The sequence below is a fragment of the Rousettus aegyptiacus genome, unplaced genomic scaffold (assembly GCF_014176215.1).
Source record: "Rousettus aegyptiacus isolate mRouAeg1 unplaced genomic scaffold, mRouAeg1.p scaffold_m13_p_5, whole genome shotgun sequence".
NCBI lineage: Eukaryota > Metazoa > Chordata > Mammalia > Chiroptera > Pteropodidae > Rousettus > Rousettus aegyptiacus.
The window spans coordinates 62,553-166,407 of record NW_023416308.1 but is presented as its reverse complement, the minus strand read 5'-3'; the positions used below and the strand labels follow the sequence as shown (position 1 = coordinate 166,407).

General features: G+C 44.3%; 6 protein-coding genes and 1 pseudogene across 37 annotated transcripts; 4 read left to right on the top strand and 3 right to left on the bottom strand.

Annotated features, from left to right (window-relative positions):
- Positions 1–349: 349 nt before the first annotated feature.
- Positions 350–18,405, bottom strand: ZNF605 (zinc finger protein 605). Its single transcript, XM_016146023.2, has 8 exons — positions 18,161–18,405; positions 16,821–16,942; positions 16,432–16,550; positions 15,507–15,705; positions 10,726–14,384; positions 10,438–10,558; positions 10,115–10,204; positions 350–6,625 (listed from the first exon to the last, which is right to left on the bottom strand). The coding sequence occupies exons 5-8, from the start codon at positions 10,921–10,923 to the stop codon at positions 4,836–4,838; spliced, it is 2,199 nt and encodes a 732-aa protein (XP_016001509.2). The 5' UTR covers positions 10,924–14,384; positions 15,507–15,705; positions 16,432–16,550; positions 16,821–16,942; positions 18,161–18,405; the 3' UTR covers positions 350–4,835.
- Positions 18,406–20,134: 1,729 nt separating this feature from the next.
- On the top strand, positions 20,135–30,527 carry LOC118600294 (zinc finger protein 26). 6 transcript variants are annotated; one of them, XM_036221238.1, is made up of 5 exons: positions 20,135–20,297; positions 20,507–20,559; positions 24,536–24,644; positions 24,891–24,986; positions 28,543–30,527. In XM_036221238.1, the coding sequence occupies exons 2-5, from the start codon at positions 20,527–20,529 to the stop codon at positions 29,892–29,894; spliced, it is 1,590 nt and encodes a 529-aa protein (XP_036077131.1). In that variant the 5' UTR covers positions 20,135–20,297; positions 20,507–20,526; the 3' UTR covers positions 29,895–30,527. The 6 variants fall into 6 exon arrangements, with proteins under 6 accessions (XP_036077131.1, XP_016001504.1, XP_016001503.1 ...); XM_016146018.2 differs by having other exon boundaries at positions 24,518–24,644; positions 28,546–30,527; XM_016146017.2 differs by having other exon boundaries at positions 24,518–24,644.
- A 6,025-nt stretch (positions 30,528–36,552) lies between these two features.
- On the top strand, positions 36,553–58,281 carry ZNF84 (zinc finger protein 84). 20 transcript variants are annotated; one of them, XM_036221705.1, is made up of 10 exons: positions 36,554–36,766; positions 37,134–37,254; positions 38,055–38,230; positions 38,356–38,467; positions 38,687–39,041; positions 39,806–39,868; positions 41,625–41,789; positions 47,232–47,358; positions 47,996–48,091; positions 52,514–58,281. In XM_036221705.1, exons 7-10 carry the CDS (start codon positions 41,775–41,777, stop codon positions 54,496–54,498), a joined length of 2,223 nt encoding a protein of 740 aa, XP_036077598.1. In that variant the 5' UTR covers positions 36,554–36,766; positions 37,134–37,254; positions 38,055–38,230; positions 38,356–38,467; positions 38,687–39,041; positions 39,806–39,868; positions 41,625–41,774; the 3' UTR covers positions 54,499–58,281. The 20 variants fall into 20 exon arrangements, with proteins under 20 accessions (XP_036077612.1, XP_036077598.1, XP_036077609.1 ...); XM_036221716.1 differs by having other exon boundaries at positions 38,656–39,041; positions 41,632–41,789; XM_016146014.2 differs by having other exon boundaries at positions 38,656–39,041.
- LOC118603022 lies at positions 44,625–45,372 on the bottom strand (annotated as a pseudogene).
- Positions 47,996–76,663, top strand: ZNF140 (zinc finger protein 140). Of its 4 annotated transcripts, none has more exons than XM_016146033.2 (4): positions 47,996–48,091; positions 61,755–61,881; positions 62,140–62,238; positions 71,456–76,663. In XM_016146033.2, the coding sequence occupies exons 2-4, from the start codon at positions 61,848–61,850 to the stop codon at positions 72,619–72,621; spliced, it is 1,299 nt and encodes a 432-aa protein (XP_016001519.1). In that variant the 5' UTR covers positions 47,996–48,091; positions 61,755–61,847; the 3' UTR covers positions 72,622–76,663. The 4 variants fall into 4 exon arrangements, with proteins under 4 accessions (XP_016001519.1, XP_016001516.2, XP_016001517.2 ...); XM_016146030.2 differs by lacking the exon at positions 47,996–48,091 and adding an exon at positions 59,682–60,342; XM_016146031.2 differs by lacking the exon at positions 47,996–48,091 and adding an exon at positions 59,686–60,342 and having other exon boundaries at positions 62,143–62,238.
- Positions 76,664–77,044: 381 nt separating this feature from the next.
- On the bottom strand, positions 77,045–84,784 carry ZNF891 (zinc finger protein 891). Its single transcript, XM_016146029.2, has 2 exons — positions 84,622–84,784; positions 77,045–81,516 (listed from the first exon to the last, which is right to left on the bottom strand). The coding sequence occupies exon 2, from the start codon at positions 81,399–81,401 to the stop codon at positions 79,773–79,775; it is 1,629 nt and encodes a 542-aa protein (XP_016001515.2). The 5' UTR covers positions 81,402–81,516; positions 84,622–84,784; the 3' UTR covers positions 77,045–79,772.
- ZNF10 (zinc finger protein 10) lies at positions 84,769–99,638 on the top strand. Of its 5 annotated transcripts, none has more exons than XM_016146026.2 (6): positions 84,769–84,937; positions 85,220–85,354; positions 89,887–89,977; positions 91,171–91,297; positions 91,613–91,708; positions 95,700–99,638. In XM_016146026.2, exons 2-6 carry the CDS (start codon positions 85,263–85,265, stop codon positions 97,163–97,165), a joined length of 1,872 nt encoding a protein of 623 aa, XP_016001512.2. In that variant the 5' UTR covers positions 84,769–84,937; positions 85,220–85,262; the 3' UTR covers positions 97,166–99,638. The 5 variants fall into 5 exon arrangements, with proteins under 5 accessions (XP_016001512.2, XP_016001513.2, XP_016001514.2 ...); XM_016146028.2 differs by lacking the exon at positions 84,769–84,937 and adding an exon at positions 86,102–86,206 and having other exon boundaries at positions 85,072–85,354; XM_016146027.2 differs by lacking the exon at positions 85,220–85,354.
- Positions 99,639–103,855: the final 4,217 nt, after the last annotated feature.

Genomic DNA, 103,855 nt, shown 5'->3' with positions numbered 1-103,855 from the left:
GCTGCCGCCGTGCGGTCTGCGGGGGGCGGGGACCCCGCGGGGACGCGGACGGGGCGGCGGCGAAGGGCCCCGCGGCCCCTGGGGGGAGCGCACTCGGCCCCTGGCTCTGCCCCCGGACTGAGCTCGGGGTCCGGCTGGGCTCCGAGCCTCGGGGGTCGGGCGTCCCCACGCTGAGCCCGTCCTCCCTCGCAGAGACCCAGGCCCGGCAGCAGAGCCCCCCCCCCGCCCCCCCCCCGCCAGCGGCGGCGCCCAGGGCTGCCCCGTGGCCCGCTTCATGTTTGGGTGCGTGTGGGAAGCCGGGCTGGGAGAAGCTGGGGTCCCCTGTTCCCAATGACCACGCGCACACGCGTCACTCGTCAGGCAGTTTACTCGGCAAACGTGGGTCCAGAGCTGCTTCCAAACGCAGCGCAGAGGCGAGCGTCCCCCAGGCACCCTCCTCACAGACGGGACAGCCGGACAGCCGGACAGCCGACAGCCGGCTGCCCTTCGTCACCAGCTATGCAGCCCATCCTCGCGCGGGGGGCGCGGCTGCTCTCAGATCTCAGGCACCATCACTCCACACGTTCTGCCTCGTACAAATGTGGCACACACAGGAGGACAGCGGTACGAGACGTGCGTGTGCCCTCAGAGCTGCCCTGAGACCACGCTCGGGATGAACCCACGCTGCCAGGCAGCAGTCCATGGTTTAAATGTCACCTTCTCATGATCAGCAAACACCAGGAAGTTGACCTGCTTCCCTCTTCTTTTTCTAAGTCTGAGCTCGATGGTTTTTAAAAATAAATTTAATGATAGGGATGCTTCACGTGAGAACCTCAAATTACAAATGTCACTTCTTCTCCCTTCCTTCCATCTCGGCAGTGACTGCTTCTAGAGCTCCAGCGTCTTTGTGGGGCACCTTTAGTGGTTCACATATTGATAAATACCTAAGAATGATTTAGGTACTTAGGCACTAAGTAAATTTGGTATTTCCTGATTTATTTAACCTTAACATTTTGAAAGTAACGGTCTCAATGACAAGATGTCAAGACTATCTAGATACAATGAAAAATAACTGTGATCCAAGCTGCAAAGAACCCACAAAGAAAAGAATGGTTAGAAGCACCCCCAAATCCACAGATTTGGCCTCAGAACAAACCGACTTCCTGAGGCGTGTGGGCTGGTGTGGCGATGGGGTGTGGGTGTTGGGAGGCGACTATGCCACATAGGGGAAGCATACTTTAGATGTAACTCACTTAAATGTCATTCTTTGGAGCGGACCGTGAGATGTCACACCACCTGCTTCTAAGTTGCAGACACATGTCGTGAGATAACTAAAAATTTCTAAAATGAAGACAGTGAGAATGGCCTTGCCCGTCACTACGTGGCAGACAAAAGGGGTGGGGTGAATCCGATGGTGGAAACTATTCTACCACCACGGACAGGTCACACAGTGTCACTGCAGAGAAGTGACACAGGCAACTGTCACTATGCTGCATTCCAGTTGTGCACGAGTCTCAAACTATTTCATTTGCTAGCTAATTCCTTAAAAACAGGACCTGTGTGAGACAGAGACAGGAGTTCATTAACACACACTACATTGTGAATGGTGCCTCCTGGAGTTACACAAAATGGAAAACCTGCATGAACGAGTCCTTCCTTCGAAATGCAGACGGAAATGCAAGTCCAACTGGAAGGGGAGCTCCTCCCTCCGGGTGAGGCGCACCTGCCCAATGGAGAGCCCTGCTGGGGGGCGAGGCGAAGGAGCTGAACCTGCTGGGAGAGGTGCCCGACGAATGGCGGGACGGTGCCGTCCGCGCCGGCCTTCTCTGGGAGTGTGTCGACCTCACTGTGCTTTGTGAGCTTACAGGTGAAGCAACTCTGGTTTGATCTTTAAAGAGCTGATGTTCTTTCTGGCGCAGTCTGTGATGGGAACGGCTGTCCCCTCTGAAGGGGCCTCTCTGCAGTAAGGCTGACTACTGAAATGAAAGGCGTTGTCCAGGGTTACAGATGGCATGAATCACACGAAAAAACAGCTGAATACAGAACAAGGATAATTTTCAATGAGCGTGCTGGGAAGTGCGGTCCATCCCTCCTGTATCCACTCGGGGATGGGTCACCTTTTTTTCTTTTCCGCGTGTATGTAACGTGAACGACAAGGCTTCCTTGTGAGTTGTGAGGCTAACCCAGAGGCAGCGTAAGGCTCCGTGAAGGATCTGGTTTTCTCACGGAAGGAGGGTTAGTAATAAAACCGCAGCACCACCGCGCAGGTCGCAGACAGCGGCGACCGCCTGAGCCTCGACGTTGGCAGCAAAACAGAATGAAAAACACAACTTCCGTATTGGTGGTAATTTCTACTGAGCAGTAAAAACGCAAAGAGCAAAGCCTGATGTTTGACGTGGGGGGATCCCGAGAGATGCCTGTCTGTGCCCTATCACACACAGCTGACGCTCAAATGTGAGTGCTCGTCCCTCAGTATGTGGCACAGAAAAGAAATGGTTCGCTCCAAACATGAACGCGGGACGTGGAACAAAGGGACGTACCCACGGGAGTTCGGGGTCGAGGAAACCAGCCGGGGATGGCAGCGCGGCCGGAGGCATCACTCACGCTCGAGTCGGAGGGGCGCGGGGCGGGCTCCCCGGCGTGGGTGCCCAGCTCGTCCCCGCCAGGCCCACACCGGCCGGAACCGCCGCGGGGCCGGGCCCAGACCGGCAGCACCTGCTCTGCAGCTGCGCGACGCAGGTCGCCCGGCCGAGGGGACACGTGCTGGGCGCGCGGTCTGTGCAACTGTTTTCCAAGTTCCATGCTTACGGGCTCCGCTTCACCTCCAGACACGTCACAACCCAAACACGTCATTTCTTCGGCTTTAACTAGTCGGTCACCTTTGTTAAAGGCTTTAACAGGAGAAAAGCGTCTTCCCCACTCACCCACGGATCCGCCGTTGCCAGCGCTCTTCCTCCCTCCTGCGCGTCTCAATCTCCACCAGGTGTTATTTTCCTGCTGCCCCCAAAATTCCCCAGTGTTTCCTGCAGGCGGGTCTGCGGGGGATAAGTTATCTGGGATTTTGTTTTCCCGAAGTCTTCGGGCTTCGTTTTGAAAGATGCTTCTGACGGGTAAGAGCGCTCCAGGTCGCGGGGTTTTTCCCTGCCGGCAGTGTAACGACGTCGCCCCGCTGAAGTGTGCGGTCGTCCTTCGCTCGGTCTTGTGTCTTTCTCTCCAGGTGCTTTTATAATTGTTCTCACTGGTTTTCATCAATTTGACATCCACCGGCATAGTTTTCTTTATTTGGTGTTCTTCGAGCTTCTTGAATATGTGGAGTCATACTTTTTGCCATATGTGGAAAATTTTCAGCCAGTAATTATTCAAATACTTTTTTTTTTCTTGCCTGCTCTCTCTTTCTCTGAGACTCCAATTACACATACTAAATCACTGTAATAGATTTCCTATTCTCTTCTCCCATCTTTTTCCAATGAGTAATCATTTGGATATTTTTTATTCTTATTCTTCAAGTTCATTAGTTTTTTTCTATGTCTAATCTGTTCTTAATTCCACCCACATTTTTTTTTTTTTTTAAGATATTGTTGTTCTCATCCTGAGAAGTTACATTTGGGCTTTTAAAAGTATACCTTCCACTTCAAGTCTCACCAAATTCACATTTTCCTCTACATTATCTTCATAATAATTAGACACCCTTGTCTACTAGTTGCAAACACTTCAGTCTCTTTTTGCTGACTGACTTCTGGTTGCAAATTACACTTTCCTGTTTTTTTGCATGCCAGACAAGTTTCTGGATGCCAGACATTGTGAGTCCCAGGCAGCTTTTAATCTGGGGCGAATTACCCTCACTACTAAGGTGACAAGTCTGCTGGGAATTCTACCTGATGCCCATGTGTTAAAAGTGATTTCCACTCCAGCTGGTGGAGATGTGAACTATCCTCAGCCCTGTGCTGAGTTCCAGCCTCCTCTTCCCAGTCTCAGGAAGATTCCTTTCACATATACGCAAATCTATACTGAGCCAAAGAACCGGGTGGGGGGGGGCACTCCTCGATGATTCCTGCAGCTCTCTCCCTAGGGAGCTCCTACTCCCAGTACTTTTCTCTGCAAATTCTAGCTACCATGGCCTCTCCAAATGCCAATTCAGGAAGACCACGTTTGTTCCCTTCCCTGAACTGCAGACTGGAAAACTGCCGCCACTTAGTCCACCTTCCTCCAAGAAACGCAAACCTGTGCTTGTCACATGTCTAAAAATCATTTCATATACATTGTGCAGCTTTTAGCTGCTTAAGGCAGGAGGGTTAACATGGTCCTGGTTACACTACCATGGCAGAAAACAGAAGTCTTCACACTTAAAACACACCCGCCATTTTAAAATGACTATCTCATAATAATTTATATACAACGAATACAACTTCCTTATACAATTACTTCAACAAAATCATGCTTATATAATTCTTCGAATGGTTATTTTGCAATCTGTAACACTTAGCATTCCGTCTATGTACGTATTCTCTAGCATACTGAGTTACCCTTTCTTAAATCTTTCACTGGTCATGACAATAGTTTTTCCTGTGTTTAGGTCATCTAAATATTTAATGAGCTTTCGCTTTTGACCAAAAGGTTCTCTACTATCACAATATGATTCATCAATGTTGTAATAAGTTTGTCTTCTGGGAGAAGGCTTTCTTAATTGTCCACCTAAAAATTCTCCCTTTCTGAATTCCGTTCAGTGAGCCTTGCCAATAAAATTTTTCAACAGTCACTGCATTGCTGGACTTTCTCTCCTTCGTGTGTCCTCAGAAGTGTTAGGAAGCATGCCATCTGCTGGCGGGCTTTCCACACGCACTGCTCTCATGTGGTTTCTAAGTTACATGATTTCTCTGGTGGATCACGAGCTGCGACTTCTTGTGGAAGGTAGTCCCGCATTCGCTGCATCCATAGTACTGATCTCCTGTATGAATTCTCTGATGCCTCATGAGGTGGGACTTTCTAGTGAAAGACTTTCCACACTCGCCACATTTATAGGGTCTCTCTCCTGTGTGAATTCTCTGATGTATAATCAGCTGCGCCTTCTCAAAGAAAGCTTTCGCACAATCGCTGCACCCGTAGGCTTTCTCTCCCGTGTGATTCCTCTGATGCTTGATGAGCTGCACTTTCTGAACGAACGCCTTCCCACAGTCGCTGCACGCATAGGGTTTCTCCCCTGTGTGAATCCTCTGATGCCTGAGCAGCTGTGGCTTCCAGGCAAAAGCTTTCCTGCACTCTCCGCACTCAAAGGGCTTTTCTCCAGTATGGGTTCTCTGATGATGAATGAGACTTGACTTCTCGCTGAAGGTTTTCCCACATTCGCTGCATTCATAGGGCTTCTCACCTGTATGAGTTCTCTGATGTGATATCAGGCTCGATTTCTGGGTAAAGGCTTTCCCACACTCACTGCACTCGTAAGGTTTCTCTCCAGTGTGAGTTCTCTGATGTGTCAGGAGCTGTGACTTCCCGAAGAAGGTTTTCCCGCATTCCGCACACCCATAGGGTTTCTCTCCTAAATGAAGTCTTTGATGTCTCATCAGCTCTGATTTCTTGAAGAAGGCTTCCTCACAACCCGTGCACTGGTAGTTCTTCTCTCCTGTGTGAGTCATCTGATGTCTAATGAGCTGCGGTTTTCGAATGAAGGCCTCACCACACTCACCACATTCATAGGGCTTCTCTCCTGTGTGGATCCTCTGGTGCCTAATGAGAAGCGAGTTCCTGCTGAAGGCTTTTTTACACTCACTGCACGCATAAGGTTTCTTCCCCGTATGAGTCCTCTGATGAGTAACGAGCTGTGACTTCCAAAAGAAGGCCTTTCCACAGTCACTACAGTTGTAGGGTTTCTCTCCCGTATGCGTCCTCTGATGTGTGACCAGCTTTAATTTCTGGGAGAAAGCTTTCCCGCAGTCGCTGCAGCTGTAGGGTTTCTCCATTGTATGGGTCAGCTGGTGTCTTTTAAGCTGTGACTTCCTGCCGAAGGCTTTTCCACACTCGCTGCATACATAGGGCTTCTCTCCCGTATGAGTTCTCTGATGCAGAATGAGCAGCGACTTCCTACTGAAAGCCTTGGGACAGTCGCCACACCCATATGGTTTTTCTCCTGAATGAGTCCTTTGATGAATAGTGAGCAGTGACTTCTGCGAGAAGGCTTTTCCACACTCGCCGCATCCATAGGGTTTCTCTCCTGTGTGAGTTCTCTGATGTATAATGAGCTGTGACTTCTTGTTAAAAACTTTTCCACATTCCAGGCATAAACAGACTCCTGTATGCGTCACATGGTTTGGAACGAGCCATGGCTGTTTACTGCCGGCTTTTCTACATTTATTGCAATCACAGCATTTTATTCCATCATGGGTTCTGTCGGGTTTCACATAGAATAACAACTTCTTATTGAGCTCGAGTTTCTTTCTTCCACAGTTCGTTTTTGGAATAAGAAAATCAAAAGAGTGTTTCCAAGTTTTTTCATCAGTGCCACATTTATAGGGTCTCATTCCTAAACGAACGTTAATGTTCGAATGAAATATTTTCCGAAAAACATCATATTCATGGACTCGCTCCATACTTTTAAGCTTGTCTTGATGGTCCTGGTGCCGCATTGTGAGATTATTATCTAGCCAGAGTTCTTCTAAAAAGGAAAAAATGAACCACACTGTGTCAATCTCCCAATGATTATGCTTATTAAATAACACTTCTGAAATGGAGCCTCTGATCTCAGTCCCCCCCCCAAAAAAATCTTCTAAATACACTGCCTACTCATTGCGCACTAACATCTTTAACAGAAATGAAAACAAATTCTAAATTTACAAATGTTTATAAACATGAATTTTTAAATAAGGAAAGATGAATGCTCAAGGAACAGTGACCACGAGATAACAAAGACTGGAGCAATTTCTAAGCAAAGACTGAGGTGGTTAACTTACTTATTCAGCCTTAATCTACTGATTATCTACCGTGTATCCAGAACTTGTTAGTAGCAGAAGCTCAAGGAAGAAGACAGGTAAGCAACGCGCCATCAGAGGGCTTGCAATACAGAGAAGACTGAGAATAACAAGTCCACGAAAGAGCAGGATTACACGCATTGTTGAATGCTGTGAAGGATCAGTGAACACAGTGCACAGTAAACGCAGGATGTCAACTTTACACATGAAAGGTGAGAAACCGTAGTTTTCTGTACGATTGTTACACTGAACAAAAATTCTCATTCAGATCATCACCTGAATCAACTGGTATCGGTAACTGCGCCATCATTGAAGCTAATTCTTGGAACTATCCAAGAGCTCTCCAGAGTGCAGTATTTATGTTTATGTGTTTTGTTTTTGTTTTCTTTCATTTTTTTTATTTTAACTGAATCTATAATTTACATATTGAATTATATGACACTATTAATGCAAGTTATTCCAAACCACAAGAATTCTTTGCATAAGATTAAGACAGAATAAGTACAATCGTCTCTGATTTCCACAATGTTACCATGTAGCGAATATTTTAAGATGATTTTTAAAGGTGTGTTTACTAGCAATTGTGAGGTGATACCCTCAGGAAGTACTCTGCAAGATGAAAGATTTGGCAAGATCTCACATGTAAGGCAACTACTCCTCTCCTGTGGGATAATTTTTTTTCGGGGAGAGGGGACAAAAAAACCTCTTCTAATTCTCAGGCATATCAGAATTTCAGAGACCCAACTAGATCTGCTGATATGGGGGAGAATAAAATATCAACGTTTTGAGCCTGAGCAGAGATGATAAGACTATTTATTGAGATGGAATAGAGTGTGGAAACAAGTCTGGCAATTAGAAGCAAGAGTCACATGTAGACATGAGATCCACTTGAAGAGTTTATAAAAAGTTGCTTCATGAAGTTCGAGAGTAAAGAAAAATAAAATTTTAAATTAAAACCAAACTGAGAAATAAAATGTATATCTAAATTGATAAAGTAAACAATATAAAAAAATATTGAAGTAGTTCACCTGTATCAAAATATCTTCAAGAAATAAAAAAGAAAAGTATTGTTAGTTTGGAAAACAAACGGACCATCTTTTATCGGTGTTCTCTTCGGTACGGGTACAGGTGTACATTCCCGGCTCTGTTTTCTTACACTCTGGTAAATACTGCCTTCATTTGTCCTATTTTCAAACAGATATTCCTGCTTCCAGTCTTGCTCCCTCCCTATCCTGATCTCCATGCAGCAGCCAGTAATCTTTAGAAAATGCAATCAGACCTTTGTAGTCCGTGGCTTAAAAAGAAAACCAAAACCTTTGAGAAACGCAAACTTCGACCGTGGCTTCCGTGCCCTGGCATGACCTGCTTTCTCCCCACCTCCCTGACTTCGCCCACAAGCTCCCACTCACCCCTCCGCGGCCACACGGACCCCCTTCCCATTCCGCTGATCCCTTTCCGGCCTTACGACCTTTGCATTTGCTCTTGCTCCTGCCTGACGTGCTTCCCAGCTTTCGGCCTGCGTGGCTCACTCAAGACCCAACATCGTTTTTAAGGCACACTGCCGAATATCCTATTTTCTTCATCGTGCTTATCGATAGGTAACCATCTCACTTCTGTACCCATTAGAATGTAAAGCCCCGGGGCAGGGGTCAGGTTTGTATTTTTTACTCATGTAACAAGCCCTCGGTATGTGTGGGATAGATAAGATTCACTTGTCTCTAAACTTCTAAAGCAGTTCCTTTCTCTAGCATCAATCCTGATAATTAGCTTTGCATTTTTAACCTGAATGCTGTCAGTTCAAATGTGGAATTATTGAATGAATATTTTATAGTTTTGAATTTTCTTTTAAATTAAAATTCTCTGGTTCCTCAAGGTTATTTCATGACTCTTATTTTCTCTTGATTTCTTTCATTCCACATGACAGCAGTGGTTCTAAATGGGAGAACAAAGAATTATATTCACCGCTTTCCCAAACTACACATACGTAGCCCTAATAACCCATGTGAATGCTGCCTAGACATCAGTAATTTATATACTTCCCAAGGTTAGATGAAAACCATTCTACTAAAGAAATATTTGATGAATAAGAAAGTTCCTGCCTTATCTGGCCCTACAATAAGTAATTAATGAAATACTTAATAACTATACAACACAAAAACCAGAGAGAACAGAGAAGAAGGCGTTACTGGCCATCTTTCAGTGTGGGAAAAACTGTAAGGCCCAATTAGGAATAATTAGGTACGGAATTCCACATAAAGTCTGGGCCAGTCTGGGTTCCTGTAACACAGTGCTACATGGGCAGGGGCTCCGGAAAAGGCTGGGAGACAAGGTCCCTTCACTAGCGGTGAAAGGAGAGCCAAAGCTGAAGGCAGGCACAGTCCTAAGTGGGGACAGCATGCTGCAATCAAAGGCCATCTGCAGAGGAAACATGTATGACAAATTCTGAGGAAAAAACTAGAGGAAATGGAGCTAAAAACTGAAGAGGTAAGATGTTGTCATACCATAAAGTTCTTCAGTGTAAAGTGGAAATGTCACGCAGCAGGTAACAAGAGTCTAAACCCCAGAAGACTACCTGACGGATGCCGAGACCGCCACCTGCATCAGAAAGCTGCCCGGGAGGCTGGCGGCCATGTTCCAGGCCTGCAGGGGCCGCGAAGGGGCACGACCCCTCGCTGAGTTAGGGGTCAGCTGTCGCCAGGGATTCACCTTCTACTCTCTGTGGGTTTACAAAAGAAATCTAACTCGAGAGAGGAAAGAAAAATAATAAAGGAAACACAAAGGTAATCCATGTTGCATGAAATAAGAAAAATTTGTGATTTCTTGAGAGAAGAAGCCTGGCTCTGCAGGCTAGAATGGGCGGGAGAGAAAAAAAGGACAAAGGAAGCTAGGAAGAGCCTGACCCGCGAAGGCAAAGGCCTAAATCGCCAGCCGCCAGCTTGCGCCGCTACACAGCGGAGCAGGGGCACGTTCCAGCATCGACTCGGCGCGGAGAGGACGCACCCTGACCAGGACACAGAGCGCTTTGAAAATCATGAAGAACTATGTTACCAGTCCTGAGTCTGCTCTAAAGATTAAGGAACTTTAAATATAGTTTTACATATAACATTTCAAAAGTGCTAACCTATCATCGAACCTGCGATTTGACGTTCACTGCAGGCCACACGCCTGATTCTCACCTGCGGAGTTCGGGCTCAGGACCTCCGCGCCGATCACCCAGGGCTCTCGCTCCAGCTTGAGCACTGCGCCGGGTCTGAGAATCTGGCAGCCTGTCGATTGGAAACACAGGGCCTGGACACCACTGCCGGGGGGCCGGGGGCCTCTGACTGCAGGGAGCGTGCTACTACGCAGGCTATGAAATGAAGCACGCGAGGAAAAATCCTTCAGCAGGGGTCTAAGTCAAAGGATCTGCGACATCTGACACTGAAATCCGCCATCAGTGCGGACGGCAGAGGCCCCCCGGTTCTGGGGCACTCACCGCACCACACGAGAACGTTCTTACCCAGGAACACGAGGTTGCTGTAGTTCTCCAGCATCACATCTTGGTACAGGTTCTTCTGCGCAGGGTCGAGCAGCTGCCACTCCTCCAGTGAGAACTCCACGGCCACGTCCTCAAACGATATCTAGGGAAGCGCGATCCCGTCAGACCTGCGGTGACTCCGTGTGGAATGCAGCCTTCCCTCTCTGCGGTGGCAGGTGGCCTCGACGTTGGTCCCACTGGCCTCTGACTCCTAGTCAAGCATCTGGGTGACCCTCCCTTCCTGAAGAGGGGCTGGGCTTACCGACTCACCTCCGCTGGACGGAATGGAGCAGAAGCGATAACTGTCACTTCCGAAATTGGTTCCAGAAGGATATACTTCCATTTTGGGAACCTGTCTTGCTCTACCTGCTGCGAGGCAGCCCTGTGGAGAGGCCCAGGAGGCAGGGGGCCGGGCCCGCCCACGCCCACGCCCCAGCGAGTGACCTTGGCTGGAGCCGCCCTCGCCATGGCGAGATGAGCACGGCCCTTCTCAACACTGTGATCACAGGGGCACAATGGAACTTGAGCCAGAACCCGACGGGTAAGCGGCCAGCGGATTCCTAACCCGCGGACACTGAGATGGACGTCTGTGTTTTCAGCCACTAAGGTTTGGGGTAATCCGTTACAAAGCAGTGGTTAACTGATATGATATCCTAATCCTGCGTTGCACCCTTAGAAACAAAAATGTTATTAAAACATTCATCGCTGTGAAATCATCCATCTCTCCACCTATCCATCCCCTGAATGAGACACTGGCATCGGCTCTCGTTAAATAAGCACAGTGTTTGCGCAGGAGGTGCCCGTGGGATTCGGCAGCAGCGCTTTGCTGAGCACTGCTGCCCCAGGCCTGGCCTCCACCTGCGACATGACAGACTGCTCCTCAGTCCCTATGGAAACCAGAACCACACCTACATCCCCAAAGCGCTCTGCCCCGCCCCCCGCCGGTGTCATCTGCTCCCGAGCAGGACCACCCAGCTAGCTCCTTCAGGTATCTTCTAGAACACAGACAGTGAGCAACTGAGGCACCCAGAACCATAACAGATGCTAGAAATATGAAGATGGGGAGAAAGAAATCATGTTCTTAGCCACTCTGTCTTTTCGGGCCGGAGGCAGTAAGCTGTGGGACGAAAGGCAGAGGAACCACAGCAGCGAACACAATTTGGAAAAAGAACAATGTTGCAGGATTCACAGGATCTGATTCTGTGACCTCCCATGAAACCACAGCACTAAACACAAGCTGATATTAGTGAACAGGCAGGCATGTAGATGAATGGAACAGAACAGACCGCCCAGAAATAGACACCCACAAATACACTCAGTTGATTTTTGACAAAGGTAAAAGCAATTCTAGGGAGAAAGAAGTCTTTTCAACAAATGGCACTAGGACCACCGTATACCCATAAGCAACAGAATAAACCTCAACACGTACCCGAAGCCTTACATAAAAGTTAACTCGACACAGATTGCAGACCTGAATGTGAAACATAAAACTATAAAGCTTCCAGGAGAAAACCTGTGTGACCTTGGGTTCAGCAACAAATTTTTAAAAACGACACCCAACACATGGTCAATCTAAGAAATTAGTATGTTAGACTTTTTTCAAAATTCAATTTTTTTTCCTCTGTGAAAGACACGGTTAAGAAAAAAAAAACATGAGGCACAGACTAGGAAAAATTATTTGCAAGTCACTGATCTGAGAAAGCATCTCTATCCGGAATATATAAAGAGCTCTTAAAACTCAACCATAAGGAAACAAACACCATTAGAATTGAGAAAAAGAGCATAAAACACACTTCGCCTAAGAAAATATATACACGGAAAATAAACATATGAAAAGACATTCAACATCATTTGTCAGTAGAGAAATAGAAATTAAAAGCATAAAGAGATACTATTACGTACCTAATAGAATGACCGACATTTAAAAAAACCCAAACTGACAAAGGCCAGGAAGGGCGCACGGCAAGAGCAGCGCTCACGCCCCGACGGCCGGGCTCCCAGACGGTCCAGGGGCTCCGGGAGGCGACGTCCAACGAAGACTTGCCACACGCCCCACCGATCCCCAAGTAAACTGAAAACTGGGTGCTGCGAACACAGCTGCTGAAAACTGGGAGCACCCGAGATGCCTTTCAGAGGCGAGCGGAGAAGCGGACAGGCGCATCCCGCAGCGGGATGCTGCTCAGTTACGGCGCGCGGCCACGGGGAGGAACGAACACGGGCGGATCTCGAAGACGCGAATGAAAAACGTCAGGATCCGAGGTTACACACTTATCATCTCACTACATGACGTTCTGGACAACGCGAAACTGCAGAGGCAGAGATCAGCCGCTGCCAGGGGCTGGGGGCGCAGGAAGGCGAGACTCCGGGGGTTCCCTGGAGAGAGGCACCACTCCGAGCTGTGACCACGATGCTGATTCTGTGATTCACACACAGTTTCAAGCTCAGACGAGGCTCCACCTGGCAGGCGTCGAGGGAGAAGCCACCGTCCACACATCGGAGCTGGGGTGCAGCCAGGGCCCTCACTGCAGGCTCGGAAGGAGCTGCAGTCCAGGCCGCAGGCCCCGGCTGCCAAGAACTTGTGTGCCCTACGTCTCCTCATCTGAGCCTTTCTCAGTGCCTCTGCTAGGACCTCCCAGTGGGGTGGGGGAGGGGAAGCTGGCGACCTCTGCTGTGGCCCGGCCCTTCCGCCTCACCCTCCTCCTAACCAGAGTCACCAAACTGCAGGAGCCTTTGTTCGGGGAAGAGCGCCGACCCCACGACCCCAGGTCTGCGCTGCCCCGCCTCGCCCTGACCAGGAGCCGTCCTGGAAACAGAACGCGGTGGCCGTCGGCGCGCTCTCGTGTCGGGCTCCTGCTCGCACCACCGCAGCGTGCGAGGACAGGCTCAGCGACCTCCGTCTCGGCTGCCGCTCTCACTGGCCACTCTGACACCTCGCAGCAGCTCAGCTGAGCTCCTGACAAGGAACTGTGCGTCGAGAAAGGGGTTAGAGGCAGGATGAACAACAGAATTTTCCAAAGAAATAAACAAACAAAGGGAGGGGAAGGAGGGAAGTCAGGTGAGTGGACAGGAACGCCTTGGGCAGGCGGAGGGAAGCTGCAGCCTGCTTCCCGGGGCAGGAAGGACGGAGACGGGCTGAAGGCAGGTGCCCTGCTTCTGCCAACGGAAGCAAAAGCGTCTCCGCTGGCGACCGGAACTGCAAACGGGAGGATATCACGGGGCCGCCCGAAGGTCCTGCTACGGCCAGTTCTGCCAAGTGGTTTGAGTTTCTTCCCGAAAACCAGAACTTGGGGGCACGTGTCCCCCAGGCCCCGTTGCTGTCCTGACCAGCGTGTTCTCAGCTGTCCTTCAGGTTCCCAGCCCCGGCTTACGCTGAGGAACTCGAGACAGCTGCAGGGTAACGTCTATCACAGGGCTGCCGCGCACCGCGACACCGGCTGCGCAAACGGCTATCGACGTGTCCCGTACGGAACCGTCAGGAAAGCTCTGCCTCTGCCGAGGAACCGCTCTGCCTTCCCAACGGCTCCTGTCCCCTCTCCGTCACGCCTCTGGGAACAGCTGAGCAAAGCTTGCAGCTCAACCCTAACGGTGAAGGGCCCCGAGCCAGCATTAAGACTCGGACGATTCTGCAACCCACTCACGCTTCTTTCGACATCTTCTTTCCCAAGTTTATTTTCTCTGGTTATGATTTAAATGTATTTAGGCTTTGCCTTTGGTTTAGAGGTCTCCACACGCCTCGTCAAATCCCCACAAACTACTGACCTGTGACGCGATCATTTTCTGCTGCTTCTGGGCCTTCCCTCCGCCCGGACGCTCGGGGACGGGCGTCGGCCACGGCGTCGGCCACGGCGCGCACACGGGGAATGTGCCTCCGGCCCTGGTGCTTCTCCTTCCTTATTTCGCATGAGTCATCTCGTCCCGACAGCCAGGTCCTGGACATGCAGGAGGAATTTTGTTTGGGACAGGGGAATTCATTTGGGGACCGAAATCTTGGTTCTAAGTGGGAACTCAGACGAGTCGCCTGCTGGACTCCAGCCCCAAGCAGGACGGAGCGGGAGCCGCTGGGCCTGACGCTGCACCTGCTGCCCTGGCGCCCGCGGGGACACGCCATAGTGAAGCGCTCGCCTCGCTCGTCCCAGTGAACACAGCGGAGGGACCAGCACACGACGGCTCCGCAGAGGCACCGACCAAGTCCGAAAAAACAGTCTCGGCTCATCTGCGGCCACATTTTCTGGGGGCACCTGAGTGAAACCGCCTTTATCGGCGCCATCGTGTAAAATGCACTTTGTTTCCAGGCAGGACGATAAACAAAAAGGGGCTTTTAGCTCAAGACAGTGACGCAGCCTGAGGTGCCGGCTCTCACTCCAAATCAGCCCTGGGCCCAAGGGAAGCGTGGCTCGGAGGAGCTAACAGAAAAAGGAGACAGGCAGACAGGCTGTGATGAAGCTGACTGCCCTGGTGTGACAGACGGCAGCAAAAAGAGACCTAAAGAAACCTTTAATGTCGCTTCTTTCTCAGCTCACACCATGACCAACAGTCCTCGCCCTTGCCCTCAGAAGTTGGCAGGAACAGCCCAGGCCATGGATTTCCAGGGGTCATTGAGGAAGGTCAAAATCCTACTGTGTGACAGACCATGGCAGTAGCCAGGGCTGCCCGCTGCTCTGAGCATCAACTCACCTCCTCTCTGTACCCAGGGACCGCTCCACAATCAGCCTCTTTCTAAGGGTCTCTGATCCCCGACCTGAGGACCTGCTTGGAGGGGTGGTGGGGTGCGGGGCTGTCCAGTGGTTCTGTAGGGTCCACGCTGTCGGCTCTAGGGCCCCTTCCCCACTCTCTGCTTCAAAGTCCCAGCCTCAGCCCTTCCCAATGTCAGTTACCAGAGTTTGTAGGAGACTAGCTAACACCTCTAGGGGCCTATGAGCTCAGAGGCCTCGAAGGGCAAATATAAATTAACAATAAGAAAAAAAAGCCTGATTTTTCCTCATGTAAAAAAGGGAAAGAGGTTCCCACACTACTATTTAAAGAGCATTTACTTTAGACCCGCGGTCCCCAACCTTTTCGGCACCAGGGACTGGTGCTCCTATGAGCATCTAAGGCCTGGTGGCCTGAGGCAGCGCTGAGGCGGGGATGCCGGTGCTGGAGGGCGGCTGCAGGTACAGACGGAGCTTCGCTCGCTTGCCCGCTGCTCACCTCCTGCTGTGTAGCCTGGTTCCTACCAGGCCACTGACAGGTACCAGTCCAGGTTGGGGACCCCTGCTTTAGAAAACATGGAATTGTAAATTCTTTCTCTGCCCTTTTGAGATGCTCCTGACGCTTCTCTAAAGCTAAGTAAGCCTCATCTAGTTTAACCCAAAAATGGCATTCTTTCGGAGCCAGGTCCTTGATCATCCAGGAAGACCGGCCCTATCTCCCAGTCTCTGTGAAGGCGGGAGCCCAACCACCCTGACTGGCACCTAGCTCCAGGTTGTCAAACTACCTCCTGTCATAAAGAGATGAAAGGCTGATTTTTCCTTTGGATAAAAGCAATCAACTAATACAGATGGTCACCCCACTTATTAGGTAAATTTAGTATAAACTATGTATGACAAACAACCGTTTATCTTGAGAAAATGTGTCTGTGATGAGTTGTTTCTACCTGAGTATAGAAAAGAGTGAGCTTTCTCCTTTTTCTTGCCATCTCCAGCAGATTGCCTGTGACACTCATCACATTCTGGTTTAATCTTTGTTCATTAACAAAACTGTTTTTCTTTCTCTTCTACTTTTGTGAAGCAGTTTTCTGAGTTTGCAGATTACAGTTTTAATTATTTCCCTAACAGGCCAAATAACCAGATAACTGAGCACAACCACTATTTCTAAAACTTTTTAAAAGGTCACAAATTGCATAACAGATATCATCTTTGGCAGAATTGCTGAGACAGACAAAGTGAGATTTAAGAAAATTATAATAAATAAAACATCTTGATGCATATAAACACTCACACTTTAAATGTTTTCACTGTTCGTGGTCCCGGTAACTTACACTCAGCCACATGTGGGATCAGAGCCAAAATCTTCACGGGCACAGGGCCCATGGGGCTGTTTTCTTCACAAGAATAAACCTGAAAGGAAATGTCCAAAAAACTCAGTACCTAGTGAACTTGGGAACAAGAGGGACAATTCCACATTTCCTAGCAATCCTGCCAGCCAAGGCTTGTCCAGCACGTGTGGTTTCCGCCTGTGGTCTGGGAACCATGGCCAGGCACCTCCTAAGTTTCCAGTGCCCTGGCTCAGGCTCCACAGGCTGACAGGTTGGCTAGGAAGACTGAACATGGTGGACAGGTCAGTGGCACCTTTCCAGAAACCAAGTGAGCAAAGAGACACTGTGGTACCTGCAGAAGATCCAGGGCAAGACGAGCTGGTTTGGAGGTGCTCTTGCACTGAAGGATGGGGAAGATGTCTTCAGTGTTCCAGTGTATGTAGAGAGGTGGGTGGCAATGTCCATTCATCTGCCCTGAATGAGGGGAAAAGGTCACACCTGTTTTTTGCCCCAGGCAGTTAACAAGAGTGGAGACAGAACATGGCTCCTTTGAGGCACTAACTGCCCAGCCCTAGTGTTGGGTCGAGGACTGGACAGAGCTGCCTTTGTCACCACAGGCTCAGGACCCTCCACTGCTGTCAGCAGAGTGGAAACCAAACACCTGAACACTGCTTAGCACTGACCGGACCATGTGCAGCTGCTTCTGACCTCATCTCTGAGAGCTTTAAATGTCTCCTTCTTTATCAGTAAGAGAATTGAGGGAGGACTCAGGCCAGGGTGGGGAGACAGGTCCCGGTGTCCACAAAGTAACCAGGACCTTGTGAGACAATCAAGAATCACACTCAGTCTGGAAAGGCAGGCTGGATTTTGAAAGTTGACCCGAAATAGTAGCAAAAGACACAGCAAGGACATCCAGGGCAGAAAGAGGTCCTAGATCTTAGAGGGCAGGTGTCTGGCCTAGTCACAAGTCAATGGGGGCGTGTGTCAGTCTCATCCAGTCAGAGGAGGACCGGGATCTTTGCACTAGGAGGGAGATTCCTTAACCCTTTTGCAGGAGCACAGGGCTCGGGTCAAACGCGACACCGCCACAACCAGGACGCCGTCCAGTCAATGAAAATTCCAGAGTCCGACGACTCTGAGCCCTCCCTGTGCCCATTCATCCCCATCGGCCCCAATCGCCAACCCAATGGCATCCAAAACACTGACCTTCGGTTCTTGGCTATTCCTACTAGAAGCCGGGTGGCCAGTATCCCCAACCGCTCACACTCACCTCACTCACTCCAGAGGGCAGCCTCCAGGGCTCCCTCACTCCCAATTCCCTCCGCCTCTCCCCCACAACGGCCAACCCCACGAGTCTATGGACTGACCCCCAAAACCCCCCACAGGCCCACTACCCGAATAATCCCCTCCACTGGCTTAAAAACTGCTCCTCCCCTCCCAAGCGCCCAGTTATTGATTTTTACAGACACTCCAATACCTTAATCCTCAGGTGTCCCAAAATGAATCAACTCCACGGTCTCCCTCACGGTCCCCTCATCACCCATCACCAGGGACGGGCCCGCCATCGACCCCCAAGTCTCTCTCTTGACGCACACACTCACCGCCCCCCATCCCTACAGAACCCCAGTTCCCTAACGCTGCCCCCCATCCTGCTCCCTCCCTCCCGCCGCCGCCCCACAGCCCCCACCCCACCTCGACCCGACTGGGCGCTGCGCGGCCGTCCTCGCCGGCCTTCCTTGCGCCAGCTCCGGGGCCAGTTCCTGCGCGCGTCGCGGTCGCCGCGAGCCGGTCCGCGCTGGGATCACCGCGTGACGGCGGCGGCAGCAGAGGGCGCCCCCAGGGCCGCAGCCTCACCGTCAGCCCCCCGCACCCCACACTTTTACTCCTTGGGGCTGGAGCACCTAAACTAACACAACCCGACGGCGGAAATGACCGCGCGGAACTACATTTCCCAGAGTCCCGCGCGCCCCATAACCACACTTCCCAGAGGGCTCTGCGGCGCGCCTAACGGGATTAACAGGTTGGCGGTTTGAAGCCCCTCTGCTGCCACCTGGGGGTGCGAGAACCCACGGACGCGGGTTATCGTCTGTGTGCCGCTCAAAATGTGTCTGTGAGCCAACAGTAAATGTGTCACCAGAGGGAACTTGCGTATCATTTCCATTTTCGAATATAAATCAAGATAATTTATAAAATGAAAGTATTATAGGTATATTTTAGTACATGCAATCCAATAGTGCTAACAAAAGGAATAAAAGTAAAATGAGGTATTTAGGAAGAAATTATATCTAATTATGGAAAGAGAAGGAAATTAATATGATAGCAGAACTTGAGAAATTAAAATAGAAAAAATTGATAAATCGTTTAAAAATAAATATATAAAATACTATAAATATAAAATACTATAATTTTTAAATCAGAAAATGGGAGAATGTGACATGGATGGACCTTGAAGACATTATGCTAAGTGAAATAAAATAGACAAATAGTATATGATCTCAAATGCAGTTTAATTTTAATGCAATTCACATTATTTTCTAATTTTCTAATTTTCCTTTTGATTTCGAGTAGGGGTTACTTAAAAGTGTTTTTTTAAAATTTCCAACTATACGGAGAATTACTGCATTTTTTCTGGGATTGATTTCTAATTTAATTCCACCATTGTTGAAAACTGTATGATTTCAACCCTTTTAAATACATTAAGAATTATTTTGTGGCTAATTCTGGATAATGTTCCACGTGCAGATAAAATTTATGCATATGTAACATACTTTAGATAGTGTTCTATGTCAATAACTTTGAATTGATTCGTAGTATCATTTGAGTTCTTTCTGCTCTTGCTAACAGTTATTTGCTTTTATCTTTAAATTTCCTTTGTTTTCTTTTGGCTTACTTTGGTATTAATGGCTTTATAAGAATTAAATTTACTTATTTTATTTTTACTGTTATAACTACTCGAGTTTAAAATTTCCTGTCATCACTGCGTTAAGGTTTTCCCATGAATTCTTAGTGTTATCTACAATTTTATCTGTAGTTCCATATTTCCTTCAATCTTTGAATAGAAAATTTTTTTTAAAAGATTTTCAGACAGAAAGTCCTTTTGAAATTATGCTATAGTTTTGTTGCATATGAGTGAAGATTGTTTGAGCTGTCTTGGATAGAGAGAACTATGCTAATATCTCCTATTATTGGTGTGCTTCTATTTACTTCTCCTTTTATCTACTGTAGTTTCTCCTTTATTAAGTTGCTAACTGTATTCTTTGGTGCACTGATAATCAAAACTGTTTTACAACCTTGGGAACTGCAGCTTGTAGCCTCACGGTGTCTCTCTCTGCTGTGCGTTGTGGTCTGCAACCTATCTTGTTTGACATCAAAACCTGAGCAAGCCTACTCCTTCTGCCTAGACCAAACTCTTCCCGGGACTGAGTGCGCTGTGCAGGAGTTGGGGTGTTGCGGGGCCGTGGGCGTACGTACCCGAGGCCACTCGTGGAGCCCCACCCTCCCGCCTGCCTTTCACGTTAGGCTCCGCCCCTCTATGCAAACTCGCCTTCAGTTGGAAGCTGGGCCAGTCAGTAGCGTACTTCGCAGAGAATTCTGGGAGGTGTAGTTTTCTTCTAGAGTCATCCCTTCCGGCGCATCGACGCATGACGTACTTCCGGGTGCGCCGCACCGCGGCCGAGGTTGGTACGCGCCTGCGGGGCTCTCACAGGCTCGTCGTCAGTGGACGTGAGCTAGCCGGGGACGTTGAGTTTCTGTGGCCGCGGAGGCACGGAGTTAACCCGGACCGGAGCGTCCGCTGCAGACCAGCATCTTGGCCAGCGAACCCTCCACGGTTAGTCCGGGGCGTGGACGGAGTCAGCCCGACCTCAGTCCCTCCCGCGTCTGGGCCGTGGAGCGGTACAGACATCGCTCCGATCCCCTCTGTCCAGGCTCGGAGGCTGCGTCCCTGCGAAGGACTCGGCGGCCCCGGGCCCTCCCTCTGTGGGGCGTGGGGGAGGAAGCAGCAGGGGGACCCTCACGGTTCGGTTCTCTCCTCCGCAGCCCGCACGAAACAGCGCGGGATGGCCGCCAGGTTCCGGACAGCGTCGTGTTGGGTAAGTGGTGACTTTCTTACTTTTCAGGGCTTACTCGGCGCCTAGTGTGGACGCTGTCATCCCTTTACGGTCACATCCAGGGCCTGGACTCACGGCCTGTCCTTCCATCCCCACCTCTCCCCACCCCCGTTCCTGGATCTCACAGAACGTTCCTCGTCTTCTAACATTCTGTGTCTGGTGCCCTCTGCTTCGGCAGTTACACTTCACTGCCAGCAGCGGACCCTGAGCTGAAGGGAATGAGAGCCCCTCCGGAAATGATCCGGTATCATTTGCGGTTTTTCACGGACAAGTTCTGAGTTGTCTTCACAGCCAGATGTTTAGGGACTCATTAGGGAAATCACCCTCTCTTTTTCATGTTTGTCCAAATGCTTATTTACTGAGGATCTTTTTGTTTGCTGGACCCTGGGGCTGGTGCCTTCGGTGCAGTGATAAGTTATGTACCAGTTCTTGTTGTAGAGGCGCCGTGGTCTGGCAGGGAGGGTAATCGAGTGAACACTGAGCGCGATGGCAGGCGAATGGGTAAAGAGAGGAGGCTGGGAGGAGTCGGGTGCGAAGCAGGAAGGAGCAGTTTTGGAGGAGGGACGGGTCAGCGGACCATCTGGGCTGTGCAAGTGGGTGATGGAGCGAGCCAGAGGGAGACTTGGCAGTGCTTGCTGACCTTCTTACCTGTTGTACACGGCGGTGGTTTCCAGCCTTGGGAACACCGTTAGGAGGGACCTCTGGGGCAAGAGTACAGCCGCGTAGGTGTTGAATATGCACTGCGTATAGTCAAGTCTGTAGCTCAGTGGAAATTCTTAAGTGGAAATACACAGATTGAGGGCTCCTGTGATAGTATTAGCTCAGGGCATGACCAAGTAGAGCCATGAAAAGGACCAAGGAGGGGGCTCAGGGGTGGTGACAAGGAAGAGACCACAGTGCAACAGGATGTTTTCTTCCTGCAAACTCGAGAAAAGAGAACTTAATACAATGGAGTGCCCTTTAATTTCTTGGATGAACTTTCTTGTCATAGTTTGCTATTTGCGTGTGTACAGTATTCATTTTACTTTACTATGATTTTTCTCTAGGTGTTTTGATTAGAGTTAATAAATGAAATTAGTCTACAGTTTGTGCTGTCCTTGCTTGGTTTTGTCTGTGTGGTCACGCAAGTTTATCTGATCCACTGTCCGGCTGTCCCATCGTTTCCCCTCTGCATAGATTAAATACGGAAATTTTCTGTTCCTTGGATGCTGATAGAACTTCTTTTAAGTACAGTGCGGGGTCATACCTTTTCTGCAGAGAGTATACCTTTGATTGCTACTTTGGTTTATTTTATGACTGTTGACTACTCAGCCTGGCTTTCCTAATTTTTTCTGGGCTAATTTTGGTTACTTTTATTTTCCAGAAGATTTTTCCATTTCTTCTAAGTTTTCAAATTCATTAGAACAAATTTGTAAATACAGTCAATTTTGACTCTCGTTTGCTTTAACAATGTGAATTTGGTTCAGTGTGGTTAATACCTTAAGGCAGTGGTCCTCAACCTTTTTGGCACCAGGGACTGGTACTCCCATGAGAATAATGCCTGATGGTCTGGGGTGGTGATGCTAGTGCTGGGGAGCGGCTGCAGATGTAGATGAAGCTTCTTGCTGTCCCGCAACTCATCTCCTGCTGTGCAGCCTGGTTCCTAACAGGCCGGGGGTTGGGGACCCTTGTCTTATGGAACAAAGTGACTTGTCCGATTTCAGATAAACCTCTTTCTACCGCTTTATAATAAACTGTAGCCCCTCTGACAGCCAAACATCAGGTCTTTTTCAAGGTAAAGTGACGTATTTATTGTAGCATTTATATATTTCTTAACCATTAAATGTGTAAAACTGCTACTGTTTTTATTAGGTTCCTGATTTTCTTTTATGCTCATTCTTTCCATGAGCCCTGTGGTTTCACTGTGCAACTTCGCATGGTAGTAAGTTTTTTTTTGGTAACATACATGTAACATATATTACAGTAGAACTGCCTGTGTATAAAAATCTCTTAAAAATTTTAATACGGACCCTGGCTTGGTTATAATAGTTATAGCAACTGAAATAATTTTTGGCCAATGAAAAAATTTTAATAGTTTCTTTGTGTTTTATTTTTATTCTTATCAAGCTTAAAAAATAATAAATATCTTGAAATAAAATAAGCCTCCTAGCTTACCCCTACTCTCTGCTCTGCGCCCTTTCCATCTCGTCCCCCGCTTTGGTCTGCGTTCACTCTTGCAGCACCTGCCTCGAGCTTTTCTCCGGTCGCATTGGGGTGCCTTGCTTCATGTTCGTTCTCCCTCCATTGTGAAGAAACTGGCTTGATGGATGGCCTGGAGGGACTTCATTAGGACACGATGAGTCGCAGCTTTATTTTCTCATCACAACTTCAACGCCTGCCCACTCCCCCTCCCGCGGCCCTGGCGGCTCCCGGCAGTGAGAGCCCCTCATGTTCCGGCACCATCTCACCTGGTTGTCGTTACTTTCGGACACAGTCCACACTCAGGTTCCAGCCCCAGCACCTCCCCAACTTGGGCAGAGGGGAGATCGTTATTCCCCTTCATCTTCTTGCTGCCCCCCCCGGGGGATCCCCGAGGTAGGGAAGGGAAGGTCAGTGGTTAGAGGATAGGCGCTTCTGTCTGGCAGCCAGTGCCCAGCCCCACGCGGGTTGCTTGGAGCCTGTGCCAGGGCCGCACCTCGTGTGCCCCTGCTGTGAGGCGTCCTCTCTCTCCCACGTCCCAGGCTCCCCCAGAATCGCACTTGCTGTCTCTCCTCTCCAGGCCCTTCTCCCTGCAGGCAGTGCTGTTGAGGAGTGTGTCCCGGTCTCGAGGGTCTCGAGTCCGGGAACCTTCTGGGCGTCACCTCCCACCTGCCTGCCTTTGTGGGGTGGTCTAGTGGGCTCGTCTTCAGAGTTTCCCCCAGGGAACACACAGCAGATTGGATTCCTCGTTTACTGAAATCCTAACACAGCTCTGTCCCTCCTGACGGTGGGCTTAGTGGACATCTGGGCTGCGTGTGTGACACTGTCCCCTCCCCACACCCCACAGGCACTCGCCTTCACGGGGCCCTTCTCCCTCAGTGACCCACTTCGGCGACTCACTCCTCTCCAGCAGCTGCTTCACTGTCATCCTCCCATCGCCCCTCAGGCTCCCGGGTTCCTCGAAGGGCAGCGTCTTGGGTTTGCTTGGCCAGGACCCTCCTGTGTCAGCACTCCGCATGCCGTGTCACCTCCATCAGGACGACCTCTGTCTGCAGGTCATGCCCAGGATCCCGCCCCTGCTCTTTGCCCCGCTGCGCTCACTTCAGCCCCAGCTACCTTCCCCTCCCCCCGGGACCGGACGCTCCCTTCCCGGCAGTCCGGGCGGCCTTGGATGGGAGGCAGAGCACGCCGCTCCTGTTCAAGGCTGCCGGTGCTTTCTCCTCCCTTGGAATAAAATCCCAAGTCCTTACCATGTCCCATGAGCCCTGGTGGGCCTCAGGCACGGCCACTTATTTTCTTGAAAGAAGGCTTGGAATTCACCTGTTTGGCATGGTTTCTATAGCGCCAGGCTCTCACTCCCACTGAGACCCGGGCTGGGCTGAGCAGCTGGCAAGGTGCCAGACGCTTCTGGAGCGGCAAGACCTGCCCACGTGTCTGGCACCCTTGTTTAGAATTGTTCTCTTCATCTCTGCACGAAACGTGCCCTAGGTGTGCTTTTACAAAGACTCAAACACTTTCTTTCATTTGCACTTATAGATTTTGTTTCCCTGTACAGGACCAAAAGCTTTTTGAGGGCAGGACACGACAGAGAATCTGGCACGTAGCAGCTCAGTGGCTTTTTCTTAAACAGTCCTCTCTCGAAATAAGCGCCAGCCTGGAGGAGGCCGTCTGAAGGGACGGTCCTCCTGCCCCGCCTCCTCGCCGTCCTTTCGGGTCACCTGCTGTAATTGCATCCAAGTGAATGGGGTGTGTGTTATTACAGGGGTTATTGTCATTCAAGGATGTGTCCATGGAGTTCACCTGGGAAGAATGGCAGCTGCTGGATTCCACGCAGAGGCACCTGTACAGAGACGTGACTCTGGAAAACTACAGCAACCTGGTGTCCGTGGGTACGTGCAGCTTCTGCTTAGTCACTGTGAGTCATCAGTTGCCACACCTCTTCTTCTGTTGATCTACCCTGGGGCCTCTGAAGCACTTGGGGATTATGGACTTAAACTTTAGAGGTCAAGTGTGGGCTGTCACCTCCTAATTTGTAATCTTTCCCCAAGTGCAAGTGAGCAGTTTTATTTCCCAGCTCCCCCTCCCCGAGTCCCTTGGCAGTTCGGCACACATCCTTTGTGATTTTCCATTAACAGGGTATCATGGCACCAAACCCGATTTAGTCTTCAAGTTGGAGCAAGGAGAAGAGCCCTGGATCCTGAGTGCCAGAATTTCTCATGAGAGCTGTGCAGGTGGGTGAGCAGCAGCGGGAAGGCGGGAGCCGGGGGTGCACACCGTGCTGGACGCGGAGACCCCCATTTGAAGTCCTCGAACCACCGGGGTGACTTGGTGTGCGCCTCCGGGCTCCTCGGATGAGGACGTGGCGGGTGGTCTGCACGTTCGGGCTTTCTTTTCCTCCCCTGGCTCTGAGAGGCAGGCCTGCTTGCCCTCTGTGCACTCCGCTCAGTGCTGTGTTGGGGTGAACTTCCTGCCTTCCTTCCATGGTCACGGACGCATCAGGCACCCGGCCCTCAGGGAGTCCCTGCCTCACGTGGCGTGACTCGTGCTGCGGCTTCCCTTCCATCTGCTTCCTCCGTGGCCCCCCACAGTTACGTCCCCCAGACGACGCACAGCCCTCCTCCCTCGCTGGCCTGCACTGTCCTAGGAGATCTCATTGCTTCCTTCTCTCTCCTCACACTGGTCACTTTGAAATTATAACTGTTACTTTCTTGGGCACTTTTCTTAAAAGAATTTCAAAAGCTAGCCTCGTCTCCCCGGTATTGTTAAGTGATTTTACGTTTCCCTGGCTCCTTGTCCCTTTTGAGTTGTCCGAAGGGGTCTGTTTCTCAAGTTTGGCTATTTGCGCCTGTGTTGTAACTATTCAAAGACACTTCCGTTCTGAAAATTTGAGGTTTTTTTTCTCCCAGTGTTGTAACAGCAAAACTGACTTTCTCGTCCTCTGTTTCTAATCCACTCTAGTCCTGGGTTTTATGCGCTCGCCGGAGCCGTTTCCCACTCTGTATTCTCGTCAGCATCAGCAGTGGGAAGGAACTTCTTCCGAAATCACACTTCCTCCGCAGTTGTCCCGTTTTTATTGCTGCTGCCGGACTTCTGGTCCTGAGTCCTGACCTCTGGGGGCTCGAATTGTTAGCCACATTTGAGAACTCGAATCTTCTCCTCAGCTGTTGCCGCTGGATTTATTTTTGTGAGCATCCTATCAGCAGTCCGAGAAAATAAACAAGTATCTTAGACCTTTGACTCAACCAGAGTAAACCATAAGAACCTGTAGTCTCAAATGACAGTGTGTCTGCCGTAGGACAGCAGCTCCCCAGTGCCTTAAGTCAGAAGCTTGGTGCCGGCAGGGATCGGGGTTTCATCCGTCTCCCCTCGGTCATCTGCGGATGTTCGCTTTTCCCTTCAGCGTGGGTGGGTAGGTGTCTCAGTGACAGGCATCCCATGTAGACACAGCAGGAACCACTGGGTAAGTCCTGTTTCCTTCCACAATATCTCTTTTGTCGGGACCCAAAACCCTTCCCAGAGGCCTCCCACATTTTCTTAACAACTGCTGCTAGTGCCTAGAGCAGTCACGGCGTGGGGGACGGGCTCTGCCTCTGCTGTCCAGACCCCGTGGGCTACACCCTCCAAGGCTGCTGCACAGAAGGAGGGGAGATGCCTCCGGGTCTGCAGTGAACAGTGTGTGTCAGGCCCACCTCTGGGACTCAGCCCGCCCTCCTGTCCAGCCCTCCGTCTCCAGAAACGCCGACGTTAACACGCACGGCCGTCCCCTTCCCAGAGGGGGGCAGTGCCTGTTCTCGTCCTACACCTGAGCCAGTTGCAATCTAAGACCTTTGAGATGTGCGCAGTACCATTGCCATGGGACAGGTAAGACTGTGGCCTCACGATCTGACTTGACATGCAGTGAGGCAGGTTGTCTATTGCAGACCTACACAGTGGTGAGGAAGGAACAGAACATTCTAGTAGAAGCCCCTCCTTCCAGAAAGGGAGGAAGGGAGACAGCAGCCATCGCTCATCCCGTGCTTGCCTCATCTCTCTGAGGAAGTGGCTAGGGAAGACTCGTTTCCCTACGTGGGTGTAGTTTCCTCAGCCAGTTCACAGCTCCCGGCACTTCACTCCGAGAGGGTCTCCCTTCCTGGAGTCCCCCTTGGCCACAGATGAGGTGAGGGCTGGGGAGGGTGCCCTGTCTATGGGCTGTGTATAATTTCATTAGCCCACTTCTGTTGGTGCCACTTTGGGGCATTTAGGGTTGAGGAACCATAGGCTTAGGGTCCCCTTCAAAACATAAGAGGCTTCCAGTTTTCTTTTTTTTTTTTCCACTAGTTTCTGGTAAGCCAGGAACAACCATCAAAAATTGTCTGGTGTAGTCTGTCGCCTGAGAATTCCTCTCTCCTGGCCGCTGGTCTTAGTGGCCTGAGTTCAGCGAGCCTTTTTCAGGCACACACCATGCCCCGAACCGTCTCACCGCTGGTGGGAAAGAAGTGTTTAGCCCGAAGTCCCGAGGAAGTGGGAGGTTAGTGCCGAGCCTCCGCAGCCGTCTCCCGACGACACGAGGTGTGCCATCCAGGCCGGGACCTGCCGCCGCGTCCCTCTAACCCCGTAGTGCGTCACGCTCGCGGTCATGTTGCTGCTTGGGCCCCGCTGGACCTTCCCGTTCTCCCCGCATCTCCTGTCCCCTCAAATGTCGTCTGCTCTGGGGCCATCTAGGCATCTCTTCTCATTGGCACATGTTCCCTAGACGATGGCATCTAGCATGCCACCCGACACCCTTTCCGTGCATTGACTCCTCTGCTTTTCGCACTGAACGTCAGTCCAGCAGCCTGCGTGCTCTCCGTTTTGGTATTTAGCTGAGATCTCAGCCACCGTAAGATCCAAAAGTCCTTCGCTTTTTCTCCAAACATGTTTCTCCGCCAGTGTTTTCCCTCCACAGAGGCGCACCGCCTGTTTCTCACGTCCGAGATGCAGCACTCACTCCGTCCTCCCTTCTCTCAGCTCCCACGTCCGTCTCTGAGAACGTTTTCTGGGTTCTCTCTCCAGGCGCGTTGCCATGTGCTCGGCTCCGGAAGTCCAGGCCGCTGTCGCCCCCCCGCGTCACCACAGCGGCTTGCTAATTCACGTCTCTGCCCTTTTCGTGCTCATTTTTTACTTAACAGCTAATGTGAACTTTTGAAAGCGCAGACAAACAGACCTCCTCTAATTAAAATCCTTTGGGTAAGATAAAAACCCTTTTGCCACGGCCTCGCCTTGCCCTTACTTTTCTGACTCAGTGGGTTTCAGCTCTCCTGGCCTTTTTTCTATCTCTTAGCCAGGACAAGTCAGGCTCTCTCCTCAGGAACTTTGTGCTTTCACTTTCTCCTGTTTGGAATGCTCAGTCCCTTAATTTTCTTATGGCTCACTTGTTCTCATTTTTAATGTCTTATTGTACCTGTCATATGCTGGTTATTCTGTACCTTGCACTTATTGAGAAAACTACAGTGATAACATTCAGATATCAAAAATTTGGCATTGGCTTCTAAGTGTGGGCTAAATTTTTTAAACTTCTATTTTAAAAGCCATTTCTGATCTCTGCTAATTTGCTACCCACTTCCACAATGGAGCTGGGTTTGGTTTCAGTTCCTCACTCCCATGCTTTGCTCTCTGGCACGTGTGCACTTGGCCAGCATTCCTTGGAACCAGTGTCCAAGACCTGTTACTAAGAGGAAAAGACTCATTACATGGCAGTTCTAAAGCTCTTTACTTCCATAGCAGGTTAATGTTATTTTTTTAAATCATGTTTTGTTTTTTTTTCCCTAGAAGATTGGAAAGAATGGTACCAGAAAAACCAAGATGAGTTTCAAAGTGTTGAGAGAAACTATGCTTGCAATGCATTTGGAAAACTTCATCTGAGCAAAACTCATGTTTCTTCAAGACAAAGACTCCCTAAGTATAACACTCATGGAAAAAATCTGACACAAAACTCAGGTTTAGCCAGAAGCTATCTAAGAAAGAATCCTGATAAGTTTCACAGATATGAACAATCGTATTTTCTTAAGCATCAAAGTGCTCATAGTATAGAAAAAAACTGTGTATGTAGTGAATGTGGGAAAGCTTTTCGTTGCAAATCACAACTCATTGTACATCTCAGAATCCACACAGGAGAGAGACCTTACGAATGCACTAAGTGCGAAAGAGCCTTCAGTGCCAAGTCAAACCTTAATGCTCACCAGAGAGTTCACACAGGAGAAAAACCCTACTCATGTAGTGAATGTGGGAAAGTCTTCTCTTTCAGGTCACAGCTCATCGTCCATCAGGAAATCCACACAGGAGGGAAACCTTACGGTTGCGGTGAATGTGGGAAAGCCTACAGCTGGAAATCTCAGCTCATTCTACACCAGAGAAGCCACACAGGAGTGAAACCCTACGAATGCAGAGAATGTGGGAAAGCCTTTAGTTTGAAGTCACCATTTGTTGTGCACCAAAGAACTCATACAGGAGTGAAACCCCATAAGTGCAACGAATGTGGGAAAGCCTTTCGGAGTAAGTCATACCTCCTCGTTCACGTCAGAATGCACACCGGAGAGAAACCCTATCAGTGCAGTGACTGTGGGAAAGCTTTCAATATGAAGACACAGCTTGTTGTACATCAAGGAATTCACACGGGAAACAACCCCTATCAGTGCAGTGAATGTGGGAAGGCCTTTGGTAGGAAGGAGCAGCTCACTGCACATCTGAGAGCTCACGCGGGAGAGAAGCCCTATGGGTGCAGCGAATGTGGGAAGGCTTTCAGCAGCAAGTCGTACCTCGTTATTCACAGGAGAACACACACAGGAGAGAGACCTTATGAATGTAGTTTCTGTGAGAGAGCCTTTTGTGGGAAGTCACAGCTAATCATACATCAGAGAACTCACTCAACAGAGAAGCCCTATGAATGCACTGAGTGTGAGAAAGCTTATCCCAGAAAGGCATCACTTCAGATACACCAGAAAACTCATTCAGGAGAGAAACCTTTTAAATGCAGTGAATGTGGGAAAGCCTTCACTCAGAAGTCATCTCTCAGTGAACATCAAAGGGTTCATACAGGAGAGAAGCCATGGAAATGTTCTGAATGTGGGAAGTCCTTCTGTTGGAATTCAGGGCTCCGTATACATCGAAAAACTCACAAGTGAGAAATTAGAATGAAGTAGATGGTGTAAGCATTCTAACAGGTCTTGATTCTCAGGAGATTTCAGATGACAATTTACACAGGATATATAAGCAAGAAGTCTTAAGACCACTCATTTCGAGGCATATAGGATAGGAACCAATCATGTTCATAATGAATGTGCAAAGTGCACAAAAAATGTCACAGATCTTTATAGGTGAGAATAATTGAAAGAATTGAGCAGTAACTGTCAAATGTAGTGACATCATTATGAAGATTTAATTTGAAGAATTCTTATTGAGACCCCTTTATAAATTTAGTAAATTGGGACAGCATTTTCCTATAGGAAATGTGTTATGTGGAGAGTCACACTCCAGATATGAAGCTTGGTTTTAGAGGGAAGAAAATCTCTAAATGGTAGTTTTTTTCCATGGTGGAGTATAAAGTTTTTTTACTTTAATATGTAAATAAAATAATGGTCAGGAAAACAGCCAGGAACATATTCTGAAGGTTAAGGGGTATTTAGTGTGACTTCCTTGAGCAACACTGAATGGCATTTTTTAAATTTTTGGTATTTTTTTAAATGTTACTTATTATATTTTGATAGTTTGTGGACCAACATCCTCCAGATATTCTCCATATTAAATGCTAAATATCAGTATTGTCTCTTTATTTTGTAGCAATATAAAATGTTGCTTTTCATACATGAAAAGATAGGTTCTCACTCCCAAGGAGTCTGTGTAAGTGCGTCTGGCAGGTGTTACAGGGCCATTTTAGCAGTTCAGTGTCTGTTCCTATTGACTGAAGAACACCCAGCGTTTCTCTGGAGAAACACCTCTCCTCTGTTGTGTGCCCTCGTGGTTGTGTCTTGTAGGGTGTCCTTTCCGCTGGCCACAGGTGAGCACTGTGTCCATTGCTGGGCAACGGTAGCTTCTTTTCCAGGATTGTGAGTCTCTAATTCAATCCACCCGAATGAAAAGGGAAATGCGGGAACTCGTAGATTTTTTGTCCCAGAATTCTAACGAGACCATCAATTACTTCCTCTTGTATTTTTTTTTCTCCATAATAACTGGATACTGTCCCTTTCTGGGCTTATGTGTGTTTCCTCATACCTTTTTCTGCTAAAGCTCAGGAGAATGTGGTTTTCTTTCTTGTAATTGCAGAGCGTTAGTCGATAAATTGTTGCCCTGGAGAACTGTGGGTAACAAAGAGAAAAGTGGGGTATGTGGTCTAGGTTTTTTTTCTGAAACAAAATCAGGTCCTTGGCCGAGTTAAGGAATTGCGGCAGACACACCATTGCCCACAAAACCTGCTAATTCCTGATCGTAGAGTCCCCTGCGAAAGTGGACCGTGCCTTGCAGGAGGAAACTTATTCTGTGAATGCCCCATGCCTTGTCGTCACTAGCTCTGTGTCCTCATGGCCTCCGTTTATGAAGACACCGGTCACATTGGGTCAGGTCTCATCCTAATGTTCTAATTTTTCAACTTGGTTATCTTTGTAAAGGCCCTAGCTCTAACTTCATATTCGGAGGTCCTGGGGGTTAGGAATCCAGCACGTCTTTTTTGGAAGGACACGATTCACTCCATAACAGTCTGTCTTCTTGTCCCACCCTACTAAACACGTGTTTTTTTCACGTGCAAAATATATTCACCCCAGTCCAATATCCCCAAAAGGCTTAATCCATTCTGGCATTAACTCTTAAGTCCAAAATCTCATCTAAATCAGGTATGGGTGAGACTTGCGGTACGATTCATCCTGGAGCAAATTTCCTCTCCATTTGGGAGCCTGTGAAGCCAGACAAATTGCCTCCACAATACCATGATCAGACAGGCACGGGGTAGACATTCCTATTCCAAAAGGAAGAAATGTGGGAAGAGGATGTGAGTCCCAAGTAAGACGAAAACTTGGCTGGGCAAATTCCATTCGATCTTAAGATGAGGATAATCCTCTGTGGCCAAATGCTCTGTCCACCGAGCCCACTGGGATGATGGCCCTGTCCGTTCACCCGTGCATGGTAGACCAGCTCTCTGGAATTAAAATGGTAGCTTCACCTTCTGGCACCAAGGTGGTGGTGCCATCCTCAGAGTCACTTTTCCCTCTTTCTGTTCTTTTAAAGGATGACCCATGTTTACAGCTAGATAGCTCTACAAGCCTGTTTCCTGCCTAGAGAATCCCAGAGGCCTATAAACATTCCTTCATTTCAGCCCTTCTCTGTCCCCTCTAGTCCTAGTTGGTAGCATTTCTGCTGAGATGGCTAACTACTCACAAGCCACACACGTAATCTAACAAACAACTGTCCAGTCACACCCTCTGTTCTCTCCAGGGTATGTTTTCCTGTTGTTAGCAATATGGATGAGCTGAGAGTCTCCCAAGTCTTTAGGGTCCAGTTCCTCCATGCTTAACAATTCGTTCTTCAATTTATTTCTGTCCTGTCACATTTTATTATGAGCGGCAAGAAGTCAGGCCATGCCTAAAATCTTAGCTTAGAAATCTCTTCAGCTAAACATCCCAATTCATTTTAAGTTTTACTTTTTGCCAAACAAAACACAATTTAGCCAAGTTCTCTGCTACTTCATTACAAAGATCCCCCTTTGCTCCAGTCTCCAATAACATGTTACTCGTTTTTAGACACCTTCCCAGAGTACCTTTAACACTCGTATTTCTACCCAGTCTCCTCAAGGCAAGGTGGGCTTTTTCCATCAAACGCAGAACTCTCCCATCCTCCGCCAGTTCCAAAGCCACTTCCACATTTTTCAGCATTTGCTAATTGCAGCACCCTATTTTCCAGTACCAGAAATTTTATTCTCTGTAGCAAAGTACCATGAAATGAGTGGTTTAAACCAGGGGACCCCGCCCTCTGATCCACAGACTGGTTCCAGTCTGTGGCCTGTTAGGAACCGGGCGGCACAGCAGGTAGTAAGCGGTGTGGGGGAGTGGCTACGTGTAGGGTTCACAACAACAAGTAGAAAAAACAAAAGCTCACTGTAAACTGAAAGATAGTATAAAATGCACATACATGCCACAAAGTTTTAAAAACTATATTAACATGGACTGAAAAGGACAAAACTTGTACATAATAAAGACTTGGACTCCTATTGTTTGGGGGCAGGAAGGAGGTGAGGAAGATACTCAGTTGCCAACATGGGTCACTTCTTAGGACTAAGGAAGGATGACCCAGATGGAGGAACCGAGATCCACCGGGTACAACCCAGAGCTATGGCCAAGACTCCCAGAGAGCAGGCCAGATCCAGTTAACGAGCTGGTAACGTACCCAGCGGGCTTTGGGAATCCCTGCTGTGTGGGGACTCCTGTTGTCCCTGTTTTGGTAAGGACTATCCACAGCGTTTCCCGACACCTGCCCCCTACCATAGTTTGATGGCAAGGCATCAGGTTGAGAGGAGCAGCCCCCACGGGAGCTTTACCCACAGGAGCAGGCCCCAGAGCCCCGTCTGCGCAGCGCCGGGCTGGATGGGATTTTGGACTCCAAGCTGACGCCATGATGGGAGGAGGCATTGGGGATCTCGGGGAGAATGAGTCCAGTTTGCGGATGTGAATTGTTAAAGACAGGGTGAACTGCAGTAAGCTGTGTTTTCAAAGATGGCTGCGATATCCACCATCCGGCACCCTTCTCAACAGTGTGGCCATGTGACTTTGCCATCCCTCCCATTCAAGGGGGAGGTAGGTTTGTGATCCCTGCTGCCTGAATCTAGATAGGCTGCTGTGCTCGTAGCCAAGAGAATGCAGCACAAACGAAGCCGTGTGGCTTCTAAGGCAAGGCCGCAAAAGGAGACGCGGCTTTTACCTCATTCACAGGAACACTCACTGACGAGGACTGCTGCCGCCGGAAGTCCTCACGTGGCCTGCCTTTGGGGTGTGTACCTGGAAAGTCTTAAGGACACTAATCCTATGGGATCAGGTTCCCAACCTTATGACCTCATTTAACCTTAATTTCCTTAGATGCCTCATCTCCAAATAGAGTCACACTGGGGAGTAAGGATTTTAATATATGAATTTTGGAGGTACCCAAACATTCAGTCCATAGCACAATAGCCAATAAGAAAATATACTAGGTGAAAAAACTTGCCTTCATAATATCAATAGGAGTGGTAAAGTACTTAGGAATATATCTTATACAACGTTGAACTTAAAATGACATCTAGAAAAAAATCTTTTAAAAACTTATATAAACTGAGAATTTATAAATAAAATGATAAAATACTATTAAAGTTCACAAAAGAACTGAAAAGAAAATTGAGATATATTGATGTAGTCAATATAATAAAAATATTAATTCTTACAAAATATAAACTTAATACAACTATCAGAAAAATAAAATATTATTTTCTGAAAATATGACAGATTCTAACATTTACATGGGAGTTCACAGGTCTCAAAGTATCCAACACAATAATGCACAAGATGACAATTACAGGAATTTTCCCTTTTAGATACAAGAAGTTTTATTATGCTAGAATAATAAAACAATATGGTATCCATACAGTGATAGATTAATAGATCAATAATCAGAAAAGATATTCCGTAAAGGGACCTATGAACATATAGGAACTTCGAATATAAAACAAGTTAATTTAAAATACCGAAGGAAGAATAGGCTATTTGCTACCTGGTGTTATGGACTGAATTGTGTTTCCCTTTCAAATTCACATGTTGAAGTCCTAACCCCCAGCACCTCAGGATGTGATTTGGAGTCAGGGACTTTAAAGAAATAATTAAGGCAAAGTAAGGTCATATTGGATGGCCCAATCTAAAATGATTGGTGTCTTTATAAGAGGAGATTAAAACACAGACACAGAGAGACAACTGTGTGACGACACGGCACAGACGGCCACCTGCGAGCCAGAGAGTCCGCAGAGGAAACCAAACCTGGTGCTTCCTGGACCTCACACTTTCAGTCTCCAGAATTATGACAACAATTTCTGTTGTTTACCCTACCCAGTCTGTAGAATTTTGTCATGGCAGCCTTAGCAAAGTAATAATACACTTGGGGTTAGGAAATCAGCTTCCCATACAGAAACAAATTAGATCAGTATTTCACACTACTTGAATACACACAACTTCAGGTAGATTAAAACGTAAATGTCAAAGCCGAATGCCAAAACTATTAGAAGATAGTACAAGGAAATATTTTATGATATCAGGAAGGAGAAAGATTTCTTAAGACACTTAATGGAAACCATAAAGGAAACTATAAAGAAAAAGTTAGATACATTTTATAATGTCAAAACTAAAATCTAAGAGACAAAGAATTTTATAACCAAAATTTCAAGACAACGAATAGACAGGAAAAAATTAAAACATATATTGCATATTGAGGATTAGATAAACAATATACATGCAAATCCATGAATCTAGGAGAAAAAGATAACCCAAAAGAAAATAGGCAAAGGAGAATAGACAATTTGTGGAATAAACTCCTAATGGTGTAGAAAAGTGTAAACTTCAATAGTGATGACTGAAACACATAATCTACATTTCTGCATTTCAAATATTTGTCCAATTTTAAAAATCTTGATCTTGGTCTTGATCTTTAAAATCCATATCTTGTTCCTATCTCCTCGTGTTACATAATGGAGCAGTATACTGGCTTTATGGTTAAGTCTATACTTTTATGTTAAAGTAGCAAACATTTTCAAATTTATTTTTTTTAAATCTAGAATATACTTTTAAATTTCACTTTTCCTGTTATTGAGGTGATTATATCTTTCCCATTGACATATCAATATGGTAATATTAATGGATATCCTGACATCCTTGTATTTCTAGAATAGACTCCACGTGGTTATATTTCTGTAAGGTATGCCAGCTTTTTCTGTTAGTAATTTCATAGTATTCTTGCATGGATAGTCACAATCAGGTTTTTTCTAAGCTTTCTTTTCAAATTATACATTTGTCGATTTGGGTGTCCTATGCTATTTAATAAAGTTCCTTCTCCCAATTCCTCTAGAATTATTTAAATGTAAGAATTCTCTGATGACTGAATGAAAGAAGTCACCAGAAACTCAATGATTGATGCTTTTCAGCAGAGAATGTCTTGTCTTCATTTTTATCCATAATTAGGTTTTCTCCTGGGGCAAATTTGATTCATCTGTTTGTGTTCCAAAGAATTTCAAAGTTATTACCACAGAGAGGATTCTAGTTCAGTTTCCTGTTTTCTGTGGTTAGCTTCTTTTTTCATCCTACCCTCTCTCTCCTTTCTATAAGGATACTTACTTATTGATAATTTGCCCTCACAGCACTTGAATTATGGATCAGCTTTACTTTTTTTCGTTAATTTCTGTTTTTCCTCAAAACATTCCATGAATGTATTCCATTTCTCTGTATTTCTCAATTGAATTATTACGCCAATTGTCTTTTTTTTTTTTAGCCTATTTTTTGAGTTTGAGTCGTAGTCTTTTAAAATTCTAATTCACCACGTTTCTCCCACAAGTGTGCTCACGAAACTCGTTGCAGGGCCGGCGGCAGTCTCCGCGTCTCTAGGCGACCAATGTTCCTGGGACGCCGGGGCGTCGACGAGCCGCGGAGCCTTCTGGGGAATGTAGTTCGAGGGCGCCTTCCTCTCGCGCACGCGCACTCGTAGGGCCACGACGCTTTCGGGTTGCGCCTTTTGTCTTTGTTCCAGGCTGTCACGCGCGAGGCGAGTGTGCGCGTGTCCGCCGACGCGCACCCCACCCGTGTCCAGATCCCGCGGGCTTGCCGGGATCGCACCGAGGCCAGCGGGCCGCGGCGCTGTGCTGGCGGGGGGCGGGGCGGCGGCGGGTCACGTGGTTCCGGGTCCCGCGCCTCGGAGGGCCGCGGCCTGGCGGTCCGTGTAGGTTTTCGCGGGTTCGGTGACTGGGGCGGATATCGGGCCGGCGGCTGGGGCGTGTGGGCAGCCGGTAGGCGAAGACACTGCGGTTGGTGTTGGGCTGCAGGGCGAGGCCTGGAGGCCTCAGCGCCTGGGCGGACGGAGACGTCCGGGGCTTCCCGTGCTGGGGGTGCGGCGGGCACCGATGGAGCCGTGGTCGGAGCGCGGGGCGACGTGGGAACCTGGGGCCGCACGGCGCGGAGCTGGGGTCGGCCCAGGAGCCGGGGCGCCCAGGTCCCGTGTTCTGCGGGGGCGTGTGGGCGTTGCTGGGACCCACGGGGCCCCGAGTGTCGGGACGGAGCGACGGCGGGGTGGGGGCGTCTGCGCGCCGGCCCTTTCACCGGCGGCTGCTTCCTTGCGCCCCCGGGTCTTTACCTCTCTGGGACGTTTCCTTTTAGATCGATTTTTAAAAGACGGTGTCTCCCGCAAGCGGCCTCTCTGGATGTCTTCGGTTGCGAGCCCAGGTCAGGTCCAGTTGAAGGGCTGGGACCCTATGGCTGAACACAAAGGGTTTGTTGTGTGAGTGTCTGCGGAGTCCCGGCGGAGGCCGGTGGTGAGGGCGACGGGATTGCTGGGCCTGTTGTCCCCCTCCAACCTGACCTCACCCAGCTCAGGTCTCCTTTTAGCGATAGTTTTTTTGAACTGCTTCCCCCCTAAAAAACAAAAAAAAACAAGCACACGAACTCCATCCATCCCCCAAACCAGAACAACTTTTGACAACAGTTGGTGTGGCAGGGATGACATTGGTCATTTTGAGCCACCTCTGCCACTATAGACAGAGCACACACAATTCACAGGCCTCGCGTTTTTCATCTGAAAATGAGGGAGTGGAAAGAAACGATTTTTCCCGCCATAGTTTTGATGCTTTTTGCTCTCAATAAAACATACTTCATTTTAGTTAATATTCGTTGTTTACTTTGTTTCAGCCATGTAGTGCGAGACAAACTGCTGTGCTTGCCTGTTCTCTTGGTTTTAAGACTAATATTAAAAAATATGTACTTTTTTATGTTATAAACTTAAAATATGTTCAGTGTAGTTAATTCGGAGCATCTTGATAAACAGATTCAAATACAAATAATGCAGTATCCTGTAACAGGAGGTAGTCACAGCTAACATTTTGGCACATTAGTTTTAGCCAATGTGTATATGTCTTAATACATCTTATTTCTATTTCTTTTAAAAAAATAATTAGGAATGTGCTGCATTTGCTTCTGAAAACCATTACCGTATACCACGAATGTCCCAAGTGGGGAGTTTAAACTTACCTGGGGAGATTTCCAGCTGGCCTGTGAGAATTTCTCTTTCTCTTTTTATCTTAGTCTGCCCTGGTGCCACCTTTTCTGGACAGGGGACTGTATCTTGCCTGTCCTGGGCGTGTAAACAGGGACTCTGGAGGCCTTTGCCCAGCCCTCCATCTGCTGTTGCTGAGGAGCTGTAGTCACAGCCTTTGGGGTGGACTGCATGGGACCAGCGGCCCAGATCCGCCACTTCCTAGGTGTGCCATCGATGTGGGGAAGTAGCTGACCCTGCGTGCTGAATGCCGTAGACAGTGTGGCGTATGAACCATGACTCACAGTAAGCATAATTTTTTTTTTTATTATTCCTCCGAAATTCCTTCAGAACTTGATGCTGAGTGGAACTGTGGGACGATGATGAAGGCTGCACCTTCCTTCTGAAGACAAATGTGAAGGCCGTCACAGGAGAGGTGCAGCGGGATGCAGGAGCCTGCAAGGTAATAAAATACCAATGAAAGAAACATGGGCGAGATCATACAGCGAAGGGCTTGGGCTTCCATTTGATGAGGGGACGTGTGAGAGCCAAAGATAAGAGAGTTCAGTGGGTAATTTCTCCCTCAAGGGCAACTTTCAAACACATTTATTATTTTCTTTTTTTTACATTTATGCACCTTTCGTTGAGTAGCATACGAAGGGCCTTCTTTCGTTGTGACCAGGACACGCTTTGGTGGCCGACGTTCCTGAAGTCAGACCCAGGCAGGGCTGTGACTGCAGTGCCACCTGGCCACTGACAGTTATTTGGCAGCACGAATGGGCTTCTGCAGCCTGACGGACCAGTCATGACCATGACACCAGAAGCGCCTCTCCAGGCTTTCAGAAACCGTTTTTAAATTAAAGCAGAATGGGGTTGAGTCTGCAGTGTTCTCAGTAACAAACTTAAATGTCATCAGAAATGTGTTCACTGCCATCCTGATGGCTCATCGCACCATTTTCCCGAAAGTGCACACGTAGTCAGTGCCGCGTGTTCTCTGCGATAAGTCGGCCTAATCCTGACAGAAGTCGTCACTCTTTGTAAGTTTTCCCTGAAACGCAACTGAACTTCACCAAGTCGTCTATGACAAAATTACAAAGAAAATTTAAAAATCACATTGTGAATTAGGCTGTGTGTTTAAGGAAATGATTGCTATGATAAGCGTAGTTTTATTCATCACAATGCCAGACTAATACACGAAGTGAAGGCATAATGCAGAGGAAATAACATTTGGGTGTATTTTATGCATTGGGGGGGAGTGTGTGTGTGTGTGTGGGTGTGGGTATGTGTGGGCGCGCGCGCGCAATTTTTGATGGATTTTTTCAATAATACAGATTTAACATTTTTTAATTGTTAAACTTTACTGACCTAAAAAATTTTTTTATGGCGTTGACCTTTGTATCATGTGTAGGGAAAATTTCCCCCAAATTGCCCAAACATTTACCCACGTTTTCTTCAGGCATTGTCGTGGTTTCCATTATTTTATATTCTAATTCATCCGGAAGTAGTTTGTTGTAAGAGATAAGTTAGCTTGTTTTTTTTCATATGTTACCTCTTTTATTCATTAAGTAATCCAGTTTTACTCATGGCTTTGAAATGCCACATTTTATTGTGTGATAAACTCTTACATCTTTGGACTGTAATACTTTATTCACCTGTATTGTTTATTTTCTGGAGCCAGTGTCAAATGCTTTTCTGATTATTAGAATTTTATAAGATATGTTACTATTAAATGGACTTGTTAACAGTCATTATTTTGTATTCCCAAAAGAGTCCAAGCTGTTCTGCACCTTTTTTCTTCCAGATAAACTTTATAACTGCTTGTTGAAGGAAAACTTTCTGAGATTATGATTGGAGTTGACCAAAGGTATGAATCATTTTGGGGTAAATTCTATTTACTGCATGGAGTTTTTCTGTCCTAGAACAAGACTAAATTGTACATGTGTAAGTCTGTAGTCCCCATTAGTGTTTTAGTTGGTTTTTGTATGGATACGTATTTTCTGTCAAGTGTATTCCTATATGTTTTATGTTTCTTTTATGACTAGATTTTATTTTTTACCTTTTTGTTTCATATAAGAAAGCTGTTGATATTATAGAACTATATTTGTTAACCTGGAAAAGATGTCTTTCCATACTGTGAAAAAACCAGTTTTTAAATGTGCCATATACTTAATTTTTTGTTAACACTATTCAAGTAATTTGTTTATCTGTGGTGCAGTGATGTCAGAGGTAATAGTTGCTTCTTATTTAGTTGTATACTTTCCTGAGTTTCCCTATCATATTTTACTTTTGTGGTAATAATTATGGTTGATAATTGCTGACATGTGCCACATCCTGTTCTAAGATGCGTATATTTTCACAATTTATGATATAAAGGAATAACTTAAAACTATGAGAAACCTCAATTTATGTTTCAGAGTTGACACTGAAATTTGTATCACAAAAAGGCAGGAAAGGGAAGAACTTGTTTTTTTAAGTGCTGCTTTTTAGTATGATATGGGGTGAGCAGGCCATTCTTCATTCGTGTTTTTACAGAAGAGAAATAAGCTAATTTCAGTAAACGTTGTACGTGTATAGATAAACACACACAAACAACACTATGATTTTGATAGTAAAAGCTTTGAAAATAGCAAGAAAGAGAAATGACATTCCAGTACTGCTGCTTAATAACTGTCAATCACGGACATACTCTAAGTCACTAAGACTCAGTTTTCTTTCTATAAAATGGAGGTTATGTTAAATGTCTTTTTGGGTCGTCCATAAGGGGGTTAAATTGTAAAGCGCTTAGTATTGTCTCTTACGTATATAAAAAACTCGAGTAAGCAAAACAACAATTTTAAAAAGCACTCATGTTTGCTATTGTTATTTTAAGGAACTTTTAATATCATTTATTTCTTATCCCACTGTTAAGTGAACAGGAGGTCTACTTTATCCTCACCATCTTAGCAAGTAAAGAAATGGAGGCTTAGAAGGCAAGAAAGGAGCATTATTTGAGATATGGAGTGTCTTTACATAAGGATTAAAGAGTCATTCTCCAGAAATATATAACCTCTATGCAGCAAACAACATAGCCTTGAACACATAATCCAGATATCAGCATATTTGCAAGGAAAAGCTGACCAATCTATTACAAGGATTTTAACACACTTCCTTCAGAAATTGGCAGAATTGACATTAATTAGGAAGGCTATAGATTGTAATAGGAAACTAAGGCTCAGAAGAACAAAGTTTGTTTTTGCCCAAAGTCACATAGCTAGTAAAGAAGAAAGGTTGAGTGAAACTCAAATGTTTTATTAGAAATCACATAAGCTTTCCAAAATTCCATCTGCTTAGAATAGAGTTCTCTTGTACTTCTCAGCACCTGTTTAAGTGACTCATACTTCACTGTCTGCAGTGAACATTGACTGGATCTCAGAATTACTTTATGTGATATTTTATGTTTGCAGAGACGTAGACCTCTGCTCTTCTTTTACACTATGTCCTGGTTCTGTCCTGATAGTCCCATTTCAGTTGTATACATAACACAGTCTGGCTTTAGATGGTCATGAATTCCTGGTTTCTAGCAGGAGAAAAGATTTTAGGTGCATTGTGACTATACCAGTTGAAGAGCATTTGTCGCTAAGTCCACAGATCCCGTGTGAGATAAGAGAGTCGGGAACTCATTCTCCGTGTAAAAGATCCAGCCACGAGTTCACACCAGCGCCCTGGGCAGAAGCAGAAGAGACAGGATAGGAAGATCACACTTGCTAATCATCTCACACACACAACAGGAAATGACCATGTTACAGGTGAGTCAATTGTTCCTCTTTTTTTCCAGGAGATGAGAGGAGTGTGCAAGTCTTCAGTGAAACAGAAATATATAGTCGAGAAGTCAGGGAAAAATAGTTCCAGAAGAGAAGATCCACATTGGGACAGAATTGGAACAGTGATATATTAACTGTAGAGCCTTGAGATATTCTAAGGTTTGAATTTTTATAAGCCACAGTGTCCTGTGTAGTCATTGAATATGAGCTACAAACTTGGTTCTCCAATTTTTGGCAGTTTGTAATAAATAGGGACATTTATATGAGTTGCATTATCCAAAAAGAAGGAAAAGCTAATTTTTGTATTAAAAGCAAATGTTTCTTGGTCATTCCTTGCTGAAGTCTTTGAATAAATGACATACTGGATGCTGTCCTCAAGAGAAACATTATAATAAATGCATAGATCTTATGGCTGTTTTTCATCGTTTTCTACAGAGTGTGACCCAAGGGGAAAATGCCAGAGCAGAACTTAACAGCCATAATTACTTATTTTATTTACCTTTCTAATTGCGAAGCAGAATCATGTGCAAAGTACATAAAAGGTAGAAGTGCAGCTTAATGAATTACCAGTTGAATACCCATGAACCTGCCATTCAGGTCAAGAAATAGAGTGTTTCCCGCCCCGTGAAAGCCCTCACTTGCCCTCTCCTCTCACAACTTCCTCCTGACGAGGGGCCCCTCGTGTGCCCTCTCTGGTCACAGCTTTTTTTCTCCTGACAGAGAACCAGGACCCTGACTTTTGTAAGCATTTTCTTGCTTTATAGCTTTACTACTAAATACTCATCCTAAAATGGTGCTGTTGGGTTTTGTGTTTGGTCGGATACACTCATTTGTGTTTTTTCACTTTGGGTTTGCCACTCTCACGTAACATCTTGTTTGTGAGATCATTGCAATTATAGACACCTCTTCTAAGGGAGCCTCTTAAAATCACCAAATCTCGTCAGTGTTTAAATTTCAAGTTGTCTCAGAATTCATAAACTGCAGTTTGTTTGAATCAGAGTCTAAATAATATTCATACAGTACTATAGGTTGATCTGTCTGTTAAGTCTCTTAATCTTTGAGCTCGTCTTGTATTTTTAGCCATATTATTTGTTGAAGAAGCCAGGTCATTTATTCTGTAGTTTCCCATGGTCTAGATTTTGCTAATTGCATCCCAGAATGTGTTAATATGTTCTGTCACCTGTGTATATTGATAGATTTCTGGCTACATATAGAATGCTTAAATGTAAACTAATCAAATCCTTCCATCACAGCAGCCTCAGTTCAAGTGCTCAGTAGCCATTGGACAGCCACGAATTAGTACAGATAAAGAGTATTTGTATCACCACAGAAAGTCCATTGGACAGATGTGATCTAGAGACGGTCAGATTCAAGTTTGAGTTTGGGCACGAAAGCTTCGAAGGCTGTGGCTCGCTCTTCTGTCAGGAGGCGCTGCTGGCTGCTTGTCTCGCTGTGTGCTAGCCGCGGGAGTTGATACTGCTTAAATGGATCACTTCATTAGGGAATGCAAAGTGATAATATCTTTTTCTGTCATTTTTTCTTTAGTTATTAACTGGAAAACTTCCTTTATAGATTATAGTTTGGCAAGGTATATCAAGGATCAGTTTGTAATGTTCTGCCCCAGGCCTGCAGTTATCCATTTCTACAGATAGTATCTTGAAATTTATTTAGTAAATTTTTTTGTGCAAAAACATGGGATATAGTAGATTTTTGCATATTGACTTTGTATCCAGGAACTTCTTAAGCCCACTTTTTAATTCTAATAATTTTTCTTTAGATTTGATTAATACTCCGTATTCACAAAAATATCAGTAGTACCATTTTTTAGTAAAATGAAATTTTACTACATTTCTTTTTTTGTCAAGGCTTTTTATAATTAAAAAATGTTAAAAATTTTTTGGTATATTCTTTTTTTATGTGCTCATTCTTTTTCACATTTTTATGTTCTTTATAAAATCTCACCCTAATTTTTAAAAAATGTTAATGTGCTTTCTAAAACTGTTAGATGTTTCTGTTATTTGTAGTTCCTTTGATGTACATTCTTCCATTTGCAGACATGCTTTCTCTGCATCTTTCGAGGGGATTATATATATATATCTTTTGAGTTTTAAAAAAATGGTAAGCCAACCCTGAATTTCCAGGGTAAACCCCCCCTTAGTCTCACGATACTGTCTTCGTTATGTCTTGCTCAGTACAGTTTGGTAACATCGTTCAGGAATTTCACATCGATGTTCACGTGGCCTTTGCTTTCTCCTTCTTGCGATATCCTTATTGAGTCTTGTTCCTAAGGTTATGCTGTTAGCAGAAAGCTGATTCCAATTAGCGTAGCTTCGCGGCCCAGCCGCGTTTCCGCGTTGTCAGCAGTTCAGTCTTTTGATCGTCGAGCAGTACCCCGTCGTATGGATAGACCACGCTACCCATTCGTCACCTGATGGACATTTGGGCTATTTACACTTTTTGGTTGTTATAAGTTATTGTGATATGAACAGTCAGGTACAAGTTTTTGCATAATGTATATTTTCACTTCTCTTGGGTACGTACTTAGAGTGTCATTGCCGGATTGTATGGTAAAATTATATTTAACTTTTTAATAAACTACCACAGTTCCATAACAGCATCTCGACTGGTTTATATTCCTACCAGTATGAAGTTCCAGTTTCTTCACATCCTTTCCAACACTTGTTATTCTCTCTCTCTCTTTTTTTTTTTTAATTTGGGTGATCCCTTTTATTTAGAAATTCTGTGCCTCTGCTTTGATCGAAAGGCACATAGCCCTTCGGCTTATTTTTAAAAATGCTACCTAAAATATAATCGTATTTTTTAAATAACAGATATATTTGCCAGCAAGTAGAAACCAGGGCCCTGGGTGCCGTGCGCCAGCCGTGTCATTGTCCCTCTGCAGGTGCGCCCGCGTCCGCGTCCTTGGGCGCCCTCTGCCACAGCTGTCAGTTCCTCAGTCTCAGCGTTCGATTTGTGTAGTACTCATTCCATTGCTTCTCAGCCTTTATTAGTATTCGACCATGTCATACTTGCCCTCAGTCCTTCCAAGTAACTGCTGAGACAGTTTCTTGGGTCAAAAGCAGTTGTTCCGGGTCCCGAGGATGTAGTTGGTATGTACGTCTCATCTGCTGACACCATCTTTGTAAATGACACGTCAGTGGATTTGAGCTCCATTGCTTTCTCTGCAGGGCCAGCTGCAGAGTGTTCTTGCGCATGCGTTACGGTTCTTGCTGCACCGATAAGGTATTTCACAGTGGAAGGCAGTGCCCAGTCTGCGGAAAGGTCTGGCTGGACAGCTTTCCAGCAGGATCTGTATGTGCAGTACATCAGCTCCAGTCACTCTTGGACTCCTGGGGCCTGGGTATTTCTGCCTTGTGGCAGCGGTACAGTTTCCCACGGGTGGCAAGGATGTGTTCTGATGCCTGAGCCTTTGGGGCACCAGTGGCCTGCACGACGTGTGGGCGACGCCTGTCGTTGGATTCTAGTCATCCGAGCGAGTCAGGTGGTAGCTTGATCATTGTGGTTTTAATTTGCATTTCCTTAATAGCTAATTAATTACGTTGGTCATCGGTTCGTGTGCTTGGTAGCTATCCTCATATCTTCTTTGATAAAATGTAGAATTCTGCCTGTTTTTTAATTGGGTTTGTATTATTGAGTTCAAAGAGGTTTTTTTGTAAGTTCTGGGTCACATTCTTTATCACAAATATGATTTCCAAATAATTTTCTCTAGTTTGTGGCTTGTCATTTCATTTTTTAATCATGTTGTTTGAAGTGCAAAAATTTTAAATTTAATTTTGCCCCTAAGGAATGTAGAACCCTTACCTATTTAGGTCCCTTTGCCATCTTTGTATTTTAGTTGCCTTATATGTTTCACCTACATACATTGACAACCCCATTACAAAAGGTTGTGATTGTTTGCTTTTAACCATCAATCATACTTTAAAGAACTTAGAAGAAGAATAGTGTATACATTTGCCCCGACATTTGCCATTTCTGTTCTTTCTCATTCTCGGTTTTCTAAGTTGCCTTCTGGTGCCGTTTCTGTCTGGAGAGCTCCCTCTAGTAATTCCTTTAGAGCAGGTCTGCTGCCCTTGAACTTTCTCAGTTTTCCTCATTAGAAAGTGTCTACGTCGCGATTGCTCCTGATGAGTATTTGAGCTGGCTACAGAATGCCGGGTTAGCAGGTCTTTCCTTTCAGCACTTTTACAATGTTCTTCCTTCTGGCCTCTATGCTTTTTAATAGGAAATTCACAGTCATTTGTGTCACTTGGTTCCCTATAAGTGGTATGACTTTTTTGTCTTTATTTTGTAATAGTTTTATTTTGATGGATTCGATCATGGATTTCTTTATGTTTATTCAATTAGGGGCTTACTGAGCTTCTCGAAGCTATAGGCTTATACTTTGGCCATAATTGGGGTGCATTCAGCCAAAAGTTTCTTGAGACTTTTTCCCGCCATGCTCTTTGTGACACGCACTTGGTATTGTTCACAGCATCCTAGGCTCTGTCTGTTTCTAAGTCTTTTTCTCTCAATTGCTGAATATGGATACTTTGTCGACTGTTCATGGTCTCCTCTCAGAGTGTGGAGTGCTGTTTAGGGTAAGGTTTTTATCTTCTGCTATTACTCTGGATTTTTAAAAGAGTGTTTGTGTGTTTTTTTGTCATTTCAGGAGACTTGGGGACAGTAGTCCATATTGATATAAAATCCAGAAACCTTTTAAAATCTGAATTTGGCTACATTTCTCCCATCTTGTGAATCTTTCATGCCTAACTCCCAGTGCGGCCTTTAGCCCGATCACCACGCACACAGTGTGGCCTTTAGCCCGATCACCACGCACACAGTGTGGCCTTTAGCCCGATCACCACGCTTACAGTGATCTCGTCTCACTGAACTGTTTGTATTTCCTCAGCCTCAGTGGTTTTGGGTCCCGTGTCAGCGCTGCTGTCCCCTAGCATGTCGTCGCACCCCCGTTTTAGTGGAAAACGCCGGTTTCCTGAGACTCCTCTCGAGCTCTCGCTCCTCCACAGAGGCTGACGGAGCGGGCGGCGCGAGGCCCTGCCGCGCCGCACGCCGCGCCCTCCCCGCTCCGCCGCCCTTGCCGGCGTGCGGCGAGCCTCGCTTACAGGTGCACGTGTTTGCAGCCGTCCACAGCACTCAGGATTCTTTCACGACGTTGTTTTATTCTAATTTTGCTACCACTTCTGATGCCGGATTTGAGGCTTAGTAATTATTTTGTTGGCGCTTCAGAGGATTTAGAGGCACGCGGTCCAGTTGGGTGTGTGGTATAGACGGAGGGGCTCGTCTTCCGAAGGCGGGGCACAGTGGCGGTCACTGTCACTCGCGGTGATGAGAATCAGGTGCTCCGGCCTCTTTTCTGTGTCACGTAGTGATAACTGCTTCAGATTCACGAGGGTCGTGCTTTTACAGGGGTCAATCTCATTTGACGATTTATCTGTGGACTTCACTCAGAAGGAATGGCAGCTCCTGGACCCCTATCAGAAGAGCTTATACAAGGATGTCATGCTGGAGAACTACGGCAGCCTAGTGTCGCTGGGTAAGAAAAGCTTCCCGGAGGACCACCTGTTGCGTCTGATACCTTTTTCTTTCTGAGTTGCTAAGAACTCTTGGGGCTTCTGAAACTGTTAATGATTTTGGACCTAAATTTAGGAGATCGGTTTCTGGGGACTGCGTGACACCAGGGAAAGTGCTTGGATCTCGCCTTCCAGTAACGCGCGGCCTCCGAAACTCATAGCGGTGGCCAGTGGGAGCACCTGGTGCACGCCGCCTACCGTTCGGTGCCGTTTGTGTGTTGATTCCTTTAGCCGTCAGGGCCATCCTGTGGGACAGGCACGATCACTCCCCTTCGCTTTCTAACGAGGGCATCGAAGCAAAGAGAGGTCGAGTGCCTTCCCAAGGGCTGGCAGCTGGTAAACGAAAGAGCCTGGACTGGAACCCAGGCAGCCCGACTCCAGAGCCTCTGAAGCGTTTATGGTCTGGGACTTGAATTGCAGAAGTCCAAGATTTTCAGACCCTCCTAGCCACTGAGGGGATGATTGCCATTTCTTTGAGAATTATTTATTTACTCTGCTGATACACAGGTAGATAGTTTAACCGGGTCAGCTCGGATGCCAAACCGTGGCCACCCTTCAGAGGTCCTGAAGCCCAAGGCCTTTGTGACTTCCCTTGAACAGGGTACGAAGTTGTGAAACCTGATATCATCTTCAAGTTGGAACAAGGAGAAGAGCCCTGGGTAGGAGACGGAGCCGTTCCGAGGTCAGCCTCTCTCGGTGAGTGCGTGAGGACCAGGCGTGCCGGAGAAGGTGGGGTGTGCTCAGCCAGGCCGTGCATGGGTGGACGTCGTCGGAGTAACGCTCCGGAGTGCTCCTTCGACGTGAGCTGCTCAAGCGAGTCGCCTTCGCGTGTTGCTTCTTCGCTTGTAGCTTCGGGTGAGGTATTTGCAGCTCGTGCGAGCCGCGACATTCTTTGTGTGTCACGTCTGGGGCTTTGACTTCTTCAGTGTTCTGCCCGACATGTTTAATCCCCTCCTCTCCTCCCTTCCCTGGTGGTCAGAGACGCCTCTGCTTATACAATCAAGAATTCTTTCCCCCTCCTTTTGGGTGTGTCTGGTGCGCAGAGAGGCGACCCGCGGAAGCCCCGTCTCACCGTATCAGAAAGCGGAGTTGCCATTGCTCCCCATCTGTCCTTTTCCTCCCTTTTAAAATTAGGCTGTGCTGCACTTTCTCTGAAGGCCGACGGCACGGAGTATCTTGAGTGACCTCTTTCTGCTGTCCTTTCATATGATTTAAGTTTTTGCCCTTTGGGAAATGCCTTTTTAGAGCTTTTCCTTTTCAACTCCTGCTTAAAACGTATCTATCTCATGATGCCTCAGTCTTGAATGTCCCAAATTGCTAGATAGACCCAGATTCTAACCTTTCATAAGTAACCTAAGTGACGCCCCACCACATCTCAGTTCCTAAAGTGTCCAGCGCTCCCGCGATTGGTTAAATATTCTGCTCATTATCTCCTGAGTGACATGACCTCCAGGTTTCCTCTGAAGCAGTCCCTGAGACGCTTGTCTGAGTGCTAGAGTTCCCTGGGGATGTGGGGTGGGGGGAGGGGGGCAGTAATGCCAGCGAGGGGCGTGCTGACGCGTGCCGGCTGCTGGGAGCCCGCCGAGGACCTGGGCAGCCGGCTCCCCGGGATCACTGCCTCCACAATGCCCAGCACCCCTGCCCGCAGGCCCAGCATGTGCCCGCAGCCCAAGGCCGTTCTCGGGTCAAGAGATGAGGCGCCTGGGGTCGGCCCGCCCTCTACCCAAGCCGCAGGCATCCTCTGGATAGAGCCGAGGCGACGGGCGTCGGGTGCAGGACGTAATCTCTTCATCAGGGGCCTCCACGGGGTGAGCCCGTGTAGCCTGTCCAGCTGTTTGCCCTGAAATTCGGGGTCAGCTCTGTTTAAACATTTCTGAGTGTTTCGAGACACGTAATGCTCATTCTCTGCGTCTGAACTTCGATTGTGCTGTGCTCTGTGTAGAAGCTCATACCCCTTCCCGCATGAACCCCGCTTCCAGCGCGCTTGCGTCCCGGGGCGCTCGCTCCGCTCCAGCCCGCGTTCTTCTCACTGCCTGCTGAACTCCCACCCAGACCCGACCACAGTGCATCATCGTTTTTCAGTTCGGTCCCTGACCCCTGCTTGCACACACCGACACAAGGGCTTACAATTCAATGTCCTTAGTTATAGGCCACGTAATAGTCATTCAGTAAATAATCTCTCCACAAGCCCATCGTTTTAACCAGGTGTGCACGATTACCTGGGGATTTCTTTCCCCAGCAATGAGCGTGACGGCTCCATGGCCAGAGGCTGATTCAGTGCAGTGGTGCCCGTGTGGCTTTTCAATTCACTTTTCCGGGCCTGAAGTTTGTAATTTGAGACACCTCTAACAACTTTTATGCCCCTCATTACTTGAGACCCACCACTATAACAATTACTAAAAATGTTTAAGAAGTAGGAGGCCTAGAAAATACCTTCCAGAAGCATAGAAGTTACTTAAAAAGTGAACCTTCTGCATCTCGTTTTTTTTGTTCTGTGTTTACATGCATTGAGCCTTTGTTTCATTGCAGTGAAGGTCAGTGTTAGTTGTCAAAATTAGTCACAGAAACAAGGACTGTGGTGAGGTCCTCGAGACCACCAGCACGTTCAGAGAGTCACTAGAGTATGGTCGTGCTTAGGACCCGGCTTTGCAGTGACACACAGGACACAGCTGCATCACGGGGCGAGGCTCAGAGTCTGGGGGAATCCGCAGGCCGCCTGTGCTCTCTCCATGACAGTCACACAGCTCTGTCTCCCCAGTGACAGAAACACAGTGCAGCGTGTGACATCTCTGCCCAGGCCCCTAGGAGACTCGGCACCCAGGGTTTCACTGGGGACGGGTCACATGGCGCCTCTGCCTGGCGCGCCTCAGCGTCTCAGTCTCCCAGCAGGAAAGCTGGCGCTCAGGGTCATCCGAGCTGCACGCACAGCCATGGTGCAGGGAGCTGCTTTTTCAGTTATTAGGGAATGGTTGGGACACGCCTGTCCCCAAATGCCAGCCAAGGGCCAGCCTTGCAAGCAGGCCTGTGTGTATGGCGGTCTCTCTTTTCTTCACAGACTGCTTTAGCATCTCCTAGAAAATTGAACATATATCGATTTCTCCTCTTTTCAGGCATCGTGCTGGGTGCTGTGGGTACAGCACTGAGCAGATACGTCCCCTGCCTGTGCGGCGCTTGCTCTCTAGCGGGAGGGTACAGATGAACCAGATGGTAAATGACGGAGACAGAGTCCAGGCCCCGAAAATTCTATTCTTGACACCAATCAAGTGATGCTATGGTAGAGAACGTTCTGGTCTGCTCAGGCTGCCATAACAAAATGCCTTAGACTGAGTGGTTTCAGCAACAACGATATTCTGTTTTCTGGAGACCGGAAATTCAAAATCAAGGTGCCAGCATGACTGGGTTCTCATGAGGGCCGTCTTTCTGGCTTGTATACAGCTGCTTCGTGGCATTGTGGCTTTGTCCTCACATGGCCTTTCCTCATTCAGGCACGTAGACAGAGAACCTACAGCAGAGAAAAGTGCCAGAGAGATTCGGGGTAAGAGATTTGAGGTTGGGATAGACCACAGATCACCAAATACCAAGCAGTCCCTTTTTTCTAATGGGAAAAAAATTAAGCAAAAACTTGGGGGAAGGTAGATAAAATTTTCAAAGATGTTCTTAGTTTATAACATAACAACTAAAGTAATATAAAATTGTAAGGTAATTGACACATACTCCATTTTATACTCACGTTTCCTGTTGCCACTTTATGCAAACCTGTAACGTACATCTCAAAATTAATATAACTGTAATATAGTCTCGATTTTAATCTCGAGACCGCTTTTCACCCAATCTCCACAGCTCAGTAATTAGCACCATAATCCACTGAATTACTCAAACCCCAAACCTAAGGATCATTCTTCATTCTTTGCTTTCCTTTATCCCCTCCATATCAAATTCGTCAGCAAGTCTCATTCATTCTCCCTCCAAAATATTTATGGCCAACAGTTGGTTGTGGGGTGTTCATGAATGCGTTGCCCTTGATTGACACTTAAGTCTTACAAAGTTGTTCACATTACTTCTTGTCTTTCATACCTTTTGGTATGAACTGAGAGAAAACTTCAAGTCTGGAATGTTAGCGAAAAGTAAGCCCTTTGACGAACGTTTATAACACCATAATATATGGTTATGTTTTGAGGATGAGGGAAGGAGAAAGATGTAATAAATGACACGAGAACTGTCAGAGTGTTTTAAGGATGGGAACTTGTGTTTGGGGATAATTTCAGTGAAAGAACACAGGGATTTTAAACTTCTGTATCTGAATAGTTTAGATGAAAAGTGATGTGCTTTGTGTTATGTGAAGTGGCTTTCTTGGTAATAATGTTGGAAATTACAGTCATCCATCAGTGTCCCTGGGGGATTGGTTTCAGAACCCCTCAGGTAACAAAATGTAAAGATGCTCAAGTCCCTTGTATAAAACACCATAGTATTTGCATATAACCTGTGCATATCCTTCTGTATACTTTAAAGGATCTCAGATTACTTAAAATACCTAACGTGATATAAATGCTATGTAGATAGTCGTTATACTGTACTCTTTAGAGAATGATAACAAAAAAAGTCTGTACATGTTCAGTGTAGATGCCCATTGCAGGCCTGATTCTGTAGTACACCTCAGCAATAACGTAACATTTTTTTCTGAATACTTTTGACTTGCAGTTCATTGACAAAGTACAGTTGTGTTTTTAAAAATATTTATTATCTTTTCCATTAGAACATAAGTTTCATAATAGTAGGGGCTTCTTGTACCTCACATACCACCTGAAATATAGTATGTACGTGGCAGGTATTGAGTAAATTAATTCCTCAGAACATTGAATCAATGCTTCTTTCCCATCCTTTCTTTATTCTTCATTGCTTTTCATGAAATTTTCACATTCTCTCTCCAAAGTAATTTAATCTACTGTGTCTCCTGTATACAGCACTTTATTTTAATGCCTAGAGTATAGACATTATACTAGGGACTTATCTCAGACTAGGAAACTAAGCCTTAAAAAGCATTCATTCCCTCAGATATTCTAGTTTTTTATTCAGTGATCACAACCATAGAAGGATTCACAGGGTTTTTTTTCTTTATAGAACAAGTCTTGCAAGTGAATGGTCACATGACATGGCACCACGATAACCAAGAGAAGCTTAAAAATGTGAAACAAGATCATGAATGTGATATGTTTGGAAAAAATTTCAATCTGAGCATAAACTTTGTCCCTTTCAGGAAATCAAACAATGAAGGTGATGTAGATGGATTAATTTTAAGACATCATTTAGATTTACTTATTCCAAAAGCAGATTATGGAAAAACGGAACCAGACGACTTAAATGTATTTGATAAATTGTTTCTCCATCCCAAGCCCGAGGAAACTGATGCTTGGTTAAAATACTATGAATGTGATAAATATGATAAAGTTAGCTATAAGAAGTCACAGATTATCATATATCACAGAACTCGTTTAGGGGAGAAACTTTATGAGTGCAGTGAATGTAGGAAACGCTTTAGTAAGAAATCGAGTCTCATGAAACATCAGAGCAGACACATGAGAGAGATAGCCTATGGCTGTGGTAAATGTGGCAAAACTTTTCCCCAGAAGTCACAGTTTATCACACATCACAGAACTCACACAGGAGAGAAACCTTACGATTGTAGCCACTGTGGAAAAGCCTTTTCCCAGAAATCACAGCTCACATCCCATCAGAGGACACATACAGGAGAGAAACCGTATGAATGTGGTGAGTGCGGGAAAGCCTTCTCCAGGAAGTCACATCTTATATCACATTGGAGGACACACACAGGAGAGAAACCCTATGGATGCAAGGAATGTGGGAGGGCCTTTAGCGAAAAGTCCAATCTCATTAATCATCAGAGAATTCACACGGGAGAGAAGCCTTTCGAATGCAGAGAATGTGGGAAAGCTTTTAGCAGGAAGTCACAACTCGTTACACATCACAGGACTCACACAGGAACAAAACCCTATGGCTGCAGTGACTGTAGAAAGGCCTTCTTTGAGAAATCGGAGCTCATTAGGCATCAGACAATTCATACCGGAGAGAAGCCCTATGAATGCAGCGAATGTCGGAAAGCGTTCAGAGAGAGGTCGAGTCTCATTAACCATCAGAGAACCCACACAGGAGAGAAGCCTCATGGCTGTGTTCAGTGTGGGAAAGCCTTCTCCCAGAAGTCACATCTCATATCACACCAGATGACGCACACAGGGGAAAAACCCTTCGTATGCAGCAAGTGTGGGAAGGCCTTCAGCAGGAAGTCTCAGCTCGTCAGACATCAGCGAACTCATACGGGAGAAAAGCCCTATGAATGCAGCGCATGCGGGAAGGCTTTCAGCGAGAAACTAAGCCTCACTAATCATCAGAGGATTCACACGGGAGAAAAGCCCTATGTGTGCGTCGAATGTGGGAAAGCCTTCTGTCAGAAGTCACACCTCATATCACACCAGAGGACACACACGGGAGAGAAACCTTATGAATGCACTGAGTGCGGGAAAGCCTTTGGAGAGAAGTCAAGCCTTGCAACTCATCAGAGGACTCACACAGGAGAAAAACCCTATGAATGCAGGGATTGCGAAAAAGCCTTCTCCCAGAAATCACAGCTCAATACCCACCAGAGAATTCACACAGGAGAGAAACCCTTCGAGTGCAGTCTTTGTAGGAAAGCTTTCTTTGAGAAGTCAGAGCTAATTAGACATCAGAGAACTCATACAGGAGAAAAGCCTTATGAATGCAGTGAGTGTAGAAAAGCTTTTAGGGAGAAGTCAAGTCTCATCAATCATCAGAGAATACATACAGGAGAGAAACCCTTTGAATGTGGTGAGTGTGGCAAAGCCTTCTCTCGGAAATCACACCTCATACCACATCAGAGGACACATACAGGAGAGAAGCCCTATGGATGCAGCGAATGTAGGAAGGCCTTCTCTCAGAAGTCACAGCTTGTTAATCATCAGAGAATCCATACAGGAGAGAAACCTTATCAATGTCATGAATGTGAGAAAGCCTTCTCCCAAAAGTCACAGCTCATTAATCATCAGAGAACTCATGCAGCAAAGAAATCCTAGAAATGAGGTTAATATTAGTCTTTGACAAGAGATCTTACCTCATCGTACTCCAGAAAATGCAGGTAAGTCTTTCAGATGATAGTCACACCGCGTTCTCTGAGACTCCTGGGCAGGAACTCCACATGGGATCTTGTAGGGAAAGCTTTCAACAGATTAACACATCGATACATCAGAATTTAGGGAGTAGAATGAGCCTATGGAATGCGGATTTTGAAAACATTTCAAACCATAGTCAAACCTTATAAAACATTAGGAGCAAAGAGGAATACTGTGAATATCAGCCTTCTGTAGGTCAAACCTCATCAGCTGTTGGAAAATTCCTACTGGGGAAAAACCTTAGTCCGATATATCAAGGCAAGCCCAGGAATGTGGCAGTTGAGGCGATATTTTCATTAAGAAATGACAGCTTATCGTACATAAAAAAATGCCGTCAGGAAGGAAATTCTATGATACTACTAAGTAAGGGACTATCTTCACTAATAATACAACCGTACGGTGTTTTGGAGAATTCATACTGTGGATAGACCTAATGATTTAATGACATTGGAAATCTGTGCCCCTAGAAATAATGCTATAAAGGGAAACTGTACACTTTTCTAAAAAATGGGTACCAAAAATATCCAATTTTGAATGGTTCACAGATGTTCACTTGAAAGAATGAAGTTTTAAATATATGTGAATAAATTGAGTTGCTGACACATCTAAATAAGAATTTTCTTAGTAGTATTTATGGCTTGCTTTCCTTTGTCACAATGTGTTTTGTATTTTGGAATTCCTTATGACAAAGAATGAGATGTACACACCTTGTAGTGCCTCTGATGTCTGTCAAGACACACCACGTGCCACTGGGTTTTCTCTTATTGACACTGCACAAGCATTAACTAATATTACATCTTGCTAAATAAGTAACAAGTAGTAATACGGTTCTTTTTTCCTTATTAATAGTTTGTTGACATATAAAAGGAGTCTAGTGCTATTGACCTTTCTCTTTAGTAAACAAAAGTCAACATTGTATAAAGTCTTCTGCATTCTCAGAGTCTGAGAGACAGTTGATGTAAAACTCTGTTAAGAAGTATTTAAAGGCAGGCACCACCGAATGGCAGTAGTGATTCATGGCATACTGAGTGAGCAGAAGGAGGGTTTGTGAACTATATTACTCAGCATTCAAACTAAATGGCAGTAGTGCTGTGCAAAATCTTTCTCATTTATTAAGATGCTTCCATTCATCAAGTATATCAAGTGCTGTGTAACTTCAAGTACAACTTATATTCTAATTTACTGTGGTGAACTATGGATTCTGTGCTAGTAAGTTTTTGGTGTTTCATAAACTATCTTGTAAAAACTAGAGGAAGCAATTAAGAGTTACTGTTCAGAAAATGTAAAATATAGAAAATTTTGTGGTGAGAAATATATTTTTGATGTATTCAAGGAAGCCTATTTTGCCTTGCTGCAAATTTCTGTAATAACTAGACAAGTATTAGAAAATGTGGTTTTCATTGTTTTATCATTTGAAATATTTGGGTTCCACCTTTCTTTACCAATTGCATCTTTCACATTTAGAATTTACCGTTGTATAAGTATGGCACCCTTTGAAGATGCATGGACCATTCCTTAGCTTAGTTAGAATTCTGTAGTGACTTCTATAGTGTCACTTGACAAATCAGCAGTATTTTTTGTATGGGGGTAAAATTCAGCAAAGCCCAACATTGACCTTGTTTTCAAACATGGAAAAATCAAGACTTCTCTCATACACAAGTTGTTTTTATCAGTGTGGTGCATTCCATCTTTAATTCTAGAAGTATTTTTTCCTTTAATTTCCATCATTGTTGAAAACTTCTTTCAATCGAGAGTAATTTTCTAAACCATTGTACCAGAATTTCAACAGCCAGATAATTGTCTTTCCATGTGGCAATTTTAAAAGCATCCAATTACCCAAAACTTATTCACACTCAAATTTATGGACATCCTACTTTTCTCCATTATACCTGAAGGTCATTTTACCAGATGGGGAAAGTAGACATTTGTAAATGAACAGATAGTTATTGGGTGATGTTTTACTTTGTGATTTTTCTCCTTTTTTTTTTTTTCTTTCCATCTATCATGAGTCTCTCCCCTAGTCCTAGAGATTTATTAGGTCTTGAAGGAGTCTGTTGTCTGAAATTTTCCAAATTTTGCTTACTCCAGTTCTAGATTATTTTATTAAATATTAAGCGGTTAAACCTAGTACTTCCTTCACTAGATAATGGAATTTTTGCACTGGCCTATTGGTTGAATACCCAAGAGCACTTTTCCTTTTTGGTAAGGGTCAGCAGGTAGTCATAGCGAGGGCCGACAACAGAGGTCTAGTTTATCGAAATATCTGATGCAGAGACACATATGTTGTGTAGAACTCACTGAGAGGTCTCCCAAAGTTTCCACAAGGGGGCTATGATTCTGAAATTATATTTTCAGTTTCAGTTTTTCATTTTGTGGTTGAAATCAACGAGGTTTCCCCTCCTGGATTTCAACCACAAAATCCACCTCGAGAAGAAAGGCAGTGTTCGAGTGGATTTACTTACAGGCTCGTGGCGTGCAGTGAGTTACACCGAAGTGGAATGCTTAAGCAGACCCAGTTTAGGAAGCATCACCTTTCCTTTCCTCTTTCACCACCCAGGTTTTTCCACTGTCCTGGAGAAAATTCTACAGAGGACAATTTCTTTTGTATTCCTTTTGGTAAATAATGGGTCTTTTGGATGTCCAGTCTGTGAATTTTGAGGCCGGTCCCAAGAATGCCTTCTCTTCAGCTTTTGTGGGCCTCGATATCCTCTGGCAGTTATCTCTGTATGGATCCATATAGTCCTGATATTTCGGTTTCAGAAACATCACTGTGGAACCTTAAGATAAAATGAACCGAAAGAATACCAGATTGATATGATAATGTTTGTTTTAAATAGCAGAATAGAGTAATAGTATCTACACTTGAGACTTCAGTCAATTTCCTAATTTATTCTGGCAATATATGCCCAGGTTGTCAATTTCAGTGGGCTTGTTAGTCTACAAATATGGTACCAATCTCTCATGTTCAGTATCTAGTCCGGGCTTAGGTGCTGGCTAACTCAACCATGACCCTTGCAGCTGTATGCATATTTTTTTCACCTTCATTTACATCTGTTTCACACTTAGACATAGTAGTGATTTTAAGACACAATTTTGTAATATCATGTGGCTAATTGCGGACTTCGAGTGTAATATACTGATAGTATCAGAGGAGTTTTATACAAAATATGTCTATTCATCACTTCTGAATACATCTTTCCTCCTACATACTTTTTTTCTTTTTTTTGGCCTCCTTCAAACTACTTGCAGTACCATCTCTCATGCTTTTTGCAAATACACAGCTGCTAAAATGCCCTTTTTTCTTGTCAGTGCCTATCCAACTTCTATGAGCCGGTACATGTATTTGTCACACAATAATGTCCTCAGTGCAGGTTTTATTTTTTCATTAGAAAGATTCTGGAAAGCTGGGACTGTCTGTTTTATCTATATAATTTTAGTAACTGAAGTTTTAATACATAAACGTGGGTGCCATTAGTGGCCGTGTGCCCTTTCACATGAAGCATAGTCTGCAGAGAAAAGAATAAAGCCACTATGGAAGGAAAGTCAAGAGCAATCCTGACTTAGTCTCAGCTCTGGTTCCTGTTTAGTGGTGCATGTTCACCTCTGCCTTGTTCACGCCTTGATCACTGGATTCTGTGAGATATCACAAATATCCTTCCAATAAATCTCTATGTTTGCTTCAGCTGATTCAAGTTGTTTTTGTTACTTAGTACTCAATATTCCTAACAGAGTAAGTCAGGCTGTGTCACATTTGGGTTCTCTTGAAGCAAATACTGAAATGAAGTTTGGAGTGCAAAATGTTTGTTGCGGATCAATGGCTATGAAGTGATGGGAGAGTAAATAGGAAAGGACTGATCGGAGAAAGGAGTCAAAATCATTATATGTTGTTGAAATCTTGTCCAAGCCAGTCAGGAACTCAAATAAGTATTGCTCTTAAAAGTGTCTCATATCGAGCCAAGGTGGTCAGGCTGTTAGAACCTTTAGTTGCTGAGTTACCTGAGGCTGGCTGCCTTGGGAAGGGAACCGTCTCAGGTGAAGCAGCTCTTCAGCAGAGGTCAGGTCTGATGACGCTGGCAACTGGAGGCAGGCGGCTGATCACTCTTACTGCCGCTGGGCAGCCCAGCCCTTCCTTGAGGTATCTGGGCGCTGTATTCCTCCCACTGTTGTAATTTTCTCATCTAGTACCCAACCCAGATTCTCCTCACACAGTTAGCACTTCTGCTGGCTTTGGTGGGATGACCAGGACCCTCAGTCCTGAGCCCAGGTCACTATGCCCTTTGCTGTTATCTGTCCATTTATCGTCACACTCGGGCAAAGGAAGTCCCAAGAAGGACCCAGGTCGGTCACCTGAATCCACTCATATTTCTCACTGCCCTGTTGCGTAACAGCAGCCCTTTCTGTTCCTCATGTGTCAAATACGCCGTCAAAGACCGGCTACTCATTGACCCGCTGGTCTCTACACAAAGAGCACAGTTCCCACGTCGTATCTGTAGCTTATAATTAGGAAACTTGCTCTGTCCCGTCTGAAAAATGTTACATTTGGGGATCAAGAGCATAAAGTCGATGGAGGGTCATTGTTAATGGTGCTAGGCCATTCCTGCTTTCACGGGGTGGCACTCAGAACCATGCATTTTAACGTAGCTCGAACATAGCCCATTTCCATGGGCTGCCCGGGCCGCCTGTAGCCTGGGATGCTCCACAGGCCGCGAAGGTTTCTGGGAATCGCAGTCCTCCGCCGGGAATCTTGGTCATTACAATCATAGGAAGTTGGAGGTCTTTTACGGACGTGCTGGGGCCGCAGTCGGTTCTGGGGATTGTAGTCCGAGGGTGGAGCGTTAGGCCCAGGCTGAGGTCGCGAAGCGTTCTGAGGAGTCGTGGTAGCCTGAGAAGTGGCCTTTGTCTTTACGCGCCATAAGTGCCTCCGCGGGTCATTCTGGGATTTGTAGTTTTTGAGGAGAACGCTTCGCACCACGCGCGCCGACGCCGCGGTGGTTCCTGTGAAGTGTAGTCGTCTGAACAACGCCCCGCCCCCCACCTTGGGCGCCGTAGGCGCAGTGCTCTCCGGGAGTTGTAGTGCGTGAGCCCGAGCCTTCCTCCCTCGCGGGCTGAGGCCCCGGTGGGTCGTGGGAGGTGTAGTCTGAGGTCTGGCCTCTCTGTCTCCGGCACCGTGAGCGTGGGGCGTTCTGGGATTTGTAGTGCGTGAGCGGGAGCCTTCTTCCCACGCACGGTGAGGCCGCGGCGGATCCTGGGAAGTGCAGTTGTCGCGGCCTCACGGCCTGGTCCAGCGTTCCCGTCCCTGAGTCGCCGAAAGGCGCGGTTTGCGGGTCGCTGGCTGCGGGGACCCTGGACGCGGAGCCGAGGGTGGCCTTCTTGTGCGGGATGTAGGTACAGGGGCCCACCACGCCCGCACCGGGATCCCCGTCAGGTGGCCGGGGGCGGCAGCGCGGTCCGGAGCTCCGAGCACTTCGCGCACCTTGCCAGGATCGCAGAGGAGGCGCCTTCCCGTGACTCCGTTAGAGCAGGCGGGGCCGGGGCTGCAGGGCAGGCTCGGCTTCCCGGAGCCCCCGCCGCGGCAGGAAGGTGCCCCGCGCCCGCGTGACGAGGGCAACGGGCAGGCGGTCGCGGCGCGGGGAACCCGGCCCCTCGGCACTGCGCAGGCGGCCCGCGCCTCAGGACCGCGTCCTCTCCGGCCGGCCGTGCCGTGCCGCGCTTTCCTGTGCTCGGCCCCTCCCGTGAGCCATGTCTCAGGTAAGCTGGCGCTTCCTTTCTTCTTCCTAAAAGAAGCTGCGATCTTCGGCACTCGGGGACGGAGGCTTGCCCCGCAGAGCCGCCGGCCCCCGCCCGTCCCTCTGCTCCGGACACTTGTGCTTGGGGGACTGGGAGGGGTGACCCGAAGCCTTCCGACGCGGGCGGGCATTCCGACGGGCTGGGCTGCCTCGGGTTTGAAGGGCCGGCGCGGCCCGCCGCCACGGTGCCTCCCCTCTCTCCCGACGTTACAGAGAGAAGTGTATTACCGTATGTGTCCGGCTCCAGCTGCCCTTCATTCGTTCACTCATTCACTCATTCGTTCACTCATGTTCTTGTTGAGCATCTGCTGTCAGCACCTGAATCAGCGGTCACCTCAGATCGTGATCCCCCACCCGCAGTGTCAGCATCCGCTGAGACCCGGTTACGTTCACGAGCCCCACCCCGGACCTTCTGAACCAAACACTTGGTGTGGGGCTGAGCAGTCGGCGTTTTTAACCGTCCCTCCAAGTGATTCTAATGCACAGCCCATCCTGGCTCTTGGGAATGCAGCAGGGAGCAAAACAAAATCTCTGAATTCAGAGTTCATTTTTCAGACACGACATTAACTTTATTTAGCAAGGAACACTGATTATTAACTGTGAAACATAACTCTGCCATGTATTTGGGGCTCTTACTAGTGTGGGATCTTTTAAAATTCCTTTTCAGGCCTGACAGTTATGAGGGCCACTCAAACAATGCAAAACCAGGCTGTGAAGCGAGGGCTTATGATTCCCCCACCCTGAGGGGAAAGGCTTTAGGTCCCATCGTGAGAGGTCTTAACATTCCCTATTTGAGAGGTCCCTGTACTTTACTGTTTATTCTCCTTGTTCTGTGACATTTCCAGAATCGCCTCTAAGTTCCACAGCTGTTTCTTCAGGAATGGGGGTGAGTGTGATAAACTTGAGAGTGCCTGGCTCATTTCAAGGTGCTGCCGCTGTGCGCTATAGCTCGTTGTTCCCATGAAGACAGTCTTGCTAAATCACATTAAAATAGTCTAGTGTTTAGGAAACTATTCATTGCCCCTTAAACACAAAGGAATCATCTTCACTATTTATAAAGTGCTGTAAGACCTTAAGAATTTTCACCATCAAAGCCAGAAATCCGTGCTGTTCTCATGTACACTCTTTTACCTTTCACAAAATTGTAAATTACCTCAGGACAAGTCACATTTTTTCCCTCCTTTTCTGTTATACAGCAAAATAAAACAGCTGCGCTCTTAGTTATGCTCTTAATAATTACTCAGAATTCTGAAGATTCCCACTGCCACCGCTTTTACTCACTGTCCGCCCTCCACAGTGGGACTCGTTTCATTCCTTGCTCATGGCCTTTGAAGCATTGGTGCTGGTCGTGCAGATATCTGTGTGTTATTTTAGGACTCAGTGACATTCGGAGATGTGGCCATAGACTTTTCCCGGGAGGAATGGGAATGGCTCCAGCCTGCTCAGAGAGATTTGTACAAACAAGTAATGTTGGAGAACTATGGGCACCTGGTCTCACTGGGTAAGTGTTCCCCCCGCCCCCACAATCTCCCCTCAGCCGGAATCTGACCTTTAGTGTGGTGGTTATGAATCTTGATTACCTGGCTGAATATTTCAAGGGCGCTATGTTATTTATTTTTTTATTAGTTTTTAAGATGGGGATTATAACCCCACCCAGTCTTTAGATGTTTATCATACTTAACATCTGGCGTTTCTTTTAATGGTCTCTCTTTTCTGAGGATTCAAGGACTGATTTTGCATTTATTTCATTTTCTGCAAGCAGGTCTTAACTTCTCTAAGCCAGATTTGGTTTCCTTTTTGGAGCAAGGAGAAGAGCCCTGGCTGGGGAGAGGAAGTGTGAAAAGAGATCTGTGTTCAGGTGAGTCAGTTAGAAGCCGGTAGAGAAATTTTTTAAGTAACAACCCACCCAGTCAATGAGAAGGCAGCACGTTTTTTATATGTCGTTTGGAAAGTTTTACCTTACAGATACCAGAGATACAGAGACTGATGTCTTGCCCATAACTGCATGAATCACCACTTCACACCCTCTTACCCGACTACCTTCTGCGTTCGTCTTATCCTGTCCCCCACTGTCCCACAGGTATATGCGTCCTTCCTTATCAGGGCCCAGATAAATATGGCCATGCCATGTTTGAAGACTCCGATGTGGAAGATCTACTTATATGTGTCCATAAGTTCTAGGATTGTTTCTGAAGCCAGCTTTCGATGGCAGTTTACTGACCTCCAGAGAGCGGTCCCGTGGAGATAACAGGAGGACCGCTTACATTTACGGAGAGGCGGCAGCTTGGGAGGACTGATGAAGGGACAGGAGACGGTGCTGTGAAAACTCAGGCCTGGCTTTGAGGAGAGTGGTGGTGGTCGATGTCACACACCGGAGGCCTTCAGGAGGACATGGAGGAGAACGTGGAAAGAAAGTACTGACGTGCGCTGGTCACGAGGTGAAACAAGTGTAGGAGGCTTCATTTAAGTACGAAGGGCTAAAGAAAATTGTCCTTTTCTAGATGTTTGAAAAATAATAAAACCCACAGAACTGTGTCCAAGGAAGCGAGATAAACGGCAACCATGGAAAAATTGCCTCTGCACTAGTAGCACAGCTCTTGCAGTTTTTGTGTGTTCTCTCCCCTCCCTTTTCTGGAAGGTGAAGTGTCACACAGAAGTCATGCATAAAACATGAATGTGCAGCTTAACAAGTTGTTATAAGACACTCGCGTCACCACCACCAAAGTTGGTGAGCAGACACTGTCAGGTCCCCACGAGCTGTCTGCGTACTCAGCCCAGGCACCTGCGCCCCTGGGAAGCGCTGTGCTCCCTGCGTTAGTGACAGTGACTTCCTTGGTTTTCTTACCGCTTTAGCAACTGTTTGTGTCTTTAATCACTGTAGTTTAGGTTAGCTGGTTTGTGAACTCTGCGTGGAGGGGCTCGTAACGTTTACGTGTCCATCTAAACATTGCGGTTTACTTCTCAAAATTACTTGAAGATTTACGCACTTTGCATATTGTTCCAGTGGTTCGTTCCATCGTGTGGGTGCGTGCACCCTACTCTGTCCATTCCGTTATCAAGGGCTTCCTGGGTTGTTTGCCATTTAGGGCTGCTGCCCGTGTCCCCTGGCACCTGCGGTATGTATCTCGGAGTAGACTTGCCAGGGCAGAGGCCAGGACACCTCCTCCACATCATTGGGTAATGCCAGAACGTCCCCGCGCGCTTTTACTGACATGCGTGGTAAGTGGCTTCCCCTCGCACCGGCACCTGGCAGCACCTGGTGCTGCGCGCCAGCGTGCTGTTCGCGGGTCAGAGGGTGCAGCGTCGGCTTCCTGTGCTGTAACCTGCCCGTCTGATGGCTGGCGAGGTCGCGCACCCACTCCCACAGCTGCCAGCCGTCCGGACACCCCTGTCTGAGAAGAGCCTCTCGAAGGCTTTTGCTGTTTATCTGTTGGATTCCCTTCTTATTCGTTTGTAGGAGTTACATATTTTGGATACAAATCCTTTATTTGTATTCGCTACAAATATCTTCTCACACGTGGCTTATTTTCCACTCAGTAACCTCTTTTGATGAACAGAAATCCTTAACTGTAGTGTAGTCCAATTTATTAATCTTTCCCTTTACGGTTAGCATTTTCTTGACCTGTTGAAGTCTTTTCCTACCATGAGTCATGATAAGGACATTTTCCTAGATTTTTTTTTAAAAACCCTAGTCTCTTTGCCATTCACATTTATATCCATGGTCCACTTTTATTTTGTGTGCGCGTGTGCGTGTGCATGTCTTGTGATTTAGTGGTCAATTTTGATGTCTTCTGTATGGATATCCAGTTATTTCTGGTACCATTTATTGACATGTCTGTCCTTTCCCTCGTTTTTGTCATAAATTAAATGTCGATTTTTGTGTATGTTCCTGGGTTCACTATTCCTTTTTGTTTATATTTTCTATTTTTGCATACATGTGGATAGCCATAGTTATGAATTTTATAATGGATAACATATTACTGTATTTGCCTCACCCACCCCCTTTTTGCTGAATAATGTAAATTACAGATATCTTGACTTCGCACAGTACTTTCGTTGCACGGTACTTCACTATTGTGTATAAAGTATAGGGACATTTTCTATATAATTGAAATATTGTTTCACATTGAAATAACAGTTTTGCTTAATATCCTTTTAATGGACCGTCCATATATAAATGGTCCATGAATGTGTCTTATAGCTGGATTGTTTTTTCTCTGCAGGATGATGAAATTTTCTTTTTCTGCATGTCATATAACTTTGGGGTTTGACTTACTCATTTTGATATTTTAAGACCTTGGGTCTTATTTAAATTCCGTCGAGATGTTCATTTAAGCCGGCTGTCAGTGTGGACACACCGGGGCCACGTGGTCTTCCCTGTCTTCTGTGTTCGTGGTTCCAGTGACACTGGCTTCACAGCCCCTCTGTGGGCTGTTGTATTTGTCCCGCATAAGCACCTCCTAGTGGCCTTTCTGGAACTTGGGCAGTGGTTCCCTTTTTTTAGTTCTCACAGCCTTTGCTATGCTGTTTAGGGTCAGACCCATCATGCACAGCTCAGGGGTAGACCCATGGTTTCCTTCACAGCTTATGGGGTCACCTCCTTGAGCTCCATTCTTCACAGTCTCCCCCACCCTCCCTGTGTCAGTTCTTCTGGATAGAAAGCCGGCCTTCAGTCCTCCCTCCGTTATGCACTTCCTGTGACTGCGTCTGCCTGTCCAGGCAAGCAACAGCGGGAGAGAGAAAAAAAATGGGTATTAACTTCTGTGCTCTTAAAACTGCAGACTTTTCTGCTGAGAGAAAGGTCACCCTGCCTTGGAGTTTGACTTGCCCGTGTGGCCACTGCTACTGCAGGGTGCCCTGTTGATGGGCAGGGCGAACGAGGCTGACAGTCAAAAACAGGACGTCCCCTGCCAGAGCCGGCTCCCTCTCCCATCCTCGGGGCAGAAACACAAGCGCCTTCTCCTCACGCCTGCGCGGTTCTGTGTCGGCTGCTTTCGAGTTTAGGTCTCTGTGGTCTGCCTCGGTATCTAAAGTCATCAGGCAACTGATTGATTATTATATTCTGGAACTTAGAGAGAGCACAGTGCTTCTCAAACTTTAGTTATTTGGAGAGGTTTTTCCTTACTGTTGAGTTTTAAGAGAGATTTGTTTTGGTATATTTTGGATTATAAGTCTTATCAGATGTGTCTTTTGCAAATACTTTCTCCTAGTCTATTACCTGTCTTCTCGTTCTCTTGACATTGGCTTTTGCAGAGCAGAAATTTTGAATTTTCGTGAAATTCAGCTTACCAGTTCTTTTATGGATTTACCTTTGGTGTTGTATCTAAAAAGCCTTTGCTGTATTTGTGGTCACCTAGGTTTTCTCCTTTGTTATCTTCGAGGAGTTTTATAGCTTTGTCTTTTACATTTAAACCTGTGATCCATTTAGAGTTAAATTTTATGAAGAGTGTAGAGTTCGTATCTAGATTTATTTTTATGTAAGTGAATGTGCAGTTCTTTAAAACATTATTTGTTGAAAAGATTATCTTTGCTCTTTTGTGCCGTCTTTACTCCTTTGTCAGAGGTCAGTTGACTGTGATCATGCAGGCCTGTTTCTGAGCTCTCGGCTCTGTTCCACAGATGTGTTTGTCTATTCTTTAACCAGTACCCACTGTCCTGTTTTACCGTAGTTTTGGAGTCTGTCGAAGTCAGGATGTGTCATTCCCCCATCCTTGTTCTTTGTCTTCAATACTGTGTTAAGGTACTGTAGTCATTTGCTTCTCCCTGTTAACTTGAGAATCAGCTCATCAACGTCCACAAAATAACTTGCTGGGATTTTGATTGGGGTTGTGTTGAAGCTGTAGATCAAGTTGGGGAGAGCCAACCCCTTGACAAGAGTCTTCCTATCTATGAACATGGAATGTCTTAATTTAGTTCTTACTTGATATCTCTCATTAGCGCATTGAAGATTTTATCATATAAATCTTGTACATATGCTGATTATAAATGGTAATGTGTTTAATTTCAACTTCCAGTTGTTTATTGCTTGTATGTAGGAAAGTTTTTGACTTTCGAACGTTAACTTTGTATCATGCAATCTTGCTATAATCACTTATTAGTTCCAAGAGTTTTTAGTAAATTTTTTCTAATTCTTTGCATAGGCAGTAGTGTCATCTGCAAACAAAAAGTTTTATTTCTTCTTTGCCAATCTATACCTTTTATTTCATTTCCTTTCTTATTGCGTTAGCCGAGAATTCCAGTATGACGTCAAAAAAGCATCAGTGAGAAGTAAAATCCTTACCTTGTTCCCAAACTTATTGGGAAAGCTTCAGCTCTCTCATTCATTACGTGTGACATTAACTGTAGGTTTTTTATGGATGTTCTTTGTAAGTTGAGTAAGTTCCACTCTAAGTTTGTTGAAAGTTTTTCTTTTTTTTTAATTTTTTCACTAATAGGTGTTTGATCTTGCAAGGCAGGTCTACTGGTAACAAGTTTCCTTAATTTTTGTCTGAGAAAATATTTTTCTTTCACTTTTAAAGGATTTTCACAGGGTACAGAATTATAAATTATTTTTTTCTATCAATACTATAAAATTTTTACTTTACTCTCTTCTTGTTTGTGTGGTTTCAAAGAAGTCATATGTAATTATTATCTTTGCTCCTATATAGGTAAATTGTTTTTCTTCCTCTGGTTTCTTTCAAAATTTTTTCTTTATGTTTGGTTTTCTGAAGTTAGAATATATGTCTTGAGTATAGTTTCATTTTTTGTTTTTGTTTTTTGATATTTGCCCTGCTGGGTGTTCTCTGAGCTTCCTGGATCTGTGGTTTGGTGTCTGACACTAATTTGGGGAAATTTTTGGTCATTATTTTTTCGAATACTGCTTTCTTTATTTTTTTCTTCTCCTGGTATTCCCATTACATGCCTATTATACGTTTTGTGGTTATCCCACAGTTCTTGGTTTTCTGGCTTTTTCAGTCTTTTTTCTTTGCAGTTTTGTAAGTTTCCATTGAGTTAGTATCCTCTGGCACAGAGATTTTTTCCTCAGGCAAGTCCAAGCTATTAATGAACCTATCAAAGGCATTCATTTCTGTTGCAGAGTTTGTGATCGCTAGCTTTTTTAAAATTTTTATTTTATTAGCTTCAAGTATACAGTGTATTAGACATTTATATAGTTTATAAAATGATCCCCCTAATCTCTCCTTCTCTCCTCTGGCTCTCTACCTAGCCAGTACATTAATGCCAACTGCATTCCCTATTCCGTGCTCCCCATCCCCGTGACCATCTATCAAGTACTAATTTGTACTTCTTTAACCCTTCACCCCATTCGTCCAGCCCCCAATCCCCCTCCCCTCTGGTCATCACCAGATTATCCTCTATATTTGTGAGTCTATTTTTGATTAGTTTGTTGTTTTGTTCCTTAGATTTGGATATAAGTGAAACCATGTGATACTTATCTTTCTCTGACTTATTTCACTCAGCATAATAACCTCTAGGTCCATCCATGTCATTGCATATGGTAGGATTTCATTTTTTTTTTAATGGCTGAGTAATATTCCATTGTATATATGAACCGTAACTTCTTTATCTAATCGTCTGTTGATGAGCATTTAGGTTGTACCCATATCTTGGCTATTGTAAATTGTGCTGCCGTGAACATAGGGGTTTACGAATTATTGTTTGGGTTTTCTTTGGATAAATACCCAGAAGTGCAATTGCTGGGTCAAAAGGTATATCTATTTTTAATTTTTTGAGAAACCTTCAGACCGTTCTCCACGTTGACTGTACCAGTTTGCAATCCCACCAACAGTGTGTGAGAGTTCCCTTTTCTCCACGTCCTCGCCAGCACTTGTTCTTTGATTTACTGCGATAGCCATTCTGACAGGTGCGAGGTGATATTTCATTGCAGTTTTAATTTGCATTTCTCTGATGATCAGTGACCTTGAGCATCTTTTCATATGTCTGTTGGCCATCTGTATTCCCTCTTTGGAGAAATATCTGTTCAGGTCTTCTGCCCATTTCTTAATTGTATTGTTTGTTTTTTTTGTTGTCGTTGAGCTGTGTGAGTGTTATATATTTTGGATATTAACTTCTTATCAGATATATCATAAGCAAATATCTTCTCCCAGTCAAGTTGTCTTTTAGCTTTTTTTTTTTTTTAAATTGAGACATTTCCAGAACAATTTCAGGGTCACAACAAAGTTGAAATGTGCAGGCATATCCCACACACCCCGGCCCCACACACGCACAGTCTCCTCCGTGGTCAACGTCCCCCCCAGAGTGGTACATGTGACAACTGATGAATCTACGTCGAGGTGATCAGCCCAAGTCCATAGTTTATGTTGGTGTTTCTTTCTGACTCTTAGAATTTTTATCTCTGCTTGCGTGAGTCATCTGTTCTCATGTGTTGTCCACTTTTCCCATTAAAGCCCTTAGCATATTAATAATAGCTTTTTTTTAATTCCTGATAATTCCAGCATTCCTGCCATATATAACTTGAGTTCTGATGCTTGTTCAATCTCCTTAAACTTTTTTTCTTTTGGTATGCCTTGTAATTTTTTTGAAAGTAAAATATGATTTACTGGATAAAAGGAACTATGGAAATAGTAGGCCTTGGTGATGTAGTGGTAAGCTGTGGGGTGAGAGGAAGGAAGATTTCTGTGGCTCTGTGATTTGGTCTCAGTCTTTTAAGTGAGCCTGTGCCCCTGAACTGTGACCTTTACCCGCGCGTCTAGTTTCTTTCCTCACTTAGGTCGGGCAAGATGACTAGAAGGGTCGGAGTTGAGTACACCTCTTCTCCCAGGTACTTCAGGCTCCGGTAGAATAGTGCCTCCTGAGAGCAGGCCCCGTTAATGAGAAAGAATGCTCTATGTGTTTCAGAACGGTTCTTTTCCCCCTCCCTCTTCCAGAAGCCTGAGATGACTTTTCTTGAGTGCTCACTGCAAAGTCCTGGTAGAACTACTAGAGGTAAAACTCAGAAAAATTGCAGGAGGAGTGCCACTCTGACTGGGTGACCCTGGAGTTCTTAACTCGTGGGCTTGCCGATGTGGAGCTTCCAGCTGTCTGTCAGTATAGTTTCAGTTTTCCTAACCCAGCCCTTATTCCCATTCTGCTCATGGTTTCTGCTCCAGCAAGCTGTGATTCCCTATACCCTCCTGTTTTTCCAGGTAGGGGGGACATCCGTTTGCCCTCTGACCTCACTTCTCTGATGGATCTAAGAAGAGTTGTTGATACTTCAGTTCAGCTTTTTAACTTGTTGTTAGGGCACAGCAGCAGCTTCTAAGCTTCTTACACACAGGACCAGAAACCAGAAGCGTCTCGTAATCATTGTTAAAATCTTGTTTTCAAAAATTTTTCTTCCTGAATACTCTAATATGTGCTGATGATAGAGGATATCTCTGCTTTTTTTTTTTTTCTAATGTGAATACATCTAAAATTTTGCTTGAAGTACATTAGTTGCTGATTTATCACAGGAATCCTTTGTTACGTTAAGAATGAACCATTGTATTCCCCCTTGGCTTTTAATAAGTGTAAGTGATAAGTTTTGTCAGATCCATTTGGCATCCTCAAAAAAGAGTGTGGCTGTAGGAGGTGACGGGAGGATGTGGGGCGACTTTGAGGGAGGGAAGGGGAATAAGGGATATATAATGAGCATTGTTCTCACATCCTGAATCTAGTTTTCTTGGTCGTGCTTTTTACTCTCATTGGTCTGGTAAATCATAAGGCAAATAGTATACTAAATCTACACAGTTAACCCCAACAGCTTTTAAAAATATCATTAAATGTCCAGGTCACCTTGTGTATGTCATACTGTCATTCAGTTTTTGACTAGTATCCTCCAATGAAGCCTTTCTTTATCTGTTGTAGTGGATTTTTATATCTTGTCTCTGATCTTTTATACACTTTTTACTGTAAATATAATGGACTTACTCTTGTTTCTTCTATCATTAGTTGTTTTCTTCTGTGTCCTCTTAATCCCACTATTTATTTTCTAAGCTCCTGAAGAGAATTATTCGGTTTCTATCCCCAGGGCTCATACTGAGGTACTCAGTAGAAATGGAATTGGTTTATAGAAGAGTTAGGAAAGTAATTTAAGATTTTCTCTTTATTGAGATGATCATTTTCTTAACAGCTATTCACTGTTTGCCAATCCTAATCTTTTATAGTGTGTGCCTACCATATAGGTATAGATCTCGGTTTATTGCTTAGATACATATTAAAGAAATATGTATTCTTTTTCTAGAAGCTTACAAATGTCAATGTGTGTTTTAGAGAAAAATGAAAATTTTAATGTAATTTGGAAATAATTTTGAAGTTGCAAGCATAGTATAGAGAATACTAATATGTCCTTACATTCACCTATTGTCAGCATTTTGCCCCATTTGTTTTGTTATTTGGTACATGATTTTTGTTTTCAGAAACATTCGAAAATAAGTTGTATATATCATGGCCATTTACCCCTATGTATTTTCTAATAATAAGGATATGAGAGACTATATTTTTCAAAAGCTTTCATATAAATGTCTGGAGAAAATCAGGGCCTATGTTTGTGTATCTAAAGCATCTGATAGAAGGACCATTATAACAAAATTGAGCTTCAGATATAAGTTTGCAGAGCAGAGTTAGAGTGAGGATCATAGGAAATCGTTTTCAGAGAAACCTTTGTTTATCTGGATTAGGCCACTGAGATGTTCCAACAGCGCCAGGTGGACAGGCTGATGCCGTTGTGGGCACGTGTAGTTTGCGAGCAGCATTAACGAAATGTTCACTTCCAGTTCGTTCTGGCAGCAAATGAAGTTTAAATGGAGGTGGGGACAACTAACAACCTCCCCTTCCCAGTTACCTAACTTCTTCCTAGTTCTATTTTTCTCTCATCTTCAAATGCTTATATTTAATCTTTCTTCCTATTCACCTAAATCGCTCCTCTGTTTGACGTCTTGTGAATTTCTGGGTAGAATGCTCGGATTTCAAAGTCATATGTGACAACTAGAAAAGCTGTGAAATGCCAAGAATGTTTTCAATTTAATTCTCTCGTTGAAAAGGGAACAATGGCTTTATTTTATTCAATACAGAAAAAAAAAATAGCTTTGTTTTTTCAGTTTCAGAGTCAAATGATGAGATCAGAGAGTTTTCTCCAAAAAATGTCATATATGAAGATGACTCATCCCAGTATCTGATAAAGGAAAGAATTCTGAGCCAAGGCCCTGAACATTCCAGTTTGAAAGGAGGCTGGACGTGCGAGGACGTTACTGCGATGCTACAAAGAAATCAGGGGTGCGTCAGGCAAGTGACAGTCTCTCATCCAGCAGCCCTGTCTCAGCATAGTCTCAGCACCGCGGAGAGGCCCTATGGATGCCGTGAATGTGGAAAAACGTTCAATCGGCGCTTTTCCCTTGTGTTACATCAGAGAACTCATACTGGAGAAAAACCGTATGTGTGTAAGGAATGCGGTAAGACCTTCAGCCAGATCTCAAACCTTGTGAAGCATCAGATGATACACACTGGAAAGAAACCCCATGAGTGTAAGGACTGCAGTAAAACATTCAGTTACCTTTCCTTCCTCATTGAACACCAGAGAACACATACTGGGGAGAAACCCTATGAGTGTCTGGAATGCGGAAAGGCCTTTAGCCGTGCCTCCAACCTCACTCGACATCAGAGGATTCACATCGGGAAAAAACAGTACGTGTGTAGAAAATGTGCAAAAGCCTTTAGCAGTGGCTCAGAACTCATCCGGCATCAGATCACACATACCGGAGAGAAGCCGTACGAATGCGTCGAGTGTGGGAAGGCGTTTCGGCGTTCTTCACACCTTACTCGACATCAGAGCATCCATACTACCAAAACCCCCTATGAATGTAACGAGTGTAGGAAAGCCTTCCGTTGCCACTCCTTCCTTATTAAACATCAGAGGATTCATGCTGGAGAAAAGCTCTACGAATGTGACGAATGTGGTAAAGTTTTCACGTGGCATGCATCCCTTATACAACACATGAAAATTCATACTGGGGAAAAACCCTATGCATGCGCCGAATGTGACAAAACCTTTAGTCGGAGCTTTTCCCTCATTTTACATCAGATAACTCATACTGGAGAGAAGCCCTATGTGTGCAAGGTGTGCAATAAATCCTTCAGCTGGAGCTCAAACCTTTCTAAACATCAGAGAACACACACTCTCGAGAACCCCTATGAGTATGAAAATTCATTTAATTACCATCCGTTTATCACTGCACACCGGGGAATTCACACTGGAGAGAAAACCTAAGACTATGGATAAAGAAAACAGCAGCTAATGCCTTACTTTGACTTCAGAGCCTCATTGTGAATGTATTGAAATGTGGGAAAATGTGGTCCCTACTGCATTCAACATCCTGGAGAAAAACCCCAGGAGTATGTGGGGAAGCCATTAAAGCTGCTCTTTCTTTTTGTAATACCGGAAAGTGAAGTCGGTCAGCACCGAGAAGACCTTCATCGGGTAGGGTTCCCTTACTGTACGTTAACAAACTCCTCCCAGGGAAGAGGTGCATGTTCAGTCCAAGCAAGAAAGCTTTGAATTAGTGGTCAGCTCCCATTCGGCATCTGTCCTCCCAAGTAGGATAGAAGGCATGGGGAAGGGCCCTTTTTCCTGGACATCAGAAACTTCGTGGTGAAGCAAAGTTACACAAACAGTGATTTGGGAATGCCTTCATGTACCATGCAGTTTTTATTAAATTTTAAATACTTCTTCTAAGAAGAAAAGGCAACCCTATAAATGAACCGAATATACGTTGACCTGCAATATTTTAAACCTAGGAAATCATACAGGGGGAAAAGTACCGTTGTAAGAGGTGCAGGAAAATCTCAGAGTTCTGAGAAGTCATACTGGAGGGAATCAGTGCGGGAATGTTTTTTTTTCAGGGGGAGATGTCTGAGACAAGAAAGCTATTAATAAATTTTTTGACTTATAATAGATTAGTACTTGCTGAGTTTTTCCCACAGCCTGCATGAGTCTGAAAATGCAGTTACCACAATATTGGCACTGACAGTGAAGAGCAGTGTGCTTTTGTGGAAACACAAGCATAATCATAGGAACGTTTTTAGGTATCCTTTTAACTTCGAGACAGTGTTTGGATTTGAGGTTATGCTAACTCATGTATCCTCGAATCTGACTAGATGTGTCTTACTCAGTCGGAAATGTAAATAAGGTACACCACAGGAAAATGCCGCGGTAGTTTTCCTCTTTTGCTGCATTTACAGTGAGAATATTATTTTGTAAGCACTTTTTTTTGTGTCAAATCAGATTTTTTCACTTCGTGTGGACACCTTGCCCATTTTTAATGTTCCAGTTAAAGGTTTATATTTTCTCTGAAGCATCTGCCTGCCTCTTGGAAGAACCTCCCTCGCATCTAGTATATGTAACATGCAATTTAGTGCTTGAATACGTGCTTCATTTTTTTCATGTTTGTAAATATTTCACAAAATAAGAGGTTAGCATTTTTTTCTTTCCCACTCAGTATAACAGAACACACAGCTGTCACCTACCAATTGCTGTTCTAGAATTACCCAAAGCCTCTAACTCTACCAGAAAAACTCTGTCGTACAACCCCTCCCTTTCCCATAGTGTGGCCAGCATTATCACTCTCCCTGACACCATGCAGAGCAGGTCTTTGGTGAACAAGATGCACTCATCTCCTCAGAAGTTTGTAACTTTCAGGGATGTGGCCATCAACTTCTCTCAGGAGGAATGAGGCCAACTGAACCCTGCCCAAAAGAACTTATTTGGGAATGTAATGATGGAGAGCTACAGGAACCTTGTCTGAAGAGACTGCCCTTCCTCTAAATGCAGAATTTGAATCCAGTGTCTGCCGTCTCCATGGGAATGTCAGGGTGCGCTCTAAATCGCCTGGCCGAATCCCTCATCGGTGTCCTTGAGATGATTTTAAATTGGTAGAAGTGGGAAGTGGCATGCATTTTCCTCCTGTTCTTGTAACAGTTTCTCTTTACTAAGGTTGATTCTAAAAATGAGAAAAACTATGTTTTGAAATGTCTATTTTCTCCCTCTTATAAGCAGAACTTTCTATTTCTAAACCAAGTGTGAGCTCCTTTTTGGAGCAAGGGAAAGAGACATGGAGAAAAAGGTGATTAGGTAAGTGAGAGGTAATCAGGCAGGAAGTGTCTTTACAGATAGACCAGCTCACAGATACAATACCGGAACCATTTTATCAAAAATAAGAATTTTCCCCTAAAATTCCCTTTATACAACTCCGTTCTGAACTACATAACATCCAAAAGGTCCTTTTATTTGCAGTAAAGTATTTCAGAAAATAACTTATTTTTAATTCAATTGACATACAATAAAGATGTCAAAATACATGCCACTGAAAAAAGAAAGTGAACAGTTTGTTTTTGTTCATATAGTATGTTTTATCATTGCAAGGTGATGGCATGGTCCATAGTTGCTTTCTTTCACTTAATTTTAGCTCATACACCTGTTATGTCTTTGCATATTTAAGACATCATTTGTTAGAAGCTACAGTATTTTCCAGCGGTAGATGACAATATTGCCTGTTTTTTCAAGATGAAATTCAGTTAACAATAGCTAGACACATTAAGCTGCAGAGAAAGGTTGATGTTGTACTTTAAATTACTTAAATTTTAGTTCCAATTTATATTGCACTGTTGAGACAGAAAAATAGTGGTGATATGCAGTGACCGTCTTAGTATGTGTGAAGGGGTAGACATCCATTTTGAACATTTTGATCTATGCAATGACATTTGTATTTCAGACACAATTTTCTTAGGTTTGCATACTCAAGTTGTGTAAAACTTATGTGAAACATATTAGGAATGTAACTATTACACCTCTGAGACCACTCCAGCATTTAATTTATCGGCATGGTTATTCAGTTATCCATGTATTATAAAAGTGTCATACTCCCAATGAACACGTCTGTCCTGTACAGAAGAGCACATTAGGTGACCTTTCACACAGCTCGTGGCATCTTTCCTGGAACAGGACTCCTATGACGATTTCTGTGTGAAACCTCCTCTGAATTAATTTGTGTTCGCCTCGACTAGCTTGCGCGTAGAGTGTACAGCAGAATGACGTTCAACACTGACGCCCGGGTGCGGCTGTCATGCAGTTGTGTCCAATACGGCTACATCTGTATTCCTTGTTATCCCTTCAACCGAATGCAGTGTTGTTACTATGGGGTTGAGTTTAACTGCTATTCCTAATGTCTTCAAGAAGTCTGTGCCTAGATAGGCTGCAGTGTTGTGGCAGCAACCAGATAATGCAGGTAAACTCTAAAATATGTTTCTAAAGGCACCATAGAGTGGTGGAAGCAATGAGGGGGAGATAAGCCAAAATTCCAGAGACGGGACAGTCCCTCTGAGGTAACCTAATAATCATGAGCTATTTCTTTTCCTCTTGTAAGCATTTCCTGATTTGGGATGTGGGCTGAAGATTCGGCTTGGCCCAGGAAAGAGCCTTTGCTGGGGGAAAGAAATTAAAAGTTATTAAGGGTTGTTTGCAATTGAAGTGGCAGACGAGACATATGAGAAGCCTCAAATGCACAGCTGGTCCTCTCCCATGGGACTTCTGCTGAGGTTTCGGGCTGTGCTGGAGGCTGGGGAGCGAGACGAAAAGCATCTACAAGGAAGAGTGAAATTCCTGCAGTGCCTGGGGTACTTAGGAAAGAACCACCCACGAGATAGAGGAGTAACTGCCTGGAATACAGTCGGCTTTGTCCTCAAGCCACTGTCAAGATTTGACGATGTAAGGGACAGAAGGTTAAGAAGATTAGCCCTACCAAGTCCTCAGATTTAAAAGCTTAGGAGAGTCACATCCAGAATATAAAGGCTGAGTAGAGGTAAACTAAGTCATTAAAAATTCATTCGGGCTCTGGCCCAGCTCCATCTGTGCCTGGACTGAGGCGATTAGCCCCTCAAACTATCAGAGGAAAGGAGAAACTGCTAGAAGGTAACGTAACCTGGAGGCCCTGTGGTTCTTCTAAACTTCATGTCTGGCATACAAAGTGCACTTCTTAAATTACAGGTGAATGTAAATCATGATATATGTTAGTCTGAACTTCCTATTTGTTAAAAATTGTTATCAACTTGTCTTAAAAGAACTCCGGGAAGGAAATGAGCCTGTTTTCTGTCAAATTTCATACATAAGTTACTACAATAGACTCCTAAACTATGATTTTTTTTTTCCACAGCCAGTGTGGTCTTTTTAAAACAAGCAATTTCAACCTCTTATGAAAGGTTTGTAAGGAGCTTCTCATAGCTCTTCAACTAAAAAATAAACTTGTGTCACCACTGGAGAGGTTTTTATGGTCCGGCCTACTTCCAACCTTGTTTCATATACTCTTCTACCCCGCTCGCTGCCTAACAATGTTCCAGTTACTACCCCCCCACCCCCAAATATGCCAAGGTCTGAACGAGGGCCTTTGCCTTTGCTGTTCTATGTAGCTCTTTTTGTCTCCCCCTCCAGGTCCCCCAGTGAGGTCTAAAAGGAGCCCATGCCCTTCAGCAGCGTTTTCAAAAAGTTTTCCTATAAAAAGCTGGAGATAGAAAAGGTGGTTGAAAAGGTGGTTTAGAAATGCAAAAAAAAAAAAAAAAATCTTATTTACAAAAGGGATAGACTATATATCCAATAACCTAAAAAATCAATTTACAACTTCGAAGACATTAAAAGCCATACTTTTGATATTTATTAAGAAATTCATGATAGAATTGTTTAATAAAAAAAAAAAAAACCACTGAGCTCTGTTTACCATTTAAACTAGAAAACTTAACACATAGGTAAGACAAAAATTATGAGTCAGAAATAACCATGTATCATTTTTATATATGTTTTTCCAGGATATTTTCAATGTACACATATTTATAATTTACATTTTAATAAAAACATGATCATACTTTGATTTTATAATTGTACTTTAAAAATCACAATGTAGTAAATGCATCCCCAGATATCAAAAAATATATAATTACATTTTAGTGACTGCGTCATATTCCACTTTATAGATGCAATTTTAAAAAACCAAAGCTGTCACTGGTAATTTAGGAATTTTCCAGTTTTTCACTAGAGCATAAAACAGATGACCATTGTTACTTATACATGCTTGAAGGAAGAGTTCTTTTCTAAAAGCTCAGAAATAAATTGCTAGGTTAAAGGTTATACTATTCTCACTTTGGACACATATTTCTTACCTATCACGAGAATCTGTATTAATTTACGCTCCCAACACTAGCCTAAAGGGGGACATTGCACCCTCACCAATGCTGGGTCACTTCCCTCCTTTTGGCATACAACGTAGCGGCATGTGAACCCTGACCATGCCAAAGAAACTAGATGAGCTTGTGACGGGGCAGAGGAAAGGCAATGGGAGAGGGAGAATGTCAACAGTAAACTGTGGTTCTCGTCACGGTTTCCTTCTGCGTGCCTGTCATGATGGAGTATGTTGCGATGCTGGGTGAGATTCCATCTAATTTTTGCCTTATACAGTCACTTAAATCCCATCCCTTATTTTAAGTTAAGCTTCCACTGAAACACTAAGTAAAAAAATTAACTGAAAAACCTTAAATGTTTAAATGGATAGCTACTATGGGCTAAGTACTCAGAGTAAAATAGTGAACAATTTAGACAAAGTTCCCACCCACCAAAGCTCCAGGCAATACTGTGACAGTGTTAAAGTGTGGTAAAGCAATTACGGGGTAATTCACCCTAAAGGGCGACTAGGCCGGGCTGAGATCCAGAGAGCGATGAGACGCAGGAGCAAGGAAGGTGGCCTGAGAAGGCAGGTCAGAGTCCAAGGGTGAGAAGTCTTGTAAGAAGGCTTTATCTTAAAGGAGGAAAAAACAAGGGGAGGACTTAAAAGTGAAATGTAATATAATCACATTAGTACTTTGGATGGATCACCCTGAGAGCAGTGTGATGAACAGAGGAACGGGAACCAAGACACAGCACAGAATGTTGTTCACGGCAGTATTGTTAAAAGACATCTGGAGGGGAAATAGATTGAAAACATGTTATGTCCACATAATCAAATTCTAAGCAGCTATTAAGAATGAAATAGAATACATACAACATATACTACATGTACTGACATATGTTTAAAAAGATATGAATGAAAGGTATGACAATTTTCGTAAAACGATATATTCGTATGTACGTAGAATCAAGTCTGGCTGAATGCACACTCATCTACATTGCTAAGTTTCCAAGGCAGTAGAATCTGGGGCAAGGCTTTCCCTTCTCTTGTGTAGAGCAGAGGCTGTTTACACTTTTCTCATATGCATGTATTAGTTTCATAATTAAAAACAGCAACATGAATAATAATATTTAAAAAAATAATAGAAGGATGCTGTGGCAGCTGCAATAAAAACCAGTGGAATGAAGTAAGATCTGAGGCAGGGAAACCAGTCACGAGGCTGCTGCAAAGAAATCAGGGGAGATGTGCTGGGTGAGACAGCCCGAGGCCAGTGGCTGGCATGTCAGGACTCCGGTGGGCCAGGACGGGTAGAGAAGTCCAACCCCAAGCATGCGCAGCACAACTGCCCTTTCTGAATGCTACTTAAGATGATCTCACACAAGGACAAAGTCTACATCCAATGCAAAACAGTTAACTCTACATGCGTTTTTTTTTCTTTTAACATGATTATTGTATTGACTACATTCGTATACTGCTTTTAAGAAAAGCAATAAGCTTATCTTTCCCATGTAAAAAGATGTCCAGGCATAAGCAGTGTGTGCTGGTCCAGCTACTTAAAGATGTCTTTGAGGAACCAGGATTTCTTTCTCCTACACCATCCTTAGGCCACAGTTGTCATTCTCACGGTCGCAAGATGGCTCCTTCAGCTCTAGGAATGAAAGATTCAAAGAGAAAAGAAAGGGGAATGCAGAAAGGTAAAGTGCAAAAACAGGTCTGTCCCTAGGGATACTATTTTTGATTAATCAGGAATGAGAGATATGGCTACACTTGGCTGCAAGAAGACTGAGAAGACTTTTGTAAACAGACATTGGTACTGGGAACTAAAATCGGGTCATCAGTAGGGAAGGATGAGCTTGTCTAATTGGCTACTAGCAATATATGCCACATGGCCAGAAATCAACTCAAGAAAATATCAATAAAGTACTATACAGTCCAGATATTTTGAACATAATGAAGTTAACTTAAAAATCAAAAAGAAACTGAAAACCTTACCTCACATATTGCAAATACATAATTCTAAATAGGTATGGATCAAAAAGCCATATTAGACACTTAGAATCAAAACCAAATAAGGTGACAAACCAATGTTTTATATAACCAAAGGCATGTTTAAAGGACTAATTTTTAGCCATAAATGCATATCTTAGAGGACAGAAATAATGAGCTTGGGGTCCACCCTGAGACAATGAAAATGGGAATTGCATATTGCCAACGATTACGGGGATTCTCTCCCAGTATGAATTCTATTGTGTATCATAAGTGAAGAACTCTGACTGAAGGCTTTTCCACAGTGTGTACATACATAGGGTTTCTCTCCAGTGTGAGTTCTCACATGTCTCTTAAGGGAAGAGGAAACACTGAAGGTTTTCCTACACTCCTTACATTCATAAGGTTTCTCTCCAGTGTGAGTTCTCACATGCATTCGAAGGGATGAGAGACCACTAAAAACTTTCCCACAGTCGTTGCATTCATAGAGATTTTCTCCAGTGTGTATTTTCTTGTGAACTTTAAGGTGAGAGCTTGTGTTGAAGGCTTTTCCACAGTCGCTACATTCATAGAGTTTCTCCCCAGTGTGAGTTCTCTTGTGCACTATAAGGTAAGAACTTGTTCCAAAAGACTTTCCACAATGATGACATTCATAAGGTTTCTCTCCAGTGTGAGTTCTCACATGAGCCTTAAGAGACGTTTTTTGACTGAAAGCTTTTCTGCATTGATGACATTCATAGGGTTTCTCACCAGTGTGAGTTCTTACATGTCTCCTCAGGGTTGAGGAATCACTGAAGACTTTCCCACATTCTTTACATTCATATTGTTTCTCACCCATGTGACTTCTCTTGTGCAAAATAAGATTAGAAATCCTTTTGAAGGCTTTTCTGCACTGATTACATTCATAATGTTTCTCTCCAGTAGGAGATTGCTCCTGTTGCTTCAGGGAGGAATGACAGAAGATTCTATTTTTATTACATTCACAGGAATTTCTTACCATATGAAAGTTGCTACGTATAGGAAGCATATTCTTTTTGAAGTATATACCATGTTTGGAGCACATGTACACTTTTTGTGCTGTTTGAATACCTTCAAGATGCCACAGCGCTCTATCATATTCATGATTTTCACAGAGCTTCTCACTTACTGAGTTTTTCTCATAATTGTTTAAGATTGAATCGTGCTTCAAACACTCAATATCTAAGTAACATTTGTAACAATGTTTGCTGGTATAAACTCTCTTCGAAAAAACAAGTTTTGATCTAAGTTTGGAGGTTTCCTCTAATTCATGATAGTCACAGACTCTGTCCTGATGTGCTGTTTGCTTTTGGGTAAATGTAACTTGCCTCAAATTACCCTCTGGGATCTCGTGTTGTCTTCTGATCTTATGGCAGTCCCAGTCTTCTCTTAATGTAGAAGACCAATCATCCATTGTGAATCTTACCATTTGCACTCCATTGGATGTTTTTTCCTGAAAAATATTCTGCTTAGTCGATTCTTTGGTTTTAATTTGAATCTCCCAGTCTGGAGAGGTGCCTTGAGGAATTCTTTTCATAGTTCTTGTCTCTTGACCCAACAGGGAGATCACAGTAGGCTTGCATAACTGATATTCCACCGAGATGAGATTTATATAGTTTTCCAACATCACATCTTTGTACATACTTCTCTGAGCAGAGCCCAGCATCATCCACTCTTCCTGAGTGAACTCCACGGCCACATCTTTAAAGGTTACCGGTCCCTGTAACCAGGTTACTGGAAATCCAGCCACCCTCATTCCTTCCCCAGTATTTCTCACACAGAAACAGGTAGAGTCGTGTGCAGTCAGAGGCCATACAGAAGATAGGTCAGTATCTGCCATCGTGAGAGTCTGAGAGTGGCATCTGCCTGTACAACAGGGTAGGGAGATCAGGATCTTTCCTTTCTTGTTTCTCTGATCCAATCATGGTAGGGGTGCATTTCACTGGGCATCATCACTGCAGATAAAGAGGCAGGTTCAGATAAAAGAAGACAGGTGGAAATGACCCCAACGGAGTCAAGGTAAAAAATAAAAATAAATGTGTATACTTTCCCCACTCTTGCTAAGCAAGATCTGACCAGCTTGAAATCTTTACTGGGATTTGTAATGACATGCAATATAGTCAGTTATTCTTGGCTACCATCTAGAAATGTTACCTTAGTTACTTATACAGGCTTCACCTGCAGATTATTTCTCAGCCCTGGGTGGAAGAGGCATGCATTATTAAAAAGAAATTACAGCTAAAGAGAACCAGTCTAAAAAGGTATAATTATTTAAATTTCGGGCATACTTTGATATTTTTTTAAGTTATATTTTTGGAATGACTAAATCTTCCTGCTAAGCACAACTGTTTTAGGTAAACTTGTTTTATATGTACCTTGGTATTTACCTGAGTGACTTCACATATGGTGAATAGGACTGATGATTTGGCTGCTACTTTGCTTAGGAATTTTAATGGAGTTGTTAAAGGTAGATCTGTGACTCTCAAACAAAAGTTCATTTAATTACTTCCAATTTAATCTCTCCCCAAAGTCCATATTCCTTTTGATAAATTAGTCTACATAAAACTGGAGTGGGATCAACAGAGAAAGATGAACTATGCTCCAGGCTTTGGGAGTGAAGCCTTAACAATGTTAGATGGCATAGTTCTTTCCTGAATAATTTTTATAACAGTGTAATATAAAAAAAACCCACATAACACATAGTGTGACTATAAAAGATGAATCCTTGAAAACTTTAAGGATCACAGTAAATCATGCAATATTCTATTATGCTAATATTTTTACCGGTCTCTTTTCGAAGATTAGCCTTCAAATGCAAGCCTCCCATCTCAGTATTATACTTTAAAAGAGTTCAGTTTTAATGGACAAAGTTATAGAATTCATATCTTAATTTAGACAAGTAGATCTTTGACAGGTAGGATTTATGTCCCTAAACCAGAAATGTATATAACTGTTGCTTTAGTGGAAATTACACAGAAATAGACTTGTCTGAAAGTATTATAATATACTAAAAAGGGAAAAGGAAGTTTCCAGGAAACAGAAGATCCAACAGGGAGATGAGATGAGGGTGTGGATGAGGGCGAAGGGAAGGGCCAGGATGCCGGTGTGCTGCACGCCTAATGCATAATGATCAGTCTAGATTGTAGGAGGATGGAAGGCTCCTTGGGATATGTGTTTGGTAAAAGAGAAAAATTATAAGATTGTACGACAGGTTTTTACCTTGAGGCAAAGGAATCAAGAGGCATTTTACACAGGTTTAAGAAAACCAAAGCAAATGAATAAGAAAAATGCAATGTTAAAAAAAAAAAGTTAAATATGTACAAGAAAGAAACTTATTACAGTTCAGTAATATAGACTATTTTACATAGTTATCACGATAAAAAGACACAGAGCACGGATTTAGCTAAAATTTGCAAAAGAACTACAGTGCGATACTTATAATATAATTACATTGTGATTTAAGGATGTAGGAAAGGAAGGCAGGATGTGAAAGTAAAAATTCTCATTTAACACAATAAGAAGTTGAAAAATGTCTCATTGGTGAATAAAAAAATACTGAAGACAGCTGAAAGCTAGAGCTGCTTAAAAATTTGAAAGTGGCTGCCACTGAGAATAAACAGGAGCCTCCTGTTTTATGAGCCTTTTAGACTTTAAAAAATTTATGTCTCCATTTCTTGGAAAATAAAAAAATTACAGAGAAAATAATTAAGCAATCAAATCAAGAAGTAGAAAAATAGCAACAAAGTAAAAAAAATGTAAAAACTGACAGCAAAAGTTACTCTAACAGAAAACCAAAACAGAAAAACATTAAGACAAAGCTAAAATATTACAAAAACAGCTTAAATCTTTTTCTCTGAAAAGATTAAAGTAGATATATATCCTGCAGGACAAATCAAGAAAATAAAGATGGCCCAGATAAATATTGGGTGCAAAAAATAGCTATAGTTACAGCAGTGATTTTAAAAATCACTATGAATGAATAGCATGAAGAACTTTATGTAAACAAACTTAAAGATTTGGATCAATTTTCTAGAAAAACCTAAGTGTCCAAAATTGACTGTAAGAACTACAAAACCTAAATCAACAATTACCCTTTAAAAAAATATTTAATCAGAAGTAAAATATCTACCCCTAAACATTTTGAGGCCGAAACTTTCAAAGGAAAAACTATTTTTCAGAATAGAAAAAAAAAAAAGCTTCTCAAATTACTGACACTTGGAAAATCTTTTTGGAATATTACAAAGAAAGAAGATTGAAGTACAGTCATAATTCGGAACAATGAAAAAGTTCTAAGTTAAATATTAAATTGAATATGGCAGTGTATCAAAGCAATATTATCATATCACATTCAAGCACGGTTTAATGAGGAATGCAAGAATGGTAGAAAAACGGAAAAACTGTTACCATTACTATAATGTGATAGTATAATGAACACTCTTGCACCCATCACTCTATTTTGAAATGATCTGGAAGTGACATCATTTGTAAATATTTCAGAATTTACCTCTGAATAAGAACCCTTCAGAAATCATAACCAGGATTTTATCACAGTACTGAATCAGCAATAATTCCTTAATATCAAATATATAGGCGGTATTCAAATTTTTATCTCATAAACGCTTTTTAAAAACATGTTTTCCTTTGGACTTATAGTCCAAATAAGGTTCATACAATTTTAAGTCTCTTTTAATCTAAAATTTGCCTTAGCGAAATTTTATTACTGTGATGCAATCCATTACTAGATTTAGCCTTACACCTTCTGGAAAAGCCGTCAGATAAAGTAAGACGTGGACCCAGGAGACCCCTGCTCCGTTCCCCTACAGATCACAGTCAAACTCGCGGACCTGCTCCAGCCCTCTGAGGAACGCCCCCGGCTCACCTGCTCACCGCCCGCTTCCCGCCCCCTGGGGTACCGCGGAACCCCAGCCTCGGGGAAGGTCCCTCCCAGGACCGCCCCCGCTGCACCCGGCTTCCCGTCTCCTCAGGCCCGTTTCCCGGCGGCTGTCAAGGCAGGGCCCTCCCCGCACGCAGCGGAACTCAGATGACTGCTGCCCACCTACCCTCTCACTCGCCGCGTCTCCTCCATCGCGTTCACCTGTCCTCGGGGTACCTGCCTCTCCGCGTTGGAACGACCCGGCCTCGGCGAGAATGGATAGCGCAGAAGCGATGAGCGGGCAGCGGCGCCCCGAGCCGCTCGTCAGGAGGAAGGCGGGGCTCCCTCTCGCGCTGGTGGCCCCGGAGTCGGGGACCAGGACTACATTTCCCAGGAGACCTCGCGCCGCCTCGCGTAGGGATTCTGGGCCCTACGTCACGGACGCCGTTCTCCGCGGAGGGGCCGCGGCGCGAGACTCAGAGTATGCGCGAGGGGCTCGGAAGGTGCGTGAGTGGTCGAGCCGGGGGCGCGGCCGAGCGTGAGGGCCCGGGCGCGTGAGTGCGCATGCGCGTGCCCGACCGTGGGCGCGTGCGTAAGGGGCCGGGGGCGCGCGGCGTGGCCGGAGGGGCGCGTGGGCGCGTGGGCGCGTGGGGGGGCGGGCGAGGGGGTGGCCGCGAGGCAGCGCCGCCGCCCCTCGTCCTGGCGCTGTCCCCGTCCCTGCCGCGCCGCCCTCCGCGGAGGCCCCGCTCCTCATTGATTAGCCGTCGCTGCTGCCTTTGTGACAGGATCGCTTCCCGCATCGCAGCCTCTGGGGGTTCGGACAGGTAGATGCGAAGGTGCCGTGCTTGTTTCGTCGTCGGACACGTATCTGTCCTTTTAGCAATATTGCGATTTGTTTGCCTCATCGTTCTGGGTAGAAGGTAATTTCATCAATACATAATTTTTCTTCTTAGCGGTAATTTTTATCTCTTGCATGAATTTTTCCCCTTGTGTGGTACTTTTTGAATTCACGTCGTAGCGTTAATAGCTAACGTTCCTGGTTTTTTCAAGACTAACGACAACCATTAGTGTCCGCATGTGCCGTGTGGCGGTGGTTGTGCGTTTGAAGCACATGTTCTCAGTGATGCAAAAGAAGGTTTCTTCTATTCCTGCTTGCTTTTTTTCCCTTTCCGACTGGAACTAGATGTTTAAAATTTCGCATACGACCTTTCTAGCATCTGCTGAAAATGATCTTGCTCTTTTTTGTTAGAGTAGGAAATTTGTTAATAGTAAAAGCATTATGTTTCTAGGAAAAATCCAACATTGTTATATTGGATTTTAAAACTACATACTACTGGTTTTTCTATTTGAGGATGTTGTAGAAGTTTTGTGCTACAGCCATTGATTACGTAGGTCTACTTTTAATAAGTTCGGTGGCAGAAAGAGCTGTATAGATTTCTATTTCTTGGTCTAGTCTAAAAGTATTTAGGATCAAGCAGGTTGCGTGTGGCCTTTTAAAAAAACATATATCTAGCTCCTAGCTTCCTGTTCTTCAGGTTTTGTTTTTTGTGTTTTGGTTCTTTTTGTTTTTAACTCAGACTTACTGGTGGTGTGTTTGTGTTTATCCTAGTTTTATTTTTCACCGACATCTCATAAATTTAATTATTTTTATTTTCCCTTGACACTAGAGTTCTTAAATTAAGATAATTCGTATCATCTGACATCTAGTATGAATGTTGAAGATAAGGCTGACATCAGAATTCCATAGACCCCACCTAAAGTATGTGGAGAAGGTAATGAATTTCAAGTCTATCCATACCTTAATAGCAGAATATACTATGTTTAAAAGAAAAAAAAGAAAAAAAGGGAGGGAGACTGGATGTCATCCAGAATGCTAGCTAACATGTTAGTCAGCTTTGAATGTTCACTACAATTGACTGTCTACCTGGGAAATAAATAGCACAACTCTTCCTTACCTCTTCTTTTTAAACCTCCTCAACACTACACCAGCTTTTCTCTTTAACCTAAGTATGATCTGATCTACTCTTTGTTTCATTAAAATTGTCTCTGTTTTGCAAAGCCTCCTGGATGAATTGTATACACTTCTGCCTTTTCTTGAAAATTGTTCATTTGTTCTTTCATTCCTTCTCTCAACACATATTTCTTGAGCTCTTAGCAAGTGCCAGTTATAGGTCAAGTATTTGAGATACATATCATAAATTAAATGGGAAAGTCTGCTTATCAGTATTTTATATAGAAATTGTCTTGAAATTCAGCATAGGGGAATACAGTATTCACATAAAATCAAAGACTACCTGGAAGAGAGATTACAGAATTACCCTTAGTAATTAATTAACTATATCCCCAACATGTACAAGAGATTCAGTTAACATCAATGAGTTTTTAGTAAAGTGGCTGAAAAGGAAACAAATCAACAGATTGCTTACTGTTCTCAATAATAAGCACATACTTTTATGAAAGAAAGTCTATTCACAGTGGGAAGATATTACCTAGTATTAATTTTAACTAGAAATATGCCTGAATTATGAGAAAACTTTGAAACCTTACTAGGAAATACACAATAAAAATGAAGAATAGGAATGAGAAAAATTCTATTTATAGATCAAATTCACATGTCAAGAAAATATAACTTTTTTTTTTTAAGAAACCCCATGCAGTTTGTTATTTCCTTTATATTCTCATCTTAAAAATGTTTTGGAAGTGACTTATTTCTTTATAACTTGGTGAGGAAATATTTCTATTAAAGGAAGAATACTCCTAGAAGTGATGAGTTTCCTTGGTTTTTATCACATAGTTCAAGCACTGAAAAGTTAGTGGCATACAGTTTAAAAAACTTTTTAAGTTCTAAAATGTTTATGTTAAGGAAAAAGAAGTTTCATGTTGTAAAATCTCTGTTTAGCTTACAGTACACTTTCATCTGTAGTATTCCTCAAGCATGCCTTGTATCAGCCAGCTTTCTTAAGTCTTCTGGCTGTTAGAGCTCTCCTCTTTTTGAGATTTAGAGTGAGATTGTCCCAATTCTCAAATGGTTCATTATCTCATAAGAGAGGCGGGCAAATAAGTAGTGGTAGCCTGAGGCAGAGTGCTGAAGTGCTGGCAGCTTCGTCAGGCAGAGTGCTCTGTGATTACTGGCTAGGGACCACTGATGCTTTCTGGGACAACCCGCAGGCTTCTGGGAACAGGCGGCATTTAAATGAGGCATAGTGAGAATGGGACAGGTGCCGGGGAGTCAGGGTTGAGAAGTTGTCAGGGCCCAGAATGTAGAAGCCTGCTGCGCTGTGGGAACGCTTGGGCCTCAGTAGTTTGCATAGCCTTCTTGCTGGTTCTAGAAGCATTTTTTTTGGGGGGGGGGCATTGCTGCCCAGGTGGGAGGCAGGCTACTGGCCCTAATCCCCAAAACTTGCGGCTGCATTATCTTATATGGCAGAAGGGACTTAGCAGATATGATTCAACTAAGGACCTGAAAATGGAGGATGACTCTGGATTATTCGGGTGGTTTCCATGCAATCACAGAGGTCTTTCCAAGCCCGTCAAAGGAATAGGGAGACAGAAGGTAAGAGTTGGGAGGTGTGACTTCTGAAGGGAGGCACAGAAAGATGCACCGCCAGCTCCCTCCCCTCAAGCCTGATCCCTAGTCTGAGCTTCTGACCATCCCTTCCTCCCCCTTCTGTCCTCCAGCTCCAGCCCCCCTGTCTGCTGCTTCCTTCCTATCAGCCTATAGTCTCTCTCAAGTTTGAGTTTTGGCCCCACCACCTCTTCTACCTCTGCCTTTGTTCTTCTTTCTTTACCTCCAAGCTTTCCATTCCTGCCATGGGATCTGTCTCCTGTTCCCACCAGTATATTGAAACTGCTTTCCCCAAATCACGGTGAAGCCCTATCGAGCCAGGCTGGTACGTTTCAGTCCTTAGTTTATCTTAAGTCTTTTAGTCTCCGCTCGCTGAAATTCTTCCTTCCCCTGACATGCCTCTCTTCTGAACCCTCCCGTTCTCCAGTGGGTCTTTCTCTGCCTCCTCTTTGGGCTTCCCTTTCTCCTCTACTTGCTTTCTAAATGTTGATTTCCCCCCACAATCTAATTCTAGTCCTACCGCTTGTTTTACTCTTCACCTTGCTTGGTTGATTTTACATACAGCCGTGGTTTTCCTTTGATAATGTCATTAGTGGGATTTATCAGATCTTACTGCTTCTTAGTGGGCTTTATAGAAATCACACCGTAGGGTTGTCGATGGGAATGTATGCTAAGTAAAATAAGATAAACACAGAAGCACAAATGTTGTATGATTTTACGTACATGGTGGTGTAGAATAGGCAAATTCACAGAGACAGCATGGGTCAGAGGGGAGGGAAGAGTAGTGGGTTATTTTTAATGTGTAGGAGCTTCCGTTCGGGATGAGGAGAAAGTTTTGGGATTACTAGTGATGGTTGCACAACATTGTGAATGTAATTAATACCACTGAATAGTACACTTACTAACGGTTAAAATGGCAGATTTTAAGGATTAATAATGTAATTTACCAAAACCCCCTGAATGTGTACACTTTGGGTGAATTGTATGGAATGTGAGTTATATCTCAATGAAGCTGTTAAAAAAGAAACAAAGGCAAAATAAAGACATCGTCAGACATACGAAAGCTGAGAGAATTTATTACCAGCAGACTTGTTCAAAGATGTCCTTCTGGGAGGAGGGAAATGAAACCAGATGGCACTCCGCATGTGCCAGGGAGAATGACTGGCGCTGGTGCTGACGACCGTGTAGGTGAATGCGTCTCTTTTCCTGAGTGTTAATTACCTTTAAAAGATAGTTGGCCAGGCATTCGTTTTCAGTTGCTGTTTAATGAATTTCCACAAATGTAGCAGCTTCAAACGGCACCCCTTCCCTCGCTGGCGGTTCCGTAGGGAGGAGTCCACTGGGGCTTCTGCTCAGTTGTCCAACAGCTGACAAGGAGCGTTGGCCACCCAGGGTCTCACCTGCAGGCTGTGGGGACCGCGCGCTTCCACGCTCACTCTACCGGCCCGTGGACTCCAGTTCCCCGTGGCTTTGTCCCCGAGGCCCCCGTTTCCTTGCTGGCTGTCAGCCGGGTGCTGCATTAGCTCCCACGGGGCACCTCCCGCCTTCAGGCCAGCAGCCGTGCGGCTCGTTTTCCTCGCGCTTCAAATCTCGGACTGCCTTCTGCGCTGAGCTGGAGAAAACCCTTATTTTCTGTCTTATCTGTAAATTGAGGGCATCAGACCGAGTCAGCTTTTGTTTTTTGTTTGATTTTCTCCGAAAAGAGGATCTGTCATTGCAGAACCAACTCGTCCCCGTGGAACCGAGCGTGGCACTGCGGGGGCGCGGCCGGCCGCCCAGCTCCGGCCCCCCTGCGCCCGGAACGTGGCCCGTCGCTCCGGGGGGCGGCGCCGGGGAGGCCGGGCCCGGGGTCCCAGCGGGCTGCCCTCACGTGTCTTTCTCCCCCAGCCTCGCCTTCCTGGGGTCTCCTGCTACTCGAGAGAGCGTCGTGGAGAGCGAGCGGGGCATGGAAGCCGCGTCCCCTGCCGCCGCGGCCCGCGTAAGTCAGGCGCGCAGCGGCCCCGGCCCCGCAGCGCGGCGGTCAGAGAAGCACGAGCGCCTCGGCAGCGGGGCGGGAGGCCGGGGGCGACGCCAGGGAGCGGGACGCCCTCCCGCCCCCACTGCCCCGCGGCTGGCGCAAGCTGAGAACGTGCGCGCCCCCCGCGCTGGCTGGTGCTGCGTAACCGCCAGGCGCCCTGCACGCGGCGCGGGGCGGGGCGGGGCGGGGCGGGGCGGGGAGGGGAGCTCGCGGGGCGGGGCGGGGCCACTGGGCCCCGGTGACGACCCGGCAACCCGGCGGCTCCCGCCGCCCTGCGCAGCGCGGACTCCGGGAGCCGGTTCGTCGCATTCGCCCAGACAGCCGCTGCTGTCGTTGCACATTGTTTATTTCTGAGATTAAAAGTTTCTCCCCAGCACCGATCCCCTTCTGCCTGAGGAGCTGCCTCTACCGCGTTTTTTAGAGCAGATCCGCTCGCGACGAATTCTGTGTTTTACTTAATTCGAGAGTGTGTATTGCATCATTCCTGAAAGATACTGCCACTGCACACAGAAATTCTGCCTTGACAGATGGTTTTTTTCCCCAACATTAAAAATATTCCTCCACTGTCTTCTGACCTTCGTAGCCATTGATGAGAAATTCTCATCGTTAAAACATGTTTTTCCCCACTTACAATCTTCACTTCTCAACTTGTTTGCTATGATAAAAATGTAATCTTTTCTCCATTGTCTTATGCCTATAAATGTTTAGAAAAATGTTTTAGATAATTACTTTAGGTCATAAAACATGTCTAGGGTTAGCCTTTTAAGCATTAAGTTGTCCTGAACTCAAGACCATTTTCTCCTCTTTTCCAGCCTTGAATTAGGTTTTTTATTTCACGTAATACAAATGTAGAATTAACCTTCAGTGTCTGGTTCTCCTTCCTATAACTTTATAGCAAAATCAACTTAAAGTGTTTCTGAGATTTTTTAAACCTAAAGCATAACAACTGGTTTTTGGACAGTAGGTACCTAATAACCATTCCTGTTAGGCCTTGCCCAGAAGCCGACAAAAATCCTACTAACTTCTAGCGTGCATCCTGGTCCGTCCTCTAACCAACCCCAGTGCTATCTGCCCAGTCTCTCTTCCTGTGTGTATTCAGGGAGGGAGAGCAAAGACACACTTCTGGCTCAGTACAAACGTGTTTCGTGTTGCAGACACTGGTGACCTTCAAGGATGTAGTTGTAAACTTCACCAGGGAGGAGTGGCAGCTCTTGGACACGACTCAGCAGATCCTGTACAAAGATGTGACGCTGGAGAACTATAAGAATCTGCTTTCATTAGGTAAGACTAACCTCTGTGTTGGGAGATACACTCCCTGTCATGTCTTGGTTGTTTACTGATCAAAAGATGTGGAGACCCTGGAGCAAATACCCAAGCGTGAGCTTGGACCTCTTTCTTTATACTGCTTTTGTGAAAAAAGTTGTTTTCATTTGTTGAATTTTTGAAAATGCATATTTTGCTGACTCCATAGCCTCACCTGTGGTCTATAGCTTAGAGTTCCCCAGAACTATGAAGGGTTGGGGGTTGGGATGCTTCTTTTTGTCCAGCCTGGAGCTCCTGGCCCTAACCCAGTTTTGTATCTTTCACTGTGAACAGGACATCAGCTCCCAAAGCCAGACGTGATCCTGCACTTGGAGAAGGGGGAAGAGCCGTGGCTGTTGGAAAGAGGGGTTCGCCACCACACCCACCCAGGTGAGGACCAAGCCAGAGGCGTTTCTGGCAGGAACCCAGATGACCTGCTAGGCTAGAATCCCTGAGACAGTGGTCACCAGTCCTCCTTTCAGAGAAGTCTGAGTTTGCTCACCTCCTACTTCCCACTGCTAGTCGTCTTTTGACAATCTTGTCACTCTTGCATTTGGATTCAGAGACAGAGGTGTCTTACTTTTTTATCAAAACCATCTTTCTCTTGATGGGCTCGGGTCGAGCCCTGCTGATTACCACCCACTCTAGCAGCCCCGTTCTGGCGTTTTCATAGAGTCCGGTTTCCATCTTTGCCTGTCTTTCCCCTTTCACGTGGCCCCTGCCCCCTGCCTCCGCGTAGCCCGTGCAGTGGGACTCCACCCCTGCCAGTGTCCCCGGTTGTTCTCCGACAGTTAGAAAACAGTGGCAGAGGCTCCCGGTTCCCGCTGCTTCATTCTCCTTCCTCTCCGGAACCGCGGCTCCCGAACACCTGTGTCCTCACTGCACTCTAACTCTTTTGTAATGTCATCATAATTTATGCCGATTTCATTTTAATCTTAATATCAAAAATGCAAATCAGTATGAAAGGGTTCCTAACATCGCTTCTTTTCCCACCTTCCCTGTGTATGGAAAATCAGCCTTTTCGGTTTAGAAATAGCAAGCAGTCTTCTGTCGTCCTTCTCTGTTCTCTGTCAGCGATCTTTTCCCTGATCGGTTTTTCTGAGCTCAGTTCTCAGACATTTTCCTCTTCAGGCCTCCTGGAGATTGCTATCTGTGTCACACTACATAGAGCCTACTTCACAAGGGGCAGGGCAGCCGGGACACTTGCCAGGGGCTCCACGTCGGCTCAGACACATAGCTTCCCAAGTCCAGGGTGGCCTCCAGTCGTTTCCATCTGATACTAATGTCTACACACATGAGGTGTTTCCCTACATCTCTGCTTTGAGTATGACATACATAAAATCTGTCAGACTTGTAGTTGTCCTGGGAGTTTTGCCTCAAGGCCATACTCAGTGAACCGTTAAGGACTCCTCATTAGGAACTAGTCCCTCCCTTTTCTGAGCGTCCACTTTACAGCAGGTCCTCGAATAACATTTCACTCAGTGCTGTTCTATTATAACGATGATGAGATGCCATAGAAACTTAAGTCTGGTTTATATCAATTAAGCTGTGGTAAAAACGGTTTCATTATATATTTCGCTTCATGTTGCAGACCCTTATTGAGGACGTTGAGGACTTACTGCTTTTTTAAATATCAAACCTTTTTTGACATTTTTTATATTTGGTTTTGTAGGTAACTCAAATTCTGTCTCAATGGCAGGTCTTTCAATATGCTGTTAAAAACAATCAGTCAGCTGCTCTCAAAAATACCATAGGAGGCAAGATTATTCTCTGTTTTCTTTCATTTCTCTGTTATTTCCTTTATTTTTTTTCCATTCAGGTATTCATTTATTTAGCAAGCTTTCCTAAATATCTGTCGAAAAGTATCCAAATGTAGCTGACTGGATCCAGCAGATTAGATTTTTATTGAGAATTTGTCGTCAGAAGAAATACCAAAACTCCATGTGGTGAAACACATGGAATTTAAGGGAATCTACACAGATGTGTGAATATCATCATCAAAATAAAAAGTATAATGAGTAATGGCTTTTAAAATGCAGATGACCAATTGATTAATGGATGCTACAGATTTCAAAGATAACTCACTTGATTGGTTATGTTAATGTGTAGAAGATTTCTTAGGATTTTAATAAAGGAAAGCATCCATTCATATGTTCAAACACTGCACTTCGTTTTTCTCCATTGTTTCTCAACCCTCATTTCTCATCACACATGTTCATTTTTCAATTTTCCATTTGGCATTTGTATTTTGAAAAACTCCATGAAATTCTGTTGCCCTGGGTGGAAGGGCAGAAAGGGACAAGATGGTATATTTCCCATCAGAATTCATCAGAGTAGCAGTATGTGTGAGCGCATGTGTGTGTGTGTACACATGCATATACACCATGGAATATTATTCAGTCTTAGAAAGGAAATTTTATAATATGCTACAACATGGATGAACTTTGTTACACTAAGTGAAATAGGCCAGTTACAAAAGACAAACTGAATGACTCCAGTTATATGAAGTTGTCAAAATCAAAGACAGGAAGGATAATGGTTGTTGCCAGGGACTGGGATGAGGGGAGAATGGGGAGTTAGTATCTAATAGGGACAGAGCTTCAGTTTTACAAGATGCATAGAGTTTTGGGAATGGATGCCGGCGATGGCTACACAGCAATGTGAATGTACTTAATAGCTGAACTTTACCCTTAAACGTGGTTAAGATGGTCAATTTTATGATATATATATTTTACCACCAATAAAAGAAAAGAAAGAAAAAAGAAAAGAAAAAGAAAAAGAAATCAGCTGGAGAGGAATCTCCTAACAAAGTTGTGAGTGAAAATTTGGACTGGCGGGGATTGGATTGTATACAGAAGGCAGTCAGGAGCCTGGCACAGGAGCATTTACCAGGTGCATTTGTTTTCTGGGGCTGCCAAAACCAAGTTCCATAAATCGGATGGCTTAAGACAACAGAAATGTATTGTCTTAACAGTTCTAGAGGTCAGAAGTTTGAAGTCAAGGTGTCAGCAGGGCCATGCTCCCTCTAGGAGAAGATCCTCCTCGCCTTTTCCAGCTCCGGTAGCCCAGGTGCCCTGCAGTGTGTAGATGCCTCACCCCGTCCTCACACGGCCATACTTCCTGTATCTCTCTCTTTATCGCCTCTCCTCTTCTTAGAAGGACACCAGTCATGATGGATTAGGAGCCCCCACCCAGATGCAGTACCACGTCATCTTAACTGATTACATATGCAATGGTTATGCTTCCAAAGAAGGTCTCATGCTGAAATATTGGGGGTAGGACTTCATCATATCTTCTCTGGGGGACACTGTTTAACCTGTACACCGACTAAGTGTGGGATATTAGCCCACTCATGTTGGAGGAGGTGCTATTGTGTAAATTGGGTTTTACTCCTAGGTTTGGAATCAAACATGTTACCCAAAAAGCCTTGAGAAACAAACATAGGCTCTTAACCAGAGGAAACATTTGCAGTAATATACATGGGTATAAGCAGATGCACAAAAAGTCCAAGAGAATGTGAGTTTGGGTCCAGGTTTTGAGTTAGTAGCCTATGGTGTTGGTCCAATTAGTTAAGTCTTGATGTCTCAGAACAAAGGAATCAACGTAGGAGACGGGAATAATGATAGTAATTATTTTAAGTGGTATTGCTATGGCCATACATGTGTCAGGCTTTAATGAGTTCACACCTTATGTGATACTCATGATAATTCTACATGATAAATATAATCCTCCTTGGATTACAGATAAGCAGAATGGTTTTTGAAAAGTTTAGCAACTTGTCTAAATTTACAATGAGTTAGTAATGGTACAGCTTAGATTAGAGCCTAAAGATTTGAATCTGTATCTGGATAACTTCTGTGCAGTTGCTCTTCTAGCCTATCACATGGTCTTTCTGAGAGGTTCGTTGTGACTGTCATCTGGGCATTATTCTCTAGTGCTTTAGTGATGTAGATAAAAGGCGTTGCCTGACGTGGCTGCATTCATGGTTCAGGAATGTTAAATTAGCTGTAATATGAATGATGCATGTCAGGGCGGGTCTGGCAACAAGCAGACCCCTTAGATTCTGTGGTCAGATGAGATAACGACACTGCAGTCCTTTCTGTGGAATTTTGTGGAATCGGCACACCCGCCACCACATGTGCTGATCCCCACGTGTCGCACCCAGTCCTGCGGCTTCTCTTTGTGCTCTTCACTCCTTTTGTGCGCCAGGTTGCCCGGTGCACTTCCTGTTCACTGCTGTGTTCTTTCTCATTCTCTATCAATGCTACAGAACCACATCTAAAAGCAACTCTGCATGGTGTACATGCTTTGTCTCCACATACATCAACTTTTCTAACATTAATACTTTTTTACTTACGCAAAGCTTTTTCATTTTTTTCAGATTGGGATACTGCAGTTGAAATTAAATCATCAATTTCTAGTAAGAGCATTTCTACAGATAAAAAATTCTATGACATCAAAATGGAAGGAATGACAAAGAACGATCTCTGGTATTTGTCGTTAGAAGAAGTCTGGCAATGTGAAGATCAGTTTGATAAGTATCAGGAAAAGCAGGAGAGACATTTGAGGCAAGTGGCATTCACCCAAAAGAAAGTACTTACTCAGGAGAGGCTCAGCGAAAGAGGTAAATACGGGGCAAACTGTCTTCTTCCTGCTCAGCTAGTACTGAGAGAGTATTTCCATAAACATGACTCGCGTACTAAAAGTTTAAAACATGATTTAGTTTTTAGTGGTCATCAGGAAAGCTATGCAAGTAACAGTGATGAATGTGGCCAAAACTTCTGTCAGAACATTCACCTTATTCAATTAGCAAGGACTCAAACAGGAGATAAACCCTACAAATGCCCTGATGACGATAACTCTCTTACTCATGGCACATCCTTTGGTATATCAAAGGCTATACACAGAGAGAAACCCTATCAGTGTAAGGAATGTGGGAAGTTCTTCAGCTGGCGCTCTAATCTTACCAGGCACCGACTTATTCATACTGGAGAAAAACCCTATGAGTGTAAAGAATGTGGAAAATCTTTCAGCCGGAGTTCTCACCTCATTGGACATCAAAAGACTCACACTGGTGAGGAACCCTATGAATGTAAAGAATGTGGGAAATCATTCAGCTGGTTCTCTCACCTTGTTACTCATCAGAGAACTCATACAGGAGACAAACTGTACACATGTAATCAGTGTGGGAAATCTTTTGTTCATAGCTCCAGGCTTATTAGGCACCAAAGAACTCATACTGGAGAGAAACCTTACGAATGTCCTGAATGTGGGAAATCTTTCAGACAGAGCACACATCTCATTCTGCATCAGAGAACTCATGTTCGAGTGAGGCCCTATGAATGTAATGAATGTGGGAAGTCTTACAGCCAGAGATCTCACCTTGTTGTGCATCATAGAACTCACACTGGACTGAAACCCTTTGAGTGTAAAGATTGTGGGAAATGCTTCAGTCGAAGCTCTCACCTTTTCTCACATCAGAGAACCCACACTGGAGAGAAACCATACGAATGCCATGATTGTGGAAAATCCTTCAGCCAGAGTTCTGCCCTCATTGTGCATCAGAGAATCCACACTGGAGAGAAACCATATGAATGTTGCCAGTGTGGAAAAGCCTTTATCAGGAAGAATGACCTTATTAAGCATCAGAGAATTCATATTGGAGAAGAGACCTATAAATGTAACCGGTGCGGAATTACCTTTAGCCTGAACTCTCCGTTTATAGTACATCAAATAGCTCACACTGGAGAGCAGTTCTTAGCGTGTAAGCAGTGTGGGACAGCACTTGTTGATAGCCCCAGCCTTGCTAGGTACCAGACAGACCATACAAGAGAAAACACTTATTAATATGAATGTGGGAAGCTTTTCACAAAGAAAAATAGAACTGGAGAGAAGCTGTACAGATGTAATCTCTGAGGAAATGCTTTGTCTTATTCCTATCCTCTTGTACTAGAGAATTACTCCTGGAGGGGAGAAACCCGCAGATTTCACTTAAGTACAGAAATACATCAGATTTCCTTCTTTCCACAAACTTCTATAAAAACAGTTGGCCTGGGAGCATTCTTGACCAAGCCTTAAGTGCTAAAATCTGAGAAGGAACCACCAAATAAGTGAGTTGTTGAGAGATGATCCAGATTTTTATCTTCAACAAATAAGTAAATGGTGATGCTACTTCAAAAAGATAAATGAGAGTCATTCTGAGTAGAATAGAAAAGTGATACAGTTATTGTAACAAAAGATAGAAAATAATGTTCTATTGAATTAACATGCCATTTTTTTACTTGCTTGTTCCTCTCTTCTTGAACACTTGATAGTGTTAGGTCTGTTTTATGTGTTTGATATAACCACATTTTGTTTAGCAGGGAGAATGCATATAATGGAAAACAATAACACATTTACTATTGGTACCTATTAAAAATATATTTGCATGTGGGCAAGAATTGAAAAGTATTGATGGATAAATGAACAGAATCGATTTGTTAGATAATGAGGTTATGAGTGAGTTTTATAGCCTATTTAGTGTAATAATTTTTTTAATATTTAAAGAGGATATCTAGTTTCTCTATTTCACTATCAAGGAAGCTTGAGAACCACCTACTAGCAAACTTTCTGATTAATTCTAAGTTGTTTTGGGTCATAGAGTTACACTCTTTGAGACAGGGTGCTAAAGTCTCCTGGGAATTTGAAAACAGTGATTCTCTGGATGTTGGGGTCCAGAGGAGCTTTGACTGTTTGAACACACCAGGGAGGGCTCCATTTGAGTGGGAATAGGTACCTGGGAAATACTTGAATTAGTGTCCTCATGAAATAGACAGCCCTACCCAAAGGTACTCTCCTTCCAGAGTAGTTCTCATCTTTATAAAGAACATGTAGTGGTTAAGAGCATAAGCTTGAGCTAGACCACCCAAGTCAACATCCCACCTCTGTCCTAAACTTGAGGGGTGAACTTGAGTGTGCTACCTAGCTTCTCTGTGCATAACTTATAGATATCCTCCTCTGTAAATTAGGGATATTACTTCCCTCGTAGGATTGTGGTGAGAACTAAATGAGTAAACAGATGAACAGCTTAGAATAGTGTCTGACATACTAAGTGCTTTATAATTATTAGCTGTGATTATTAATATTACTGTTATTGCTTCACTCTAGTGTCTGTTATTTAATTTAATCCTTCTTGAGTGCTAATAACTCCTTGAATTCTCAATTCCCTTTCAGCCATATATTTGTCTCTTTTATATTAGAACTTATCAACCTGAGGATATCACCGACCCATAGTGGGTGTATGAATTCATTTTTGAGGATCCATAAACAAATTTTAATGCTGTATGCAAAGTTTTTGTTTTCGTACAAAGGTTTTTTCTTCTGGGGAGCGGACCCTAATTTTCAGATTCTCTGATAAGTTCATGACCTTAAGAAGATTTACAAAGGGAATCTGTTTTTTCCGATTCATTCTGTCAATGGTTCTGCTGTGTGTAGGGACGGACCATTACTTGCCATTTTCTAGCAAAAAATATATATGTGAAATGCTCTATTATTGTTGACTGACAAATGTTGTTGATACCAACAGGACAAAGATCTTTATATCTCTCCCGGGAAAAAAATCTAGAAATGATTGTTAGGATTGTGAGACTTTAGATACCACAAGGAACATGAGACTATCCAGCTCGTACTCTTCATTGTACGTTTGAGACACTGTGATTGGCTCAGGGCTCGTGTTGTGAGTGAATCAGTCCCAGAACAAGACCACAGGTCCAGCCATTACTGCTGCTGTCCTCAGTGCTTACATGCCATTCACGTTAGCATGCCCTATCAGAACTAGTTTTCATTGTAAGCAGGCTTCTTCAGGGGAGAGCAGTCTATGAACTGGGCCCCTAGACTTTCTAATAGCCTATGGCTCAATGTTACTCAGCTGTGTAATGGAGTGGAGATACTACTACTATTCCTACCTCAGAGATCTGTGTGGATCGGCAAGATAACGTGTAAAATGTGCTTAAAACAGTGCCTGGCACATAGTACTGTATGTGTTAGCTATTAATAACATTACTATTGTTAACAGCCTACGAATGTGGGAAGAGATATAGGTCTGTGGATGATCACTGAAACATTACCTACGATGGTGCAAAATTTGCTATGTAAAAATGTATAATAGCAAGATGGTTATTTATAGGATATCCACGTAATATGCAGACACTAAAATCATGCAAACATAATTTGGTAACATAGGAAAAAGGTTGATGGCTGTCATGTGTTATGAAAAAGCATGATAAATGTCAATATGGAATAAGCTCAAATATGTAAAAATAAATGAATTGTGAAAAATGAATCTTGCTCAAAACTCTTAAGGAAATTTGTCAAAAGATTAATAGCAGTTAACCTACATATTGGGGGAATTGGCATTTACTTTTCTACTTTTGTTTGTACTTTTTGTTCTTTCCAAATCTCCTCGAAGAATATATATTACTCTTAGGATCAGGAAAACAGTCTTGTCAGTGACCACATATTTTCTCTTTAAAAGTTCATATGTACCAATAAGCTACTAGAACCTTAATAGGGTATTTGGCGAGGTTACAGGATACACGATCAATGTACAATAATTCCATTTCTATGTAGAGGTGAACAATTTGGAAATGAAATCAAATACAGTCTCATTTACAACGATACAGAAATGTGAAATAGGTAAATGACATGAGCAAGGTCTGTACACTGAAAAGTATAAACGTTGCTGAATTTCAAGAACACAATAAAGAATACATAAACACATAATAAGTGGAGTAATATACCATGGTCAAGGATTGGAAACTCAATATTGTTAAGATACCTGTTCTCCCTGAATTATTTTTTAGGTTTAGAGGCACTTGTGTGGAAATTGGTGAGCTAATCAAAAATTTATATGGAAATTTAAAGGACCTAGACTAACAAAAGCAATTTTTAGAAAAGAACAATGGTGGAGGGTTTACACTACTTAATTGCACAGTTTGCTATACAACTATGCTAATGAAATGGTGGCATGAGGATAGATACAGGTCAATAAAACAGAATCCAGAAGTCAATCTATGTATACATTGTCACAGATATTTTGACATAAGTGCCGAAATAATTCAATATGGAAAAGATAGTCTTTTTAAGCCAGTGGTAGTGTAACAACTGGATATTTGTGTGTGTGTGAGGGGGGACAACCCTCCCCTTATATTACATACAAAAAGCTCCAAATGTATCACAAACGTACATACAAAAGCTAAAACGTTTAAATATCTAGAAGAAAATAACATTAATGGCAGAGATTTCTTTTGGCACGAAAAGCATGAATCATAACAAAATATGGTTAATTGGACTTCTTAAAAATTAAAAACTTCACCTCTTTCAAAAACACTGTTGAGTACATAAAAAGGCAAGCTATAGAATAGTGAATATTCATAATACATGTATCTCACAGAGACATGTATCCAGAATATGAAGAATCCTTATTACTCATATAGCAAGAAGACAAACCAATAAAAAACGCAAAATATTTTATCAGATGTTTCACGTAAAAGAATACATATGACTATCCAGCAAAACCAAGTAAAGATACTCAACCTCAGTAGTCATTAGGGAAATGTAGATCAGAACCACAGACATAACACTTCACATCCAGTAGTATGGCTAAGACAAAAATGGTAACAGTTGTTAATGAGGACTGAAGATATTAGAACCCTTGTTCATTGCTAGTGGGAGCAGCCTCTATGGAAACAGTTTGACATGTCATCAAACTGCTAAACATATAGTTACCATTTGACCATTAATTCCATTCCTTGAATTAAAAACATTGGTCCATATAAACAACAGTAGTCATGTATAATAATTCACAACATGTGGATGGATAAACAAATGGTGGTATAGCCATTTAATGGAATAATATTCAGCAATAAAACAACAAACGAATGATATACCCAACAGCATGGTTAAATCTCAAAAACATTCTAAAAGAAGTCAGACAGAGAAGAGTACACAGTATATGACTCCCATACATAAGATTTTAAAAATCTGTAATGACAACAGATAAATCGGTGGTTGCATGTGGCGGGGGGTGGGAGAGCAATTGACTGCGAACAGGACCATCAGGGAACCACTGGGGATGATTCGTGTCTTGGTGGGGGTGGTTCCATGACTGTTCATTTGCTAAACGTACTTCAAATAGACCCAGTGTGTTGTATGTAAATTATACCTCAATAAAACAGGTTTTTAAAAATTATTCAGAAAACCCGGGACATGGAGGAGGAAACAAAATCTGCAGCTCCAACCGACTGCTAATAACAGTTGTAGTAATTGCAGATTTTAAAAACTATTTATAGACAGCTTAATATGAGGTAGCCAATCTGTTAAACCCTTTAATGCATTAGATTATTTCTGTCTGTAATCCTAAGAGAAACATTATAGTATCTCCCCTCCCCCATAGTTAAGGGAACTAGAGTTTGGAAATTTCAAGTGATTTGCCCAGATTTGACATAGCTAGTAAACGGTGGAGCGTCATTTGGAAAGTAACTGGCAAGTGTGTGGCAGATTTCAGTAAGATATCTGGCACATAGTGGAGGGTCTTATAAAATTAGCTATTGTAATACAAAAAGTAAATACTATCATTATTCTCTCCAGAGACAAATTCACTCAGAATTCCCTCAAACATTGTCCTCTGTCTCCCTCTATATTGTCATTGTAATGACGTCATATCTTAAAATGACACAGCTACTCAGTGGAAATTAGAATCTAAAGGGAAGAAAGTAATATTCAAAAAAGTCATGGGGCACGTGAGTTACATGCACCATCTCATTTAAATTTTGCAGTAATTCTGTTGATGTATATTAATTTCCTTCCAGTTCCGAGCTCCAAGTGACTCATCCCAGGTTGCACAATAAGTGGAGGAGGTAGGGTGCAAACCCGGGTATTTCAGCTACAGCATCTACGGTTCTATGACTCCTTGCTGCCTCCGCATCTAGCTAAGGATCTTGGTGCTGTCTTAAGGGTAATGGGAAACCAGCCTCACAGTCACCAAAACTATAGACACATGGGAAATCAAAGTATCCTTTTAACATTTATCCATTCATGAAGCACACATTGATTAAATCTGCAGAACTGGCTTTCCTGTTACATGGCAAGAAGTGAAAAAAAAAATTGATTTAGTTAACTTTGTCCTTAAATAAGCTGCAAGCTGACTGTGTTGCTAGTGTTTTAGTGGGTGTACAGGAATTGGTTGAAAACAAAGTTATGGTGTGGATAGACAGCTATTGGTTGAAGTTGGCAAGATAGTCTAAGAATGAGACGAATTTAGGAGATAGATGTTAAGGGAACAGAGATTCCACAGGTTTTGGAGGCTTTAAACGGTTGGAAAAGCAAACTGTTTTTGGCCCCATACATTAGGAATTACGTTTCAGATTTTTTTTTAGTGACTGTTCCCTTATCACCCAGCCCTATGGAAAAAAGATTAGATTTAGGATGTATTGTCTTACAAATGAGTTCTACTCTGACTGCCTGTTGTGGATTGGATCGTGCCCTCCCAAAATCTCTCTGTTGAAGTCATATCCCCCAATACCAGAATGGGGCCTTTTAGGGGAAAGGGTCTTTACAGAGTTAAAGTAATGTCATTAGAGAGAGCACTAATCCAATATCAGTGTTATTCTTATTTTTGAAAAAGGGGACATTCGGACACAGAGACACACATATAGAAGGAAGATGATATGAAGAGACAAAAAGACTGGTCTGCACGTCAAGGAGGGAAGCCTACGACGGATCCTCCCTCACAGCCCCCAGCAGGAACCAATCCTACCAACACCTTGATTTGGTGCTTGTAGCTTCCAGAACTGTGAGGCAATCAATCTCAGTTGTTTTAGCCCACGTTCCATGGTACTTAGGGTGAGTAGGCCTAGGAAACAGACACTACGGGTGCTGCCGATCTCCTTCACCATGTTCTTTTTATTTTTTCTGGAGTACTTGTCTCCTTTAAAAAAATCAGTGTCTATTCTACCTATCATTTATTATCTGTGTTTCCCTGTCTGAATGAATCCTTCACAAGGGATCTTAGTTTTAATTTCCGAGGTAGCCTCTGTGCCTGATACAGGGCTGGATCATAGTCGACATTCAATAAAAATTTGTTGAGTGTTGAATGAATTGATGAAGAAATTGACGTTCATCCACTGAACCTAAAATGGGGTATGCCATAAATATCTGGCCAACCAATCACTGAGCATATGTAATGATCTTTTAGCAAAGAGGAGGGGTGAGGATAGTTACCGGATAGTGAAGCCGCAGCGCTTGCCACATGGAGATACATCCTGACAGATACCACGATTAATCATAAAGGTGGTACACGTGGAACTTGGCAATCAACAGCGAGTGTGGATGCAACCGAAGGAATGGAAATAGCCAAGACCAGTTCAAAGAACAGCCATAAAAAGAGCTTTGACCTACTACCTGTCAAGGCTCACAGTAATGCTATAATAGGACAACAGTGTGTTAGCACAGTGTCGAGCTGGAGTTGGCAAACGATAGACCAAAGGACAAATCCGGCCT

Bases quoted from the DNA above. Each gene is read 5' to 3' on its own strand.
- ZNF605 (XM_016146023.2), bottom strand. From the start codon at position 10,923: ATGGCGAGGGCGGCTCCAGCCAAGGTCACTCGCTGGGGCGTGGGCGTG. The intron at 10,559-10,725 runs GTGAGTCGGTAA...GCGCTTCCCTAG, and splicing joins CTCCATTCCGTCCAGCGGAG to ATATCGTTTGAGGACGTGGC. The intron at 6,626-10,114 runs GTGAGAATCAGG...TTTCCTTTTTAG, and splicing joins CCTGAGCCCGAACTCCGCAG to AAGAACTCTGGCTAGATAAT.
- ZNF10 (XM_016146026.2), top strand. From the start codon at position 85,263: ATGCGAAGGTGCCGTGCTTGTTTCGTCGTCGGACACGTATCTGTCCTT. The intron at 91,298-91,612 runs GTAAGACTAACC...CACTGTGAACAG, and splicing joins TAAGAATCTGCTTTCATTAG to GACATCAGCTCCCAAAGCCA. The intron at 91,709-95,699 runs GTGAGGACCAAG...CATTTTTTTCAG, and splicing joins TCGCCACCACACCCACCCAG to ATTGGGATACTGCAGTTGAA.
- ZNF140 (XM_016146030.2), top strand. The intron at 61,882-62,139 runs GTAAGTGTTCCC...ATTTTCTGCAAG, and splicing joins TGGGCACCTGGTCTCACTGG to CAGGTCTTAACTTCTCTAAG. The intron at 62,239-71,455 runs GTGAGTCAGTTA...TTGTTTTTTCAG, and splicing joins GAAAAGAGATCTGTGTTCAG to TTTCAGAGTCAAATGATGAG.
- ZNF891 (XM_016146029.2), bottom strand. From the start codon at position 81,401: ATGGCAGATACTGACCTATCTTCTGTATGGCCTCTGACTGCACACGAC.
- ZNF84 (XM_036221713.1), top strand. The intron at 47,359-47,995 runs GTAAGAAAAGCT...TCCCTTGAACAG, and splicing joins CGGCAGCCTAGTGTCGCTGG to GGTACGAAGTTGTGAAACCT. The intron at 48,092-52,513 runs GTGAGTGCGTGA...TTTTCTTTATAG, and splicing joins TCCGAGGTCAGCCTCTCTCG to AACAAGTCTTGCAAGTGAAT.
- LOC118600294 (XM_016146015.2), top strand. From the start codon at position 23,772: ATGCCGTGTCACCTCCATCAGGACGACCTCTGTCTGCAG. The intron at 23,811-24,517 runs GTCATGCCCAGG...GTGTTATTACAG, and splicing joins AGGACGACCTCTGTCTGCAG to GGGTTATTGTCATTCAAGGA. The intron at 24,645-24,890 runs GTACGTGCAGCT...TTCCATTAACAG, and splicing joins CAGCAACCTGGTGTCCGTGG to GGTATCATGGCACCAAACCC.